Source organism: Mustela nigripes, chromosome 13, assembly GCF_022355385.1.
Source record: "Mustela nigripes isolate SB6536 chromosome 13, MUSNIG.SB6536, whole genome shotgun sequence".
In the NCBI taxonomy this organism is placed as follows: Eukaryota; Metazoa; Chordata; class Mammalia; order Carnivora; family Mustelidae; genus Mustela; species Mustela nigripes.
Genome location: NC_081569.1, coordinates 60,752,583 through 60,890,174, shown reverse-complemented (window position 1 = coordinate 60,890,174; position 137,592 = coordinate 60,752,583). Strand labels below are relative to the sequence as shown.

At 47.0% G+C, this 137,592-nt stretch overlaps 2 protein-coding genes across 2 annotated transcripts in view; both read left to right on the top strand.

Moving 5' to 3' along the window:
• The first annotated feature begins 17,205 nt into the window (after positions 1-17,205).
• Positions 17,206-77,807, top strand: PLA2G4E (phospholipase A2 group IVE). The gene is made up of 20 exons (XM_059372604.1): positions 17,206-17,708; positions 49,219-49,291; positions 55,610-55,746; positions 57,701-57,832; positions 58,635-58,675; positions 61,328-61,370; positions 62,497-62,560; positions 63,393-63,553; positions 63,660-63,749; positions 64,092-64,129; positions 65,839-65,974; positions 67,251-67,387; positions 69,499-69,721; positions 72,450-72,564; positions 73,085-73,222; positions 73,488-73,595; positions 74,166-74,369; positions 75,221-75,387; positions 76,777-76,960; positions 77,440-77,807. Exons 1-20 carry the CDS (start codon positions 17,688-17,690, stop codon positions 77,658-77,660), a joined length of 2,433 nt encoding a protein of 810 aa, XP_059228587.1. The 5' UTR covers positions 17,206-17,687; the 3' UTR covers positions 77,661-77,807.
• A 12,139-nt stretch (positions 77,808-89,946) lies between these two features.
• Positions 89,947-137,592, top strand: part of EHD4 (EH domain containing 4) — a 78,907-nt gene continuing 31,261 nt past the window's right edge. Inside the window, exons 1-3 of the mRNA XM_059372603.1 lie at positions 89,947-90,287; positions 107,714-107,890; positions 118,981-119,078. Of these exons, the coding sequence (XP_059228586.1) occupies positions 90,052-90,287; positions 107,714-107,890; positions 118,981-119,078 (511 nt within the window). The 5' untranslated portion in view covers positions 89,947-90,051. The remainder of the gene's footprint in view (positions 90,288-107,713; positions 107,891-118,980; positions 119,079-137,592) is intronic.

The window sequence follows — 137,592 nt, the reverse complement described above, 5'->3', positions numbered from 1 at the left end:
CTTGGATCGGAAGAATAAACATTGTTAAAATGTCTATACTGCCTAGAGCAATCTATACTTTTAATGCCATTCCGATAAAAATTCCACCGGTATTCTTCGAAGAGCTAGAGCAAATAATCCAAAAATTTGTATGGAATCAGTAGAGACTCTGAATCGCTAAGGAAATGTTGAAAAACAAACATAAAATGGGGGCCATCACGTTACCTGATTTCAAGCTTTACTACAAAGCTGTGATCACCAAAACAGCATGGTACTGGCATAAAAACAGACACATAGACCAGTGGAACAGAGTAGAGAGCCCAGATATAGTCCCTCAACTCTATAGTCAAATAATCTTCGATAAAACAGGAAAAAATATACAGTGGAAAAAAGACAGTCTCTTCAATAAATGATGCTGGGAAAACTGACAGCTATATGTAGAAGAATGAAACTTGACCATTCTCTTAGACCGTACACAAAGATAAACTCAAAATGGATAAAAGACCTCAACGTGAGACAGGAATCCATCAGAATCCTAGAGGAGAACATAGGCAGTAACCTCTTTGATATTGGCTACAGCAACTTCTTTCAAGATATGTCTCCAAAGGCAAAGGAAACAAAAGCAAAAATGAATTTTTGGGACTTCATCATACTCAAAAGCTTCTGCACAGCAAAGGAAACAGTCAAGAAAACAAAGAGGCAACCCATGGAATGGGAGAAGATATTTGCAAATGACAGTACAGACAAAAGGTTGATATCCAGGATCTATAAAGAACTCCTCAAACTCAACACACACAAAACAGACAATCATATCAAAAAATGGGCAGAAGATATGAACAGACACTTCTCCAATGAAGACATACAAATGGCTATCAGACACATGAAAAAATGTTCATCATCACTAGCCATCTGGGAGATTCAAATTAAAACCACATTGAGATATCACCTTACACTGGTTAGAATGGCCAAAATTAGCAAGATAGGAAACAACATGTGTTGGAGGGGATGTGGAGAAAGGGGAACCCTCTTACACTGTTGGTGGGAATGCAAGTTGGTGCAGCCTCTTTGGAAAACAGTGTGGAGATTCCTCAAGAAATTAAAAATACAACTTCCCTATGACCCTGCCATTGCACTACTGGGTATTTACCCCAAAGATACAGATGTAGTGAAAAGAAGGGCCATCTGTACCCCAATGTTTATAGCAGCAATGGCCACGGTCGCTAAACTGTGGAAAGAACCAAGGTGCCTTTTAACAGACAAATGGATAAGGAAGATGTGGTCCATATACACTATGGAGTATTATGCCTCCATCAGAAAGGACGAATACCCAACTTTTGTAGCAACATGGACGGGACTGGAAGAGATTATGCTGAGTGAAATAAGTTAAGATGAGAGAGTCAATTATCATATGGTTTCACTTATTTGTGGAGCATAACAAATAGCATGGAGGACATGGGGTGATAGAGAGGAGAAGGGAGTTGGGGGAAATTGGAAGGGGAGGTGAACCATGAGAGACTATGGACTCTGAAAACCAATCTGAGGGTTTTGAAGGGGCGGGGGGTGGGAGGTTGGGGGAACCAGGTGGTGGGTATTATAGAGGGCACCGATTGTGTGGAGCACTGGGTGTGGTGCAAAAATAATGAATACTGTTACACTGAAAATAAAAAATAAATTAAAAAAAAAAAAGAAGGCCTGGGCAGACTGGGCAGTGGGGAGGACTATCCCTCAACTTTGCAGCTTGGGTGATGCAGTGCACCTATGTTCTGGGGAGTGAGAGGAGCACAAGTAGGAAAAAAATAATAATAAAAGATTTGTTCCATTTCAGGAACTTTCCCTAAAGCCAGAGAGAGGGCGGAGGAGTTCCATGCAGCCTCGAGTGGGCTAGGCTGAGGCTCAAGGCCACACCTGGTGCATGAGGGTGCATGTGGGCATATGAGTGTGTCTGTCTCCCCCTGCCCCCTCCCTTCCAAACCCATGATGAGTTGATGTTATTCCAGCTTCCCTGACTGCCTGAGGTCTCATCAGCCCATTCTAACCTGAGTGAAGACTGCAGCTCAGGCACCCACGGACTCCAAATCAATTGTGCAAGCTCCTTGCTACAGCCTGTGGGCCCCTCGTGGACCAGGTCCAGAGCTTTCCGCAGGGACAGGAAGGCCCTATAAGTTGCCCCATCACTGCCCTGGGCCTGTGCTGGCAATCTGCTCTCTGCCCAGCACAGGTGGTGGCAGTGGGAATACCAAACAAAGAGTGAACTGAGAGATAGTTCATGTTCCTGTCATAGTCTATTTAACAATGCATAGAACAAATGAGAATAATAATATAAAAGAAAATAACTTAAAAATTGGTAAAATTCAATACAAACTCAAGATTGACGAAAAGTTCTTTATAAATTAAGAATAGAAACACATTCACTTAACCTGATAGGGGGTATCTCTGATGGTTAATTCTGTCAACTTGGCTGGGTCACAATGCCCGGATATTTGGTCAGTGTTCTAGATGTTTCTGCAAAGGTGGGTTTTGGATGAGGTTAACATTAAAATTGGTGGAGGTTTTTTTTTTTTTTTTTTTAAAGATTTTATTTATTTATTTGACAGAGAGGTCACAAGTAAGCAGAGAGGCAGGCAGGCAGAGACAGAGAGAGGAGGAAGCAGGCTCCCTGCTGAGCAGAGAGCCCGATGAGGGGCTTGATCCCAGGACCTTGGGATCATGACCCGAGCCAAAGGCAGAGGTTTTAACCCACTGAGCCACCCAGACGCCTCTAAATTGGTGGAGTTTGAGTAAAACTCCACAACATATATGGGCCTCATCTAATCAGCGGAAGGCCTTAATAGGACATTAACTGACTCCCCCAGCAAGAGGGAATTTTACTAGCACACTACATTTGGATGCCTTGAAACTCTTCCCTGAGTCTCCAGCCTACCAGCCTTCCCTACAGATTTTGGACTCCCAAATGCTTTATGAGGCCCAATTATATGAGGCAATTCCTCAGTGTAAATAATTATCTCTCTCTTCCTCTACCCACTCTCCCCCCTCCTCCTCTCTCCCTTTTTCTCCCCCTCTTTGTCATATACATATATTTATATATGTATCTCCTGTTGGTTCTGTTTCTCTGAATAACCCTGACTAATACAGTATCTATGAGAAGAAGAAAAAATGCCCCATCCTCCTGAATGGGGAAATCTTAGACTCATTTCCTTATAGTTCAAAAACAAGATAAGGAGTCCTGCTGTCTCCATTTCTTCATAACCATTTCCTGGAGCTTGTTCTGTGCCTGTGGGCTCAGAATCCAGGCAGGATGTAGCTAGCCATCTGCAGACAGAGTGTTGGCCGCGCCATCCACGGCAATCAGCTCAAGGCCCCGCCGGGAAGGGTCTGCTTCCAAGCCAACACATGTGGCCACTCGAAGGACTCAGGTCCCAGCGGGCTGTTGGCTCAAGGCCACCCCTGGTTTCCTATCACTGGGCCTGTCCACAGGGCAGGTCACAATATGGCTGCCAGCTTTGTCAATGTGAGCAAGCAGGGAGAACCACAGAGAGGGTCTGAGGGACATTCTAGAGAAAACTCTATGATAGATCAGATTCAGGGGCATCATGGGGGTTAAAGTTCCACAGAAGATGTTGAAAGAGTTTGTAGCCTAAAAGAATGGGGGTGGTGAGCATGGTGAGAGCTTTAGAAAGGCTTCTGGCCTTTGTGGTGGTGGGCTTGGGTTGAGAAGTCATCCTGTGGTGAGCTACCTCCAAAATCATGCTGTCCACCAGAGGAATGTGCTCAGAACCACAGTCTGGTATTTTTGACCCTTAAACTAGGGAAATGTTCTGGAAGACGGGAGCAACAAATGCCAATATACAAAGTTCTGAGGAGGTCAGACCCAGCAGTGGTTTTATTTGTTTGATTGTTTGTTTTTAGGTAGGCTCCACACCCAACATGGGACTTGAACTCATGACCCTGAGATCAAGAGTTGCAAGAGTTGCTACAATGCCCCATCAGCTGTGTTTTTAAAAGGCACAGGAATAGCAAGGAGGAGAATGACAAGGCGGCCAGAGCCCATGCAGGCAGAGTCCAGAGGCCTGACCAGATCTCAGACCTTTAGCTCATCACTCTCACCCCCAGATAAAGAAAGTAACACTTGAGGATATGATGGAACTTCACCAAGGTCACATGACAAGCTCAGGGCACTTGACGTTCATCTTGTGGTCATTATCCTTCTTTTAGGAATGGTACCTATTTCCCTGTGAGGAACACCCCTCTCCTCCATTCTCAACCCAGGACCTTAGGGCTCTGACCGGCCACCCCCTATCTGGGGTGGGTGTGTGACTGGGCCTGGCAGTCAGACCCACAGAGCAGCCCACAGAGACTGGCTTAGAGATAAGTAGGTGAAGAGCCAGAGAGACACTGAGAGACTTTTTTAGGACCACAGAGATGGGCACTTTCTCCCACTGGACTTGAACTTGGGCAGACCTGAGGCTGAAGTGAGTACCACCATCTGGCCATGAGAAGGGAAAAGCCTGTCTAAGGATGGAGGGAAGACAGAGGTCAGGTCCAGAGCTGTGTCAACAGTGTCAAGTCCAAGTTTAAATCAGTCACCCTCCTGACTATTCAATCATTCATTCTAATACGTTTCTCCCCTCTCCCCCCATTTTTTGGCTTAATCTCACCTGAGTTGGGATTTTTGTGGCCCACATCATGAATCCTAACTAATGTGTAAGAAACAAGAGTTTAATGGAGAGGAGAATGTTGGGCTCAGAACCTTGAGGAGAAGAAAAAGTAGGCCTTTGCCTCTGGGCAATCAACGAAGAATTTTAGGATCAGGTTTATACCCTGGAGCCACTTGTGCACATGTGTCCCAGGAGACATGTACGAGACTCTGGCAGCACTAGTCACGTTCCCCAAAAGCTAAATCCAAATGTCCATCAATAAGGGAATGGAGAAATAAATTAGTATTCTCAGACAGCAGAACACTATATAGCAAGGGCAAATAATGAACTATGAACTTTGATGAACTTTGATGAACTATGAACTTTAATGAAAAATGAACTTTGGACAGTGATCTGGATGAATCCCCCAAAACAAAACATAGAGTGAAACCAGAAAGTATAGTCGCATTTGGATTAGTACCCAAATATCCAAAACTTAACAATATCTTATTTAGGGTCATACATGTATGTAGTAAACATATAACTGAAGTCAGGAAAATGATAAACACAAATTCAGATTAGTTGTTACCCTTGCAGGGAAGTTATGATCACTGAGGGGCGCACCAGCAGCTTCATCGGCAATATTCTGTGTCTCCAGCCAGGTGGGGGTGGGGGGAGCCGGGGTTGGGTAGGGGTGGTGAGTACGTAGATATATGTGTGGGTTTTTTTTTTTTTTAAAGATTGTATTTATTTATTTGTCAGACAGTGAGATAGAGAGAGAGCACAAGCAGAAGGAATGGCAGGCAGAGGGAGAAGCAGGCTCCCCGCTGAGCAAAGAGCCCGATGCAGAACTTGATCCCAAGACCCTGGGATCATGACCTGAGCCAAAGGCAGATGCTTAACCGACTGAGCCACCCAGGCATCCTGATTACTTTTGACGTCCTACATGTGAATGTGTAGGATATCTATTCTTTGGTATTATGAAACATCCCATAATAAAAATAAATAAAAGAACTAGGCTCACTACCTGGGATACCATCGCAGCTTGCTGTTCTCACAACTGATGCAAAAACCAGGAGGACCAGCAATGGCTACCATTTATTGAGCATGACCTGTGAGCCCAACTCTTCACATTTTTTTTTTTAATTCTCACGCTAGCCCGATGAGGTAGGTGCTGTGCTGTAAGTTAGGCCGTGAGGCTGGAGGTCATGAAATCACTTGCCCATGGCCACGGAGCCAGTGAGAGGAGGAGCCCAGGTCCAAACCCAGGCAACCTGCAGAACTCACGTGCCTCTAAAGCCCATCTTCGGAGGCAGGACAAGCCCCCTGATGATTCTCACTCCCAGTGCAGAGTTCGGGTAGTGGCCTCTCACAAGCCAGGAGGCTTAAAGAATGTCTATCCTCCCACAGGCTCTGGAGCTGCTGAATCCATGGCACAACTTGGGTCCTAACTGCTCAGGATTGAGAGGGGAAATCAACTTGCTCAGGACTGAGGGAGTTCCTGGGACTTTGGAACATCAGTGCAAGGACACAGCAAGTCCAGGCATACCAAGAAAGATTGGTTGTCCTAGCGCCTTGTCATGAGCAGTAAGCAAGGGCAGAGAATAGGCCCTGACATCCTACAGATGCAGGGAGATGGAGAAAACTCCACGTAACTCTTGACCTTTGGTGTTTTAACCCATTCCCTAGTACAAGACCCAGGCAGTTTCTCGAGCTTCTTCTTTTTTCTATTTTTAAAGATTTTATTTATTTATTTGTCAGAGAGAGAGAGTGCACACAAGCCAGGGGGAGGGGCAGACAGAGCAGGCATGGGGAGAAGCAGGCTCCCCACTGAGCAAGGAGCCCGAAGATGACATGGAGCTCGGTCCTAGGACCCTGGGATCGTGACCTGAGTCAAAGGCAGACATTTAACCAACTGAGCCACCCTGGCGTCCCAATGTCTCAGCCTTCTACTAATGAGAAAATTGTATCCCGCTTGTGTAAATGGACAAGGGAAAGCATGCATGCCTGTCACCTCCTCATGGGCAGAGGGAGATATAGGAAGAGGAGCTAGAAGCATTTGCCTCCAAGCAGAGAGCCACAGATGGGAGTACAAGCTCTTCTCCAGCCGTCCTGGGGAGGCGTCTGGTCTAGAGGCAATGAACCTGGAGCGTAAACTTGAATAGTGAGGCACCTCATCGTAGAAGGTGTTAGAAACCAGGACCATGGGAGAGCTGGAGTCCAAATCCTGGTCTGTGTACCTTGAGATGCTTATTGAACTTGTTAGTCTGTTTTCTCATCTCTAAAAGCAGACAGCAGTAAACACTTCGCAACCTTGCTTAAGGATTACACAGAACACCGTATGTGAAGAAGTTGCCATAACATCAGCACACAGGTACTAATAAATGAGAGTTGTTATTCTTAACATGTTATCATGATTTTAGAGGTGGACCTGTATCCTGATTGTGAGATTAAGACGGAGCAGTTTTATTCACATAAGTGATACTTGGCTCAAGTAAAAGTTATATCCTGGGTTGTGATACTTAATACAATGCTTGGTTTGAAAAGCAGGCAATTAAATTCCAGGAGGCATGGTTGCAGTTTAGGCAGCCGCCACCAGGGGGCTTTGTTACCCAATGACCAAAAAAAAAAAAAAAAAAAGGAGGGGCGCAGTGGATTGCAAATCCAAAGGACCTGCCGTCACTGTAAACCATTCCACAAAGCATGCTTTAAAACCCAGGCAGCAACCTTAAATGTTAATTACTAACCAACACGTGCATATATATTCAAGGAAGTACATAATTCAGAGGACTGCAAAAAGCTTCTCATTGAACTACTATCTCCATCCCATAGGACTTGGAATCTCTCTCTTTATGGCTAGGATGTCTATCAGCAATAAAATGGATAAATGAATCTTGGTGTAGTCATGCAACCGAATATAGCTGTAAAAATGAACACCGTGCATCTACACACAACAATCTGGTTGGATTTCATCAACATAACGTTGAGTTTAAGAAGCCAGGCATAAACGAAGAATACTGAATGATTGCTTTTTTTTTTTTTAAAGATTTTATTTATTTGACAGAGATCACAAGTAGGCAGAGAGACAGGCAGAGAGAGAGGGGAGGCAGGCTCCCTGCTGAGCAGAGAGGCCAGTGTGGGGCGTGATCCCAGGACCCCGAGACCATGACCCAAGCCGAAGGCAGAGGCTTTAACCCACTGAGCCACCCAGGTGCCCCTGAATGATTCCATTTTTATAAAGTTCCAAAATAGATGAAATGAATTGAAAAATTAGATCTGCTTACTGTTGACCTCCAGTGTTTAGGAGAGCAGTGCATAAGGAGGGTTTCTGGGATGCTGATAATGTTCTGCTTCTTGATCAGGGTGCTGATTCTGTAGGTGTGCTCAACAGTGAAAATGCATTGAACCACACTCTTCGGATTCATGCCCTTTTTTGTAGGTACATAAATCTTCACTTGAGAGTTTATTTGAAAATGCTAGGGATATCAACATCCGTATAGTGGACTCTACTACTTTTTGATTTGTGCTCCCCTAACAAGGATTCCCATCACTCTTCTCTGTCAACAAGCTGGGCCCAGTGGCCTCAGGCGAGAGGGTGTAGCCAGGGCTGGCCTATCACGCAGTGTGTCATCTTGTTGACACTGCAGATTAGCCCAGGTACTGAGACTGAACTCAAGCAAGCTGATCAGAGACCTTCTTTGGGATAAAGGTACCCAGTTAAAACAAACAAACAAACAAACTTCCCCCTTGATGTGGGGCTTGCTAAATTTGGGCTGCCAGTGACAATATCCCCCACAGGTGGAAGGGGGGATATTCTCTCACATTAGGAGAGAATGAAGTCAAGGGCAAAGAGAAGCAGAGGAAGAGGACACGGGAGCCCGAGTTCTATTGCTTCAAATCCCACATTCCCTCCTTCCTCGACTTGCCAAGATGTTCATTTCTCAATTCTCTGAGCTAACCCTGTGTCTCTCCCAGCTAGATGAGGCAATAAGTTACTCTTGATCCTTAAGCTTGCTCCTAATACCTACAACTGAAACAGTCCTGACTAATCTATTGAGCAATTGGGTGGATGACAGAACATTTACTGGAGTAGGCAACAGGAAGGGGAGGAGCCCTCTCTTCTGGAGAAAGCATGAGCATTCATGAGTCCATCTCCTCTGGGAAGGGGATGAGAGCTCTTTTGGATGTCAGGAAGTTTCCATAACTTGACGTTGGTGTTTGACATGATCTTTAGCTACACAAAGGGGTGATGATTAGTGCCTGAAGTAAAAGCATATAATCACTCCCCTAGCTTGGCATTCAAATTGAGATTAAATTGTTTTTAATTATCAATGTAGTTGACTTCAAGCTTCTACCTAGTCCAGCTTCGAAATGTGTCATTCTTGGGGTACCTGTGTGGTTTAGTGTGTTAAGCATCTGACTCATGATCTCAGGGTTGTGAGTTCAAGTCCCAGCTTGGAGCATGCTTAAAAAAAGAATAAATAAATGTTTTTCCTCCCTGGATTTCTTCCATCAGCGATCACCACAAAACCTCCAGGGACGCTTGCTAGTCCAAAGATGGTGGGTCGTGGCCCTTAAAATCTTGAGGAAACAGGACAACCTCCCTTCCGCCAAGATTCTCAGCTGTTTTTGCTCTCAGTGCCACATGGTGTCACTGTTGTAGCACGAGCAACCCCAGCATGGGCCTGCTTCCGACCATGTGCTCAGCCCAGGGCCACAATGGTGAACTACAGATGCTCCGGCTACTCTGGGGTTGTCCTCTTTGCCCACTGCTGGGTGGTCTGGGCCAGCTGACCGTGGACCCCACTGACAGCTGGTCTCTGATGTGCCCCTGTGCTCGTTCTCGGGAAATTAAGCTGAGGGGGCTTATTGGTGTGCGCGTGTGTGTGTGCGTGCGTGTGTGTGCACACACACACACACACACACTCCACTCCCCTCCCCTGGGGCAGGTGGTTTGGGCTGGTCCGCCATTTTGCTGGTTCAGGACCCCTCTCGGTTCCTCAGCTCCTGCCATGGTCACCAGCCCATAGCCACTCACTGCAAGGCCTGGGTACCAGGGTGCTAGGGGCCAAAATGTTTCCTAGACCATAGCTTCAGGCACACGCCAGCCCTGAGCTACCTTCCTTTCCAACTCTGTCTGCATTCTGGCCCCTGGAATGAGGGAAATTTTAACTCTAGCCAAACCTTGTCCCATTTCCTGCTCTTCATGAAGAACTCCTCAGTGTGTGTGGAAGGGGTTAGGGGGAGAGCATAATGCTAAGTGCACACCCTTAAAGCTGGTTCCTTTTTTTTTTTTCAAAGATTTTATTTATTTATTTGACAGGGAGACAGTGAGAGAAGGAACACAAGCTAGGGGAGTGGGAGAGGGAGAAGCAGGCTTTCCACTGAGCAGGGAGCCGGACACAGGGCTCAATCCCACGACCCTGGGATCCTGACCTGAGCAGAAGGCAGATGCTTAACAACTGAGCCACCCAGGTGCCCCTTTATTGAGTTTTCTATCTCTGACATGTTGATTGTTTTGAGTAAAAGGCACTTAAAAAAAAAAAAAAAAACAGCTGGTGCAAGATGGATACCAGATCTTCCTTTCTCTTCCTAAAGCTGGAGGTAAAACTCCCAAGTGGAAGATGCCCTCCCAATACCAGGAGGAAAGAAACATTTTTATCACCAGAGATTGTTATGCCCCAATAATGGGTCCTCTCTTACAAGAGAGGGTGATCCTTCTCTGTTTCACAGACTAGCTTTTAAGGGCAAAGGCCATGCGGTCAGGCCTGGCCACTCACAGGTGGCCAATGAGATTGTAACACACACAGGAAACTCCACAATAATGCTAGGTGACCAATTGAATTACAATTTCCTCTAGTAGACATTTGAACTAGCCTATTACACCTTGATTAGGATTGGCACCAAAAAGACAGTATGTGCCCCCACTGATGGATGTTTCCACCCGGCCTGACCCACCCTTGTATCTGGGCTTTGTTACCTGGAGCTGGTTTCCAGGACTTGTTTTTAAGTAGGTTCCCTGGGGGAAAGGGAACAGGGACAGTTTAAGGGTTAAACAACAAGGTTTTTGTTTAACCTCAATGAAAGCCTCTTGCTAAAATATAAAAATATAAAATAGGTCCTTATAAGATGAGGCGTTGAGGCAGAGAGGAATCTGTCCAGCACACCTGGTTAAATGAGCTAGTTACTTTTCCAAAATTAACTGCCCTAGCTTAAGCCCCTTGTCTTGCCACATTTTCCCTATTTACTACCCTTTGTCTGACAGTACATCTAAGTGTTTGATCCTCATTTTTCTTTGTGAGGGTTCCCTTATACATTTTTTTTAACCTGTTAAAATTTCTGTTTTTCTCTTGTTGATTTGTCTTTTTTTTTTAAGATTTTATTTATTTATTTGACAGAGATTACAAGTGGGCAGAGAGGCAGGCAGAGAGAACGGGAAGCAGGCTCCCCGCTGAGCAGAGAGCTGGATGTGGGGCTCCATCCCAGAACCCTGGAATCATGACCTGAGCCGAAGGCAGAGGCTTTAATCCACTGAGCCACCCAGGCGCCCCGTTGATTTGTCTTTTGTTACAGAGCTCCAGCCAAGGACCTAAGATGAGGAGAAAACCTTGTCCTCCCCCCACTATAATAGGTAAAATTTCATGTCCATGGAAAAGACTTGATCCCAATGATAATAAGTGGAAAACAGCTCAGTGTTATTCTATTGAAAATCAGTCAAGACATTAAATTGGTGTCATTGAACTGGCTCTGGAATATACTTTTCTCCCTTTCTCTCTTCAATTTTAAGTTTACATAAATTTTATATTTAAAAAAACACATTCCTGTTACCAGCAATTGGAATGAAACAGGAATATACAGCCTCTCCTCCCCTACTCTGATTCCCATTTATCAATTACCCATTTACCACTCCCAATTACCACTCCCATTATCAACTTTAGGCTTTTTTCATAAAATATTGTCTAGATAAAAATTCATCAACATGAATATGCTTCTCATTAAAATGCTTACATTTCACAGAACGAAGTCAAAACTTCCTCCATGTGGTAAAGCAGATGCATATTAATGCCACACCAAGGGGCCAGATGCGCTGTCACCAGGAATTGCTTCAGTTGATCCCTGTCCCTCTCCACAACTGTTCCTTCCTCGAATCCTCCTCCACCTTTCAGAAGCATTGACCAAGCCCCTGCCCCACACCACACTCAAACCCAGCCCCTCCCTCGGTGAGGGAGGGGACCACACAGGCAGAAATGAGTCCAATGAGACCAGCACCGTCATGGGCAGTGGCGGGGACCCGTTATAAATATTTAATTCTGTATGTATTTAAGTTCAGAACTCACAATGCTGATTGTAGCCATTCCCCGCCAGCATTCACCAAGAATGCTGCGGGGAGGGTTGCCTGGGTGGCTCAGTGGGTTAAGCCTCTGCGTTTAGCTCAGGTCATGATCTCAGGGTTCTGGGATCAAGCCCCACATCTCAGGCTTTCTGCTCAGAGGGAGCCTGCTTTCCCTTCCACCTCTGCCTGCCTCTCTGCCTCCTTGTGATCTCTATTTCTGTCAAATAAAAAAAATAAAAAAAAAAAAAGAATCCTGCGGGGAGTGACTGAGCCTCCTGCAGTCCAGGGGAGTGGGGCGCTCTGTAGGACTGGTGGGGAAGGGGCTGGCCCTCGACCTTGGGGATTTCTGGGCACAAGCCCCCCAGGACAAGAACTTGTGTTTTGGCTGAGGTTAAAGTTCACTTGCTTGCCTTTTATTTGTAATATGCAGGAAGTGGATTTTGCAGGGGACTATGCTAGAGGAAACCTGGAGACATTCCTCATTTCTAAAGGGAAAACACATTCAGATACTCCCTGACACAGACCTGTGCAAGACTTGAAGGCTTCTCCCGGGCTGTTCACCAGGTTAAGCCCCTGAGGGTCTGCAGGGAAGGAGCTTCAGGACTCAAGTAGAAGCCACCACAGAGGATGGCAGTTCGAGCCAGTGTGACACTAGGGACACTGTCCAGTCACCTTCTGACTTGCTTCTATTTTCCCAGCTTCATTGAGATGTGATTGACAAATAACAATTTTATCTATTGGGGTGTCTGGGTGGCTCAGTTGGTTAAGCAGGTGCCTTCAGCTCAGGTCATGATCCCAGAGTCCTGGGATGGAGTCCCACATGGGGCTCCCTGCTCCACCGGAAGCCTGATTCTCCCCGCCCCCAACTTCCCCTGCTTGTGTTCCCTCCACCTCTGTCAAATTAATAAATAAAATCTTTTATAAATTTTTAATATATTTTAGGTTGTTCAATGTTGTTATTAAAAGGTGAACAAGGCGGCCGCCTGTGTAGCTCACTCAGTTAACAGTCTGCGTTTAGCTCAGGCCCTGATCCCAGTCTCTGGACAGAGTCCTGTGACCCACTCCCTGCTCCGCAGGGGAGTCTGGCCCTACTCCCCAGGGAATTTGCTTCTCCCTCTGTCCCTCCCACTCAATCTCTCTCTCTCAAATAAATAAATAAAATCTTTTTTTAAAAAAAAGGTATACAGCATGATGATGTGATACATGTACACGCTGTAACCTGATTACCACAATCAAGTTAATTAACCCATCAGTCTCCCACGTGGTTACCAGTGTGCACGTGGGCGCGCATGCACTTGCTCCAATTACCACAATCAAGTTAATGAACCCGTCAATCACCCCACAGGGTTACCAGTGTGTATGTGGGCGCGCATGCGCATGCTCTTGGGCAACAGGATGGGATTTACTATCTTAGCAAGTTTCAAACACACAATACAACATTATTAACTATAATCACCACTTCCCCACTTCTTTCCAGAGACGTTTAAGACGTAAGACCCTCTACCTTGATTTCACACCCTCTCCACAACTGTCCTGACCAAAATAGCACTCTGAAAAGCAGACTGTTGTCCCAGCCTCTCCCTACCTCACAGACCACCACCACCCACCCCCCCACCCCCCCGTCGGGGAGACACAGACACAGATGATCAAGACCAGGAAGATTTGGTCAAAATTGGCTTCATCTTCTCTCCTGGAAGAAGAGCTGTGTCTGGCATTTCTTCCTGGGAGCTGGAGCAGAGTCCTAAAGTGAGAAGCAGGTGTGGACTGGGGCGGGTGAGGCTCAAGTCTTCTATACTTGGAGCGGGAGAGGAGGTCACTGGGGCGGGGGTGGGGGCGGTTCCACAAGATGTTGTTTTGGAATGTTGAGAGGTCCTGAGTGCCTGGCGCAAAAAGGTGGTTTTATTAAAGCTTGGGGCCAGGGCCTGGCCGGGGAGGGGGAAAGGGAGGGGGTGGCAGGTGAGAGGTGGGCAGAAAGAGCTGCTGCTCAGGGGTTGTGAGGAGTGGCTGATTATGTACTTGGAAGCTGGGGGAGGTAAAGAAAAAGGGAGTTATCCAAAAGAACTTTCATATGCTAAAGAAGACCTCAGGATACTGGAGGCCTGGCTTGTGTCAAATTAAGGTTATTTTTCCTTCTAGTAAGGAGCTTCCTAGAGGAATGTGATCCTCTCTCACAAGTCCTCATCAATAGGCTGAAGGTCATAAAGGAACATAACTTTGTTTACATTTCCTTCTGCCTTGGTTTCCCACATCACTCATAGAAGGGAAGGTGGTATTAGGGCACCAGGAAATTGAGTTTTGGGTCTCTGAATGTTATACTATTGATAAGAATGCTTTTTCCTTGTATATCACTAAGTCATTAGAACATTCGTGTCTTTCAAGGCTGTGATCTCTAATCTTTTACCATTTGTTTTTCCCTCTCCTTAGTCTAAGGGCAACTAGGAGGGCCTGAGGAATGCCGTGTGTGTCCCACTGGAAGGGGTGGGAGGGTGAGGTGGGGGGTGTCAGTTTGTGCTTTGACCTCAGCTTACCTTCTGCTCCCTCATCGCCCGTCTCCTCCCTCACCCCCTCTCTCCTGTCACCATGCTTCTGCCTTGGAGCAGCCCTGAAGTTGGGACTCTGGAAGGTCACCAAGCAAGGAGAGGGTCTTGGAGGGCAGGAAGAAGGGAGGCAGGGGAAGGAAAGCCCTGGGTCCCCTCTCTGCAGCCCCACATCCAGGCCTCTCTCTGATAAGGCTGCTCTCTCCACTCACTTTTCGGGGAGTCCTGGCTTCTACGCTGCACCACCAGCTCTGCCACCACCAACTAGCACCAGGTTAGCCTTGACCAAGGATCTGACGGGTTGTCTGCTTAGAATCAGCACCCATTCTGGGTCCCGCTCCCACTCCGTGAGGCATCGCAGCCTCTTTCAGGTACCCTCCAGGATGCACTGCGCAGGGTAGAGGGCTCTGAATCGCCGTGCCTGGGCCCTCCTTTGCCTTCACTAAGCCTGAAAAACACTGACCAAAAAAAGTTTTAAATTACCCCCCTTCTGATATCTATATTTTATCTTTAAAATTTCTTTAAAATTTTTTTTTAATTTCTAAATTTTAGGGTAAGATTAAGAAAATGAGAACAAGGGACGCCTGGGTGCCTTGGTCAGTTGAGGGCCAACTCTTGGTTTGGGCTCCCATCATGATCTCAGGGTCATCAGATCCAGCCTCACATTGGGCTCCAAGCTAGACGTGGAGCCTGCTGAAGATTCTCTCTCTCTCTCTCTCTTCCCACCCCACCCTCTCTCTCTCTCTCAAAAAAAAAAAAAAAGGGAAGCAAGAAAGAAAGAAGAAAAAGAAAATGAGAATATGTAGGTACAGTTAGGTATTTAATTGACTCGTGTTCAATCATCACCAGCCAGTACCTGATCTAATCTGGGTTTCCCCCAGCGTTCTGAAAGTTCTCCTGTAGTCAGAAGTTCTTTTGGGTCACACAGATGGCTTTCTCTTAGACGTCGAGGAAGCTTGGCTTCAAATTTCCTTGTAGACCAGGTATCTTCATCCACAGAACTTCTTTTTCTTCCAACCTCGAGCTTCTTCTCTTTGTGGCAAGATAAAAAGTAAAATATTATAGTCATATCTGGCCGCTGCCTATTTACTCTACAAATAAATACATTTCCCCCAATCATTTGCTGGCATCGGCTTCTAATAAAGATTTCCAGAAATAAGGTCCCTCATAAATGGCCATGCTTAGTAAATGGCCGAATGCCATGTTGACAAGAGATCCAGCGACTCTGCAGGTCATTTTCCAAATGCCTCCTCTGTGCAGCGACCTGTGCGCGTGTGTGTGCATGCATGTGTGTGTGTGCTTGCTTTTATCATTATTATTACTGTCATTCACGCTATGTTTTCCAAATAGCACGGTAGGGAACAAAAAAATCTCTTTCTCTACCCATCTCAGTTTCTCTGTCTGCTGTCCTGTGAATTAGAGGGACCAAAGACAGAAAGGCACCAACAGAAGTACATTAACATGTGTGTGGTCAGGGAACTGGGGACACTTGGTCAGGAGTAACTAATGGGATGCTCAGTGTTTTGGATTACATAGCACCTTAGCAAAGGAGCAATATATTTTTATTTAAGATTTTTTGTTATTCATTTAAGAGAGAAAGAGCACAAGCAGAGGGAGCTGCAAATAGAGGGAGAAATGGGCTCCCTGCTGAGCAAGGAGCCCAATGTAGGTCTCGATCCCAGGACCCTGGGATCATGACCCGAGCCAAAGGCAGACGCTTAATGGACTGAGCCACCCAGACACCCGGAGCAATGCATTTCTAGAGAAGTGACAAGATAAAGGAAAAGGACCTTGAATTTCTAGGGTGGCTAGTTAGTCAAGTCTGTCAGGAGAGTTCCTCTGGTGCTTCTCTGGGGTGATGAGGTTCAGGTGTTGTTTCCACTGATTAACTTCCATCCTTGCTGGCGGCCAGGGAAGGACAGACACATCTGTAAACGTTTGTCCCGCTTTTAGGCAAAGAGGGGGAGGGCAGAGGGCTTTTCTCGTACCTGCTTCTTTTCAGTTGCCTTCAGCTTAAAATAATCTTTGCGCCAAGGGGCATATCTGGGGCAGGGAGAGGTGAGGCCAGACGGTGCCACTCTTCAGCTTTCTCCTACTCTTACTCTTCTTACAGAAAAAGGCAAACCGGGGAAACGACGCTTTCCGCACAGGCCTCCGGTCCGTGAGATGTGGGTCCAGCCGCCGCTGGGTTTCTGATTCGCCATCGGCTTAGGTCACAGACAGTCTCTGCTTGGAACACCACAGCCTCAGGAACGAGAGCCCGGAAACAGGGGAGCTCACGGGGTGTCCCCAACTAGAGACGATGCCGGGTCACTCAGAGCCCACATGCTCAGAGACTAAAAGACGCACCTTCGAATGGACATTTTCAAACCCTCGTCAACAGGACGCACCGAGTGTTTGGGTTTTGTCTTTAGGTTAGCGGTTAGGAGCTATGATGCATTCTCTCTCAGTTGCCAGACACCGCATGTATTAAACCAACGGAAGAGCTCAGATGAGATACAGAGTGAATTTTTAAATTCTCTTCTGGCCTTGGGGCCCCTTCCGTCGGCCCTGAACACCATGCCAGGTATTTATTTTGGGGGCTCAGTGGAGCGATGTGGGGGTGTCAGCTAAGAGCCAGAGAGAGAGTGGCTCCTCCTCCCTCAGGAACCAGGACAGCCTCAGTCACCTCACCTCCAGCCCTGTTCCACCCACTGACAGGCTGGGTTTCACAAGTTTAAAAATAGCTGCTGAGCTGGGAGCAGCCATCTCTGAGCCTGCATCCAGCTCGGAAAGGCAGGCCTCCCCTGACCAAAAGCGTCATCCTAGCTCCCTGCTTTCCTTTCACACAACACACGAACATTCTCTCCACCAAAATAGGTCCAGATTGTTTGAATATTCACAGAGACGTGGGATTCCTTCAGCTCAGCCCTGACATCTTTCACCTCCGTAATAATTCATCAGGCTCATTTATCTTCCCGAGGAGTCCAATGGCATTGTTCCACATTTTCGCAAAACTCCCTTGACATTTCCTGAGGATGTCCAGACGCCTCAGTGTGAACGACCAACCCCAGCTCCACACAGTCCATCCTGAGGCCCAGAGAGGGGGACGCGCCCCGAATGACCTGTAAGAGAATGAAGAAGACAGCAGGTCAGAAAGAAAGGTCAATGAGTTAGAGCATCCACGGGACCTGGAAAGTTCCTCGTCACCCACCTCTGCTTCCCATGGCCCTCTGGGGTGCTCAGGTATGTCTGCATTCCTGGGGACAGGGCTCCTACCCCGTAAATTTTACCCCCACTTTGCTGACCCTGAACGAGATCACCCGCATCACGGTGGAGTTAAGAGGTTGAGTTTTTGTTCATTCCTTTCCTGCCCAGAGGAATGTCTTCACCCTCACCCCCCCTCACCTGTCCTTTTCTGCCTCCTTGACCCGGTGACAGCTGTTACTGAGGGCATTCTAAGTGCCGGACACTCTGCGGCCAGAGGGATCAGAATTTCTGTTTGTTGAGAAGGCTGAGGCTCAGAGGGCTCTGGTCCCCCGGCTAGTCCACGGGAGACCTGGGCTGGAGGGCATTTCTATTACTCTAATACTGAGGAGAGGGGGTGCGGAGGTCGTGGGGTGTGTGGCACGTGGCAGGCACTCAAACCGGGCAATAGAAGTAGCAGGGCGGGGACGTAAATGTTGGGGGGGGGGGAATGCGCTAAATCGGCCTCCCTCAGGAACCCCCCTCCCCATTGGTCAGTGAAGAGAAAACCTTGAATAACCAAATGCCATTGGTAATTTAGTGGACTAAAAAAAATCGAACAGTGTCTTTAGGTAGTTATCAGTGGGTCCAGATCTGCCCACCAACTCCCAGTCTGCCTGCGTGTGTGAGCTTCTTGGAGGCACCCAGCAGCTGGAGAGGAGGCAATGTTCCTGTGTTCTTCTGACAGCCACTGTCTCATCAGTGGTGCCAGGCTGAGCTCTGCAGGGGAAAGCCTCTTCCTTCTGTGGGCCTGAGCCTTGCTCACAGGGAGCACTGGCCATGGTCCCTTGGCTTCCTATGGACCCCTCTGTCCCTGCCTCACCTTCTGTCTGGCTCCAGGGTTGGTGGGTAGATCCTGGGCCTTGACCATAAGGTCCCCTTGCCTGGCCCCCATGGGCCCCATTTCATAGCTGCAGTGGTTAACCAGCATCCATAACACAGGCAGTGAGGGCTACTGGGGAAGGGGGTGACCAAGCCTCTCAAGGAAACCACTCTACCTCTTGACCAGGATGACTGCCCTACAGAATCACTAGGACCCCTGCCCAGTGACTTCTGTCAGAGACACAAGTGAAGAGTGGCCAAGGGTCCATTCCAGGGCTTTCCTCAATCTCCCAGCCCCACACCCTTCCCACCCATCCTATAATCCTCCCCTGCCCTCCTCAGTGAGCAGGCTTTCTTCCCCTCTTCCTGACTCTATCTTCTTTCCAGAAGTCTCTGTCGTCTGATAGGTGACTCCTGCTCTTAATATGCTGCCGTGGGAGGAGACACACTCAGCTCTTGCCCTGACAGAGAGGTCAGCTCCTGCCTCCCCTGGTATCAGAAACCTCCTGACTCACACTTAGAAGCAGCCGGCCTTTAAAACATAATGGTTCAGTATCTGTAAGAGTGTTGTCCTCACTGGTGAGGTGCAGAGGGCATAGGTTGTGGAATCACACTAGGGTTTGATACCTTTCTCTGTCCTTTGCCAGCCCTGTGACCTTAGACCAGCTTCTTAACCTCTTAAGACTTGAGTTTCTTCACCTAAGGGGAAAAAATTATGAGTAGTAAATAGCGTGTGCTTAGCAGATGCTTGGAGCATATGAAATTGGAGCAATGTTGACCATTATTGATTTTATGATTCTTTCCTCCCTTATTTATGCCTGTGTCATCCCCACGCTTGACGTGGTTCAGGAATGAGGCTGCATGGTTGAGAAAGAGGCAACTACACAAAGACATTGTATTTAATCTTAATATTTTCATGTGTGTGTGTGTATAATCATTTCAGAAAATGTTTGGAAACATAAAGGAAAAATCCATCATAATCCCTTAATACAGTAACTGTCCCTTTTCATCTTTTTTCTTCTTAGATAACTTTGACATAGTGGTGCTTATAATATTTATACCAGGGGAAAACCTAAAATTATAGTCATAAATATTTTCTAAGTTGGTCCTTAAATTTCACAATTGTCACTTCAGTGGATAAATCCTCTTCTATGGTTGGCCTTTACTCTAATTTATGAAGATTTATGGTGAAATACTAGAGTTTTTATAGGTGCTTTGTTTTTGCAAACTTCGGTGGAATTCCTCAAACTGGTCAGTCGGTCATTTCCTAAGTCCTTCTGAAATATCTGAACAAGATAAGAAGAAACACAGCTCCGCAAGGGGAGGTTTAATGTTAGGGAGTGTATGTCTTGGGGAGGGGTCACATATGACTGGGGAGGATGTATGTGCATTTGGTGATGGAGAAGTCCTTGATCACTTACATGACAAATTTAGAGGGAACCACAAGAAACCACCTCCAATCTTCAAACAGCTCCTCATCTGCCCTCTGTTTTGGTCCTGGGAAGACCACCACGTGGACCGTGTCTTTGTCTTTCTAGAGCCCTCTTAGAGGCCAGCATCACTGGGAAGTATATTGTCATCCAGCAATACTTCAGCAAAAATCATTTTATCAGATAAATTGCAAAATCAGTTTTCAGAGTCACCATTTCCTCCATTGCATTCTTGGGTAACTCTTCCTGTAGGTCGTCACTTATCTCTCATCTCAAGAAGACCAGGAACCACATGCAAAGCATTTATTCATTGGTTGAACAAATATTTATTGAGCTCCCACTGTGTTCCTAGTGTTGTTCTAGGAGAGGGATATAGAGCACTGAGCAGGTCAGGCAAGAAGCAGCTCTCTTCCAACTTATATTCTAATGGGGGGAGACAGAAAATAAGCAAATAGATAGCTATTTCTGTGTCACAGGTTAAAGAACAAAATAGGTGATAATGAGGGAGAGCAGCAGGGGAGGAACATCAGTAGGATGGTAACACTTGAACCAAGACCTGAACCATGAGAAGACTAATGGGAAAATGTTCCAAAGAGAGAGCAAATTGTACGTGCAAAGGCCCTGAGGCAGGTACAAGATTGATCTGTTCTGGAAACAGAAAACCAGTGTGTTTGGGGAGAAGAGAGCAGGGAAAGAGAGGAAGAAATCTGTGGTGGAAGATGAGGTCAGAGCCTTATGCTGGCTTGGATGTCACAGAGGTGGTTTCCATGTTGTTCTGAAGCAGTGGGGGGGCCCAGAGGGTTTTCATTGGAGGGGCGGCTTTATCTGATTTGTGTTTCGCACAGATCACTTTGGCTGATCTGTGGAGAAAGGGCTGCCTGGCAGACAAGAGGGGAAACAGCCAGCCAATTGAGAAGGTGTCTGCTGTAGTTTAGGACACAGCTGGGGCTCGACTGGAGTGGTCATGGTGGACAGTAGATGTGGACAGATTCTGAATTTTTCTGGAGGTGGGACTTACAGGACTGACTCTCGTTTGGATGTGAAATGAGACATCAGTGATGCCTCCTCAGTTTTGCCTTAATAAGTGGAGGGGTGAGTGTCCGTACTCTGCTGGGGAGCACCCAGGTAGAAATAGGACCAGGGTGGAGGGCACTGGAGGTGTCTGTCTTGGACATTTTAAATCTGAGATGCCGGATATATACCCAAGTAGAGATAGGTGTCAGATGGGCAGTTGAAAATACAAGTCTGGGCCTCAGGAGCCAGAGACTTGCTCTGTAAACACCCCATACTATCATTGGATCGGGTTGTCAGTAAAAAGCACAAACTTTGTGCCACTCACTCATGTCTTGTCTGGCACGGACCTGGGATGTTGAGAGACGGGCCACTGGCAGGCTGGCTGCTGGTAAGAGCGCCCACTATCTGCGACATCAAAGCTGATGCCTCCTGGCGGCTGCAGAGACCTGGCCAAATCAGGCCCCACCCTTGCTCCCCTACTCATGTCACACACCCTATGGCTCAGTAAGGCTTGCTCACTCCCTCACTCCTTCCCTCACGCGGTGCTGCCCACCTGGCATGAGGCAAGCTCCTTCCCACTTCTTCTGGATTCTGCTACTTCCCCTCCTGGAAAGCCCTTCCATCCTCCTTTTCCTTCCAGGCCCGGCTCAAGGCTCAGTTCCTCAGTCTCTCCCCGCCTGCCCTCCACTTTGCGACTTGGTGGACTTCCATTCAGGACCTCCCCTATGGTTACACCTTTCCCCGCCAGGTGACTGAAGCCACTCCGTGTCCTTTACCCACCCTTTATATCTAACCCACCTTCCTCCTGCGTAGGGTCTGTCCCGAAGTCCCTCTCAAATCCCACCTCTTCTTTCCATCTCTGCCTCTCAGCCTGGCCCAATTCATCATTTCCCATCTGACCCACTGCAACTCACCTTCCTACCTCCAGCCTTGTCTCCTCCATTCCACTCACGGCAGCCAGTGACCTTGTTCACATCACTTCTCCGTTTCACATCTGCCCATGGCATCCAATCCCATAGGATAAAATACCAGATCCTTGCCAAGTCTTCAAGGCCTCATGTGATTTGGCCAACTGCCCACATTCCCAGGCATTTCTCACTTCGTCACTCCCTACTTACGATGGCCCAGACACACACGTTCATCTCCTAAATGCACCAGCTTCGACCACTGCTCGGCACCTTGTACATGCCGAACCTGCAGTCCATGTGGGGGCTACCTCAGATCTTTCTTTACATTTAGTTTAAAGGCTGCTTCCAAGAGCTCATCCCTGACTCCTCCCCTGGGCGAAATCTGGTATCCTCTGCTAGGGTCTTTAATAGCACCCTGTGCTTTTCCTTGATCAGACAGGTCAGAATTTATTATTATAAATTGCTTTTCATTTATTTGTATGTTGCCCAGCAACTGGATTTCACCACTGCACAAGGGCAGGTGCCACATCTGACTTGACACCCAGAACATACAGTATAGCATAGCATCTAGCACGAACAAGTGCTCACTGTCATTGCCATCAGCGAACAAAGCTTTCCTTCACTTCTCTTCCTCAAACTGACTTTTAGGTTCTTTGCCTTTAGTTAGTCCTTCCCAATTTATTTGTCTCATAGCAGAAACATTAAAAATAGAAATAGCTACCATATATTAAGATTTATTCTATGCTAGACTCTGCATGCCCATCATGTGTGTGTGTGTGTGTATCTTTACAATAATCCTATGAAATAGATACTATTAATCCCATTTTATAGATTAGAAAAATGAGTCTCAGAGAGAGAAAGTAATCGCCTAGTGCTACCCAGCTAGTAAGTGTCACAGGCCAGGTGTTTATTCAGGCCTCATGGACTCCAAAACTCTTATTTTTCCCTCTACATTTGTCTGTGGGGGTGTTGTCTCCAGCTGGTGTGTGAAATTTTGTTGTTGTTGTGTTTTGTTGGTGGCCTCTTGGGTTTGTGGTGGTTGCTGTTTCTCTGTTTTGTTTTGTTTTCGGTATCTTCCATCTCTGCACTGGAAGTCCCCATAAGTACCTGCCACTTATGTGTCACGTTATGATGGTGCGTCAGAGGACAGGTGAGAGCCATGCAGGACGAAAAAGGTTCCAGATGTCTGTCAGAGTTGCCCTGGGAGGCGCATTCCAGGGCTGGGTCTAAGAAAGACAGGGCAGATGGCCATCTGCAGAGTCTGACTTACGGGGGCCCAAAGGCCCGGTGTCTCATAATATCTCGCTGATCAGGCCAGTCTGGCTCTGTCCCATCCTCTCCTCCCTGCACGGTGAAATTCCCATCACGGGAGCTGCTTACGTGTTTGGCGACAAGGGTTGTTGGTCTGACCTTCAGAAGGCCTCTCCTGTAGACACTTCAAGCAGTAGAAGGGGTAGAGGGGGTTAGTTAGTGAATAGTCCCAGGATCAAGGGTGTGTCTGGATAGGGAGTAATAGACTATCAAAAGGGAAGCAGATGTCCCAGATTCTAGAACCATCTCTGGCATAGTAGAGGACTCTCTTTTGTGCTCCCAGGCAGGTACCCCTTGCATAATTCCAGCAATGGAAATTTCATACCTCCCCTGTGACCAAGTTCTTTCTCACCCTGAGGTCAAACCTATCCACCCACAAAGGCCCATTTCCACTGCCAGGTGTGACACAGCATCAGTCTAACCCTTTTCTGTACTTGACAGCCCTTTACATACCCTGAGTTAGTTTCCGTGTTTGGCAGTGCCAGGACCCCACTGTCCTGGGCTCTGCTTTGCATCCCAGTCAAGTTTTCAGTGAGCCTTGGGTTTGCTCCCTGCTTTGTCCCCTTGGAGATGTTCCAGCTGGGGGAAAGAGGAGGATCCAGATGGTGAACGGTAGGCCAGCTGCTAGGTGGGAGGAGGAGAGGGCCTCTGAGCACTTGAGGAAAAATCTGTCCCTGACCTTGTCCTTACTCAATGCTTCCTGCTCCTCTCAGAGAACAGGCCTAAGAGAATACACCTGCATACTTTTTACAATTAACATATGTAAATATCCAGTATGGTGACAGCACAGAGTAAGCTTGAAATCCAGTAATTTTCCTTCCCTTGTCTCCTTATTTACGTAACATATAAGTTATTTAATACACAATCACTTTATTTAAGGTATAGTAATCCTACTTTTAAAAAATTTTATTTATTTATTTGACTGGGGGTAGAGGGGAGGGAGAGAGTAGCAGAAGGAGAGGCAAATTCCCTGCTGAGCAGGGAGCCTAATGCAGGGCTCCATCCCAGCACCCTGGGATCATGACCAGAGCTGAAGATAGACGCTTAACCGACAGAGCCGCCCAGGCGCCCCAGTACTACTACTTTTTTAAAAAAATTGGTTTTATGTCAAGAACATGGTAAGATATGTTCAGGATAGGTACTAGAAAAAATTTTTTAAGTTTAATAAAGAAAATAAACATTCCCAATAATCTCATCATCTAGAGATAACTTCTTGAACCCTTAAGACAGTTCTTTTCAGTTCTTTTTTCTAGGCACATAGATACTTAGAAATCAGTTTTATTTACATACGCATGCAATATTGAGCTCATATTGTAAAACTTTTCAGCAAATAGTAATCGTTTTCCTTTGCCATTAGAAAAAATATATTTTAAAAAATGGTGACAATTATCATCTTACCATCTAAGTGTGATCATATCTGTCAATGTTTGATGCTGTATTACCTCAAAGCCCAGAAAACAAATATCCAAATTACAATGATTCCTCTCTCCTCTTTGCCGAGTTGGCAGAGATTTCAGTATTTCCCCAAGATTTCTCTCCAAGCAATTCAGAGAATTCCCAGGCTGTTGTCCTTGTCCATGAGGGGGTTCCCGTATCACTTTTTTGCTGACTCTAGACTTCTCTGCAGAGGTATCTCTGCTGACTTGCCCAGGCGAAGGAATGGACTTGCCTGCTCAGAATTAATGAGGAGAATCCCCTAGAAAAGTTATCAGGTTATTAACAAGCACTTGGTAATGATAAGGTTCTCTCAACCCCCCCAAACACAGAATCAGTCCCCACACCCCGCCCATGGCAGCAAGTTGATAAAAGAACTTTCAACATCATTCCCGAGGCTTAGATTCCAATAAGCTAAGCCCCAATACTGAATTCCAGACACCAGTCCAACCTTCTCTCCTCTCTAGGGGCGTTTCCTTCTTGGGACTCCCAGTGTCCTTCCCTGCCCTATGACCTCAATTGGTCTTTTGAGGTCTCTTCAGTTCATTATAGACATGTCAGTAATTTGAATGCCAGTGGGAAAGGGTCAGGGTCCTAAACTCCTTTTTCCACCAGGTGGCTTCTCTGCTCCTACATAAATCTACAGGATTCCTAAAAGAGAGCGTAACCCAGTTGTCCTCAGCAACACCTTCGACCCAAAAGCCATGGCTATATTAAGACGGGAATGATTGCTATCTCTGTCCATCAGCAACTTCCAAACCATAACCCTTGTTAAGTTCACAAAAACATGTTAAACTAAACAACAAGCTGCCTCATGGACACGGACAACAGCCCAGAAATTCTCAGAATTGCTTGGAGAAAAATCTTGGGGAAATACTGAAATCTCTGCCAATTTGGCAAGGAGGAGAGAGGAATCATTATAATGTGGATTTTTTTAATTAGTTTCATTATATTTAACTCTGTAATTACTGTAACAAGTACAATGGACACAAAGGGGTTTATAAAAACATTACAACTTACTATTGGGGAACATATACCTTAAATGCTGAATGCCAAGTTCAGCAAAGATTTTGAGGAGTTGATGCATTTGTACTGCCTTAAGCACATCATTTATGATCAGCTGGCCCATTAAAATGAAGGCCCTTGCTGATTTATGCGATAATACATAGGGCTAGTCTTCCAACGACTCCTACCACTTCTACCCTCTAATACTTAACCCAACTGTGATACTGGATGAAAATTTTTATTATCTTGGGATTTGGCTAAGGTTACAATAAATCTCAGTTTAACTTGGCGAATTGTAATTTGGATATTAATGACATGTTTTCTGGGCTTTGAGGTAATACAACATGAAAAATTGATGGGTATGACCAAGCTTAGATGATGAGATGATAATTGTCACCATTTTTCAAAATCTTTTTTTTTCTAATGGCAAAGAAAAACGATTACTATTTGCTGATAAGTAGAAAAGTTTTACAATATGAGCTCAACATTGAATGTTAACCTAACAACCAACAACAAAAATGAAAGGCAGTTACCGGAATAATGCTACATTGAATATCTCTGAGGTTTTGTACAAGAGTTTCTGTATAATCAATTCCTAGAAATAGAATTGCTGGATATAAGTTCATGCAAATTTTAAATATTAATAAAGATTACCAAATGGCCCTCCAAAAAGTTTGCGCTGATTTACATTTTATCAACAAAGTCTCGTAGAGTCTCCCCCACACCCTGACCAATGTGCAGCCTTATCAACTTCTCATCCTTGCCAATCTGATAGTTGAAAAGTGACATCACTTTGTTGTTTCAATTTACATCCTCGTTATTCGTGATAATCTCTTACAGGTTTATTGCACATTCCAATGATCCCGACTTTGTTGAACGTTAGAATCACCAGGGAAGTTTTAAAAATCCCAGGGTCCAGGTCACTTGTCACACCAAGTACATCAGAATATCCAGGAGCCGGGCATCAATACTTGTTTAATGATCTCTAGGTAACTCCAGCATTGACCATAGTTGGGGAGACGCTGACGTAGGCATAACTACCCGTGTGTATCTTTTGTCAATTTTTCTACTGAATTGTTTGCTTGTTAGTATTTATTTGAAAGAGCTTTTTGTTTACTGAGAAAATTAGCCCTTAGTCCTACATTTGACGAATATTTTTGCATATGAGCCTTTTAGTACTGTCTGTGTTTGTCTTGACACAGAGAAGTTTATTGTGTCCAGAGTCAGAATTATCAATTTATTTTCTTCATTGCATCGCAGTTTTGGATCTCATTTCCTCAATAATGATGATAAAACAATAACTAATTGGGTTTTACTTCATTTTGGAAAGAGTAAGGTATGGATCCAGTTTATTCTTTATCCATATGGCAAGGTTGTTACTTTTTTCAGAAACTACTTAATTTTCCAACATAATACTAGCGCGCCTGGGTGGCTCTCTTGGTTAGGTGTTTGCCTTCGGCTCAGGTTGTGATCCCAGGGTCCTAGTATTTGCCCCAAGTCTGCTTCTCTCTCCCCCTTTACCCCTTCCTTCTTCTTGTGCTCTCTCTTTCTCTCTCTCAAATAAATAAAATCTTTAAAAAAAATTTTTTTTTTTCTGGGGCACCTGGGTGGTTCAGTTGTTAGGTGTCTGCCTTCAGCTCGGGTTGTGACCCTAGGGCCTGGGATAGAGCCCTGCATTGAGCTCCCTGCTCTGCGAGAAGCCTGCTTCTCCCTCTCCTACTCCCCCTGCTTGTGTTCCCTCTTTCACTGTGTCTCTCTCTGTCGGATGAATAAATAAAATCTTTTTAGAAAAGCACTTTTTTCCAACATAATATAAAAAAATCCATCTTTCCCCTATTAATTTGTAATGCCATCATTTTCACAGGTAAATTTCTTATTTATTTGCCCCCAGATTTACCTACTATATGTATCTTTTTAAGATTTTTATTTATTTATTTGACAGCAGAGGTCACAAGTAGGCAGAGAGACAGGTAGAGGTTGGGGGGAAGGTGGGGGAGATGCAGGCTCCCCACCAAGCAGGAAGCCCAATGCAGGGCTTGATCTCAGGACCCTGAGATCATGACCTGAGCCGAAGGCAGAGGCTTTAACCCACTGAGCCACCCAGGCGCCCCTACCTACTATATTTTTATTGCTATTGTGTATGTGATCTCATTTTCTCTGGTGGTTATGATTTTTATAGGAATATTTAAGATTCTTGCTTATTTTTTAATTTGTAAATTAAAAAAAATTTTTTTTCTCTCAGTTTGAGTTTCCAAGAGTAGAATTACTTGGGCATGCATAGTTTTATAACTTCTGATAATTCCTACTGTATGCTGTTAAATATTGCTGGCCGTTGGTTTGACTGTGATAAAGAAGGACTGAGACAGGTATACTGAGTCCCAAGAATATAGGTGGGAGGAAGTAAATGATCTTGAAAAGATACTCACGATTACTGTATAATCAGGGATATATACATTAAACCACAATGAGATACCATTTCATACCACTGGATTAGCAAAACTCAGAAAGTCAGCCAGTACTCCTGGGTATACCTCAATGGGAGCCCTCTTCAATGGTGATGGGAGTATAAATTGGTAAAAATATTTTGGGGAACAACTGGCAATATCTAGTAAAATTGGTAGTAATGTACATTATAACCCAGCAATTTCTACTTCCAGGGGAATATATACACTAAAGAAACACAACACCTACGGGAAAATTCACAGTAGGGTTAGTGCTACTATGTACTTTATTGAATCTAAGGTGCATCATTCACTAAGGGAAAACATTGCCCATTAAAGTATAACACATCATTGGTTTTAATAAGTATCTCTTAATTCAGAGATTTTTAAATGTGAAAAAATGTAAGCCTTAGAATTGATGAAATATAGTAATTATAAAAACTTAGACACAACTTAAATGGCCATTACACAAAAATATGTAGATAAATTGTGGTCTGCTTTACAGCTATGAAAACGAATGAGACAGATCTATACTTAGCAACATAAATAAGCAAATTCTATAAACATAATATCTAGTAACCAAGTTTGCTACAGAATACATATTCATTATGTGATATTGCTTATATAAAGTTTAAAACATGTAATGTGATACAAAATGGAGCTCAGAAACACAGACATATTTAGAAAAAGAATGAAAAAAATGCCTCAGAATGATGGCTAGAAACCCAGGATTGTGGCTATGCCCAGGAGAGAGGGGAAATGACCATTCAAGTGGCACACAAGAGGACTTAACTCTGTTACCACTGTTCTATTTTTCACTCTGAGTAGTGGATTTATGGATATTTATTATTCTCTATACATTTCGTATGTCATAAAATTGCTCATACTTTTTTAAAAGGAGAAATTCAAATTAGAAGCTAAGCCAGGGAAGATGTGCTTTGCCGAGAGGAGAGGCTCATTTTTGTGGGCAGGAAAGCAGTTTCTCCCTCCTTCCTCCCATCTTCTCCCAGCTGGATGGTTTGGGATTAAAAGGTCATCCTGAAGGTCAAGTATTGAGCTCATTTGTGAATTCTTAAGATATGATTTCCATTTCCTGTGGTCTTTCTGCCATCTGCTTCTTCCTATGCCTGATCTCTGGGCCTGCCCCATCCTGCCTGCCTTTCCCTTCCGTCCACTCAGCCTTACTCACTGGGAAGGGATGGCTGCCTCTTTCCACTCCCAGCCCGCAGACAGAGCGAGCCTCCTCTACTCCTGCTCTAGGCAGGGATAGTAACCAATGCTCTCTCTTTATCCTAGTTTACCTAGTTACCTGATGTAGAAATGGAATAAGAAAGGCAATGGTTGGTCCTCCTGTGACTAGGAAAGGCTTTCCCTATGCAGTGATGTCACAAAGGCAAAAGGTATGTGGTGATGTCACAAAGGCAAAAGGTATGTGAGTGGGAGGTAGATGTATGATAGGGTTGACTTCCAGACTCAAGGACGAAAAAGAGACTTCACCAGATCCTTGAAACAAGGGGAGGGATGGGAGCAGAGGAAAGAACTTGGAAGAGCTCTTGCCCCAGTATCCCTGAAAGACACCCCTGAAGATAAAAGCACAGACAGGTACCTCCCACCTTAGATGTGTCCTGGAGGAGATATTGTTTCCCTAATCTAAAGGCACAAGGGACTCAGTGCAGGAGTCAGAAGAGGATATAACCCTGGATAGGCCTCCCCTCCATCTCCCTAATGGATAGCCCCAAAAGTGCTTTTATCAGAAGAAGGGGAAAGGGATTTGGGGGGTCATTATGTCCATATACCAGGATCTCACACACAGACTCAATCATCTCTTAACCTCAGAACTGGCTTTAATATATTGAATATATGAAATTTTTCCATATAGATTTTGCTTATATACTCCAAAATAAAGCCAATATACAATCAAATTATTTAATCTCAAATAACTATAAAACTTAAGAGTAATTATAAATACTTATAAATATGAATAATTACAAATTGCAGGTCTGGCATGCCAAGTTTGTCTACTGTCCAGGGGCCCCTCAGTGGTGCCGTCGTTGATCTTCAGGGATCCTGGTTTCAGCTCAAGTCATGATCTCATGATAGTGGGATCCAGCCCCACAGTAAGCCACGCGTCAGGCTCAGAGCTCAGTGAGGAATCTGCTGAGGTTTCTCCCTCCCTCTCCCTGTGTCCCCCCCCCCGCTCTCTCTTTCTCAAGTGAAAAAAATCTTGAAAAATAATTTCTTTCCAAGAAAAGTTAGAAATAATGTAACCAATCATCCTAGTTTGCCCAGCATTCTGGTTTTAGCACTGAACGCCCCTTGTCCCAGGAAACCCCTCATGCCTTGGCCAACTGGGTCATCTGGCCACCCTAAATGAGCCTTTAGTTATTGTTTGCAGCAGACGGGAGCTCAGGGCTCCAAGCCACGTACAACAGGGGCCTGGTCTGCACTCCTGGAACCCAGAGTCCTTCTCTCCAAGGATGTGCTGTTATGCCCACATTCTGAAACCCCCCAAAGACGACCACCAGAGTCCAGAGTCAAAGCCAAACAGCAAGGGTCGTTTATTACGAGTTCGAACCCGGACCTCCACACACTCGTTGCCGGTGACGCCAAGAGGTCCCGAGCTCAGGATCACAACACTTTTTATACACTATTTTTGGGGAGGCAGGGACTTAGCATACATCATAGTATCTTGTAACAAATCGCCACATACCGTGGGAAAATCAAAAAGGAACTCTATAATATGACTGGCACGCTACAGAGCGGGAAAAGGCTGGGAACAGATTATTGGTTAGGTCAAAGGGCTGTCATTCTTCAGACTGCTTGGTTGGCACCGCTAGGGTATGTGTCACTTCAGGATTGGCCGGGGTCTCCCTGTCAAGCCACGGGGTGCCAGATGGTTATTATCTCTTGCACCCAGAGCTGGGTGGGGGAGCAATCATTCTGTCACGTCCTATTCTGGGTGGGGGTTTCTCTGCCGCCAGATGACTGTTATCTCTCAGCCCAGAGCCGGGTGGGGGTCTGGGAGCGGCCACTCTGCTAGGTTCAATTCTGGGCGGGGGTTGTGTGGTTACAGAGTGCCTATAGAAAGTCTTCTGGTATTTTTCCATCTCCTCATGGGTTAGCAAGCGAAGGTACAGAAACAGAATTAGCGGTAATGGTTATAATTTAGGCATCTCAGTGCATCACCAGAAAGAGGACTGGCACCCCCTACTCCCTCCCACCACACGCCTAGAAAGGCATGTGCACAGAGGGAGGAGGGAGGTATCACCTGCACTTGGCAGGAGATGGCTACAAGACTGCCAGCTCCCACGCACTTGGGATGCAGGGCCTGCTCTGGACAGAGCTGAAAGACCCAGCTAGCAGCAGGAGGTGGCTCTACTGGAAGGCTTGGGGCAGGCAGGGAGAGGGCTCCCACCCTTCTCTGCTCCTCACAGATGCAAGGGCCCCTTCTCCCTGCTCTCCTTGGAACACCCCCATCTTCAGGCTTGTCCAGGCACAGCCTAGATTCTAGCGCCCCAACTCCAGAGTCAGCCCCAAGGCCCGCCCCACCCACCCCACCGCCAAGAATGCCCTTCGGCCCCATACATCTTCCCAGCAGCACCCCTCTGCTCTCCAGGCCCAGGGTCCTGAAGCCCACCTGCCACCAACCCGCCAGCACTTGTAAGGGGGTGGGGCAAGGTGGGGGTGGGGCAGAGGAGGGCAAGCCACCAGGTGGGAGAGGGCCTCCCAGAAGCCTTGAATACATGCAATTCTGTGTCTGTCACCGGTGCCACTCACCACATTCTCAGAGTAAATCCTTTAACTCAAATTCTGGTCATGACATCAACATCAACCAAACAGCACTAAAAAAATCCTCAGGATATTTTGCCTAAAGGAGCCACAAGGCTCACATAAACCCTGAGTCTGGCAGAGCAAGAGGGCTGAGGCTCATGGGGATGGCTGGAAATGGGACTTTAGGGTTGTGTTCTAGGACCCCCAGGGGCTGATCCAGTTCAGTGCAACAGGAGTTTGTTCTCCAGCAAGGGCTCAGGGTCACCCCCCACAACAAGAAAGAGCACATGTGTACGCACCGCAAGTGCACACCCCTCCCCGCGACTCCCCCACCACACACACACACATGCAGCTAGGAGAAGGAGTTGGTAAGAGAAGCCACCAGCCCTGGGTCCTGCTGAGAACAGCCCCAAGGCTGTTTCACTCACCCCCAGTGCCCTCCTCATCAGGCCTCCCATCCCCCTCACCAAATGTCAACCTATTTTTAGTCACTTTTAGCTCTTCCCTGACCGTATCCTTGGCTGTTCCTCCTTTCTGGCATCAAACTCACCATTTTCACAGTGTGGTGACTGTCCTATTTTATTCAGAATGACCCTAAGAGTCCCTCATTCTGATTCTGTGCTGAGGCCCAAGCACAGTGAGGCCTCAGTGGGCCGCAGGGCAGGACAGACCCCTGAAGTTAGCAGCAGCCAAGGACTCCGAGGCTTCCCAGTTCTGTGGTCTTGCCATGGCTGCATCCCAGACTCACCTGAGATGAAGGTTCCCTTGCTGGAATGCAGGACTCACCCTGTCCAGCCACCCATTGTACAGAAGATGAAAGTGAGGCCCAGAGAGAGGAAGCCATTTGTTTCATATAATCCTGCAGGGCTGGACCTGCAGGCCACAGCTCTTGGCTTTCAGCCCCAGGGCTCTGCCCAGCACACACAGGGCTTTCCTGAACACGAATGGACACTGACCTTGAAATCGATAAGGAGCCAAGGCGTGCTTCAACTCTGCTGGGCCTTATCAAATTTGGTATGAAGGCATCTTCTGCTCATAGACCCTCACAGGCCAGTACTGTGTGGCTTCCTCTCCTCTGCTCTGAGATGTGGTGGGGAGCATTCTCAGGAAGGGGCTGCAGACCCTTGGCTCAGGGGCTTGATCCAGAAGGAACCAGTGGGGGAATTATATTCCTCTGCTAGAACTTGGCTAGAGCCAAATTCAGGCTCTAGCCAAGGGCGCCTGGGTGTCTCAGTCAGCTGAGTGTCTGAGTCTTGATTTCAGCTCAGGTTATGCTCTCAGAGTCGTGAGATCGGGCCCTCCATCAGGCTCTGTGTTCAGCAGGGAGTCTGCTTGAGATTCTCTCTCTCCCTCTGCCTCTGAAATAGGTAAATAAAATCTTTTTAAAAAGAAAAAAGAAAAAAGAGAACCAGTGAACGCTATAGACTGGATACAGTTCTTAATGGCGCCAGTACAAACTCCACCATGACACATTACCCCAGGGCTGAGCTTGCTAGAAGACTCCCCACCAGATCCTCTTCCTGTGGGGTTTGGGGGTCCCCCCAGTTTCCCCAACTGAGAAGCTGATTTCAAGAGACTTAGAAGAGTTTGGGGGGGAGCCTGGGTGGCTTAGTGAGTTAAGCCTCTGCTTTTGGCTCAGGTCATGATCCCAGGGTCCTGGGATCGAGCCCTCCATCAGGCTCTCTGCTCAGCAGGGAGCCTGCTTCCCCCTCTCTCTCTGCTTGCCTCTCTGTCTACTTGTGACCTCTCTGTCAAATAAATAAATAAATAAATAAAAATTTTTAAAAAAAAGAGTTTGGGGGATGCTTGGTCAGCCGGCTTTAGACCAAGAAGTGAGGGCCTGCTGTCACCCTTCTGTGGGAAAAGCCAGGAGCTCCCTCCACATCTGTCCTGTAGGTTCCCTCAGGCCTAGCAGGGGCGGCCTGTGGGATGGGAAGGGCAAAGGGAAGGGTGAGGGAAGATATATGGCACCTCTTTATCCATTCATCTATGGATAGACCCTGAGGTTGATTCCATATCTTGACTATTGTCAATAACAGTGCCCTGAACACAGGGGTGTATGTATTCCTTCTGACTAGTCTTTTCATTTTCTTTAGATAAATACTCAGTAGTGGTATTACTGGATCATACGGTAATTTTACTTTTAAGTGTTTGAGGAAACTCCTCCCTGTTTTCCCCAGTGGCTGCAGCAGTTTACATTCCCACCAGCAATGTATGAGGGTTCCCTTCTTTCCACATCCTTGCCAACACTTGTTATCTCCTGTCTTTTTGGCAACAGCCCAACTGATAGGTATGAGGTGATATTTCATTATGGTTTTGATCATCTTTTTTTTTTTTTTTTTTAAACCCCTTGGTAAATCTTTGATCCTCAGGAGAGGATAATTCCCAGAGAGTCCCTCACTGGCAAGCAGTGTCTGTTCAGGATCCCTTTCTCCAGAATCAGAGCCTTGTGAGGAGCAAATGTTCTCTTCCAATGTAATGTCATCTGTTGGAGGTACCTGATCCCACCTGGGCTCTGTGGCCAGTTGGCTTTTGCCCGATGTGGCCTCTGTCTCTATCCAGGCCCTCCCACCCCTGTAAAGCAGCCATAGGGAAAGGCAGTATCATGCCTATGTAGACTTAACTTCTACCTAACCACAGACAGACTGGACTATGCTCTGGCCTGGCAGGGTTGACTGAAGGCAAAATGAAGAAATGAATAGAATTTGCAACACCCTTCCCCACTGTCCCCCAAGCCTTACCACCACCACCACCACCATCTTCCCCTGCAGCTTTCAGGCCTGCTCTAGAGTCCACCCCCTTCTCCACAGATAAGCAGATCTTTATCCTTCCCCAGTGGCAGCTAGAGAATCCTGAGGAGGCTGGGGCCTCTCTTAGACAATGGCTTGCCGCTGGGGCCACACTGGGCTGATAAAGGAGGCCAGCCTGCCTTCTAGCACTAAAGACCACAAAGTGCTGCTGGTCGCTGTTGCACGGGGATGGGGGAGGAATAGCTGCTATCTTTCTCAAACGTTCTCCACTCAGAAACTTTCCCTGAATTTTACACTGCCAACAAAAGACCATGATTCTTATACTTGATATTCAAGACTTTCTTTTGTCTCTTTTCTGAACCTTCATACCTTTCCTCATGCTGGCTTGCCATGTCCCTTCCTGCTTTATTCATCAGGTCCCTACCCTTCCTTCTGAGGCAAGTGCAAGGTCTTCCTGTGCCTGGCAACCTCTTCCAACCTTCCTCGCCCTGGGCGGCCATGCTTTCTGAGTGGCATATTTTCACGCCTCTCCTCATACCTGACAGGAGAATCCTAAGACCACTTATGTGACCTTTCCAACTCACCCAAATAGAAAGGAGCTCCTTGGGCAGGGATGATGTCTTGGTGTCTCTGGTATTACTGTGCCTCACACCTCTGTGGTGAAAGTATCACTGACTGACCAACCGTCTGCCGTGTGCTAACCGCTTTATTTCCTTCAGTCTCTATAACCGCCCCATGAGGTAGAAATCATTATGCTTTCCATTTCACGGAAACTCAAGTATATAGGGATAAATTCACCCAAGTTCATGCTGCTAATAGATAGCAGAAGCTGTGTTCAAATCCAGGTCTATGAAACTTTGACGTCTAGACCAACTCTGTCATATTCAGTCAGGTTTGAGACAATGGCAATGTCATCTTCACAGAAGGAACTGGTGACAAAGAGTAAATGGCAGTGTACAAAAGGCTCCAGGCAGTCTCGCTGTATGAGAGAGTCAGGAGCCGGAAAATAAAACCTATCTTCTAGTTGCAACCAGAGACCACAACTGTTAGGAGCAGGAACTTCACAGGATGGAAAAATGCTGAGCTGTGGACACAGGCGCTTTGAGAATGCAAAGTGCTCAGCTGGGCCTTACACATCGTGTTGTAAAGAGGAAGGACGGGGATGCCTGGGTGGCACAGTTAGTTAGATGCCTGCCTTTGGCTCAGGTCATGATCCCTGGGATCCTGGGATTGAGTCCCACATCGGGCTCCCTGATCAAAAGGGAGCCTGCTTCTCCCTCTCCCTCTGCCTGCTACTCCCCCTGCTTGTGCTCTCTCTCTCTCTGTCAAATAAATAAATAATATTTGAAAGAAAACCAAAAGAGGAAGAATGGGAAATACTTGTGAGCCAGATCTATTGACTGCACTAAGAATATTACCTACACTGGGATGAAGGTCCTTTCTTGTCCTGTTTATGCTTACTTTGTATCTCCCATCATGAAATGGAGTCACGTCTAGCTTGTAGGCCAGAGATTCTGATATATCTCAACATATTAACACGTATCTCCTGATGTGTGTGTTGTTAGAGCCAGACTGACTTGCTTCTCAAACCTGTCACTTACCATGGTGACCCTTAGCTAATTACTTATTACTCCATGTTTCAATATAGTGAGATAACACTATCTCACAGGTAATATGAAATATGTATCATAGTCTTTGTTGCTTTGTATACATTCAGTAAATGTAAGCCACTTGATTTGTATTGACATCTGTGTAATATTCCAGGTGTGTGAATGTGTCCTAACATTCAAAACATTTCCTCTACTAGTGGGGTTCGGCGTTTCCAGCTGATGAACAAGACAAGCAATATCTTTGCCCTATAAAAGGTTATAGTCTGATAGAAGGAGTCAAAAAGAATCAATGAAAAAGATAATCCAAGATACGATACATTAAATCAGATCAAATAAGCAGAGTGACCCAGAAGCAAGTCGCTGGGCCAGAGGTATACATGTTCTGGAGAGTGGTCAGGCAAGAGTTGCTAGAGAAAAGGACATTTGAGCAGATCCGTGACCATGAGAAGGAACAGCAACACATAGAGTCAGGGTCAAGGATATCAGGCTAGGGGGGCACCTGGGTGGCTCAGTGGGTTAAAGCCTTTGCCTTTGGCTCAGATCATGATCCTAGGACCCATGATCCCAGGGTCCTAGGACTGAGCCCCGCATCCGGCTCTCGCTCAGCAGGGAGGCTGCTTCCACCTCTCTCTCTCTCTGCCCATCTCTCCACCTATGTCTGTCTGTTAAATAAATAAATTATAAATAAATTATATATAATATATATTATATATATTTTATTTTATATATATTATATATTATATCATTCTATATTATTCTATTATTCTATATTATTCTACATTATAATATTAACTATTATTATATATTCTATATTAATATATAAATATTAATATTATATATTAATATTATATAATATTTATATTACTATTGATATAATATGTTATATATTATATAACATATTAATATTATATATAAGTGTTATTAATACTAATATAATATATATTTATATTAATATTCATAGTAATTTAAATATCAAATATAAAATCATATTATTAAATATTAAATATCATATTATTATATAATATAATTATATTAATATTAATATAATATTAAATATTATTTTATTATATTATTTTATATTGATAAATATTATATTATATTATTAAATATTAAATTATATTAAATAAATAAATAAATATTAAAAAACAACAGGTCGTATATTATATACTATATCAGTATAATATATTAATATTAATATATTATTAATTGTCTTATAATTAATATAAAATACTATATTATTAATAATAATTAATGATTACATGTAAAAATACTAATCATCAATAATTATAATATTATTAATATTATAATTAATATTATTAATATTAATATATTATATAATATATGACCTATTATCTTTTAATATCTATTTAATAATATAATTTAATATTTAAATCAATTTAATTTAATTGATTTAATTAATATTTAATGATTAAATTAATTTAAATTAAATCAATATTTAATGATATAATTTAATATTCAATAATATAATCTATTATATAATTATTATACATTAATATTATTAATATCAATATATTAATAATATATTAATAATGTTAATATATTAGTATTCATATTATATATTTTTATTATATATTTATATGTTATATATAAAATATAATATATTATAATATTAGTTATTATAATATAATATTATATATTATTATTACTATTATTCTATATTCTATTCTATATTATTCTATTATTTTATATTATTCTAATATATATTTATATATAATATATAAATTATATATTATATATATTATATATGTTATATATTTATTTATATAATATATAAATATGTATATTTTTAAAATTATAAATAAATACTGTCTGGGGCGCCTGAGTGGCTCAGTGGGTTAAGCCTTTGCCTTCGGCTCAGGTCATGATTCGGGGTCCTGGGATCGAGCCCTGCATCAGGCTCTCTGCTCAATGGGGAGGCTGCTTTGCCCTCTCTCTCTGCCTGTCTCTCTGACTACTTGTGATCTCTGTCTCTCTCTCTCTCTCTGTCTCTCTACACCAAATAAATAAATAAAATCTTTAAATAAATAAATACTGTCTGTCAAATAAATAAATAAAATCTTAAAAAAAAAAAAAAGGATATCAGGCTAGGGAATAGCAAGTGCAGAACCCCTAATGTAGGAAAGAGCTTGCCATGTTCCAGGCATGGAAGGCCGGTGTAGCTTTTGACAGGGGGAGCAGAACAGATGTGAGCAGCCAGACTACCCTGGACCTTTCACGGCCATGGCAAGACGTGAGAGCAGCCAGGGGCTGGGAGGGTTTTACTCATGGCCGTCACAGAATGTAGCTGATGTTTTTAGGAGATCACTTGTGCCTTCAGCAGAGAATGGCTTGTAGGAAGGCAAAAGTGGAAGCAGCGAGACCAGTCAGGCTAACTCAGTTGTTGAGATGAGTAGAGGTGGTGACTGGCACTAGACCGTGAAGCTGGGGAAAACTAAAGGGAAAAAAATCTCCTCTTTGTGCAGAGGACCGAAGACATGGAGCAGATCTTCTTTGGTCCCATGAGCCCCATGCTTGCCCCTATGAAAGGTTATTTCCCTGTACCCACATATCCTTCCCCATTCTCTCGTCGGGAAAGGCAACCACTACTCAGCCTTCTCCATGTTTTCCGACTGAATAGCTGCAGTGAAATCTCATTGGTGTTTCAATGTGCCCTTCCCTGAATGCAGATGATTCTAAGCATCTCCTCAAATGCCTGTTAGCTTTTTGGGTTTCCCTCCAATATAAACTGCGGGTTCCAATCTCTGGTCCGTTTTTGCGCTGGTGCAGCCATCTTTTTACTTGTGGACTACATAAAAATTCTTTGTGTATGCCAGATGTCAATGCTTTGGTGATTTGCAGATGCATTATAAATACCTTTCGTCATTCTCTCTTCCATCTATCAACTTTTTTGTGTGTGATCTTAGTTACCGAAATCCTTAACCCTTATGTAACGACATTTAGAAATGTTTTTGCTGGGACACCTGGGTGGCTTGGTTGGGTGGGTGGCTCAGTTGGTTGGGCAGCTGCCTTCGGCTCAGGTCATGATCCCAGCGTCCTGGGATTGAGTCCCACATCGGGCTCCTTGCTCGGCAGGGAGCCTGCTTCTCCCTCTGTCTCTGCCTGCCATTCTGTCTGCCTGTGCTCACTCGCTCTCCCTCTCTCTCTCTGACAAATAAATAAAATCTTAAAAAAAAAAAGTCTTAAAAAAATAAAAAGATTAAAAAAAAAAAAAAAGAAATGTTTTTGCCCTGTGGTTCATGGTTTCAATGTACTGTTTAAGAAATCCTTCTCATCCCCAGATCACGGGTAAGATTCTCCTACATTGTCTTCTATGAACTTCGTCGTTTTCCATGTCAGATGTTGATCCCATTAACAGCCCTTTTATTTAGTATAGAAGTAAGTGGGGATGCTGTTTAATTTGTTCTACTTAGTGAGCCCCTCATGACCACGTCATCTGTTAAACAGCTGTTCTTTCCCTATTGACTTGTGCCAACTTTATCATTGATTAATTTCCCTTAACAGGGTGTGTCTCCTAGCCCTCTATTTCATCCCATTGGTCCGGTTCTTACACCAACAACATACTGCTTGTCTAAGTGTGCCTTTGTAGTTTACTCAGAATCTGGTAGGGCAAGACTCTCCTCTTTACCAGTATTTTTTTTTTTTTTAGATTTTTGTTTATTTATTTGACAGAGAGAGATCAGAAGGAGGGAGAGAAGCAGGCTCCCTGCTGACTAGGAAGCCCCAATGAATGCGAATGCGGGGCTCGATCCCAGGACCCTGAGATCATGATCTGAGCCAAAGGCAGAGGCTTTAACCCACTGAGCCACCCAGGTGCCCCACCAGTGTTTTTTTAAGGGTGAGTTTGTTACCCATGGATGTTTATCAAGAGGAAGAAATTTGGGATATATTTTGCAGATAACAGTGTCCTTGTAGCATCCTTTTGCTTTCCCGAAATTTTATGTTTCTCTATATTCAAATCTGGTAATATATCCTTATTGGCTTCTAGGTTTTGTACCTGATTTAGGAGATTCTCTCCATCCCAGTATTATATTAATATTCTCCAATATCTTATTTTAAATCTTCTGTAGTTTTATTTTAATGGTTAGATATTTAATCTCTCTGGAATTTGTTTCTGTGTAATTATGAAGTTGGGATTGAAGTATTTTATTCCAGTGGCAAGCTACCTTTTCCAATAGTGAATAGCCCATCCCTTCACCCTTTTTGAAAGACTTCCTTTATCATATTCTAAAATTCCATATATATGTATAGGGCTGTTTGGGCAGCTTTACTTGATTTAAGGAAAGTGCTGGAATCCAAAATTTGTTGGCAAAGGTTGGGTAAGCAATGGATACATTTGAGCAGGAGAATGGCTGTTTAAAAGGGTGTTTCCAAAGCTCCCTGGCCAGCCAGGTGCGTGGAGATGAATCCCTGAGAGAATGAGGAGGCTGAGAGACAGATGTCATAGACAGGATAGGAAGGGAGGGACAGGCACCAGAAGCCCCTTGAAAGAGGAAAGGTGAGGAATTCATCCTTGCAGACTTCTTGGGCTTCTCCAGGGAGGGATGTCAGCTGAACCACTGGACAAATCTGCTTTTCAGTGCTGGCTTTCCCAAGGCCAAGGGCTGCTGGCGAGAGGCAGGTCCTGGTTGCAGTATTCAATTGGAGTCAATTAAGAAGGCCCTGGACATTGCCACAGGCAGAGGCCTCCCAGGATGCAGGTTGGGGTTTCTGGAGGAGATCTCGGGCTCCCTGTGCATCCAGGGGGAGAGGAGCTGGGTGGGAAGGAACTCAGTGCCTTCTGCTCTGTAGCAGCAGCTTTAGAATTTCCCCACTAAGTGACTCTGGGACAAGGTGAGAAAGGGGACCTGGCTTGGAGCATCAGCTGTGTACCAAGAACACTGTTTAAGCTTCAAACGTGTGTTCATTTGGAGATGTATTAGGTGCAAAGGGGAGGCTGATGCATTCCTTACTTGGTCACATGGACTGGCACTCCACACTTTCCAGCACACTTCACACCATCCCCATGGAGACCCCTCTCCCCTCCCGCCCTGCTTAAAGTCCACGCTGGACCCTTTACCCTTAAGTTCAGCTCCCTCTTCTCCTCTCACTAGATTGTAAATCTTTGGTGGTTTCCTTCCAGATGATCCTGCCCTGAGCAGACAGCACAGAGCGGGGCACACAGTGGGCAGTAAGGATGTGCTTGCTTCTGGAATGTTCCCTCAGTTCACCACTGCACCAGCTCTAACCTGGGTCAGAAGCCATGCAAGGAGTGGGAGGAAGGAACTCCTCTTAGCCTCCTACTCAATTTGATTTCATTCAGCTGAAATGAGACCCTGCTCTTGAAGCATTTTGGACCATGAGGAAATACAGGGGTTGAAGACCTAGATTATTCCGTGCGTTACCCTGGATGGATGGAGTGGGCTGTGGCTGGGCTTCTTCAGTGAGGAGAGATCATGTACCAGGCTTTGGGAAATGCCCTGGAGTTGGGGGCTTGCCCTGGGCCTATTTGATAGGCAAAGGGCAACAGAGTGGAGGGAAGGGGCAAGCAGGAAGGATCCCCAGTGAGGAGGTTCCCCAGAACTCAGCATATCCCTCACGCCTCACTTTCAGGACACTGTAGTGCTGTGGTTGGGTTGCCCACAACATCAGTTAGCATTGCCTTCTTAAAGTTCAGCTCTGATCATGTCACTCTCCTGCTCAAAAACCACCGATGGCTCTTCATTGCCTTGGGAGTAAGTTCAAATTTAAAGCTTGACCTTTGAGGGTCACAACTATTGGGCCCTAATATATCTTTCTGGATTTGTTCTTTCACAAAGCTTCCCTCCTCTCTGCCCAGCTTCCACATTCCCTGTGTCTCACAGTCCACCCCCCACATCTCCTTCCACACCTTACTCCAGACTACTTGCATAGCTGAGCGGACCCTGCTTTCTGGCCTCCCTATTTTTGCACATGCTGTTCCCTTCCTCCTAGCATACTTTTCCCACCTAACATTAGCTTTTGAAATCCTAGCCATCCTCTAAGATCCAAATCAGGTGCCACCTCCTGCGTGAAGCCTTCCCAGATCTGCTCTTTTACTTCCAGCCAACATCCACCTTCTATTTACTGGGCTCCCTAGCCAGTTATTAGCTATGTGAACCACAGGTTTATAAACGTGAATTCGTATTCCTCCTTCTAAGATGCCCCCTGTTACCTTGGGAGACTTGGACCTCTGAGCCTCTGAGCAGTTGGATGCATTTGCCGCCTCCCTCCCACCCCCCACCCTACCCCCGGACTATCAGCAACTTCAAGCCTGGACTTTCCTCTCTTAGTAGCATGTATACAGTTGGTGCTCACTAAGTGTGTGAACTAAATTGAATTTGGTGGATTCCACTGAGGAGTGTGGGTGCTGAGTCTGTGTCCTTGGCTGAGGGGTAGATGGCAGGGAAGGGGAAGGATGCAAGCTGAGAGGGGTCCACGCTGAGGCCCCATCTGCCTTCTGGAGGTCCTGAAGAGCAGAGGGGAGCGGGTGGGGTAGAAGGGGGCACCTCTGCTGGGCACAGAAAGGCGTCGCACGGATACAACCAACCAGGTTCCATCCCTGCATTTGGGCCTAGTCAGCCCTGTGTTCAGATCTCACCCTCAATTTCACAAAATCGCTTTAATATGTGGGCCAGAAAAGCCGGTTGTAGGGCCTCGGGCGATGGCTCAGGCAGGAAACTCCCAATGTACCTAGCCGGGCAGCCAAGCCTGCAAAGTCACCTTACCAGGCCCCTGAGTGAAGAAGCAGTGATCAGGCCAGAGATAGGGATCAGATGGGTGGAGCGGGAGCATCCTCTAAGCTGTCCTGAGATAGGCAGAGGCTGGGCACACCCTCTCTCCACCTGGCCTCCCAGGAGGGAGAGCTGGAGACACTTGCACTTGACCCTTTCCTCACCAAGGATTCGGGCAATTATTTTTTTCTTCTCCCTCTAACTTTGGGAACCCTGACCATCATCCCTGCCTCCCACGTGGTCCCTGCCCGCAGCTCCTGGGACCAAGGTGTGGGACTACGTGGAGTTAGGAGGGACGGTACTATTCCCCATACCTCTCCCTAGACGCCCAGAAGGGCATGACCTTGATAAGCTGAAGAGAGATGATTTATCCCAAATCATGGCTGGGATAATCCTAAAGTGGTGAGGGTCCAGCATGCCCTTCTTGCCACCCGTTCCCTTGGACCACCAGGTGGTTCTGAGTTTCTGGGGGCAGCAGCCTGCTGACCTCAAGGGTTGGAGCCCCCTGCTGCTTCCTGCCTTTCCAAGCAAGATCTGAAGGCCTCAGGGCCCCTTGATACCAAGAGGTCGAGGCCCCCTCACCCCCCCATCCGCCTACCCACCATAACCCCTCCCCATGCAATCCCAGCAGAGAGGTATCCAGAGGGTGGAGCTCTGAGTCAGAATATAAATTCCCAATCTTGCCACCCAGCTGGAGAGCCGCCACGATGCTGCACAGACAGATGCCCGCCTGGCTCTCGCACTACCTACCAGACCTATGCCAAGCGGAAGATGGCAAGCCTTCAGCCCCCCGGGCCTCAGAGGTGAGGGAGCCGCACTGGGTAGGTGGGGCTGGAAGCTGAGCGCAGGAGGCAGGCACCGGGAGGGCCGTGAGTATTGCAGACGTATTGTAGAGTCCAGAGACACGGAGCATCTGGGCTTGGGCCGCCCTGACCTGGCACCTGGGGATGTGGTCTGGCCCGGATGGGGCTCCTGGGTGGATGGCCCAGCTAAGGGACCCACAGATTTGACCAGGTATAGTGGTGTGGCTCAGGGCCTTCTGGGGCCAGGCCAGCACCCAGGTAGATGGTGCTCAGTACTGCCAGGGGTGGATCCATGCTAGCCTGTCCTAGCGGTGAGCCAGCATTGACCTTGTGGACATTCTAAACTGCCATGCTGTGTGAGTGTGTGGTGTGGTGTCTCAGAAGGATCAGTGGCATTGCCAACCTTTCACATGGGCTGAGAAGCCCAGCTGGATCTGTGGTCAAGACTCCTGGGTCCGTCAGACTCCCCTTAGCCTCCTAGGGAGACCTTGGGTTCAAGGGTCAGGTTGCCAGCGCTCCAGACCAGCTCTGCCTCTGCTTTCCCATTTACCGCAAGCTTCCAGTTTGCCATTGGCACGACATGGTCAGGCCTGGCAGCAGCATCTTCTTCCTTGTTCTCCTCTATAGGCCCCTCCCCTAGCCCACACTGAATCAATGAGATGAGTGAGACCCCCAAAATATCTTGCCCTTTGGGGGTAGAAGGTGGAGACTCTGCTCAGACTCCCAATAGCCCAAGGAGGGGAGCTCCAAGTTTCATGGTGCCCGGTGCTCTGCTGTCCTGGCCAGGATAGGTGTTACCTCCTGGGGTGTCCCCACATTTCCCCACAGCTCTCAGGGGGCTGGAGAGCCTCTGGTCAGCACTTGTGCCTGTCTCCCTAGTCTGGTGGAGCCTCCGAACCTGGGCTGGGTGAGGGGAGAGCTTCCACAGAAGGGACAGAGCACCTTGAAGGGGGGTGTAGAGCAGCTGAGAAGTGTGCCTGTCCCTCTCAGGTCCCCAAGGCTCCATGACTCAGAGCTGGACTTCTTGCCCTGACCCCTCACGTCCCCTGTGTGATAAAAAAGGAGAACAGCCATGGTAGCTCCTCCTGGTCTGGGATGGTGCTCACACTAGCTGGGTCATGTCCTGAGGTCCTATGAAGTCCTCATCCCAATGGTGTCCTTTTAGGGAGAGCCCACACATCCTGGAAGCCACTGCCGGGCTGCTGGGAGCTCCGACACAGGTGTTGCAAGGAACCGGTGGGATGGATACACCCAGCTCCCTGGGGGGAGGAGGAGGTGGCCTCACCGGCCAGGCCTGCCCCAGAAGCCTTGGTGAGGGAGTTCCCACAGGTGCCCTCGGAGCCGTCTGCCCTCTCCTGCACCCCAGACCTTGTGGGCTGGTTTGGTTAGGGTTCGCCTGGCCCCAGCGGATGGGTATCACACCCACCACTTCTGAAACCCCACGTGTCAGACCCCCTTCCCCTCTCCCCACTCCCAATGTGGGAGCCCGTTGGTGATAATTCTTCTGACAGATTTGTGGTGACAGCCAAACCTGGGGTGCAGGGAGAGCCCTGAATTGGCCGCTGAGGGCTTACTCCTGCCTCTGCTATTAAGCAGTCCAGGGCATGACCAGGAGCAAGTTTTTAGCGGGTTTGGTTAATTCTCTGTGAGAGCCAGCCCCCAGGCGGATGGAACGCAGGCTACCCTGCGGTCAGGAAGATCTGCGCCCCAAGTCCTGGCCCTGCGGCTTCGGCGCTGGGTACGGGCGTGAGAAGCAGTATCTGTAGACCCAGGCTTCTCCACAAAGTAGGGATAAGAGCACCTTCCTTGGAGCGTGGCTGGGGTGCTACATGAGAACAAATGCGGTGCCCCCTGGGACGGGCTCAGGGCCGGGCGCACTGGAGGAGGACAGAGAGTTGTGCTCCATGACCCACACCAAGGTCCTATCTACGAAGCTGGGGGTGGGCAGGGTGGGGTGGGGTGGAGGGGCATCTGTTGAATTGCCTAATAGCCAGTCCTGAGAGTCAAAGAGTCACATCTTGTCCACAAGAGAAGGCAAGATCCCCCTCTTCTGAGTAGGTCTCAAGGGGAAGTAGGGTCCTGCAAGCTCCACCCCAGGAATCAAGGTGGGGGGGGGGGCGGAGCCAGAGCCGCCTGAACAGTAGAGCCCTTTCTCCCACATGGCTTCCACGAAACCGCTCACACAGGCCCACCGTCCCTGCACAGCTGTACTTACTGGTTATTAATGCGCTGAATACATTTCTTTACTGTTTGCCCCACAGTTCCTGCCTTGAGCTCCAGCTCCCCTGGGTGCTCCCTGATCCTTACCCAGGACCCTGCAAGGCCCCCATCAATGTCCATCCCAGTTCCAGGCGGCAGCCCAGCTGGCATGGTGCCCAGCCATGGCTGCTGTTCAGTAATTTTATTTTCACCCTGATAACCAGCCCCAGGTATCCCGTCCTAGGGTCAGGTTTGTTCAAGTCCTTAAAGTGTTTACCCTTACCACACTGTAAGCCACCCCGTAAACTTGGGATCTGTAATGTCCCCGGTTTCTGGTTCCCTCTGCACAGCCACAGACATTGGTACTTTGTTCCACTGGATCTTTCTACCATGTATCAGTTACCTCTGGGGCCATGAAGTTTTGCTTCTCTCCAGCACTCCTTCCGTTGAGCTGGTTATAGCAAGAGTAAAACAGGTACATTCATTTTTTATCCAAGACGGTCATTTTTTAAAGACCTGGGTGTCTCACTCATCTGGGCCCCAGACTCGAGTCCCATGTTCCCACCTCCTTCCTCCCAGCATGACCGCTCTGGGCTCTCTCTCTCGACACCCCTGCCAGGTTCTGTCTCCTTGCTGGAAAGATGTCAGAGTCCTTTGAGAAGTGCTTTGGAACTGGGTCTCTCCTGCAGATTCCTGAGCTAGAAGTTGTGATTTGAGACTCCAGGTAGACCACAGAGGAGCCTTCTCCTTCAAGAACCCTTAGGCTCTTGTGTGTGCTGGCTCTTTAAAAAAGAGCGAGATGGTGGAATATAGTGGCAGAAATATAGCTCGTGAAAGCGTTCCAAGTAGAAGAACTTTTAGAGTTTGGGGGTTATTTTAGAGTCTTGGGGGAATTCCCAGTGAAAAGAAGAATCTGTCAGGGAAATAGTTTCTAAGAGGAAAAGATGAAGGAGGAGGGGGTGGGGGGCAAGAGGCACCAGTCTTTGTGTTTAATGTTAATGCTCGGTTCCAAGTAAGGGGATACCATGGCTGTGGTTACACGCTCAGGCTGAAGAATAAAAATTGAATTCAAACTAGGGCTCCTCCGATTCTAGCTGAGGGCCCAACATCCAAGGACTCAGACTCAGATTCGCCATCTGTAAAGTGAGGCTAATAAGAACTGCTCCGTGGGGGTGTTGTGAGGACTGAGCAAGATGGAATGTAGAGATTACACACACCACGCTTAGCACATGGCAGACGCTTGACAGGTTGCCGCTGAGGCGGTTGGCGCTGCTGAGGTAGAGTGGGAAGAGGTGGGCAGCCTCCCTGGACTTTTCCTGGAAGGCAGAGGGGACCTGGAGTGAGGTCCTAGCGGAAGCCGTGAGTTCTCACGCCCTTCCAAAGAAGACACATGGGGCGGCAGGGGGGTGCAGTCCAGCCCCTCCGGGAGGCAGGAGAAGCCCTTCAATGCTATGAAATGTCCCTGAGGACTGACTCTGGCCCGGGCTGAGGCCTTCGGCGGTCCATTTGAACTCTTGTTGCCCTCTGAGAAAGTAGGCCAGTGGGAACAGGCTTTGCCACAGATGCTCTCACAGGTGAAACCTGACTCTTGCTTCCTCACCAGATCAGACCAGGACACCCACTCCTCGGGAAGGGGGAGTGAGAAATGAGGAGCCCACCCTGCTTAGAATGGGCCTGGCCAAAGACCCAGCCCTATTTCCAGCCCTGGGGGAGGGTGGTGGGGAAGGGGGGAGAAGCGGTGTGCGTGGCCTTTGGCTGAGTCACACAGCTCCAAAGAGAATCCTGTGAGATCGTGTTACGGACTCTGAAGACAGCCTCACACCCACACCTTCGTGAGGTTGGCTATTTCAGAGCCAGCCTCACACGAAGGGATTCAGACCTATTTATAACTATAAACTATAAAGACTATTTATAACTATCAGTTTAGCTTCTGCTCTGATTCTGAGGCAGCTGATGGGGATTGAGGAGGAAGAGGCTCTAATTCTATCTCAGGGTCTATGGAGCAGCCCACCTCTGTGTATCGTTCTGTTGTTGCTGCTTAGAATGGAGCTCTGGAAGAGGCTGGAAAGACAGACATCAAAAGGGTGACAGTTCTCATGACAAGAAAAAAAGCTCATTGTCACCCTGTATGGTGATGGGTGTTAACTCCCTGTGGTAATCTTACTGCAGTATCTGTGTATATCAAATCATTACATTGTACACTTAAAATGAATACAATGTCATGTCAACGATATTTCAATTTAAAAAGATAGCAAAACCTCTGTCATAAAGGTCTTATGAAGATTTAAATATGTAAGAAAAGTGTCTGGCAAATAGTAAGTGTTCAGTAGGTGCTAGCTAGGTCTTATAGTATTATTACCTTTGACGATACCCAAAGCACATAAATGATCTGTGTACAGTCTGAGTTGAAAATCAAAATAATTATAACATTTATTTACTTTTTAAAAGATTTTATTTATTTATTTGAGAGAAAGAGAGCAAGAGAGAGAAAGAGAGATTGCATGCACAAGCAGAGGGGAGGGATAGAGGGAGAGGGAAAAGCAGACTCCCTGCTGAGCAGGGAGCCCGATGCGGGGCTCAATCCCAAGACCCTGAGATCATGACCCAAGCCAAAGGCAGACGCTTAACAACTGAGTCACCCAGGTGCCTCTAATTATAACCTTCAAAAAAACCCAAAAAACAAGAAAGTGATTATAGTGATCGTCTGAGTGGTGGGATGCTGGAGACTTTTCTTTTTCTTCATACTTTCATGTTTTTCCCAAAACCCCAATAATATTTTAAATAGAGAATTGCATCCTCTTAAAAAGGCGTAATGAGATTTTGACAGCATAGCGTGAACTGTGTGGAGTGTAAAAAGTTCTAGTTCAAAGGCCTCTGTAAATATGGTCATTTGGTCAGTGGGAGGGGTCCCAGGGCATCTGCCATGGGCGCAGGCTAGGAGTGAATGGTAAACAGACTCCTCTAAGCCTGGGTAAAACTCTCAGGGAAGGGTCTTCAAATCCTGTGATTCAACCAGGAAAGGCATGAACAGAACAGGCCTGAAGCAGTCTCCTTGCAAGATGTGCTGGCTCATAGTGGGGGCAGGAGAAAGCCTCTCACCTCAGTGGCCTTGGGGGCCAGTGATATCCTCCGGAGCCCAGAAATGCACATTGGCAGGAGAGGCTTCTTGAGTCTGAGCAGTGGGAGCCTGTGACCAGCTTGAGCTGCTCTCTCTGTCAGCGTTGTCACCTGAAGACTGAGTACGCTATCCTCTCCATCCACAGGGCGGGCTGTCTCCATGCCACATGCTAACCGTGAAGGTCATCCGGATGAGAAATGTCCGACAGGCTGATAGGGGTGAGTATCCTGCCCTGTCTTTGCCTCCTCTGCTTGTGGGACCTGGCTGGAGACACATCGGAGATGTGCAAGGTGTGGGGGTGTGGGAGTGTGGGTGTGGGTGTGTGTGGGTGTGTGTGGGTGTGTCTGCTATACTCAGGTTGTATTTCAGACTTCGGGGTTTATATCATTTTTCCAGGTCCCTCCTCGCACCTATAGCCTTGGCACGATCAGCCCCTACAGTCTGCCTGGGTCTGAGAGCCCCGTTCACCTTACTCTCTCCTCCCCACTCCCCTAGCACCCACTTCCAGGGGCAGCAGCTTCTCCTACACTGGGTACTCCTTGCTTCTGAATGAGTTGGTGGGCCAGTAGAGGTGAAGGAGAGGGAGAGGCCCATCTGTCAGCCTAGTCCTGGGGCCCCTTCTTGGTGTATGGCTCCTACACTGGGTTCTGGAGTTCATGGCAGAAGCTGCACAGCACCAGCTCAGCAGCATAGCCCCATGGACTAGACAGTTTGATTCACCAGGGCTGGTTGTGCAGTGTTTTCTCGCAGACGTCACTTTGCCCTTGTCCCAAACCCCACTGCATTCCCAGGTTATGGAGGTCCTGGGAAGTCTCTGGCTTCAGTGAGAAATGAAGGCATCTGGGTGGTCAGGATGCTCTTCTGATGCTTATCTTTGGGAATTCGAGAAATCAGAAGAACCCAGATCCCCTTCCTATGCCACCCTCAAGTTGCCCCATCCAGAGAGAAGCTTGGACCTCAAGGAGGAGAAAGCTCTGTGTCAAGGCCCATGGCTGAGGGCGTGTCCCCCATCACTGGTGACCACACAGGAATGGCCCAAGGGCCACCAGGGCTCCCCAGAGCTCATGATATTCGTACTGCACTTGCCCTGAGATTTAGGCTAGAGAGGTCCTGGGGTGGTAAGGGGGTGGTGGTGCAGAGAAGGCAGAGAGCTATGATATCAAGAGTACATTTTTTTTTAGATTTTATTTTTATTTATTTATTTATTTATTTGAGAAAAAGAGAACACATGAGAAGGGAGAAGGTCAGAGGGAGAAGCAGACTCCCCGCAGAGCTGGGAGCCCAACGCAGGACTCAATCCCTGGACTCTGGGATCACGACCTGAGCCAAAGGCAGTGGCTTAACCAACTGAGCCACCCAGGCGCCCCCCAAGTGTACATTTTAACAAGGGAGACATTGATACCCGAAGCGATTATAGACCAGTAACAGGAGATGGCATTCTAACCTTGTCACTATAGAATTTAGAACTGGGGGCGCCTGTGTGGCTCAGTCAGTGAAACGGTTAAGCCTCTGACTCCTGCTTTGGGCTCAGGTCATGCTCCCCTGGTTGTGAGAGCCAAGCCTCATCAGGGTCAGAGTCTCAGGGTCAGGGTGTCAGGGTCAAGGTCCAGCTATGTGCTCAGCAGGGAGTCTGCTGGAGATTCTTTCCCTCCCTTTGCCTCCCTCTCTGTTCCACCTCCTGCTCATGCTTTCTCTCTCTCTCTCAAATAAATAAATAAATAGATAATAAATGAAATTAAAAAAAAAAAAGTAAACTGGAGAAGGACACCGAAAACCAGGAGTAGCTAAGGAAGGCCACTCTGAGGGCCTGGGATCTTGAGAGGGGCATAGTGTGAGCATCCGCAGGTCCTGGGAGCCTCATGTGGAGAAGAGGCCATCTTGAGGGAGGGAGAGAAGCCGCTGGGCATCTGGGAGCACCTGTGGGGGGCAGCTTGCTCCTCTGAACGACCTGAGGGTAGTGCTGATGCCCACTGGGTGGGTGAGGGCTGATAATTGCCTAGAGGTGGAAGTAATGTTTGATCCCAGGTCTGGTCCTTGGGGGGCGTGGTGGGGGGACGACAGGACAAGCAGGAAACAGAGGCTGGGGCCAGGCAGAGGAGGAACAGGGATCCAAGGGACAGGGCAGCTGGGTTCCTGACGGGTTCCTGAGGAAGGGATTGTGTGATTTCCTGAGGCGAGTGGCAGACTGTGCTGGAGCACAGGTGGGGAGAGGCTGATGAACTTGGTGAGATGCTGTTGCCACGGTGCAGGCATGAGTGTGTAGGGCAGAGGAGGGAGGGCCCTGGGGCTGAGGGAAAGCCAAGGGGTGGGGAAGGACTCCAGCTGGGCCCCCTGGAGGACAAGTGTCCAGAGCCCATGCTGGCCAGTGTCCAGTTTGGGCCTGGCTTTGCCAGGGACTTCTCAGGTTTCTCGGGGCATCCCAGGCCACCGGTGAGTGATCTGAGGAGAAGTGTTCCCTGGGCAGGGCCTGTCCACCTCTTCTGCCTTCCTTGCCCATGCCATGGTGGGTCATTCGGATACTTCACTCACCCCTGGGCAACGGTCACCCACTCCCTGCGCCCCCAGGATACCTGTAACTTGCACACGCCCACAGCTGCCCTCACCTGTCTCCACTCCTGAAGTATGTCTGTCCCAACCCTGCGGGTCATCCGGGCTGCACACTCTAGTGACATGCCTGCACCTGTGAGTGTAGACCTTCCCTTGGTCCAAGCTTCTTTCTTCTGTCTTCTCCTGCCACACCCATCCCCTGCATATCCCAGAGGTGAGAGGACGGGGCAACAGGCAGCCAACAGATGGGCTGAAGTCTGACCCACCGCCCTCTTCTTCCCTTTCCCCACAAGCCCCTCTGGCACACAGGCTGACTTTGGGAGGTTTCCAGGTTCCCCTTGTTGTTTATGTTGTTCTCATTTCCCCTGAGGAACAGGGCGGGAGGCATACATGGTGTCTAGGGGTGTCAGCCTGGGGCATGTTATGTGTAGACCCCACAGAGGACGCAGGCTGGACTCTGTTGCCACCTTGCCTGATGTGGTTGGCAACTATCCTGATGTCTTCTGGTTCCTAGATTACTCTTGCCCCAAACTGTTCTCTTCTAGCTTGGATCAAAAATGCGCTCCACTCTGGTTCAATCCTCTAGTGTGTGTCTGAGTTTCCCAAGATTTCAAGTAGCCTGAAAGGGACGAGACTCAGGAATCCACCCATTCCCGGGCTAGGACTGGATGGAGTAGACCTGGAAACCTCCCAGTGGCCAAGAGCTTTTATTCCTCTTGGGAAATTCAGGTTAAAACTCAAACCAGTACCCTAAGGGAGGCAAGGCAGGTGTCTCCAGAGGTATTAGGAAGATAGTGTTCTCAGCATCTGTAGATCTCATTGAGTCATTCTTTGCCACCCACATTCCGGGAAAGGAGGCATGTCATTCAAATGACCAAGCCCTCTATCACTTAAGAGGAACAAGGATTAGAACCATCAATGCCTAGGAAATCCCCTGCAGTCTCTGAAATCCTCAGAACTGGGTCAGCATTGCTTAACCATTCTTCATTGCCAGCATGCTGGTCACTCTCCTTCCAGTGAGAATATCCTCCAGGCCCCTACCAGCCTTGCTGTATCAAGTCACCTCTCTCCTCCCAGGATTTCCCCCTCCTTTGGCTGCTCTCTCCTTCCCAACCTTGTGGAGAGCAGTGGCACCAGTTCTCTTAGAAAGAACTGAAAAACCAATCAATGCTGGAAGTGTGGGTGTCTGAGCGAACCTGTCTCTTCCAGGAGTATTTGTATCTTACCTAGCGATTTAAGCCTTAGGCCAAAAATAATGAGATTTTATTCAATGGGCTTAATGGGAGAATTTTAGGCATGGACTGAAAATAGGAAAGGGATTTTAGAGGCAAAGGGGCCTCTACAGGGTTGATGAAATCATGCTAAGTAAATGGGTATAGAGTTGGCGGGGTCACTGCCTGCAGGCTCCTTCCTCTATACAGGAGGCAGACCTGAGAAGAATGTCTCAGGCTGAGACATTCTGGCAGGTGTCCAGAAAAAGCCAACAGAGGGGTCCCAGGAGATCCCTGAGGAGTCTCCCTATAGGCAGACGAGTCAGAGATCCAAGTTGCTTAGCTGTATCTGTGGTGACAGCCCAGAATTTGATGCAGTGCCCTCAAGCAGGAAGTTGGGCTTTTCCATTCAGTTCATTTATCCAACAAATGTTTAGTAAGTGCTGACACATGGTCTCCAGGCCCTCCCGGCATCCAGAGTGCAGTGGAGACAGGTGCTCTGACACGCACTGTGGTGGAGTGTAGCTAGTGCCCTGCCAAGAGAAGAGCAGAGACTCTAGGCTAGGAGCAGGGAGGGGCACCTGGCCAAGATGTGGGGACTCAGAGAAGCCTCCCAGCGGTGGTTCCTTCTGAAACCTGAAGGAGCTAGCCAAGGGAAGGGGGAGGCGAAAATGGAAGAGAACAGTGTTCTAGACAGAAGGAATGGCAAGACAGCATGGCACTCCTGAGACCCACAAATGACTGAGTTTGTCTGGAGTCTAGGGGGTGAGTACAAGCGCTGTATGTGCGTGCGCCTACGTGTGTGTTTGGTGGCAGAGCAGGGGCTGGGTGGTAGGGAGGATAGAAGGAGGAGGGCTGAGGCTGGGGAAGTGGGAGAGGTATTCATGTTGAGTGATGGGGACTCCCTCCTGAGGGCAGATGGGAGCCACGGAAAGATTTTAAACTGGGAATAACACAGTCAGCTCTAAAAAGATCCTTCTGGTTTATTCCGAGAGAAAATATGAGAATAGGGCAAGACAGGAGCCAGGACGCCCAGTTGGGAAGCGGCCACAGAGGCGACGGTGGCCTGCATCAAGGCAGTGGTGGCGCAAGTGAGGTGTGGGTGGGCTGGAGAGGTCAACAGAGTAAAGTGACGTCACGTAAGAGCCAAGGATGGCACTTGAGGTCTGGCCTGGCCACCTGAATTGATGGCGAGGAGGAGCAGGTTGGGCATGGAGGGGATGGGTGGAGATGATGAGGTCATCATTTTCTTTAGGTTCCTCTGGGTTTGGTCATTCTTTGTGTCTGGATTAAGCAATTATGAACTCTAAAATGCAGTGTCATCCTACCTTTATCGAGTGGGAGGACGGCCATGTTTTCCAATTCACTGAATGTAAAGCCCTCAAAGATTAATCAGATATCGGAGATGAAATCAGAAGCTAGGGATGCTTATGATGCAAAACGTGGTTCTTAATTCTGTAATGTTCTTAGTGGGGTGACAAAGTAAAACTAGCCAATCCAGGGGGACATCTTGGGTTTTACTCTCATAGGACATTACTACTAATAACTATGAACTAGTTTTGGTCAATCCTACTAGAACAAAACTCATATGTTCACACCAGCTCCACCATCGAGAGGATTCTCTGACACCGGAGACTGTGTTGACTTTTGCCATTTTCTACATATCTGGTGTGTACCCTGGGACTTACCCCAGCACATTGCCAGGAGAGAGACTAGGGCAATCACATCCCCTCTTCCTCCCTCCTCCCAGGTAGAATGGAGGGAGCCAGGCTACCTGTTATTTTTTTTCACCCCATGCCTTCTGCTGCTCCAGCCAGAGGACCCGAGAGGCCTTCATCTACTTTGGGAGGGACTTTTAAGTACAAAACCTTTGCCCCTTCCCCAGAGCACATCTAGCAACATCACCCTTGGGTCATTCAATTCAAATGAGAAAAAAAAAAAAAAAAAGTACATGGCCTCAGATGTGAGGGTTTCTTAAGTCACATGCCTTGTGTTGGGAGACTAGTATAGGTATGAAGAACCTGGCTGGATGCAGTCAAGACACTAATCTTATGTAAATAGTGGCCCCTGCTTCTAGATTCTCTTAAACTGTTATTCCACCCAAGCCCTTCCCCATTCTGGCCTCTGAGCAGACTCACAGCAGACTCTGACCCCCTGTTCTCAGCAGCCCTGAGGAAGAGCAGAGCCCTTCTTTGCTTTCCCTGGTACCTTGGGCTAAGGCAAGAGTTAAACTAGACTCTGTGGGATCTCATCCTCTAGATCTTCCATTGGCAGAGGAGAAATTTTATAGGCAGACTTTGTCCTAACCTAGCAGGTGATTGCTCAGAGAGCTGGGATGCTTCTGAAAAGAGCCAGAAGCCAGGACACCTGGATAGCTCAGTGGGTTAAGCCTCTGACTTCAGCTCAGGTCATGATCTCTGGGTCCTGGGATTGAGCCCCGCATTGGGCTCTCTGCCTGCCTCTCTGCCTACTTTGTGATCTCACTCTGTCAAATAAATATATAAAATCTTAAAAAAAAAAAAAAAGAGCCAGAAGTCATCTGTGTCCATGAGAGTGATCAGTGGGACCTGAATCCCCCTGTGAGTTTTCTAGCCTATAGGCTGTGACCTTCTTGGGGGTTCTAGGACAAAGGTCTCTGAAGAGCCACCCATGAGTGAGGAGGGGAGACGAGGGCTTGTGCTGGAACTTGCCTGAAGTTTCCTTCTGACTCTATATTCTCCTCTCTGGACCTGGGTTGGTTCCCCACCCTTCCCTCCAACCCTTGTCTTCCTTGGACAGTGAGCCAGACAGACTGCTTTGTGAGCCTCTGGCTGCCCACTGCTTCTCGTGAGAGGTTGAGGACTAGGACCATCTCCAACTGCCCAAACCCAGAGTGGAATGAAACCTTCAGCTTCCAGATCCAGAGCCAAGTGAAGGTGAGACTCAGAGGATGCCTTGTGTCCGTCAGCTTTGCCTACATTTCTATTCCCTTCCATGATTGCTTGTCCTTCTGTTTGCTTATGTGTCCCTCTTATGTCTATTTGTCTTTCTTCCCACCGACTTCTCCTCCCAGTGACCCATCTTCCCACTCACCACTCCTTCATGAGGCCTGCCTCATGTTTGTCCCTCTGAGTCTACTTATCCTTCTACCTTCTTTCCTTTCTCTCTTGTCCTTCTACCTAATTGTTGCTAGAATTTGTGGTTCCTGCTGCAAAACCGAGCGTGCTTGCCAAACATGGTCCAAGTAGGAGAATACGGGGAAGGGAAAGGCCATTCTATTCACTAGGTCTGAGGCCAGTCTAATTCTAGCTGGGGGGCTTTCCCTATCTTAACTCCTTTTTAGAAGGCTTTATTATTTCTAATTCCTTGAATGTCTATTCTTTCATTTGTTGGGCTACTGTTTCATGGTGTTGGCCTTTCTCAGATATATGGCAGTTCTCGTACTAGAGAATTCTCCTTTGAGCTTACTGAGCAGTATGTTTTTTGGGGTTTTTTTTTTTTTTTTGGCCTAATGTGGGGCTGAAACTCATGACCATGAGATCAAGCTGGGCCAAGATTAAGAGTCAGACACTTAACTGACTGAGCCATCCAGGTTCTCCCTCAGCAGAGTGCTCCTAAAACAAACTTGGTCCTCATCATAGGGGTATCAACACTAGTCTTGGGGCACTTGAGTCTTGATATCTCCAGCTTACTGCTTCCATATTTTAGGGTGATGCTTTATTTCTGGTTCATGATAAGTCCTTTTTTTCCTTTTAAGAAGGGCTTTGGGGGTGCCTGGTGGCACAGTTGGTTAAGTGTCTGACTCTTGATAACAACGTGGGTCATGATCTCTGGGTCATAGGACTGGATCCCATGTCAGGCTCCACGCTCAGCACAGGGTCTGCTTGGGACTCTCTCTCCCTCTCCTTCTGCTGCCCCCTGAGCTCTCTCTCTCTCTAAAGATAAATAATTAAAACTTTTTTTTTAAAAAGGGGCTTTATATTTGTTACTATAAAAATATCTCTTATATTTGTGATTTTGGTGAGGTAGGGGGATTTTGACATGGGCTCAGTCTGCCATCTTGAAACCAGAATTTTGACTTCCTTTGTCTAAAGATCTGTGGGGCTGCTCATATGAATCAATGGGATTGGTTCTGGGACATGTCTGTTTTTCTAGTAATTACAAGGTCAACAGGTCTCATTCAGCAAGGAACCCCCAGACCACCTTGTGTCCACCTGATAAAAACCAAAGAGTCAAACCCAGCCCTAACCTGCATCTCCCAGGTTCCTTGAAACAAGAGAACTCAAAGCTAATCCAAGTCATCCAAAACTGCTGACCTTATCATTCAGCCAGATGTCAGGGTAAATGCTCAACTTTGGGACTACCCATGAGACCTCTTTAGGGGCTGATGGATGGAGGGATAGAGTTCAAACACCTCACCCTAAGCCAACCAAGTATGAGAATCCCTGTAATCTGCCACATCACCCCCCTGGAGCATTAAGGTGTTAACTTCCCTGAATTGGTTTTTCTAGCATGTAATGGGCTGTCTTCAGCTCTGGGGTCCCAGTGCTGAACACAGTCTATGACTTGGCAAGGGTCCTGCTTTTCTGCCCTTCCATCATTCCCCAGGTGAAATGATATCCCCCACACTTCACAGGTCCTTGTCAACCTTGCAAAATAACACAGTTCTCTAGGACAATCAGAGCTGAGGGTCAGGAAGTCTTCAGAAAGTTAGAAAGGAGAGTTTAGACACGATCTCCCCCCTCCCGCCGAGTTCATCATTCTACAAATGTCTGTCATGCTTGAGCCGAGACCTCTGTGCTGTTCCACATCCCTGAGACCCACCTCCTTGCTAAGAAAATGGGTCCATGCAAACACAGTAACCAGACTTGCACCCTCCTTTCTCCCCAGAACGTGCTAGAGCTGAGCGTCTGTGATGAAGACACACTGACACCAGATGACCATCTCTTGACAATCCTCTACGACCTCACCAAACTCTGCTTCCGAAAGAAAACCCACGTGAAGTTCCCACTCAACCCAGAGGTGGGTGCCGGTGTCCAGGCCCTCAGCGTCCTGTCTCATAAGGAAGAGCTGCTTATGTCTGGTGCTGCTCTTCGGGCTTCTCTCCATGTCGCCAAGTCAGAAAACGACAGTACTGCTGGCTCAGTCCCAGTGTCAGGCTTACTAGCTGTGTGGCCTGGCAGGATGGATTTAATTCTTCTGCGCTCTTTTTCCTCATCTGTCCAATGGCAATGGTGATGCATACCTCGCAGGGTTGTTGTGACCCTGAAAAGGAAAAACCTAATTAAGGCCCCTAGCACTGTTCATGGTACAAAATGGAGATGGAGTAAGTGTTGGTTCCCTTTTCTCCCCTAAGAGTCCTTCTGCTGAGATAGCCCAGGGGACGGAGGGCAGATGAGGGTAAAGAAGGGTAAATCTGCAAATCAGAGAGAGTCAGAGCTGGACAAGACCAAGATGTTAATCAATTCAATCATTCAACAAATCCTTGACTTCCTACTATGGTCCAGACACTGTTCCGGGCCCTGGGGACACGGCAGAGGACAAGTCTCTCTGCTCTTGCCCGGCTTCCATTCTGGCAGGGAAATTAAGGTCCATGAAGCCACAACTTCCTGAAGTTACACAACAAGAGGTGTGAAGGAACAGATGAGGGAAGGGGACTCTGTCCTTTGGTGCTTGAGTCTCAGCTCTCCCTTGCCCCAGATGCTGAGCCCCTTGGGAAGGCAGGAGAGCAATGGCAAGCTGGGGGTAGAAGCTAAAGGGGCATGTCTGGGAACAGACAGGGGCAGCCCCAGTCACAGCTGCCTTCCCTTTATCCCCCTGCCAGGGCATGGAAGAGCTGGAAGTCGAGTTCCTGCTGGAGGAGAGGTGAGTAGACCCCATCCTCCAGGACCCCACCATGGTCCTAACCCCCCAGTGGCTCTGAGCAGGCACTTGGGCTGCTCTTAGGCTAACCTCCCTCTCCCACTCTCACCTCTGGCACCCCACACTGTGCCTCAGAGTCACTTGCGAGCTTCTAAATACTGCAGGTGCCTGGGCCCCGCCCTGATCACCCTGTTCCACTAACATCAGTTTTGCTTCAGAGATCTAGAACTCTGGCCAAATTGCCTGCTTCAGCCCCTTGTATTCCTGAGAATGGCCTTTGGGAAGAATTTCTGCCCCACAGTGATGGGGCTTTGGAGAAGCCACGCTGAGAAAGAGGTCAGGAACAGGGGGTTTCCTCCTTGACCCTGAACTGTTAAAACAAACTGCCCCAGGGTTGCCTGGGTGGCTCAGTTGGTTATGTGTCTGCCTTCGACTCAGGTCATGATCTTGGGGTCCGGGGATGGAGCTCCATGAGCTCGGCAGGGAGTCTGTTTCTCCCTCTCCTTCAGCCCCTCCCCCGCTGTTCATGTGCTCTTTCTTTTTTTTTTTTTTTTTTTTTTAAAAGATTTTTATTTATTTGACAGACAGATCACAAGTAGGCAGAGAGGCAGGCAGAGAGAGAGAGAGGAGGAGGCAGGCTCCCTGCTGAGCAGAGAGCCTGATGCGGGACTTGATCCCAGGACCCTGAGATCATGACCTGAGCCGAAGGCAGAGGCTTTAACCACTGAGCCACCCAGGCGCCCCTCATGTGCTCTTTCAATCCTTTCTCTCTCGCTCTTGCTCTCAAATAAATCAAATCAAAAAAAAAAAAAAAACCCAAAACAAAACCTCCCCCAAACCCTTGTCTGAAACAGCCTGTCCCCTCTGCAGCCAGCTCTAGAGCCTCATCAAGGAGATGCTCAGGCCCAACATGGGGGATTATTTCCTGTCAGTTTCAACTAGGAAAATGACCCGAGGTCCTGGAGATTTCACTATGCTGGGCACTGGAGTAGGATTGGGCCCCAGAGCTGAAAGATAGGAAAGAGAAGAGGACAAAGAGAGAAGGGGCGAGAGGGGAGAAGCCTGCCCAGGATACTAGTGTGTTTTGGTGCTTGAGTCAGCTGGGCAGCTGACTCCTCTCTGTGGTCTCCATAGCGCTGAGCCCCTGGACTCAGGATCAGCCTCAGGAAAAGGGGGAGGGTGAGAGGCAGGAGCTAGAACAAGAAAGCTTGTCAAACTCCATTCCGAGAGAGTCCTCTACCTAGGGGCATGTAGAACTCCTTGGGGTGCCTCACTTCCTACCAACCGCTGATTAACAAATTAAAATCAACTTTGTGTCCCATTGAAGAACATCAGGACTCTCTCCTCCAGTCCTTGATTCAACAAGACTTGGGGGGAAATTCCTTGTAGCTCGCAAAATGAAACACGTCGAAATTGGTAGGAAGAGTTGATCTGGAGACACAATCATCTTGGGCCTGATTTTGGCAAAGGGAGACTGTAGACTCCCATAGGCTAGTTGTAACCTTGAAGTCTTACATTCTTGACTTTATAATATGAAGGCATTTCGTATGCACCAGGCCCCTCTCCGGCTGGATCAGAACTGTTTGTTAAAAGCATGAATTAAATACAGCACAGAAAGGGGAATGGGCTGTTTCTGCCACCAGAAATCTTTCCACCAGTTGCAGGTGGCAGGGTCAGCCTTTTCCGGCTACCTCTTTATCCTCATAGCTCCTTAAAGTTGTGCAGAAAGCACAGTTGGGTATCTGGCTGGGCATAAAGAATAGTTATCTCTCTCTCTCTCTCTCTTTTTTTTTTTTTAAGTTTTTATTTATTCATTTTATAGACAGAGATCACAAGTAGGCAGAGAGAGAGAGAGAGAGAGAGAGAGAGGGAAGCAGGCTCCCCACTGAGCAGAGAACCTGATACGGGGCTCGATCCCAGGACCATGACCGGAGCTGAAGGCAGAGGCTTAACCCGCTGAGCCACCCAGGCGCCCCTAGGATAGTTATCTCTTTAAAAAAAAGAAAAAGTCAGGAGGTTCCTGGGTGGCTCAGTCAGTTAAGTGACTTCAGCTCAGGTCATTAACCCAGGGTCCTAGGTTTGAGCCCCAGATCAGGCTCTGCTCAGCGGGAACCTTCTTCTCCCCCTCCCTGCCACTCCCCCTGCTTGTACTCTCTCTCTGTCTGTCAAATAGATAAAACCTTTTAAAAAAGGAATAAAAATTTTTAAAAAGGAACTCTTCTTCCAACCTTTACATTTATTTTTTTCATATTCTATTTAAAATGTATGCCACTTTTCGCCTTGACAATCCACAGATATAAGGTTGCTTTATTTTTTTTTAATACTGTATTTATTCACTTGAGAGAGAGAGGACAAGCCAGCAGTGGGGTGGGGCAGAGGGAGAGGGAGAAGCAGACTCCCCGCCTCGCAGGAAGCCTTCATGCAGGGCTCAGTCCCATGACCCCGAGATCATGACCTGAGCCAAAGGCAGATACATGCTTAACCAACTGAGCCACTCAGGCACTCTGTGATCTAAGATTTCTTGAGCCGTGATTTTTATAAGAATCAAGGAGACTCTGCTATCTCATTATTGCCCCGATTTAGGTTCTTTAACGCCTCTTGAGAAATCAGGCAAGAACGATATAACTGACCAGGAGTTCTCATTTTGTTTTCCAGTTCCTCTCCACCGGAGATCCTCATCACCAACGGCGTGCTGGTGGTAATTTGTCCTTCCAGGTTCCTGTAGCTCCAGAGACCACACATGGCTGCTGCTCCCAGGAGAACAGAACCATGGGAGAGAACACAGCCCACCCAAGCCCTTGTCCCAGAGCCTTCCAGGAGTCAGACTAACTGAAGCAGGCCAACGGGGACTTGGGCAGTGGGGTGGGGGCCGGGCCCCTGCTTCTGGGGAGGCAGGGGCTGGAACATCCATCCCATATCCCACAAGGATGACCCCTCCCCTTGGGAACCTCCCCAGTAAAAGCATCTCCCTGGAAGCAGCCTCCTCCCAGATTCAGCCTCCGTCCCATCCCCCCTGCCCCCCAACCCCAGCTCCAATTCCTCTACAAGTACAAACTCGGTGTTTTAAGATTGTCATAATTCAGCTCTGGTTCAGACATTTCAGCTAAATAAATGCATCTCAAGCCTCAGGATTCGAGGAGATCTCCCCCCCACCCCCGAAATCAGTCTTTGGGAGACTGTGGTAAAAGAATCTGACTTTTAGAAGACTATTCTGTTGGGAGTTCTCATTCCAAAGCCCCAAAAGAGGAATGTTCCCTCTTTTTATTTTGGACCAATCCCGCAGCTTCCATCCCTGACGTGTAGCTGAGAACATGACTCCTGGTATATAGAAAGCATATAGCCTAGATTTTTGAAGACAGCTTCATTTTCTTTTTCTTTTTTTTTCTCAAGATTTTTTTTAAAAATTTTTTTCTTTTTTTCTTTTGTTATTTATTTGACAGAGAGAAAGAGAGAAAGATCAATCACAAGTAGGCAGAGAGGCAGGCAGAGAGAGAGAGGAGGAAGCAGGCTCCCCACTGAGCAGAGGGCCCGATGCGGGGCTCCATCCCAGGACCCTGGGATCATAAACTGAGCAGAAGGCAGAGGCTTAAACCACTGAGCCACCCAGGTGCCCCAGGACAACTTCATTTTCAAGTACTGCATCTCTTAATGAGATGACAAGCCTTGATTGGGTTCAGAAAATGTGGTTGGCACACCATGGTTCCCGGGAGCAGGCCCCAAATCAGACCAGCGCTGTATTTATCCCCGGGTTCATCTCCTCCATTTGGCCTGACAGAGGGAGAGGGCAGCCAGCGCTCAGACGGACCCCACTTCCTTTGTTTCAGTCTCGGCAAGTCTCCCGCCTGGAGGTTCATGCAGAGTGTAGGAGGCAGAAGAAGAGGAGGAAAAGTGAGTCTTTTGATTTCCTCTGGGAAGTCAGTGTTTCTTCCCACAGCTATCCTGTGCTGCATCCTGATTGAGCTTGGCCATCGCTCCTCGGGGTCACCTCCCCCTCAGGGGTCATGAACCCCTGGCCTCCCTGCCACTCTATAGGGAGCATGCTCTTCCAGGCACCCATGGGACCCTCAGCACCTGGGCCAGGGCCAGGGTCAGTGGCACAGCACAGCCTTCTCTGCCCACACGGGTTGGCCCTGCACACCTGGTCTGCTGCAGTGGTCTTCCCCAGGGCAGGTCGGCACTGACAACCCCCACGCCCCCTTCTAGCTGTGCCCCTTCCTCACAGAGGGTCCTAGCATTTCATGGCCAGCAGGGACCTAAGAGATCCACAGTTACAAGCTGCTTCTGCTTACCATTCCATTCCATCTCAGTCATGCAAAGCTTCCAGCCCTGTCCCAAGAGAGGAGAGCAGCGTAGCTGCCCAGACATGGGAGAGGGAAGGAGGAAGAAGCCGCACCCCCAAACTGGCGGTATGGAGAGGGCCTGTCTTCGATGCAGGGCACCTCCTGGAGAAGCAGAATCTGGGAGGACCAGTCCAGGGAACTCAGCATCTCAAGGCCTGCTGGGGACCTTCTTTGTCCTCATCATACACAGCCACACTAAATACAGATTCTTGGGCCCTGCCCAGCCTTACAGAATGAGACTTGGAAGCCTTTTAATCTGTGCCCTAGATGCTTCTGAATCCCTGCCCCCAGGTTCTTCCAGCTTGGCTTTCTCTTGGTGCAAGCTGGGGTGGAGGAGTGAGAGGCTTCTAGGGGCTCAGGCCTCTTGTCCTCTCTTCCAGTGAAGGACCTCCTGGTGACAGTGAAGGAGTCCTTCGAGCACACCCAACGTGTCCCATGCCGCCAGGAGCCCTGCTGCCCAAACCCGGCCTGCTTCCACTACCCCAAGTATTTCCAGCCCTGTATGCATGTGGACGTGCCCACGAGCCATTGGAGCCATGGGGTACACAACAACGACGGTGGGAGTGGGGGGTAGGAGGGACTGGGGCAGCCAGACCTGCCAGAGGAGCCCCTCACCCCTCCCTCACCAAGCCTGCCCATCCTTCCAGCTTTGCTGCTGCTGTGCGCACAGCAAGAACAGCCCTGTCCGCCAGCCCCTTGACTGCCTCTCTGATGGCCAGACGGTGACCCTACCCGTGGTAAGGGGACCCTGAGCAGCACAGCCAGAAGTTTCTGTGGGAGGAGAGTGGGAAGGGCTTGGGGGGCGGTGTCATGGGAGAGGGTTCTCTCAGGCGGGGCAGAGGAGTCTGCTGGGGTGGGAGACTGCGGGCTGTGCTGTGGGGCCAAAGAGAGTCTGTAGAGGCTGAGCTGAGGGTCATAGAAGGAATGAGGGTAGCATGTGTGTGTGTGCATATGTGTGTGCCCATGTGTGTGCTGAGTCAGATCAGGGGGTACCATCTGGTGAGACGCCCCTCCTTTACTTGGTACCCCTTGGCTCTAAATCGTCATCCCTGAAAAGTTGTTCCTCTTTCTCTTCCCAGGGCGAGGACTGTGAATTACACATGAAGTCTACACCCTGGTAAAGCACCCTCCTTCTGTCTACCCCTCTGATTTACTAGAACTGAGGGAGGGAAATGAGATTTTGACTTGCATTGCCCTGATGTCTCACCAGGCTGAGCATCTTTTCATGGGCTTATTGGCCATGTTTATATCTTTTGGGAGAAATGTCTATTCAGATCCTTTGTCCATTTTTAAAGTGGGTTACTTGCCTCTTGTTAAGTTGTAAAAGTTCTTTTTATATTCTGTATACAAGTCCCTTGTTGGAGAGATGATCTGCAAATATTTTCTCCTATTCTGGAGGTTGTCTTTATACAATCTTGACGATGTCCTTGGGCGCAAATGCATTTTGAACTTTGGTAATGTCTAGGGCATGCGTATTTTTTCTTTTGTCACCTGTGCTTTTGGCATTATGTTTCAGAAATTATTGCCTCATCCAAGTTCATGAGGATCCCCTGCTTTCTTCTAAGAGTTCTTATGGCTTTAGCTCTCACATTTAGGTCTATGACAGATTTTGAGTTAATTTGTATATACAGCATGAAATAGGGATACAGCTTCGTTCTTTTGCATGTGAATCTCCAGTTGTCCCAACACCATTTGTGGAAAAGACTATTCTTTCCCCTCTGAGTTGTCTTGGCACCCTTGCCAAAAATCAGTGATCTGACAAGAGGGATACTCAGCAACTATCAACCAGTGTTGTTATTACTGTTGTTTTATTATTTATTTTTCATTGAGGCCAAGGAAAGAGGTATTTCCTCACAGTTGTGTCTGTAGGCCTGCATACAACACGGAGGAAACACCATTTCAGGGCTCCCAGGCTCTGCTTTCAAGGACATATGATCTGGTTGGTGACTCGGGTAACTGAGTAAGGCTCAGTTCCGAAATTGTCAATGGTCAGTCACCCAGAGTCCCAGGGGAATCGAGCCTGGAAGGACACCAGGGACGGACATAGGCAGAGGGAGGAAGGTTCTGGTAAAGCCAAGGGCTGCACAAAGCCTCAGAACCCGGACTGCTTCTGGGATCTGAAAGCCTGTGGCCCCTTCTAAGAAGCAGCAAACAGCGAGGGCACACAGAGCAGCTAGGCTCTTGGCTGCCAGGCCAGGATCCTGGACGTGTCCAGGGAAGGAAGGTGGTCAAAAGAAGGCAAGTGTTGGACATGCTTCGGCAACTCCTGCTCCACCTGCCTTGTGGACCTATAGGGATGAGAGGGTGACATCAGGAATACGAGGGTTTTCATAGTTACACAAACACACAGAAGGATTATTTACTCCAGGAGCAGGGAGAACTTACCAAAGAACATGAACTCCACAGGAAAGCCCTTACTGTAGAGCCTGGTCCAGAGGGATTGGCCAAAAGAATCCCAGGGCTCCCTGTTACCCATGTGTAGCCTCAGGTCATGGAAGATACCTGGGGGAAGTCTTCCTGGGCTTTCCAGATCAGGCTGAGGATGCAGAGGGTTGCATGAGCCCCCAATTTTGCGGAGGACCTGCCTAAAGTGTCAGATAAGAGTTCAGTGGCTTTCCGTTTGTCAGTCTCCTTAAGTACGGAAGACAGTGCTGGGAGGTAAGCACAATTAGCCCCATTTTACAGATGAGAGAGGAGAGACTCTAAGTCACAGGAAAGGTATATGGCAGAACCTGGTTTCAAGCCTATGACCCACTGACCCTAAAGATATGTCTTTGTGGTGGTGAAGTCTGCAAGCCTGCTTCTCAGGATCCTCTGTCCCCATAGCCCTCAGACGCTGGACGTGCGGCTGGGCTTCAGCCTGTGCCCCGAGGAGCAGGAGTTCCTGGAGAAGCGGAGAGTCGTGGTGGCCGAGGCGCTGCAACAGGTTTTGCAGCTGGAGGAGGACCTGTCTGCGGACGAGGTGGGTAAGCAGGGGCCTGCCCGCCGGGGCTTCATCCCCCTCTAAGCTGAGCTTGTCCTGCCCACACTGCACACTGCCACCTGCCCCCAAGCCCTTCTCTGCTCCAGAGTGGCTTCACCACTGCCTTTCCTGGGTCCCCAGCGGAGGGCTGTGCTGAATGTGATTAAGTTGTGTGTTTGCAAGGGGAGGGGCGGGGAAGGCAAAGCCGAGAGAGAAAGGAAGGAGTGTCCCTCCCCATCCCTGCTCCTCCCCAGGCACTGAACAGATCCCAAGGGGACTTATGAGGTCTTACACAGGACACAATGGCGCCTCCCCACCACTCCCCCCAGCCAGGAAAACAGCTGAAGCCCTACTATCTCCAATCAAAAGGCCCTGGGCTCTTTGTTCCTCAATTCTCTCTTCCCCCCAAATAGGCACACAATACGAACCCCCCCCCCCAGAAAAAAACAACAGTCAGTGGCACACTACAGAGAAGCCCCTTCCCCTGCAGGGCAGGCTTCTTCCCACAGGCAGAGAGTGTGCCTTTGTTAGGGCCCTTTGTCACCTCCCAGGTATGGACAGGTCTACACCCTGCCCTCCCCACACCAGGCAGCAGGTCACCCTCCAAGTGCCAGAGGATGGAGACCTTGTGCCCAAGGACGGTTGCGATGGGACTTTAGTGGACAGAAGGATCTTACCATCCCTGCTCAAATAGAGTACATCTTGGCAAGGATCCCCCTCCCCACTCTCCCCTCTTTAGAGGAAAACCCCAAGGCCATTTTCAACCTTTGTGAGTCCAGAGGTGACAACCTCGCTCCTTCCCACGTCAAGAATTCAGTGATTCCAGCTGTTGTACATACAGTGTATACTGAGCACCTGTCACGGGCCAGGTCTGGGCCAGGCACCCCCAGAGCACATCCTTGCATAGGAGGAGCTGTTAGGGAATCGCCCACTAGCTGGGTCCTCAAGCGAGTCCCTCAGCCCCCTGGATCCTGGTGTCATCACCTGTTAACTGAGGGCTAGACTAACTGTGCAAAGAACTCTTCCAGCCACTACATGCTGATTGACCAAGCTATGTGACGCCCCGGCACCATTTATGCTCACCAACTACTGAGTTTGGAGGGAAGATCTAATTCTAGCCCTGTGAAAGGCCATTTTCAGGTCACTTTAGTGCCTTGTGCTCTGCTGTCTGTAGCCAGTCCTCCCGCCTCCACCATTCTTTCTAAGCTTCCGTGGGTCAGTCTGTGTCTTCTCCCTCCCCGCACGGCCCCAACAGTCTGCCTCTGTGTGCTCCCAGGTACCACTGATCGCCATCATGGCCACTGGGGGTGGGACAAGATCCATGACCGCCATGTATGGCCACCTGCTGGGGCTGCAGAAGCTGAACATCCTGAACTGTGCCAGCTACATCACTGGCCTGTCTGGGGCCACCTGGTAAGGAGCTGGCTGCCACTGCCCAGTGGAGCCCAGAGCAAGCACTAAAGAGGCTGACCAGGGTCTCTGGTGAAGCTTTCCCTGCCCCAAGGTAGTGTGACTCACAAAACTGGGAGGCTCTACCCCTTACAGCTGTGTGATGCTGGGCAGCAGCTTCACTTCTCGGAGTCTCAGTTTCTGAATCTGTAAAATGGGTATAACTAGTATTGACCCCATGGGGTCATTGAGCAAGACTCTCCCAGTCCTGGGTGCCTTGGGGCTGTGGCAGGGATCTGGGAATATGGTAGTTAAGAGTTGTGACCCACTCCTACCATTGACCCATCCTGTTGGGAAGAAATAGCTGCCTTCTCCAACCATGCCAGCTCTCCTAGGCTGTGTGGAGCTGGCCCAGCTGCTCTAGCTGCCCTGACCCCAGCCTACCACCCCCATCCTTGCCCCTCCCTCTGCCCTGGTGCCTTTTTCACTCTCTGCTGGTAAGCAAGGAGAATGAGTCCCCCGAACATGAGGCCAGTATTCATATGCCTAGGACCCACAGTGCTTGTAGAAGCCCAGAAAAATGTTTTACCTTCTTTTAAGATCAGGGGAAAAAAAAAAAAAAACTTCTTGCCCAAGAACAAATATAACATTATTATATTTATTTTTATACAACAATCATAAAACATGTTTCATATTTTTATGGTGGACGGGGCCCACATGAGGTCATAGCAGGGGACCCTGGAACAAAATGGCTGCATCTTCTGTCAGGGACTGGTAGGCCTCTGAGCCGTTAAGGTCCCAAGTGGCCCCTCACCCTGGAGGAGCTCTAGGAACTTATATTTGAGCAGTAGATGTGAATTTGCCCTAGGAAGGCCAAGGGCTGCTAGTGTGTCAGAAACTCTGTGGCTTCAGCCCAGATGGGACAGAAGGACAGCTGACGTTTGTTGGCATGGCCTGTGGGTAGTACAATAAGGAGATAAAAGCTGCTTCCATCAGGGCTGAGGGGCATCTGCATCCTTCTGGCCCTGCCTGACAAGCAGGAGACTGGAAGGAACTTGGTGGGTGGGGAGGGGGTACTGTAGGGGAAGAGGGAAGCATCTCCTGGCCTGAGAAAGCACTGGGAAGTATCCTTTTAAAATCAATCATTTGTGATGGTTTTGAAATCTTTTAAACATGTAAAAATAAGAGTAAATCTTACGGAGAGCGGGGTGCTTTTTGTCCATGAAATCTCTTGACCAATCCCTACCTTCCCGGACCAGAAACAAGCCCTGTGAAGGAAGAGGTCACTGTTCAGATACAGTGACACTGCAGACAAGGTCACCCAGGGCACCGGGGTTCCAAGGTGCTGTCCTGACTTCAGCAGAAAAGCTAGCTCCAGGCCAAGAAGAGACCTGGGGCTACAGGGGTCACTGTTTTTGTTTTTGTTTTACTCCTTCCCATTGCCCATGTATAAGTTCAGAAGAAGCAGGGGAAATAAATCTTTAGCCAGCACTGTAATTATGGGAATGGATGCAACGAAGTGGAAACAGTCCAGGATTTGGAATCAGCCAAACCTGGGTTCCAATGTTGGCCTCACCACTCCATGACCCAGCATACACTTCGTCCTGGCCACTGTTTGAGCCTCTTTAAATTGCATTAACTCATGCAACCTTCACAATAACTCTTTGAGGTAGGTGCAGTGCTAATTCTCTCCGTTCTACAGATGGGGAAACTGATGGACGAGCAGTTAGATAACTTGCCCAGGATTACACAGTTAGTGAGTGGCAGAGTGTGGTTTTGAACACAGGAAGATCTTGGTCCAGAATCCTTGCTCTTTTTTTTTTCCCCCTCCCCACTAAGCAGGGAGCCCAATGCAGGCTCCATCCCAGGACCCTAGTGACCCAAGCTGACGGCAGATGCTTAAGCAACTGAGCTACCCAGGTGCCCCCAGCAGCCTCACTCTCAAGCAACATGCTATACCTGGCCCACTGTAGCCATTGTGACTATGATTAAAAATGTCCACCCCTTCCCTCCAGGCTCCTCTCCTGATGAGTTAGGGTCTCCCACGATCTGTCCACCTTCTCTCTGGCCAGGGCCCAGAGTTGATTGGACCAGTACTGGCTCGGTTCTATCCCCGTGTGTGTGTCTCTCTCCAGGACCATGGCTACCTTATACCGTGACCCTGACTGGTCCTCCAAAAACCTGGAGCCTGCCATATTGGAGGCACGGAGGCATGTGGTCAAGGACAAGATGCCTGCCCTGTTCCCAGACCAGCTGGCCAAATTCCAGGAAGAGCTTCGGCTGCGTAGTCAGGAAGGCTACAAGGTCACCTTTACAGATTTCTGGGGCCTGCTGATCGAGGCCTGTCTGGGGGATGAGGTAGGTGCTTAGCTTCTTCTGAGGTCCAGCCTGCCCTAGCTGATGACCTGCTCTCTTTCTTCATCAGGGGGTTCTGGACTTAACTTCTCAGAAGAAGGAAGTTAGCTGAGACCTGCAGATTCAACTGTCATAGGAAGCATGGGAAGGTCATAGGAAGCATGAGGTTCCCAAGCACATGATGGAGGAGGATTGTGGAATTGGCTTGCCACATCCCTTTAGTGTATGACTGAGACCCTTGGGGTGGTGATGGCTTAGGAACAGTCCTGCAGATTGGCGGCATGTCCTCTGGGCCATGTCAAGTTACCACAAGAGAACAGGGGGAGGGAGCTGGAGGAGGCTGGACAGACATCAGACTGATACAAGTCTGACCCCAAGTGGAGGAGAGAGGGAAGAAGGGCTGGGTGGAAGCATCAGGACTGCTGATCTAGAAGGTTCAGTAAGTCGGTTGGATAGGCCTCTAGACAAGCTGCTGGTCAGAGGAGTTTGGGGCCCTCCATGGACATAAATGTGCATGCCTCAGGATCCCTCTTGCTCTTAGATATGTGCTGGGAGCAGCCCAAGCCTTGTGACCCCAGCACAAACTCGGTGCAAACTGGGAGGCCCTTAGTTGATTATACTCCTTGTAGCTGAAGATCTGTAGGGCCCCTTCTCATGGCTGCCTTACAGAAGTTGTGCCCAGAAGTTCCTCCCTGCTCTGAGATCCAACAATCCGAGCACTGTGTGCCCAAGAAGAGAAACAGTCTGTATTGGGGGGCTCTCAGCTGCTGGGGCACTCTGTGCAAGGTTGTGGAGCAGTGGCATTGAGGGGAACACCCTCAGTGGTTCAGTGAACACCCAGACTCTTCCAGCTGCACAGGCCCTGGGGAGGGACCAGCTGTGGCTGTCACTTGTCCCCAAAGCAGAGCTTCCCACCTAATTTCTCTCCAGACCTGCAGTTCTCAGCCCCACTCCCAAAAGGCTCTGAGGAGTTCTGAATTCCAAACACAGCTTGCCAGGAAACGGAAGGATAACAAATTATATTCTAGGTGGTCTGTAGAGAGATGAAGGTCATTTCTGAAGTGATAGATGACCTGAACTTCATCTTGGACGTGCATTTATTCCTTCATTTTTTTTTTCTTTCAAAAAAATTAAGTACCTCCCGCATGTCAGAAACTATGCCAGGCAATGGGGGTTTGGAACTGAGGCACTCACAGCTTTTGGTGGGTCCCACCCACCCTCCCCCTCGATAACCACCATCTAATCTGTGCTTATGATGAAGCAGGACAGGTGGAGACTGAAGGAGTTGGCCTTTGGGTTTAGGCAGGTTGGGGTTTAAATCCAGGTCCTGCTCTGTGCCATTCCTTAAATGGAAACTACATCTATAAGGGGTAGTTAATATTTCAAACAATACTTAGTGCCCCATGTGATGAGGAGGAAAGCACCCAGGCTACTGACAACAGACATCTGAGTGTTGCCTGGGGTGGAGTAGGAGGAGGAGCCAAGGTTCCCAGGAGGGCAAGTGTAGGATTGAAATTTGGAGGTCTCTACTGTTCCACTCTGGCCAAGGCAGGAGCCTCTTCCCCTAGGACTCCTTTGACTGTGAGTGTAGACTGCATTCTTCCCTGAGTCTACAGTTTTCTCTACTTCCAGGACTCAGCTTTGCAGTGCCCAGATCTCTGGGCCATTGTGAAAGGCGCCCTGCTTGCCTTTCAAGGGAGGCCCAAGAGTTGTTTGCCCCACATGTGTGTTTAGCATCCCACACAAGGTCAGGGGCCTTCACACACCTGAATAACCCTGGATGGTCACCCAGCAGGCAGCTGCATAGAGCCTAAGGTCAGAGCGTGGCCCTCTAACCCCTCACCTGGCCTGTCTACAATGGTTGATTCATTTCAGTAGGTGGCCTGGCTGTTCTGCAGGGACAGGGAGGCCGCAGTTCCCCCACGGGGCACAAGAGGGCACCCATGACTGGCTACTGCTGACTCCCCTCTGATTTGGCAGCACCATGTTCTGGGGACTCAGAGGGACCTTAGCTGCCAGCTGACCTTGGCTGCCAGCTGGTGCACCATTTCCAAGCCTTTTGTTTAGATTTTTTAAAAAGGTTTTATTTATTTATTTGATAGAGAGACACAGCAAGAGAGGGAACCCAAGTAGGAGAAGTGGGAGAGAGAGAAGCAGGCTTTCCACCGAGTGGGGAGTCCAACGCAGGGCTCAATCCCAGGACCCTGGGATCATGACCCAAGCCAAAGGCAACCGCTTAACTGACTGAGCCACCCAGGTGCCCCTGTTCAGATTTTTTTTTTTTAAAGCAGCTTTCCTCCTCCTTCCCAAACAAATTTTATGAGGGAGCCCAACATGCAAAAGCAGAGAAGAAAAATGCACCTGCTCTGGGGTATGTTGGGTGGAAGATGATGGGGATGGAGAGGGATAGTGGTGGCCTTTTCCACCTCTACTTTTTCCTTCTCTGGTCCTTGAGACACCAGGAGAATCTTGGGACTCTGAGGGACAGCCCTAAACTGTAGATTCACCCCCACTCCCGTCCATGTGTCTGGGATGGTGAATAGCCCAGGGACGAGCGAACATTCTCTGGGTACATTTTAAGAGCAGGTTTGACTGGTGTCAGCTGGGATCTGCACAGTGGCCGGATGGGCTCAGGAGCCAGGAAATGGCCTGCTGGAGGTCCAGACCATCCCCCTTACTCTGCACTGCCTCCAGGCTGCCTGTGCTTCTTCACCATTTCATGTCCCCACAGAGAAATGAATCCAAACTGTCAGATCAGCGTGCTGCTTTGTGCCAGGGCCAGAACCCCCTGCCCATCTACCTCACCATCAATGTCAAGGATGATGTAAGCAACCAGGATTTCAGAGGTAACACTGGTGGCTAGTTTATAAGGGGGTCCCTTCTCAGCAGGCAGAAGTACCCAGGGCCCCAGCACACGCCCAACCCACCACATTTGCCCCCTCTACCTCAACTTGGCTACCCCTTCTGTGTGGATGGATCAGACTGGTGGGGGCTTGTGGCTTTTCTAGGAGCAGAGGTTTGATGGGAAGGGGATAGTAAAGTTAAAAAAGGGAGGGGGTTCTAAATATTTCTCAAGGTTCCCAGACTGAGGGACTCTAGAAACCTGCTCTGCCTGCTTCTAGGTCAGTTGTGAGCTCGGTTTATCCAGTTTGGTGGAGCAAACTAGCCATGCAGGTGACAAAGCAGTCCGACTGGCCAGCAGTAGCCAGTCTTGGGCGCCCCCTTGTGCCCTGTTGGGGGAACTGTGGTCTCCCTGTCCCTACCAGCCCCCGCGCTCCATGCCCCTGATCTGTAGGAACCCTGAGGAGGGAGGGTGGGGCTCTCAAGGCCTGAGACTGACACGCCACCCTTCTGCCCCCCATGCAGAGTGGTGCGAATTCTCCCCTTACGAGGTAGGCCTGCAGAAGTACGGGGCCTTCATCCCCACCGAGCTCTTCGGCTCTGAGTTCTTCATGGGGCAGCTGATGAAGAGGCTCCCAGAGTCGCGGATGTGCTACATGCTAGGTGACTCCTGGGGGGGGGGGGGGGGGGGGGGAGGCCCGTTCCTTTCCCCCCGGGTCTAGGCCTGGGTTCGGGTGTTGGTTTGGGTTATCTCTTGAGAATGGGACCCTCCTGCATTTGCCGGGGCGGGGGTGGGGGAGACCAAAGTCTGTCTCACCCCCTGAGCAGCCTGACTGGGAGGGAACATCAAGGTCAAGGGAGAAGCAGGCAGTGTTTGGGTGGCTGGGGCTCTGGGGCAGAGCCACTCACGGCTGGTCCTGCTCCCTAGGCTTGTGGAGCAGTATCTTCTCCCTAAACTTGCTCGATGCCTGGAATCTGTCCCAAAGCTCGGAGGAGTTCTTCCACAGGTGGACGAGGGAGAAAGTTAACGACATCGGTGGGTGACCCCACTGGCTCCCCCTCTTTGGTTGGGGGATGTAGGGGTGGGGGGTGGATAACAAACCAAGGCCCAATCCACCTGGCCACCGGTTTCAACGCCATGTCTGTGGTTCCAAGATGAGAAAGCAGCTAGGATGAGGTCGTCCTTGCCTGGAGGGGAGGGAGAGGGAGGCTCCATCACAAGCTTCAGGGGCCAGCCCTGGCCTAACTGGGCGGTGAGAGTGGGGGAGGGCCCAGCAGAGGGGCACAGTGCCCTGGAGAGCTAACCGGGTAGGGATCCATGAGCACAGTGACAAGTGGCTCTTGTAGATTCCCTGTCTTCTCTGGGACGCCCCCCCCCCCCACAACTTACTTGTCATCACCGCTCTTCTCCACCGCCCTGTCCCTTGATCTCTCACCTGGGTCTTCCTGGCCCCAATGCCAGGGCCTTATCATCTCAGCAAGGACGGTGTGAGCCTCACTTCCAGTGGCTGAACCCTGGGTGTCAGGTAACCATGCAGGCTTTGCCTGGGCTGTCTGGGGACCCCAGCCCTTGTGACCTGCCTTCCGTCCTCCCTCTCCCCTGCAGAAGATGAGCCACTCCTGCCTGAAATCCCCAAATGTGATGCGACTGTCCTGGACACCTCGGTGGTGATCCCGGGGTCGTGGCTGTCCAACACTTTCCGCAGCATCCTCACCCACCGGGCCTTCGTGTCTCAGTTCCACAACTTCCTGCGGGGGTTACAGCTGCACACCGACTACCTCCAGAACAACCAGTTCTCCATGTGGAAAGGTAACCCTCCCTGGCTGCCCGCCCTGGCCTGGATAAAGGGGAAGGGCATGTTGAGGCTGCTGTGGAGAAAGGCTGGCAAAGCCCCTCTGGCCATGTTCTCTGGGGTCAGGGGTTGGGGGGGAAGCAGACTCTCTCCAGGGTGTCTTCCATGTTTGGCGAGGTTCTGAACGTAGGTGCTGTACTGTTGGTATGTAATTACTTGAATCTGTACAACAATCCCAGCAGGTAGAACTTGGGGAAATGTGGGCCTTGACTTGCTCTCATTGTGCTCTGGGGGCCCCTTTTAATGGGAATGGTGCCCTCTGAGGGTGCAGCAGGGATGACCCAGCTCAAGAACCCCCAACATGGTAAGTGGCGGGGCCAGGTCTTAAATCATGGTCACGGAGCTTCAACTTGGTGCCCCCTCCCCTTCCTGCTAAGGCTTGAAGATTGACTTGCCCCTGTCTTTGGAATTTTCTTGGCTACAGCCTGCCAGTGGCTGCTTTGGCCTGGCCTAACGATGCTCATTCTCCCTGTCTGGGGCAGAAAGGGCAGCTGGCTCTGGGCCCAGCATGTGCACTGATTTATAAGATATTGTTATACCCCTGCAATCCCAAATCTCTGTGTCTAAGTCAGAAGAGTTTTTATCTGTGTTGTAGCAAAGACTTGCTACAGCCCCCAGGATAATGCTCTTCTGTATCAGCCCCCACCCCAAGGGGCACTGGGACTCATGGGGGCGGGGGGGTTCCTGGCTGGAAGGGGTTAGGCCCGGGGCCCAGGCCCAGGTGAAGGAGCTCCAGTCAGGGTGTTCCGTCCATCCGCTAAGATCAGGGCACCAAGGCATGACGGTAACTGTAAATCCTGGCTTTCAGACACAGTGCTGGATGGCTTCCCGAACCAGCTGACAGAGTCTGTGAACCACCTGTGCCTGTTGGACACCGCCTTCTTCGTCAACTCCAGCTACCCGCCCCTCCTGAGGCCTGAGAGAAAAGTGGACCTCATCATCCATCTCAATTACTGTGCTGGGTCCCAGACAAAGGCAAGTGTGACAAAGAAATGCTCCTGCCCACTGGCAGGCCACTCGGTTGTGGGATCTCCCAGGACCGAGCTCCCACAAAACTGGGAAATGGGAGAACAGACTTTCCCCCACGGGCCCCAAGACTTAGCATCTGAGAGACTCAAGCTGTTCTACCTGGCGTGAGGTTAGCCATTCAAACCTCTTGGGGTGGGGGGTGGACGTTGGGCAGCCGGCTGGCCCTCACATGCAGCGTGGGTTTCAAGGAGCAAATTCTAGTTTTATTTCAAGCAATTTTATGATCTGAGCATTTGCTGTATTTGGCCATTCATTAGCTGCAAAAAAAAAAAAAAAAGGAGTTTTTAAAAATAACTTTAATGGGGGTGCCTGGGTGACTCAGAAGGTTAAGCCTCTGCCTTCAGCTCAGGTCATGGTCCCAGGGCCCTGGGATCGAGTCCCACATCGGGCTCTCTGCTCAATGGGAGCCTGCTTCTTTCTCTCCCTCTGCCTGTCATGTCCTCTGTGCTTTCTCTCTGGCAAATAAATAAATAAAATCTTTAAAAAAATAATTTAATGGAGTCCAGTCCATTCTAAAGTTTTGTACCACTCCAAGAGTTTATAACGTCCTATTTTTAAAATAACCACATTGCCCTTTTCCGCAGGAAATAGGGCCCTCCATGAGATTATATGAAAAGCCAGGATCAGAGGTTTTTATTTATTTTTCTCTATTTACCTTTGAAAAGTTCTGGCCTTTTAAGGGGGAAAAACTGTTTTTTGGTCTCCTTTACTATAGTGCTAGCCTGAAGCCCAGGAAACGGGCTTACAGACAGAGGACCAGCAGGACACCAATGATAAGGACTCAAGTGTATAAATGAGTAACGCTGTGCTTTCCTACCTGTGCTCTCACTTGATCTTTACCCCAGCCAGCTCTTTGAGGTAAATGGCACAGTCAGGAAACAGGCACAGAGAGGGGAAGTGGCTTGCTTGAGATCGCACAGCTAGTGTGCTTGGAACACAGGGTGAGGGCAGAAGTAAGGGGATTCTGATGTTCTCTGTCCACTGCTCTTTCTATTATATCAGACCTTTCAGAGTCCTTTCCAGCCTTGTGGCCCTTTGTCCGTTCCAAAGGCCATGCCCATCTCACAGGAGCCTGGCCAGACATGGCCTAGCTCCAGTCACCCTCAGTCTGCCTCCCAGGTCTGTGTTTTGAGTGAAGCATCCTTGAAAGGGCTTCTCTCCACCTTCAGAAGGAGCTTACAGTTGGACACACACCAACCTACCGCCTCAGGCCCTTTGTTCCAAAAATAGCACAAAGAGGCAAAGCCATGTGAGACCTGAATTGTTGTCTGGGGGAAATCAGGAAGCTGGAACTAAGAACTCCGTGTTGCTTACCCACCCCACCTCTCATTCCAGCCCATGAAGCAAACCTGTGAGTATTGCTCGGTGCAAAACATCCCCTTCCCCAAATACGAGCTGCGAGAGGACGAGGAAAACCTCAAGGAGTGCTACTTGATGGAGAATTCCCAGGAGCCTGATGCCCCCATCGTGCTTTTCTTCCCACTTATCAATGACACCTTCCAGAAGTATAAGGCCCCAGGTAAGCCGCCTCCGAGCTTGGTTCCCACCCCCCCCTTGCTAGCCTTGGGCTGAGAGCTCCTGTGTTTAGCCCAGCCCCATCATCTATCTGACTGTACTAGCAGGGAAGCCCAGCTCCCCTCTAGCCTGAACCAACCTTGGCTTTGGGAAGAAAGCAAAGCCCCTCCCCTGCATGAGCCAGCAATGTCATCCTCTGCTCTTTCAGTCATTCAGCATTTATCCACATCCCACTAGGTGCCCCGTGCTGTGTCCTGCTAGGGTGGCCCTAAGATAGGCAAGCTGCATCTCTCCCCTGGGGAGGGTGGAGGTGTGCACATGTGCGCATGTGTGTGCATGGGTGCTCGTGTACGTGGGCGCCCATGTGTATGTGGTTTTCGCACAAGTGTGAGTACCCACGTAGGCGGGGCAGGCCATGGGGAGAGATACAGAAGCAAATCATTACAACCCTCCGTGTATAGCAAGTCCTTCTGCTGCCTCCAGGTGTGGAGCGAAGCCCCGAGGAGCTGGAGCAGGGCCACGTGGACATTTATGGCCCCAAAACCCCATATGCTACCAAGGAACTCACATACACAGAGGCCGCCTTTGACAAGCTGGTGAAGCTCTCTGAGTACAACATCCTGAATAACAAAGACAAGCTTCTTCAGGCCTTGAGGCTGGCGGTGGAGAAGAAGAAACGCCTGAAGAGCCAATGTCCCTCCTAAGTTGCAGCGAGCCTCACCGATCCTATGTCTGCTTCTAGGGTCAGAGGCGCCGAGCCCATGGGGGCTGACCGGCTTGCACTGCCGGCTCTGCTATCTGGCGAGGGGTGTAGGCAGGCTGACCTGGGCTTTCTATCAAAAAAATAAAAATTTAAACAAGTTGAGGGAGATAGAGAGAGAAGGAGACAAAGGAATACAACGTAGGCAAGTGTTGGGATTTTAGACCTGCAGGAATTTTTTTTTAAACCTGTCCCTGCAAGGAAGGGGGTCCCATAGCCACAGGGTCCCACACATCCCCAAAGTGTGTAGAATAAAATCGTGGCCTGTGGAAAAGACTGGTTCCCCCAGAGACCTCAGCCTGCGAGCTGGAGCTCAAAGCCTCCTCCACTCAACTCCTCCCAGACTCCTGGCATAGAGGGCCTCCAGGAATAAATAAGGGGAGGAACCTGAGGAGTATGGCGGGCTCTCTGGAAAAATGCCTTTTTAAATTAAAGGCAATCATGATTTTTATAGGCTATTACATTTTGTGGTTTTCATTGTTTAGAATCAGGGTGTTCATAGATAGTGTGAAGCCAGAGCATCTAGACCGAGCACTGGTCTCTTCAACAACAAAGCCAGACTAGATAGGTGACAGGTCTCAGTGGCCCCTCTCTAGCCGCTCTGAGCCCCAGGACCGGTGATCCCTGGGATCTCAACCAGGCAGCCTCATCTGAACACCCATGAAAATGCCAGGCAAAGCCCGAGTTTGCAGCTCAGGCTCACCAAACAAGGATCGGGGGGTGCAGCTCAGGGACGTAAATGGAGTCAGGCTTCAGGCTAGCACTCGCCGACCAGCCTGCTCCAGGAGCACTTCTCCATTCCCTTCTCACCTTCCTCTCCTATTTTCAGGTGGGATTATTTATTTCTAAATGGGATTCCTCTTATCTATCATGTAAAAAACGCTGTGGCCAGTATACCCGAAGCTCTCAGAGAGTCAGGAGTCACGAGTCACGGAGAGAACAAACAAGGAAACCCTTCAGGGAGTAGGTTAGCCCTGAGGAAGACACAGAGAAGCCCAGCAAAGTGTCCAGGCCTCCCATCAGGCTAGGAACATGACTAAAGAAATAGGTCACCTGAGTCATAGAGAAGCCCAGGCCGATGGAAGGTGTGACCAGAAAGGCATGTGGTCCCCACGAGGCCCAGCAAACCTGGAAGACTTGGCCCTCTTTCCCGGCCTCTAGGAGATGATGAGTAGTGATAGGTAATGAAAGTTCAGAAAAATCGACTTTCAAAATCCATCCTTGCTACTCAAAGTGTAATGGGGACTCATCAGAAATGCAAAAGTTCAGGCTCCACCCCAGGTCTGCTGAATCAGAATCTGCATTTTCAGGAGATTCCCACCTCCCCTCTGCACCCCGTGGTGGAGCATGGAGCATCCCATGCTCCATTCCCATGAGACTACACATATTAAATTTGAATGGTGTAGATTTATGCCACACTCTCCTATAAGCTTGGAAAGCAGGAATCCATGAGTGCCCCTAAGCCACTGGTAAACAGGGCTCCTGGACCTGCGAAACTGGTCCCCGCCCAGATAATGCGGACCTGAGACACCGCCCATGCCCTCCGAGGGAGCAGCCAACAGCCTCGACCTTCACATCTTTTCTCTCCATCTGCAACAAACAGGCTCTCCTTAAATTAGAGTGAGCCACGCCGTAAGACCTGTTTGCTGGCCGGTGAAGACAGCCCTGCCTTGGATTCATCAAAGTGCGTACAATGAGGCTTATAAAACCATTGTATTATTTGATCACAGAATAAAATGGCCCTGTGGGTAAATGCTGTTGACTCATCTTCGCTCATCCAGTGCTACAAAACCAGCCGACTCCTGCCCTCACCCCTGCCTGGGCTTCTCACACACCACTGTGTTCTGTCCCCACGTCCCCGTGAAAACACTTCTCCCCAAGGTCACCAGCGTCCTAATTGCCAGATACACTGAGCCAAATGGCACCAGCCCTTTACAGGCCTTATCTTACTTGATTGTTCTCGGGATTTGGCACCGCAGCCCACTCCTGCTTCCTGAAACCATCCCTTCCCACGACTTCCTTGCCAACAGCAATTCAACTCTGTTCCGCCTGCAAATATTTCTTGCCTTCTCACTACATGCCAGTCACTGTGGTAGGCACTGGGACAATAAAAATGATTAACAACTGACCCCACACTTCAAGGAGCTTCCTTTTGGTCCCTCGTAGAAGGGCGTCATGAAAACAGAGCCTTGCGAGACAAAGGGAAAGTTCCATATTAGCGGTATACACATGGGGAATGCATTGGGGGCTGCCAACTAGGCTTCCGCCTAGAGGGAAGGGACCAGGTTTGCTGGACACCATCCATCCTGGTTTCCTTCCCACTTTCCAGCCCTTCCTGTTGTCTCACTGCCCCTGCCCTCCATTAACTGCTGGTATTCCCTGAGGTTCTCTCCTCAGCTCTCCTCTTTCCACTCTGTACTCCTTAGGCAATCTCATCTACACCCAGGACTTCAACTACCACTTCTATCTTGAAAATTCTCAAACCTTTAGCACTAGCCAAGCCAGTTTCCTAAGTTCTTGATTCGTGGATTCAAATACTATACCAGTTAGCATTATTTTTCATTACATAATCAAAAAGGTCAAGAAACTTTTGATCTTTTGATTCTTAAGAGTGTCATAAAGAAGATAGAAGAAATTGATTTCTCTATTTCTTAGCAGATACCCAGGTTCCTCTTAGCTCTTGCTTCTGCCATACTCAAGTTTGCCTTCTGGTCCAATATAGCTGCTAGAGCTCCACCCATTGTATCCACATTCCAGACAGCAGGGAGGTTAAAGGGTTCTGAACTCCTGCTGACAGTGAGCACACCAAAGTAGCCCTGGTCTGCCTACCTCTGAACATCTTTTCTGTGACAGAAAACCAAATTTTTACCTTAACAAGATAATGAGAATTACCAGTTGTCCCAATTTTCTATTGCTGAGCAAACAAACACAAACAAAACAAAACCCAGAATATAACGGCATAAAAGAACCACCATTTGATTATGCCTACAGATTCTATGGGTCAGGAATTTTAAAAGGGCACAGCAAGGACAACTCTTATGCATGCTGGGAGGCCTCCGCTGAAATGACTTGAAGTGCTTGGGAAGGGCTCAGAGGGCTGGGGTCTGGAAGAGCTGGAGCAGAAGGATCTACCTCTGAGATGAGCAGTGCCTGGGTGAGAGAGGCTGGGACAGCTGAAGGACAAGCTCAATTTGATTGACTGTCAGAGCACCTTCATGTGTCCTCCCCAGTGTGGTGGTTTCAAGATCCCCGGCTTTCTTAAATGGCAGCTCAGGGCTCCAAGAGTGAGTGTTACTCAGCAACAGGTGCCTTGTGTATTATGATCCAGTGTCCGAAGGCACAGACCATCACTTTCACAGCACACTATTGGCAGACACACTCACAAGCCAACCTGGATTCTAGTGGAGGGGACCCAAGATCCCATCTTTCGATAGGAGGCATATCGAAAAATACGCATGGCTATATTTAAATCCCAGCCTGAGTAATTGAATCCTTAATGCTGACATTCCCTCTCTTCCACTAAGGAAATGTCACATTTGGGTTCTGTTATTGCAGATTCTATATCTAGGAACAAATTCAGTGCTTAGATAGGAATTAGTTTCATCTCTCTCACTAGCAGAGACCTAACAAATAGGGGCCTCAATACATTCATGGGAAAAAAGCCCACAGGGAGGCCATCCAAGGCTGGCATGGCATGTCCAGGACTCATCAGGGATTCTGCTCCTCCCAGCTCTGAGTTACCTTCCCATGTGTAATTCTTGGCCTCATGGTCCGGGATGGGCCCTTAGGTGCCAGCCAACACATCCCTATCCCAGACTATAAGAGAGAGGACAGGGAGAGCCAAATGGAACTTTTTCTTGTTCTAAAGGAGACTTCCTGAAACTCCCATGCATCCTTCAGGTAACATACCAGCAACCATCCCTTGGTCTTAGGATCACACTTAATTGCACAGAGACTGGAAAATTTTGTCTTTACCTGGTAGCAATGGGCCCGGCTAAAAATGAGAGATCATGTATAAGTGGCTGGTTGTCTTACTACAAGTACCTACTAGACATCTCCACCTGCCGTGTCCTATTAGCCAACATCTCCAAGTGGCAGCAGTGACTTGGGTAAGTGGCCACAGAGAAAGGAGAGGTGTGTGTGAGAATGAAAGGGCTCTTTGCCAAAGTACCTCCTCTAATCTCTTTATCATGTGTCTCTCAGGTCTTTAACTTCTCTGGGACTTAAAGTATCAGAGTAACACACTGCACTTGGTATGCATATAGAACAACCACTGAATATGATCTACAGCAAACCTTGTGAGGGGCGCTTGGGCGGCTCAGTCAGTTAAGTGTACGATTCTTGATTTCAGCTCAGATCACGATCTCAGGGTCATGAGATGGAGGCCCATATTGAACTCCGGGCTGAGCGTGGAATCTGCTTAAGATTCTCTCTCCCTCTCCCTCTCTCCTGCCCTACCCTGCTCACACCCACCAGCACAGTCTCTCTCCGTCTCTTAAAAAAAAAAAAATGAGAGAGAGAGAGCAAACCTTGTGAACATCAAATTACCAAGAATGAAAAGGGAAAAAAAAAAACCCTTCCACAAGAATTACAATTAAAATTTCCATATAACAAAGAGAGTTGTTGAGTATTATTATCAAAATACTTATTTCATGAATTATTTAATCCAACAAAAAACAAGGTAACTAATGGCACTCTGCAAAACATTAGCCTGGAAATAATAACGGGATTCAGATTAAAAGGTGACCGTGATTGGAATTGTTGAGTCTGAAGAAAGAAAACCAAAAGAAGATCACAGCTTGTAAATGGATGTGAGATGACTGTCCTGAGGGCGATCAAGAATGAAAACAGTTGTATGAAGACAGAAAAGGGAGAAAAATAAGATGTTGTAATTTGTCCTCTGGACCAGGCTCTTTCAGGACTTCCACTGGTTTTAAGATTAAAGGCAATAACTTTTTTTCTTCCTTCAATTTTTTTTTTAAAGATTTTATTTATTTATCTGACAGACAGAGGTCACAAGTAGGCAGAGAGGCAGGCAGAGTGAGAGAGGAGGAAGTAGGCTCCCCGCGGAGCGGAGAACCTGATGCGGGACTTGATCCCAGGACCCTGGGATCATGACCTGAGCCAAAGGCAGAGGCTTAACCCACTGAGCCACCCAGACATCCCCCTTCAGATTTTTTCTGATTGTAAAACAAGAGCCTGTTTATTGTGTAACATCTGAAAAATGCAAAAGCACATAAAGAAGGAAACTAAGAGCATTTATCATTCCAAAACCCAGAGATCATTACTATTTTGGGGTTCATCTTTCCATGTTTTCATGTCTTTAGAGACTTTTTTTTTCCAGAAGTACAAAAACCCTATACATTTTTAAATTATGGTAAAATATACATGATGTAAAATTTACATCTTAACCATTTTATAGCCATTTTATAGCCCAGTAGTGTTACCTATGATCACATTGTTGTGATCTCCTGGATTTTTTTCATTTTGCGAAACTGAAACTCTATACTACTGAAAACTCCTCATTTCCTCTTCCCTCCAGCCTCCAGTCACCACCATTCGACTTTCTGTTTCTATGAATTTGACTACTTTAGATACCTCATAGAAGTGGAATCATATACTATTTGTCTTTTTGTAACTAGTTTATTTTACTTGGCGTCATGTTCTCAAGGTTCTTGCAGATTATGGCATGTGACAGGACTTCCTTCCTTTTTAAGCCTAAATAATTTTTCATTATATGTATATACCACATTTTGTTTATCCATTCATCCATTAGTGGAAGCTTGGGTGGCATCCACCTCTTGGCTATTATGAATAGTGCTGCTATGAACACGGATGTGAAAATATCTCTTAAAGACCCTACCTTCATGTTTTTTGAAAGTAGGATGACTGGAACACATAGTAGTTCTGTTTTTAATTTTTTCAAGGGGTTACCATGCTGTTTTCCATAGTAATTGAATCTCTTCTCTTCTGTAATCTTTTTTCCACTTAAAAATATATTCTGAGTCTTTTCCCAGGTCATTAACATTCTTTTTCTATGACACAATTTTCAGAGACTGCGTAGGAATCCATTATCTATCTAACTAATCCTCCACTGGAGGAACAGCTAATTACAGCTTTTCACTATTGTTAGTGCTATGCTGATAAACATGCTTTAGGTAAAGCTTTACACTGCTTATTTCCTCAGGGCAAAATTTCTGAGTCTAGAAGTCTGAGCATTTCTAACAACTAGTAAACATAGAGTTAAACAAGATAAACCACAGATATTTAAAGCACACAATTTGATGAGTTTGAGCAGATCTGTACAACTGTCAACCATCACCACAATCAAGGTAATGAACAAATCCTTCATCCTCAAAACTTTTCTCATGCTCTTCGTCATTCTTCCCTATGTTCTTCCTTTGCTGGCTCATGCAATAAGTATATGCTTGACTTTTTAAGAAATTGCCAAACCAGGGCACCTGGGTGGCTGAGTGGGTTAAAGCCTCTGCCTTCGGCTCAGGTCATGATCCCAGGGTCCTGGGATCAAGCCCCACATTGGGCTCTCTGCTTGGCAGGGAGCCTGCTTCCCTTCCTCTCTCTCTGCCTGCCTCTCTGCCTACTTGTGATCTCTGTCTGTCAAATAAATAAATAAATAAAATTTAAAAAAAAAGAAAAGAAATTGCCAAACTGTTTTCTAAAGGAGTTGTATAATTTTACATTCTACTGTTAACATATGAGAGTTCCAGTTGCTCCACATCCTCACCAACAACTGGTATGGTCAGTCTTCTAATTTTAGGCATTCTAATAGGTATGTAGTAGTATCTTGTTGTGGTTTTAATTTGAATTTTCCTAATGACTCATTAAAAAGATGTTGAACATCTTTTTATGTGCTTATTTTCCCATACATCTTCTCTGGTGAAGTAGCTGTTTAAATTTTTTCTCTACGTCTTAAATTGGGCTGTTTTCTTATCATTAAATTTTAAGAGGTCTTTGTATATTCTGGGTATAAGTTCTTTATCAGATATGTAATTTGAAAATATATTTTCCTAGTCTGTGCCTTGTCTTTTCACGTTCTTAACAGTATCCTTCAAAGATCAGAAGTTCTTAATCTTGATGAAGTCCAATTTATTAATTTTTTTCTCTTATGGATCATGCTTTTGGTATCACCTAAGAAATCTTTCCCTACATAATATTTAAAGGTTTTCTACTATTTTTTTTAAGATTTTATTTATTTATTTGAGAGAGCAAGCAAGCACACACAGGAGGAGCAGCAGAGGGAGAGGGAGAAGCAGGCACCCTGCTGAGCAGGGAGCCCTATGCAGGGCTAGATTCCAGGATCCTGGGATCATGACCTGAGCTGAAGGCAGATGCTTAACCAACTGAGCCACCCAGGGACCCCTGTATAATGTTTTCTTCTAGAAGTTTCATAATTTTAAGTTTTACATTTTTAAAAAAGATTTTATTTGACAGACAGAGATCACAAGTAGGCAGAAAGGCAGGTGTGGGGGTTTGCGGGGGAGAGGGAAATAGGCTCCTTGCTGAGCAGAGAGCCCAATGTGGGGATTTATCCCAGGACCTTTAGATCATGACCTGAACCAAGGGCAGAAGGTTAACTCACTGATCCACCCAGGTGCCCCTTAAGTTATACATTTATGTCATAGTCATTTTGAGTTAATTTTTATACACAGTGCAAGGTATGGGTCAAAGTTTATATTTTTTGCATAAGGATATCCAATTGTTGTAGCATTATTGGTTGACAAGAATTTTCCTCATCCATTGAATTGCCTTTTCACTTTGTCAAAAATCAATTGATTATATATCTGTGGGTCTATTTCTGAGCTCTATTTATTTCTTTGATGTATTAGTCTACCTTTATACCAATACCACACTGTCTTGTCTTGATTTCTGTAGGTTTATAAGTCTTGAAATTAGGTAGTATAAGTCCTCCAGCTTTTGTTAGTTTTCTAGTCATTTTGGCTAGATCTTTTGCACTTACATATGGATATTAGAATCAGCCTGTCAATTCTTACAAAAATAACAACCTGCTGGAATTGTGCTAACTCTATACATTCATTTGGAGAAAACTGACATTTTAACAATCTTGAGTTTTCTGATCCATAAGCATGGTATATGGTGTATACCTCCATTTATTTTAGGCCTTTTTTATTTCCCTCAGAAATGTTTTGTGGTTCTCAGTGTATAGACCTTGTCCATTTTTTTTTTTTTTTAATTAGAGAGAGCATGCGTGTGACCAGGGGAGAGGGGCAGAGAGAGAGAGAGAGAGAGCCTGACAGGGGGCCCAATCTCACAACCCTAAGATCATGACCTACGATGAAATCAAGAGTTGGATGTTTAACCTACTGAGACATCCAGGCGCCCCTAGACCTTGTACATTTTAAAATCTGATTTATCCTTAAGTATTTCATATTTTTGATGCTATTATAAGTGTCATTGATTTTTTTATTTCATTGTCCCATTGTTCAGTTTTAGTATATAAAGACATAGCTGGATTTTGTATATGTGTATTGTAATCGATCCCCTTACTAAATTCACTTTTTAGTCCTAGTAGCTTTTTTGGTAGGTTCCATAGAATTTTCTACATAGATGGTCATATCTTCTGCAAATAAAGACAAATTTACCTATTCCTATCCAATCTGGATACCTTTTCTTTTTCTTATTGTACTGGTTAGAACCTCTAGTATGACATTGAACAGAAGTGATAAGAGTAGACATCTTTACCTTGTTCCTGATTTTAGCATTCACCATTACGTATGATGTTGCAGAAACCTTGAATGTGCATTTTCAAGATTTTTGATAAATATGGATTCCATTAAAGTGCTAATTTACTCCATATCCAACAATGTATGTGATGATACCTTTTTCCACACTCTTGCCTACATTAGACATTATCTTGGAAAACTAGGCCTGCCATTCTTTTTTTTTTAAGATTTTATTTATTTATTTGATAGAGATCACAAGTAGGCAGAAAGGCAAGCAGAGAGAGAGAGGAAGAAGCAAGCTCTCACTGAGCAGAGAGCCCGATGCGGGGCTCAATCCCAGGACCCTGAGATCATGACCTGTGCTGAAGACAGAGGCTTAACCCTCTAAGCCACCCAGGCACCCCCTAGGCCTGTCATTCTTAATGTTATTGATTTTAAATTTATGTTTTTTGACTATTAATGGAGGTTAGCATCATTTAACGTTTATTGGCCAATTATATGTGTCTTTAGTCGTCTATGTCCTCTGCTCATTTTCTAATGGAGCATCATTTCTTTTTTAATAATTTTAGAGTAGCTTTTAAAGTTCTACTATCCTTAATTAAATATATCTATTATATATGTCTGTCAATAGTTTTTCTAATTTGTTTTTGTCTTTTACCTTTGTTTATAGATTTATTTTTTATATATACTATTTTTTAAAAGATTTTATTTATTCATTTGATAGAGATCACAAGTAGGCAGAGAGGCAGGCAGAGAGAGAGAGGGAAGCAGGCTCCCTGCTGAGCAGAGAGCCCAATGCGGGGCTCGATCCGAGGACCCTGAGATCATGACCTGAGCTGAAGGCAGAGGCTTAACCCACTGAGCCACCAAGGTGCCCCACATATATACTATTTTTAATATAATTTTTTAGAGCAGTCTCAGATTCACAGCAAAATGGAGCATAAAATACACGGAGTTTCCACGCACCTCCTGCCTCCCCAATACATAACCTCCCATTGCCAACATCCCATACCAGCAATATCCACCAGAGTGTAACTGATTCACTCAAATCAATGAATCTAGCCTACACTGACACATCATTATCACCCCAAATCCACAGTTTACATTAGGGTTCATTCTTGGTGGTATATGTTCAATGAATTTGGACAAATGTATAATGACATTATCATACAGAATTATTTTCACTATTCTATAAATCTCCTTGCCCCTCCTCTTCATCCTTCCCTCTTTCTTAACCCCTGGCAATCACTGATATTTTTACTGTTCTCATAGCTTTGCCTTTTCCAGAACGTTGTATAGTCAAATCATACAGTGTGCAGCATTTTCAGATTGTCTTCTTTCACTTAGTAGTACGGATTTAAGGTTTCTCTGTGTCTTTCCCTGACTTGATAGTTCGTTTCTTTTTAGTACTGAATAATATTCTATCAGCCGGTTGTACCACAATGATGTGTGTCCAGTGAAGAACATTTTGGTTGCTTCCAAGTGTGGGCAATTATGAATAAAGCTGCTCTAAATATCTATGTCTGGGTTTTTTTTTTTTTAAGATTTTATTTATTCTCTTGACAGACAGAGATCACAAGTAGGCAGAGAGGCAGGCAGAGAGAGAGATAGAGGAGGAAGCAGGCTCCCCGCTGAGCAGAGAGCCCAATTCGGGGCTAGATCCCAGGACCCTGGGATCATGACCCAAGCTGAAGGCAGAGGCTTTAACCCACTGAGCCACACAGGCACCCCTCCATGTCCGGTTTTTAGCAGACATAAGCTTTCAGCTTATTTGGGCAAATACCAAGGTGTGCAATTTCTGGATCATATGGTAAAGAGTATGATTACATGTGTTTATATTTTTAAAAATACACTAAAGCCTTCACTTTTTTGTTGAAATTCCTGCCAATCTTTTCCTTTACAATTTCTGTGTTTGGTTTTGATTGGAAAAGCTTTTCCCTTCCAAAAATTTTTTATTAATTTTTTATTTTTTATAAACATATATTTTTATCCCCAGGGGTACAGGTCTGTGAATCGCCAGGTTTACACATTTCACAGCACTCACCATAGCACATACCCTCTCCAATGTCCCTTCCAAAATTTCATAAATCCTCACATGTACCTTCTTCGAGTACATCTATATGTTTCTTTTATTTTTACATTTTAACCTTTGTTTTATTTTGACATGAGGCAGACATCGAAGTTCATTTTCCTTTGGCTTTCTTTTCAATTCCCTAAATATTTGATCCTCTAAATATTTGATCCACACAATTCCCAAGGAGTTTCCATTTTTACAAACAAGGAAACTGAGGCAGAGAAGAAGCTCATTGCACTTAAGGCCATATAGCCATTAATTTAGTCGTCAGGATTCAGACTCGGGTCTTTTGATGCTGAGTCCTGTTCTCTCTTCACCATAGCCCTGGCACTGAAAGTATAGTCCACAGACAACACTGGAAACATCTGAGAGCTTGTTAGAAATGCAGTCTGGGCTCCCAACCCACACCCTGGAATCAGAATCTGCATTTCTAACAAGTTAGAGAAGTACTGTTGTGTAGCATATTTCCCCAAATTTAGGGTGTCAGAATCACCTGGGAGCACTTGTTGAGCTCCATGCCTCCTCAATATTTTAACTCAGTGGGTCTGGGGGAGATGCAGAAATCTGCATCTTAACAAGTATCCCAGGTTATTCTTAAGCAGGTGACTCCATGGATTACACCTGAGGAAGACTCTAAAACAACTGAGAAATATTCTCAAACTGTTACCTAAAGCACTAAAAGTGATAGCTGATTATTTCTCCCAGTCTCAATTTAGACATGTCCTTTTAACCAGAGAAAAGAGAGAGCTAGACCATAGCAATAACTCGTTTACATATCCCTATGTGGTAATTAGGTTATAATAATGAGGATGATGATTAAACCCTCAATTTTACATTTAGTCAAATAAAGAAAAATAAGGGCAAAAGGCCTTCGATTTATCCAGAATTTAGTGGAGGCAGTGTGAAGTAGGAGGAATATCTAACCAAGTAAACTGGAGTCTCCTTCCCCTTATTCAAATCTTGTCAGTATGTCTGTGAGTCAAGGTCTCTTCAGAAATAAAATGAAGGTAAATAGCCCGCCAGCCGTAGAAAGAACCTGCCTATCAACTTCTGCAGTTTTGACCCCAGCATCGACTGGGAGGAGTAAACTTCCTGGGAGACTAAGCAGCCTCCGGAGGCTCATTTTTGCCAGCTCAGATTTGCCCGGAAGCCGACGCCACCTGGCCAGAGGTGGGGCTCCGGCGACCTAAGCGGGGCCACTCCACAGACCCGTCTGCGCCGCGGGGCTGGGGGACACCCTCTCCCTCGCGCAGTCCCGCGGAGAGACTCCGTCATCAATAATTCATTAAGAACCTCCTCTCCATTGGCTGACGCCACCGCCCCCGCGCTGGCAGCGACCCAATGAGGAAGGAGTTGAGTGAGCCTTCTGAATAGTGAACGAGCTGCCATGACGTAACGACCAGCGATTGGCTGCGACGGCACGAGGCGGGGCCAGTTCGGGCGGCGGCGAGAGCGGCTGGGGCACCTCAGTGCAAGCCGGGGAGGGTCAGACCCGGAGCCGGGTGGGAGCGCGGGGCAGGCGCTGAGAGGGCGGGCGCGGGGTGCCGACCGGCCGCAGGATGTTCAGCTGGATGGGGCGGCAGGCGGGCGGGCGCGAGCGCGCGGGAGGCGCGGACGCGGTGCAGACGGTGACTGGCGGCCTGCGCTCGCTCTACCTGCGCAAGGTGCTGCCGCTGGAGGAGGCGTACCGCTTCCACGAGTTCCACTCGCCAGCGCTGGAGGACGCCGACTTCGAGAACAAGCCCATGATCCTGCTGGTGGGCCAGTACAGCACCGGCAAGACCACCTTCATCAGGTAACCCGCCCCGCCCGCTCGTCGCCCTCGCCGGGACCCCTGCTCCCACCACCTAGGTGGGGGCGGTCCTCCCCACGTGTGCGGGTGCTGTCACCAGCCTCCCACCGCCCTCGGACGTCCTGCAGCGCCCGCTTCCCCGGTGCAGAATCTCCCCCGCAGCTGTTTCCCCCTTCAGCATCGGCGTGAGCTCAGGTTCACCGTCCAAGCGCGTTGCCTGGGAGCCCTTCGCCTCGCCCCGGGGTGCGGCCGCCCAGGAAGGGGCTGCCTCTCCCCCACGCAGGCAGGAAGGTCCCCGGAACCCCTTCTCCGTGTACTCTGAGCCCTTTTTTCCTTACTCTTGATAAAGGACTCTTCTGACTGGATTTGTTCTGTCACCCTGGCCTGGAGACCCGGGGAAGGGAGGGAAGAGAGCGAGGCTATAATAAGCATCTTCTTGATGAGCGAGTGGGGCCTAGGGCTAGAAATGAGGACGGAGGTGTGTGGTATCGGAATGGGCTATTGAGTCATAGTTGAAGAATTAAACCCCCAGCGCATAACTTCATCGAATGAATGGATGAATGAATGAATGGCAACAGGGGAGGGTACTTCTCCAACACCCCCTTCCATTAAAGTCCTTGTGTGCCGTCCCCCACCAGTGTTGGGGGGAGCGGGTGGAGAGGCCGCTTTTATTAGCTCCTGCACAGCCTCGCCTTTATCCGGCTGTAGGAAGTTAACTGTGTAGCAGCCCCAGCCGGCGCCCAGTGGAACTAAGGGGGAGTGTCATATTACTATTCGTTAGTTTCCATTTCTTAGGTGGGTCATTCCCTCCTCCCTTGACAACTGAAAATATTTGTCATGCTTGCTCTGTCTCCAAAAGCAAACAATTACTGTGCATGCGCTAAGGCTCAGATCATATGGCTTCCTCTGAAGTGATTTTTGTTGGGAAATCATTTACATTGAAACGAATTTCTTTTTGAAGAAGACTGTGACTTCTAAACCAGAAGTAAGACACTTTCAAGGCTTACTTTCTTTGCTTAGGAAATTTATCTTCCTGGGTTAAACCCTGGGTCAGTTAAAACAAAGTGACTAATCATTTAAGCGTTTGGTCTACAGTTTGGGAAATTGTAACAGTCTCTTCATCACTGATGTTCAACAGGTATCCAGAAAACTGCATCTATATTTGGATATATGCTGTTTCTATTAAACAGCAGTCTCTTTTTCTCCACTCCAGTGACCTAAATAGTTCCTACAAATAGAGTAGTTGTCACTACAGGAAATGTGTTCAATCCAGACGTACAGTACAGATCCATTATGAATGAATTCAGCAAAAGCAAATACACTATATCGAAATACAGTTCTAGATAGTAGAGTGAAAGTGAAGGAAGACTGAAGGAATTTGGTGTTTATTAATAAGGTGGAAATAGTATTAAAAATATCACACCAGACACTCAAACCTAAAAATGTCACAGTCACCGGTACCTTGAAAGATGAAAGACAATACCTTTCAGGTCTCGGTAATATTAACCAGTTTTTAAGTATATGGGATACTGATTTATTGAGATCAAGTGTGCAAGAGTGGAAGGTGGGCCTTCTGAAACACACAGATAAAGGATGAGAAGCTGCCATTGTCATAATTATAATAATCGCAGACATGAGCAATGGCATGATCATGGCACCCTGGGCATTTCCTCCTGTCTGTCTCTGGCACAGGGCTTTATTGTGCCCTGTGTGATTAGGGAGCCCTGGTGCTGCTGTCCCCACCAGGATGTGAAGTGACCATCTCTCTACTCACATAGCCTCACTCTTCTCTTTTTCATCGTTTGTGGGGAGCTCTGTGGAATGGCTAAGCATACTTGTAAGAAAGATTTTGAGGCTTGACTCCTGGGAACTTCATCCATATGGACCATTTCTCGGTAGTCACAGGAGACAGGTGCAACCTCAGGGGAAGGGAGGAGTCAGACACCTTACCAAGATGTCACTTGCTCTTTGAGACCTTCTCTGGCCTAAGTGACTTAGTCCTTAGGCAGTGGGCACAAAGTGGACCTGTGAGATTAGAAGGAAATCACGGTGCGCAAGAAGCTTGGTGAGCTACCAGAGATCTGAGTTTGGTTTCAGAGTGGAGGTAGGTGCAGGAGATTTAAGTCCCAAGAGGAAGGCCCCAAACAAAAGGGCAGCTACCCTCTAGAGCCTGCCCTGGGAAGCAGTGGAGTTGGCCCAGGGTGCTGACCCTCCTGGATCCTGCCTGCATCCATGGCTGTCTTTTCTCTGAAGCTTATCAGTGCCTGGATTGTTTGTTTCTAGCCATTGAGCACTAGACGCTCATACTTGGCTATGGGGTGCACCTATTTACATAGTCAAAGATTCCCATCCACCTGACTTCCTGTATATCCCAAGAGGTCACTGGTAACACAGAGCCCGCAATGACAGGAAGGAAACTTCTCTCATTCTAAAGCCAGTCAGCAAGGCCTTTGGTGTGCATCGCATACCTTTAAGAAAACCATTCTTCCCTTCTTTGTCCCTTGACTGGGAAGAAGGAAGAGCCCCACTAAAACATGGTGAGTAAAAAGTTCGTCAGGGATGAGGAAATTAAATGTGTGCCTTGCTCTAATTAAAAGGTCTTCTAGATGGGGTGGATGAAAAATCTGAGTGTCAAAAACTATACTTATTTTTTAGAAGTGTATGGAAGTATATGGAAGGAGAGTCTTGGTGGACCCTCCTCACATGGGTCACAAAACTGGCCCAGAAGGTGACTTCAGATGTGATGTAGGTATTTGTCAAAGTTTTCTTGGGATAGAAGCAGAACAGCTAATGTGCCTACTGTCTGACAGTTTCATTTCTCAGAGGTCAGTTTTATTTCTCAGAAGGCAGAGGATGCTATGAGAGAAACCAGATGTGCTCTACCTCTAACCAGTAAGTAAGACTTGGCCAAAAAAGGAGAAGAGATGGGTATGGGGAAAAGTGGTCATGTTGTCTTAGACTATGTAACAGCCAAGGAAGGGTGGATATTGGGCCCAGCCAGGCTTGTATCCAAAACCTGAGGAAAACAGATTTCAGAGCTTCCCCCAGAAAATCCCTGGGCCCAGGTGCTGTGAAGGAAGACATTTCCTCTGAGAGGAGGTCAGGCTCACCGAAAATCAATTCAAACCACACAGTTGGCATTTTTTTTTTAAAGATTTTATTTATTTATTTATTTGACAGACAGAGATCACAAGTATGCAGAGAGGCAGGCAGAGAGAGAGGAGGAAGCAGGCTCCCTGCTGAGCAGAGAGCCTGATGCCGGGCTCCATCCCATGACCCTGAGATCATGACCTGAGCCGAAGGCAGAGGCCTTAACCCACTGAGCCACCCAGGCACCCTGGCATATTTTGGTTTTTAAAAACTCTGCTTTCTCTCTTGCTCCTACACCCTGTCCCCTTCTCTGAGAAAAATTTATTCTAATGAGGACAAAAGAGGGAAGTCACTCAAGAAACCGTATAGGCTTTAAAAGGGTAGAGCCCAAAGCAATTAGACAAGAAAAAGAAATGAAATGCAGATTAGAGAGGAGTAAAACCATCTCTATTCACAAAGGGCATGATCATATATAGAAATCTTAAGGATTTAGGAAAATCCTAAAAACCTTTTAGAATAAACAAGTTCAGCAATATGTTAGGATACAAGATCACTATACAACCTCAGTTTTATTTCTATGCACTAACAATGAACAATCTGAAATTAAGAAAATAATTCCATTTATAATATCTGAAAGAATAAAATATTTAGAAGTAAATTTAACAAAAGTAGTATAAAACTTATGCTCTGAAAACTACAAAACTTTGCTTCAAGAAATTTAAGAAAACCTAAAAACAGAACAGGAAAGACTTCCCATGTGCATGGATTGGAAGACTTAATATTTTTGGAAGGTCAGTACTGCTCAAAGTGATCTATGATTCCATGCAGTTCCTTCCAAAATCCCAACTGCCTTTTTTACAGAAATTGACAAGCTGCTCCTGAGATTCACTCTGAAACGTGAGGGATCCAGATTAGCCAAGACAATCTTGAAAGACAACAAAATTGGAGTTCTCATACTTTCTCATTTCAAAGCTTGCTACAAAGCTACAGTAAACAAGATAGTGGGATAATAGCATAAGAATGGAGATAGAGACTGACAAACAGAACTGAGAGCCCAGACATAAACCCGTTTGTCTGGTGAATTTGTTTTCCCAAGGGTTCCAAGATAATTCAATGGGGGAAAGAGAACATTCTTTTCAACAAATGATGGTGGACAACTAAATAGCCCCATTGCCAAAGGAATAGAGGGGTGCCTGGGTGGCTTAGTTGGTTAAACAGCTGCCTTCGACTCAGGTCATGATACCAAGGTCCTAGGATCAAGTCCCACATCAGGCTCCTTGCTTAGCAGGGAGCCTGCTTCTCCCTCTCCCTCTTCCCCAGTTTATGTGCGCTCTCTCTCTCTCCCTCTCTCTCTGTCAAATAAATAAATAAAATCTTTTAAAAAAAGGAATAGAGAGTGACTACTAATGGCTACAGGGTTTCTTTTTGGGGTCATGACAAAGTTCTGAAATTAGAGAGTAGTGTTAGTTGCACAACTTTGTGAAGTTACAAAAAACTAGAGAAGTGTATCTTACCCTTTAAAAGGGTAGGTTTTATGGTATATTAATTTTATCTCAGTTAAAAATATAAAACAGTTCAGTCTTCCAACAGTTCAGCATCCTGTGATTTCTTTAATTTCCATAATTGTGCAGTTAGTGTCAGTCAAGTAATTTCTACATCTCTATCCAGTAATTTAAAATAAAAATGGTTGCCAGAGAGAAAGCAAAGCAAAAATTGTGGAAATAAACCAAAAGAACACATGGACAAAAGGAACTAAGGAATATATGTGAGGGGGAAAGAGAGTACAGAGATACCTGGGTGACGCAGTCAGTTAAGCATCTCACTCCTGATTTCAGCTCAGGCGTTGATCTCAGGTCATGAGATCGAGCTCGGCCGCTTGGGCACTGAGCATGGAGTCTGTTTAAGACTCTCTCTTCCTCTGTCCCTCCCCTCTGTGCGACTTCTCTTTCCCTCCCTCAAATAAATAAATAAATCCTCAAGAAAGAAAGAAAGAAAAAGGAAAACAAGTAGCTATCACACAGTCCCTGTATTTTCCCCCATTATTCTTGTCAGTGTAGAAACGTTTGTTTTTTAAGTTAGTAAAGTCAAAGTCTAATATTTTCCTATAAAATGCTTGATAAAGTAATTGTGTTTTAAAACTTTAAATATCAGTTAAATATAGTGTTAATAGGGGGAAAATTTCAAGTTCCATGTGCAAGTGTGGAAACAAGGTTTATGGACAGTATGAAGTGTTAAGAAGCTTTTTGGAACAAGGAAAGGCGCTTTCCGGTATGATTAGAACAAGAAAAAGAATCAGGAAGTGATAGGCCCACTGCTTGGGACTCTTGCTGTAACCTTCAAAGAAAGCAGAACTACTCAGCTAGTATTGTATTGTCTCCTTTTCTCTCAAAAGCAAATGATCCGGAGATGGGAAGGGGAGCCCATAAATACTGGGGGGTCAGGAGGTAGATGGCAGGACCAGTTAGGAAGGACTTGTAGTTGGGCTCAAAGGGCTGTGTCTGGTAATTTTTAAGTAATTTTTAAGAATAGGAGGAGTATCTGAAAACTTGAAGCAGGCTCATGTCCCAGTTTTCAGAAGAAGGGGGAAATAGATGCTGTTAAAGAACAAAGCTCAATTTCATTCCTTTGATAAGCTCTAGAGTCTGTTATTAAAGTGAAGAGAAGTGAAGGCTCTCACTAGGAGGCAGCCTGGTTTACCCATTAAAGAAAATCCCGTTAAGGAAACACTGTGGCCCTTTTGGGTGGTTCTCACTGTCAGCCAGGCCCTGGAGCCCCTGAAAATGATAGTCTGCTCTGCCAAATATCTAGCCATTCGTAGATCTTTCCAAAATGCTGAAATATTTAATTTCTACAGAAGAATGGACTATCTATAATACACAAGATCATACCTATATACCCAGTGTCCATTTATTCAAATAATATTGATTTCCAGGAAGGGTCTGGCTATCCCAGAACTTAGAGTTTCATGGGGAGTGTGGATAAGAATCCACAGGCCATGAGGGTCTGGGTGACCCGAGCTGTGACGCTAGCAGCACAGGGTAGGATGGGGACATAGGAAAGGCCCTTCATTCAGCTTGGAGGTTGGAAAAGGCCTCCCTGATGACACAACCTAAAAGCTGAGCCCTGAGGAATGAGCCAGAATTAGCTGCCCAAACCAGACCAGGAAATGAGGGCAAGAAGTGTCAATGATGAGGCCCAGGTTTCTTGGATAACTGGGTGGGTGGTGGAGCTATCCACCAAAATGGGGACACACAGAGAGAAAGAGGGGAGGCATAATTACGAGTTTAGATTTAAACCCATGTTTAAGTAGACACCCTAGTGTAGGGTCCACAAGGGGGTGGACATACAGGTCTGGAGTGAAAGGAAGACGAGCTTGTAGAACCACAGGGAAAAGTCACCGGAGAGGTGGGTGGCCATTCAGAGCCATCGTAGGGCTGTTTTGGTTGTGAGTAACAGAAACTCAGGTAAAGAAGGCTTAAGGAAAAACGTACTGTTTTCTCATAAAATTGATCAGACCCGGGTGTGCTGGCTTCAGGCCTGGCCTAGGACCCCAAGTGGCACCATCTGGTCTCTGTCTCTCAGCCCTGCTGCCTTCCTCATGTTGGCTTCCCTCTCATGGGGTGGGCAGGTGGCCATCTCTGATTCCAAACTCACCTGACAGCTCAGCAGCCCCAGTGGGGGAAAAAAAGAGAAGCTTTTCCCAACAGTTTCTGCAGAGGTCTTAGGTTTGAGTCTCATTGGTTAGACCTTGGCTGTATACACATCCTGAACCAATTCCTTGAGCCAGGAAAATGAAATACCCATGTCTGCTGTGGGATGGCCGGGCCCCAAGCCATGTAGACTAAGACTGGGGCAACGTGGCACCTCAAAAGGCAAAATACTTGCTGCATGTGTGAGCCATCGGGCAGCCCCCACAAAAGCCAGCGAAAGAGAGGGCATGGTCAGCAGGGCCAGATGCTTCTGAGAAAAGGGTTGAAATGGATCCAGTAGATTAGCCATCAGGAGTCAGGGTGACCTTGGGAAGAACCATGCCAGTAAGTGGCGGTGATGGAAGCCAGGTGGCAGTGGGCTGAGGAGTGAGTGGGAGGTGAAGCGTCAGATACAGAAAATTCTCAGTGACTGGGTACTGCAGTGGAGGAGCTGTGCCCGGGTGACCGGCATTCCAGCAAAAGCCATTGTAAGTTGATGGAAGGGGCCCATGGAAAGTGAGCAGCTGGTATCTCAGAAACCTAAGAAGAGAGAGGCCTAGGGACAAGGGAGGGGGGGCTGGAGGGCAGGGGTTGTGTGGGGGTCACAGCAGTCACGGAGGGAGAACTTGCAGGTTGGCCTCCTGTCCACGTACCACACCACCTGCCTGACAAACGGCAGCAGTTCCCCCAGACGAGGAGAGATGCGAGGAGAAATGTGTTCGGGTTTGTTTGTTTTTAGTTATAAAATTCTCTTCTTTAACTCGCATCTAGAAGCTTGCTTCTAAAAGGCATTCAGGATACTTTTCAAGACCTTGGAAAATTATGAACCAGAAAACCATGGTCCCTGGATCTGGCTATGGGTCAGAATCACTGGAAGCCTGAGAACAAATTCCAGGGGCCTCCATCCCAGACCTCCTGAACTGGAATCTCTGTGGGAGAGGCTCTGAAATCTGGTTTGGGTTTGGTTTTTAGAAACCACCTCCCATGGTAATTCTTAGGTAGCCTCCCCCAGGAAATATTCGGAAACCATAGATAGACAAAGGTTCAGCTAATGGAATCATGATGCTTGAACTTTTTAACTCCTGAGGCGGGTCGGCCTCAACCCAGAAGAGGGAGGCTCCCTTTGGTGGCCTTTCCATGGCATGTGGTCCAGGCTCCATCTGCTCACATTCTTAGCGACCTAGATGAAGACATAGAAGTCATGCTTTCAAAACTGGGAATTATGCAAAAAAATGCAATTTAATAAACAGTCTTTTTCACCTAATATGATATGATGAACTCTTTCTTGTGTTATGAAGTAATCCTCGGAAATAGCTCTCCTGACTGCATCCTAGTCTATCCTACAGCTTGGAACATTGTTTCTAATTTTATGCTGTTATCTGTAATATAGCAGTGGACATTCTTAGCTGTGAATCTTTGTCTCATTTTTTTTTTGCTTTCTAAGAATATCTGCCCAAGTATCAATTACTGCATCAAAAGGTATAAATATTTGTCAAGTTTATGTATATTGCTGATTTTGTATATACATATAGTACATACATGTTTATATTATATTTTATATAAAATAAAACATTATTTTATCCTGAATATGTATATGTACATATAACTTTTCAGAAAAGTCATCCCAAATTAGATTCCCACCACAGAATCTAATATGAGGATCATTATTTCACCAAACTGTCAGTGAAACTATGTATTATTATTTAAAAACAAATAAGTGTGATGGGAAAAAAAAATTTTTTTTAATTTATTTATATATTTTGAGAGAGAGCACAAACAGGGGGAGCAGCAGAGGCGGAGAGAGAAGCAGACTCCCTGATGAGCAGGGAGCCTGTTGCAAGACTTGATCCCAGGACCCTGGGATCATGACCCAAGCTGAAGGCAGACACTTGACCGACTGAGCCACCCAGGCGCCCCTTGCTTTTTTATTTAGCACTATTGAATAATCCTACCTTTTCCCATTAGTACATGAGGCTTTCTCACATGCTAATTTATTAAATATTGGGATCTTTTGGAACTTTCTCTCCTGTCTTATTGCTCTGTTGGTAGATTCTTATGCCCACACCACACTGTCTTAAGGACTGTCACTTTAAAACATTCTTTAAACAGTGACAGGCAGTAACGCTTTTGATCTCACTTCTCTTTATTTTGCAAATACTGTCAATCATCATTTCCTGTTATTCTTTCAGAGGAACTTTAAAATTGCTTCATTAGATCCTCCCCAGAAAATACCTTTGGGATCCATTTGTATTGGAACTGCCTTGTATCTTGGTATTTGCTCTTCCCAAGCAGGAACACAGCATGGCTTTGACTCAGACCTTTTATGGATCTAAGAAAGGTGTTTGATGTACTTACATAGGTTCTATATACTCTATATTGTTCTTAGGTATTTTATATTCCTTGGCTCTTATGAGTCAGATATTTTTCCTTTATATTTTCTGGATGGGTATTGCAAGTATGTGAGATAACTACTGATTTTTATGCATTTTTGTTTTGTATCCGTTCGTTTGATTCAGGTTACTCTCACAGCTCTTAAGTAGGTTCTCTTGGATTTTCTAGGTAGACAGCTGTATCAATTACGTTCATGATTACTTTATTTCTTCTTCTATTTCCTATTTGATTGTCTTGGGAAGCAAGCATCCACACCAAGCTTCTAACTGTGATGACAATTCTTTTGTTATTTCACCTGAGGATTTGCTGTTAGCTGCTGGTTTAATATTTTATAAATCAATCACATTAAGAAGTATCTTTCTATTATGAATTTTAAAAGAATTTCATTTGAAAACACTAGCACAGATGTTGAGCTTCACTAAATGCCTTTTTACTTTTCCATTTAACCAGTGTTCTGTGGATGGTAGTTCTGGGAGATTGTTAAATAGGTATTCAAAAAGGGTCCTAGAGTTCAGGAACTTTGGGAAATGCTGTGTTCTGTAGCCTTCTCCTGAAGCTTTCCAATGCTCCCAGCTCAAGCTCACTTCTGTTATCTGGTTCATAAATTACAAGTCCTCATGTAGAAGACACTTATTAGATCTTCAATGCATGAGGAAACGAATGACTGGAGAAATTAACAGGGCTGTAAACAACAGGGAAACCTGTTGCCTTGGATTCCAGTGAATGTCCTCTCCCTTTCCTCTCCTTCCTTTCTGTCTTTCTTCCTTCTAGCCTCCTTCCAGAATAGCATGGAAGGCAGAGTGGGGTGGCTCATGGTACTGGCCAGTTAGACAGCCACGTGCCTTAAGCACATCTCGGCCCTGCATGGTTGAAATGCCATTCATAACTGGGAAAATTGAGCTATGGAAAGGCTTTATGCAGCAAATTCCAGTTTCTTGATCCCACAGGTTAATGTGGATTCCTTCGCAGACACAGCAGTTTGAAAGATGATGTCACCTGAACAAGGAGCTCTGGCTGTAATAGGTCCATGATTCAACCAAAGGAGAAACAAAAATGAAAATAAAAGTCAAGTTTCATCCTTAAGGAAGACCTAGAGTCTTAAAATGGAAGTGCAGCTTTGCCTGACTTAATTTTTCAGCAACTTAAAGAGGATTAAAATTTTAAAGAAAGCGAAATATTTCTGATATTTATCTCGGCATTCTTTATGAGCCAGAAATGGGAAGCTGTTTCAATGCCCAAGAGTAAGGAAGTGGCAAACCCAGTTGTTAGACATTTGTCTTAGAATAGTCTGCAGCCACTAAAAATTGTTTTTGAAGAATTTCTGATGGCATGAGGAAAAATTAATGGTGCAGAAAATCGAGAGGCAAAATTATTTAAACATTCTGATCCCAATTTTAGAAAGAAAAAATATATATTCACAAGAACAGTGATATATTGAGAGAAAGACCACATTATGTAATTTTTATTATAGTATATTGTTATAAGTGTTCTTTTATTAGTTATTTTTGTTAAGCTCTTACTGCACCTAATTTATAAATTAAATCCATATCATGGGTGGATAAATTAAATCCGTATCATGTAGGAAAAATCAAAATCATTGTGTGTATAGCATTCAGGCATCCACTGAGGGGCTTGGGACATATCCTCCATGAATAAGGGACGACTACTGTATTGCTAAAATGATTAACGCCTTTTCCATTATTCCAAGCACAATTTGGAACCTAGACAGAATGCATGAATGAATAACCAGGGGAGAAAACATTTGCAGCTGGAATTTTGGAAGTCTGTCATTGAATACCGTACCTTGTTTTTAGTCATTCTTAAGCCCATCTCTGAGAAGATGGTGTTTGAGTATTTTGAGGGACTTTTCATCATCCTGAAGATTTCCTTTTCCTCTTAACACAAAACGTTTTTTTGCTATGGCGTTTTGTTTTTTTTTTTTTTCCCTAGCCTAAGCTATGGAAGAAGAAAAGACACTGTCCACTTATACCTTTGCATGAAATCAGCTCCCTGAACCAAGGCTGGGCCAGTGTCCCCAGAAGCCATTTGGACGAGGCCACACCATGGCCTTCAGCGGAGAGGGCCATCCTCCTCACCAACCCCCTGCCCAGCTGCTTGGAATCCCAGATGTCCGTCCTTTTTTTTTTTTTTTTTACATTGAGGGCTTGGAGCAATCACCCCTGGAAGTGGCAGCCTTTTCTGAGAACACAGAAAAGGAGAGCAAGGCGGAGCCAGGGACCAAAGCCCCGTCTAACACACAGGGTGCCAGTTCAGTGGGCTCGTCGGCTGTGACCCGCGGTGATGCTCATCTGTAGTCTTCCCAAGGCCTCTTGTTCCTTTGAATTCTTGTTATTGCAGATAACACTACAAAGTCCCTGGAACTCGAGCTCTGGGAAAGCCTCTGATACATCAATGTTTAACACAGCTGATCAGCCTTGTGCCTGCAGGTGACCTGTTCTTGTATGTCATACCTTGAAATCCCCTCAGACTCTCCAAGGTGGCTGGTTTTGAACCTTGTCCCTTTCTTTGCACTTTGTTCACTTCAACATGCTGTTGTCCTTAGTCCCTCACGGCCTCGGACATGTGCCTGCCCACCTGGCGGTGTGACCTCAGTGTGCCTGAGTTTCCCCATCCCCCAGTGTAAAACTTCTGGGCAGTCAGCTTAGACTGTCATATATTAACTCATGTATTCGACATGTCCTTCTTAGGGTGCCAGCAGCTGGGGGCTGTGTGGGACCCCAACGCTATGGGGCTGAGCATGGTGTAAAAGCAAACGCCTTGGGCCAAGAACGAGGAGCCCCAAGCTCTAAGTCTTGCATGGCCACTAACGAGTCTGACCAGCAAGTCACTGCCGGCTCCAATCCTCAGTCTCTTCACCTATCAAGACAAGGCATTGAGCCTAAGAGAGTTTGGGACTGGAGAGTTCTGAGCGTGTGGATTGCACCCTGCAGGAAGGACGACCTACCAGGAAAGAGGAGATCAGGCCCTCAAACAGCACCCATGCCAGGTGTTCCCGAGGAGTTCCACAAGAGAAGGGGAGGGGGGGAGGGGGGGAGGGACCAGAAAAAAAGGTCGTGGAGGGCTCAAGGAGGGAGGACAGCCCAAAGGAGTTGATGCTTTGCCAAGTGACTCAAAGAGCAAGTAGGATGGATGGTAGAAATCATAAGACTCGATTCCTAGCCAGACAGAGGGAATGAAGTAAGGGGAGTTGGGGCAGGAATTTCAGACCTGGAAGAGACAGAATCAAGGAGGGAATAAAGCCTACCGCAGGTAAGGAGCAAGAACCCAGAGTGCAAGGCAGAGAGGATGGCTCATGGGGAAGGGAAGTCACCTGGGGAGGATTGGGTTGTTGGTGAAGGCTGTCTGATGGAAGTGGTATGTAGAAAAACAATCTCATCTTGCAGGACAGATGGGGGAGAGGGAGGCTGGGAGGCAGCTGGGCAGGACAGAGTGACCAGAGCCAACATGAGGTGCAGAAAAGTGAGGGAGGGAGGCCAAAGCCAGATGGCCACCTGGAGGAGGGCATGGAGAAAGCCGGTCAGCTGCTGGACACTGGTTCACCCTTGCCATGTTCCAGATGCCATGTTAGATGCTAGGGTACGATAGTGAGCCAGACAGAGGGCCTCCCACTCAGGGTGCTCCTGATAACCTGGGACAGTGACGTGCCCACAGAAACATGGCAGAATGTCAGCTCCTGATAAGTGCTCTGATTAGGCTATGAGGAGGAGGGATGGGGAACCAGACCTGAGAGGCTCCTGTGCCAGGAGGCTCCCCAAGGAAGTGCCTGAGGGAGAGCCTTCCAAGCAATCCTGAGGTGGGAATGGCCTTGGCATATTGACAAGGTGGTGCAAAGGCCAGTGTGATCAGACACTCAGACGCTCATTATTTCAACAAGTATTTCTTGAGCACCCCAGCCATGTGCCAGAGATCATTGTACACATGTGGGAAGTATTAGTGAAGAGAAGAGACTAAAAGCCCTGCTTTCCTTTAGCATATACTCTACCAGGTGGAGGCAGGGAATAAGTCATAAATATAATAAGTGAATTTTATATCGCAGTAGAGCCATGGGAAAGAAAACACAATTTTCTTTCTCTCTCTCTTTTTTTTTTTTTTTTTTTTTGCTATTATAGGTAATGCTGCAATGGACATTATCACATAAAAATCTTTTTCACGTGTCTAGGGTTTTTGCTAAAATAGATTTCAAAAGGAAGAACTAACCCCATTTTAAAGGCTTTTAACATAAAGTATCAAATTGCTTGTCAGTGAGATTATAGCAACTGATTATTCCACTAATATACATAAGGGTGTTGATTTTACTACCCCCTTGCCACAGTTGGATACTATAAGCTCTTTAAAGCATTAATACATTGTGTCTTTGGCATTGCTTTGATAATGAAATTGAACACTGAATTTTGACTTCTTATTATCTGTGGGAGAAAGTATCACTAACCAGAGTAACAAGGTAAAGAAGCTATACAGAGCCCTTCCTAGTTCTACTTCTCTTCTGCGTCTGGGGCCCACAGATGGAATGGTTTCTCAAAGTCACCTTTTGGGGGCACCTTTCACTTCAAACTGATTCACATTAGCAGCATACTTTAGCAAATATTTGCCAAATATAAACTGAAATATATTTAAGTATACTTTAAAAGTAGTTTATTAAAGTTCCATCTGGTAGGGTTGCTGCTTGGGAAGTTCTAGCTTCTCTTAGATTATAAACTTGAAAATAAGAAACACCTGCTATTCTTTAAACGATTTCATATTCCAAGTTTTTCCTTGAAACCCCTATTACTCCAAAATTAGTAGGGTTTGTTGTGCTTTTATATAAAACTATATATTTCTATGAACATCCAAAGCTATTCAGACTCTCCTTGGCCATGATGGCCTGACTTACACACTTTTACATGTAAGTTACTTCCCTGCTGAGGATTCACTGCTGAACCCCGGCATCCACACAGCCCTCCACGCCTGGGGAAGTGCTGAGAAGCAACAGGACTGCAGAGAGCCACTCAAGGTGGGACCCAACAGTGGGCTTTCCCCCAAAAGGCAGAGCTACAATTCTTGTCTGGTTTGTCCATTTTGTTGGTGCAAGTGTGAACATCGTAGGCTGTCTTCCAAGCCAGCCATTGCTGTTAACATTGATTCCATGGGAGAGTGCCTGTCAAGTTTACGCCAACACTTGGACCTGAGGCTTTTGTGAGAACTGTGTGTGCTCCAGAGAGCATGGCGACATTGACTGCTGTTCTTCCAAGCCCAGCACCCCACCTCGGTGGTCCTCCTTCCTCTGTCCCACAGATCTCCAGGCATAGCATCATCCAGGCCATGGGATGTGGAAATCAAAGTGGACTTGGGAGGGGTGTGACCTGGACTTGAATTCTAGCTTTGCTGATGACTGACTTCAGACTTGAGATCCCAGAGTAGCTGTAAAACTGAAACTCCACATATGAAATCCACATACTCTGCTTACACACTGCAAGTGCTGGAGTCTCCCAGAGCGTGAGATGCTGCTGCTGGTTTCACCAGTATTGCTAAGACCTGTGTGGAATTTCATAAGAAGTTGTGAAGGGGAACATTTCTGCTCCTAAGGGTATTAAGTAGTGTGCTCGGTACCTGCAAAAGTTTTGAAATTTTTAAAAAAATTTAATTTGAATGTGCTTTGAAAAGTAGCTCCTTCTCTCCCCAGCTTTTCTCTAGGGAGAACAGAGGGAGCTGGCCACTTGCTGTTAGGGCAGCCCCAGGACCTTGCAGGAAGAGAGTAGGGGAGAGCTCTGCTCCCTGACTTTTGAGGAGAATCAGGATTGCGGTGCTATGGCCAGCACACTGCATGAGGGTGCACTAAACCCCCCTTGTGCTCCTCATCACCCAACAAACCACCACCTCAAGCCCAGGTTTAAAACATTGTCTGGAGGGGTGCCCGGATGGCTCAGTGGGTTAAGCCTCTGCCTTCTGCTCAGGTCCTGATCCCAGGGTCCTGGGATCGAGCCCCACATCAGGCTCCTTGCTCAGCAGGGAGCCTGCTTCTCCCTCTGCGCCTTCCGTCTGTTCATGCTCTCTCTCACTCTCTCTCCTAAATAAGTAAAATCTTTAAAAAAAACAAAGACAAACAAAGAAAAACATTGTCTGGAGACAGCCCAAGGCCTGGAGTCCAGCTGCCAGCATTCCATTTCCACTGAAACACACTTACTGTGTGACCTTAGATAAATTGTGTAGCTTTTCTGATGCCCCAGTTTTCCCACCTGTAAAATGGGAGTAATATTAGTGCCCACTTAAGAGTGTTAACAGGGTTTGCACGAACAATTTTGCATGTGGAGGGCTTTGTACTCCAAGTAAATAACAAGCACTTGGTAAATGCTGGGTGCTATTGTCTAATCATTTTTTCACATTTCCTCAAAATTTAGGGGACATATGTAAATGTTAACTATTCTGGTGCTTCTCAACTTCACAGTAATGTAGAAACTTTGGATGATGTAAAAACTAGCAAATGAGACCAATTAAATGTTCAGAATTTAGCCTACTGAGATGGCTAAACAATGTCAGTTTTCTTTATATAGAAAACATAGGTTTTTCAGGGTTGGCCTGATTTCTTATTCTTAGAAAGATGGCAAAATTATGTTGGGCAGTTGAGTGCAATCCCTCTGTCCCAGGAAATAAAATCACAGGTTTGGGCCTAACTCTGATCAGTTGGAATATTTTAGAAATAAATCGCTGTTAGCTTCAAGAATGGAGAGTCAGCTGGGGAAAACTGTGCACTTTCATGCCCTTGAGCTTCTCCCAGGGTCAAGGGTCATACCCTGGCAGGCTTGAGACATGGCTCCACTCGAATCACCTCCAGTGGGGATTCCTTTCTACCGTTCCCAAGCCCTAGAACTTGCTCTGGGTCACTGTCAAGTATTCTCTGAAGGTGTTGCCTTTCCACTTGTCACTTGGTAATGAAGGAAATGTATTTCAAAGTACTCTTTCTTCATGTTCTCCTCGCTGCAAAGGAAGGAGGGAGGAGTCTTTGCTCTGCCCCTGCCCCATTCCATACACACAAATACAGGGAAGTGTGTTTCTTCTGCATGGAAAGGAAATCTTGCTGGGGAGGGAGGGGCTCTGAGGGCCTTCAGCTGAATGAAGTGCTAGCAGAGGAAGGGTGATGGGGAGCACAGATGACAGGGCTCCACCATTTTCCACAGGAAGCAGACTTTCCCCACTGTGTTACCTCTGGTCACCTTGCCCCGCCCCAGCCATATCACTAAGCCAGTCCTTGGCCTGGATCCGGTCAACTGGTCTCCTCGGCCCCCAGAATAGGAACCCTCGGTGACATTTGCTGGGCCCACCTGCCCAGTTGGGTGGGTCAAACATCATATGGCACTGGGCAGGGCAGCATGTGTGGGGTAAAATCCAGCTAGCTTGCTAAGCTGTGGACCCTGGTGCAGGGCTGTGTCTGCCTGGAGGCAGGGGCATTATTGTGCAGTTTGCACATAGGGCCGGTCATGGCCCTGGTGGTGTCTAATCTTAACCTCTTGCCTTGCCCCCGGCCCCAGCCCCTTCTTCAACCCCCATCCGCCATAGCAGCCTCTGTTGCTGCTGAATTCTTTTGAGATGCGCTTCCATGACCATGACCTCGAGGAACCCAAGGGAGCTATAAAGTGCACAAGGGAGGATGACCCAGCCTCACTGATCACTAGTGACAAGGAGAGATGGTTCATTATTTCATTCTCTACATGGAGTGCCCTCTGGGCAAGCATGGGGCTGGGTGCTGGGGCTTTGCATCTGGCTGTAGGCATGGGCCTGTCAGCAAGGGCCCACAAAAGAAAAATGCAGTGCCCCTGGTAAGCACCATCACTGCAGGCATGGGGTGCCCAGGCCCCACAGAGGAGGTATGCCCAACACAATGGAGGAACAGGGACACTTCCCAAAAGGAGGTGGGCCTGGACAGGTTCTAGCAGGATGCCCAGGAGCTGGCTGGGTACACTTCCCTGGGGTGGTGTCTGTTGTGCCAATGGAACCAGGAGCAGGAATTGTGCTGAGCAAAGGTACATTTTCAGAAGACTTAAGAAGTCTGCAAGATGCCTGATCTGTTACTAGGGTTCAGTGGGGAGGGGGGGGTGGGGCTTAGGTCTTTAGATTGTAAGCTTTGAAAATTTATCATTAGTAAATTTTACATTAGTAAAATGTTAATCATTCTTTCCCTGGTGGTTCGATTTCTAGGCCTAGGAAGCTTTCTGGCCTCTTGCTTTGTGATAACTTGCTAAGTTTCTTTTCTGTTTCCTCCTCCAGATACTTACTGGAGCAAGATTTCCCAGGCATGAGGATTGGACCAGAGCCCACTACGGATTCCTTCATTGCTGTGATGTATGGGGAGACTGAGGGCAGCACCCCAGGGAATGCTTTAGTTGTGGACCCCAAAAAGCCATTTCGAAAGCTCAGTCGCTTCGGAAATGCATTCCTCAATCGGTAAGGACCAGCGACCCACTGTCTTTAGTCAGGTTGTTTAAACCTTGTCTTTGGATTCTTGCCAGTTATGTATAAAGCTTCAAAAATGGAATGGTGCATGTCTATTCTAGAAGAGAGAAGCTATAAAGAATATGCTTATTGTTATTTAAATATTTGAAAAGATAGAGAATGATCATTTATTACCTATTCTGGGTGGCCTCCAAGGGCAGAGCTAAAGCCCCAGGACTGGGTGTTCTAAGGCCACACAGTACAAGGAATAAATTTCTAATAATTTCAGCTGCACAGAAGTGGATCAAGTTGTCTTGTAAGGTAGCGAGCTACCCGTCACTGACAGTATTAAGTGGTGGCTGGATGGCCACTGCTCAGGCATGGTGTGCTAGGGATTCCTGCACTGAGAACTTAGCCCAGAGGACCCCTGGGGTTCACCTGATCCCCAGATCCAGCCTATTGATTTTTCCAGGACAGGTCACCTTACCTGCCTACTACCTGTTATGCTTCTCACTCCCATGCGCTGAGCTGCTTCCTTATTCATTAAGGCCGGGCCAAGGAAATAGAGACAAAACAACACAAAAAGTTAAATTTGTGACTTGGTCATCGTATGACGGAAGTGATGTTGTGGGATAGCTGAGGTTCTGTTTTAGTTGGAGCTGTGTTTCATTTATACTTACCCTGGAACCTCCCTCCAGCGCTCCCAGTGGAACACTGGTGTGAACCCAGGGCACCTGCCCTCTCTGACTGGCCTCCCATTCCCTCCCTCTCCCTCCTCTTTGTCACTCCTAGCTTTTTTTTTTTTTAAACCCTTTTCTCTTTCTTGTCTCCTTCCCTACCCCTCGCCCCTCCATTCCCCTCATTTTTATGAGTCTCCTGCCTTAGACCAGTTATGCTAGGGGCGTGAGCCACAGGCATGCAAAGCCAGGGAGGAGTCATCCAAACAAGAAACTATACTTCTTTTTAGATGGTTTTAAAAATAAGGAACGGGGCCGGGTGGGGGGGCGCCTGAGTGGCTCAGTGGGTTAAGCCTCTGCCTTCCGCTCAGGTCATGATCCCAGGGTCCTGGGATCAAGTCCCACATCCAGCTCCCTGCTGAGCAGGTAGTGTGCTTCCCCCTCTCCTTCTGCTGCTCCCCCTGCTTGTGCTCTCTCTCCTTCTCTCACTCTTTGTCAAATAAATAAATTCTTTTTTTTATTACTTTTTAAATCTTTTATAAACATATAATGTATTTTTATCCCCAGGGGTACAGGTCTGTGATTCGCCAGGTTTACACATTTCACAGCACTCACCATAGCACATACCCTCCCCAATGTCCATTTCCCCACCACCCTCTCCTAACCTCCCTCCCCCCAGTAACCCTCAGTCTGTTTTTTGAGATTGGGTCTTTTATGGTTTGTCTCCCTCCCGATCCCATCTTCTTTCATTTTTTCTTTTCCTACCCCCCAAACCCCTCATGTTGCATCTCCACTTCCTCGTATCAGGGAGATCATATGATAGTTGTCTTTCTCCGATTAACTTATTTCACTAAGCATAATACCCTCTAATTCCATCTACATCATTGCAAATGTCAAGATTTCATTTCTTTTGATGGCTGCATAGTATTCCATTGTATATATATATACCACATCTTCTTTATCCATTCATCTGTTGATGGACATTTAGGTTCTTTCCATAGTTTGGCTATTGTGGACATTGCTGCTATAAACATTCGGGTGCATGTGCCCCTTCAGAGCACCACGTTTGTATCTTTAGGATATATACCCAGTAGTGCCATCGCTGGGTCAGAGTGTAACTCTATTTTCAGTTTTTTGAGGAACCACCACACTTTTCCAGAGTGGTTGCACCAGCTTGCATTCCTACCAACAGTGTAAAAAGGTTCCCCCCCCCTTTTTTTAAAGAGTTTATTTATTTATTTGAGAGAGAATGAGTGGGAGAGAGCATGAGAGAGGAGAAGGTCAGAGGGAGAAGCAGACTCCCCAAGGAGCTGGGAGCCCGGTGCGAGACTCAATCCTGGAAGTCCGGGATCATGACCTGAGCCAAAGGCAGTCGCTCAACCAACGGAGCCACCCAGGCGCCCTAGGAGGGTTCCCCTTTCTCCACATCCTCGCCAGCATTTGTCATTTCCTGACTTGTTAATTTTAGCCATCTGATTGGTGTGAGGTGGTATCTCATTGTGGTTTTGATTTGTATTTCCCTGATGCCGAGTGATGTGGAGCATTTTTTCATGTGTCTGTTGGCCATCTGGATGTCTTCTTTGCAGAAATGTCTGTTCATGTCCTCTGCCCATTTCTTGATTGGATTATTTGTTCTTTGAGTGTTGAGTTTGTTAAGCTCTTTATAGATTTTGGATATTAACCCTTTATCTGATATGCCATTTGCAAATATCTTCTCCCATTCTGTCAGTTGTCTTTTGGTTTTATTAACTGTTTCCTTTGCTGTGCAAAAGCTTTTGATCTTAATGAAATCCCAATAGTTCATTTTTGCCCTTGCTTCTGTTGCCTTTGGTGATGTTCCTAGGAAGAATTTTCTGTGGCTGAGGTCAAAGAGGTTGCTGCCTGTGTTCTCAAGGATTTTGATGGATTCCTTTCTCATATTGAGGTCCTTCATCCATTTTGAGTCTATTTTCGTGTGTGGTATAAGGAAATGGTCCGATTTAATTTTTCTGCATGTGGCTGTCCAATTTTCCCAGCACCATTTGTTGAAGAGGCTGTCTTTTTTTCATTGGACATTCTCTCCTGCTTTGACAAAGATTAGTTGACCATAGAGTTGAGGGTCTATTTCTGGGCTCTCTATTCTGTTCCATTGATCTATGTTTCTGTTTTTGTCCCAATACCATACTGTCTTGATGATGACAGCTTTGTAAAAGAGCTTGAAGTCTGGAATTGTGATGCCACCAACTTTGGCTTTCTTATAAATTCTTAAAAAAAAAAAAAAAAAAAAGAAACATATCCTTCCGGCCCTCTGTCATCCTCCGAGAGGCTGATATTTCTCATTGCACAACTCCAGGGGGCGCCATTCACAAGGACGAGGGAAAGAATGATGTGTCCAGGTGCTGTGCAGTGTCTCTGCCAGGGGCAGCACAGGCAACCTCCGGAGATGCATCTGGAAGAAACCAGACTCGAAGAGCTTTCTTATGCTCCTATCATAAATCAAAGAAGGCATTTAAATGGCAGCCAGGGACTATGGCAGTAGGATAGATAGAAATGGAGCGATGATGTAAAGGGAGTCACAGAGAAATCTCTTGCTTCTGACAGTAATTTGCAGAATACTGTCCAGATGATTTTTTTCCACTTACAAGATGCTGTCTGGGAGGCATTTCGTCCTCATCTCCAGAGCAGCCTTGGTTGCACCAGAGCCTGTCTTATGGGAGAAGTGTAGGGGTGGAGCCCAGGCAGGAGAACACCAGAGGGTCTCCCAAGACAATTGAGGAGAAGTGGGACAAAAAGTTCCCCCATCAGGGCCTCCCAGGGAGCGAGCCCTGGTCATGGAGCAGGCAACAGCCAGGCCTCCTGTCCCAAGATGGGTCCTGGAAGTTTCCGGAGGCCTGGAAAGTGCAGGCCACAAGCTCCTTGACCATGAGACACTGCCCGGAATTACATGTTTTTGTTACCACTGCCTTATGTCTTACTCTTTTTGCCTGACAAAGGCTTAAAAAAGAAATAAGCTGCCACTTTTTTCAAATTCCTGTTTTGTGAAGTCCTATTCACAAGGGGAAACCCTGAAAGAATGGCTATTGGCTTGTTTTCTTTTGGCAGATGATTTACTTCCCAAACAAATCTTTTTTCAAATGCCAAAGATACAGCAGATGAATATAAAAAAGCAATTAAGAAAATTTTGAATGGTGAGGCTCATTATCTGGGATCTAAAACTTGCTGAAAATAATCCATGCATTATGTTATCAAGCATTAATTAAATTGAGAATACAAAGAAAAATATTAACAAATAATAATAAGCATTTACTGTGTGTCAGATAGAGTTCTAAACTTTACTGGTATGTTAGCTCTAAATACTCAGCAAACCCCTGTGACCTGGTGCTGCTCTTACCTCCAACGTAAACAGGAGGAATTGATGTACAGACGTTAATTTAACTTCCACTGGGTCACTCAGCTGCTAAGTGGCAGCTCAAATTGGAACTCAGGCCATCTGGCCCATAATCCCTACTAGTGACCACTGGACTGCCAAAGGGCATGACATGTGGACTGAGAATCACTGCCTGCTGCCCCCTATGGAACTTTGAAGGCTGTCCTTAATGTAGCCCACAGAAAATGATAAAGGTGATGATTTTGTCCTCAGTTACAGAGTAATAATTTCACACACACTACTTTTTCTGGGTTAATAAGACAATGCTACTGTGGCCATTCAACAGAAGAGAAAACTGAGAGCAAAGAAGTAGAATGACTTACCCAAGAAAAGGCAGACTCTATTAGAATTCAGTTTGCTTGTCCCTTCCATCCACCACCCTGCACCTGCTGGACGGCTGGCGGAAAAGGGTTTCTGTGGCCGTGCATATGGGACGCATCTCATCGCACCTGAGAGTAAACAGCGTGACTAAGTCATATCCACACAACGGTGCTGTTGTTTCTCCCAGGGCTTATGTAAGAAAAAAAGTCAATTAGCGTAGGGCGCTCAAACATGTGTATGTAAGTATACTGTCCCTGTAATTATACTGTCCCTGTGGGAACACCTGTGGGGCTCCCCTCAAGGCAGGCAAACTCCTCTTGACATAGCATACTTTCTGGGAACAAGGTCCAAATACAGTACATAGCAGGAATGGGGATTGGTTGTCTGCAGGGGAGAACTTTCTCTGCACCCCCGCCCCCCGCCCCCAGCAACCACAGGTCACCCCTGGGATACATGTCATTACCCTGGCCTTCTCATTACAAAGCATTGGTTCAAGGCTCTGCCTCCTGGGGCATCTTTAAAAGAGCTTAGTACTTCACAAGGTGGTACCAGGTGACACCTGGAGGGTGTCAGCCTCGAAGCATTAGGCAAACCCGTGCAGCCTGAGTTTCAATGTGGAAGGCTGGTTTCTAAAAAGGTAACAAAGAGTCGCTGGAGCAGTTTGGAGAAAAGAAGATAAATTCCCAAAAAGGCAGCTTCAAATTATAGACATTCCACACTTGAACAAGGAGTTGAATCTAACATGAAAACGTCTATGAAAACAACGTGAATGTAGCATTTCGAAACTCCACTGCACTCCCTCGCTTTTGAGAGGAATTCCACAGGCAGGCCTGTCGGGGAGCTGCCCATGTGGGAATGTGGTCCCTGAGGCTCTACAGTCTATCACCTGGAGGCAGTTCCTACTCAGGCAGGAGAAGATGGATGGCCAGCATCGCCCCCCCCCCCCCCGAGGGCACAAGGCCTGAAGGCACCGTGTACCTCATCAATTCCAGAAGTGTCAGGACCAGCTCTGACATTCCCCACCCCACCCATCTGCTTCTGAACTGGGTGTTGTGTTTTTCCCTCAGTCTACTTTTCTAAACATGGTAGTCTTTTTTTTTTTTTTTAATCCAGATAGCTGTAGGCATTGTATTTTGTTTAGGATCTAGTTTAATTTTAAATTGCAGTTGTCCACAGAAGAAATTCATCTCATTTCCTCATTGCCTCTGTTTCCTTTTGAAAAATAGCTTTAACCAGCAGCCCCAGGGACTGAAATTTTGCAACTTTCTTTCGAGCTGAAGGAATCTGAGGGGTACTTCCAACATACCTGTCCTTTTAGCCAGGCCTGATCATCGCGACGAGAAAATACAAATCCACTGTCTCACATTGCTGTGAAGATTTAACAATACTAGAACACACAAGTGTATTTTTGGACATATACCCTGTCACCACTCTGAAATTAAACAAAGCTTTAGTAATAGACGTTTTTTTTATACGAATGTTACAGTCACTTAGCACCACTGGGATATTTTTTTTTTGTCTGACTTCCCACAAACATACAGCATCAGTCCAGACACGTGCAGGCTCCCTCAGCTAATTTAGATGCAGAGACGAAGGAAGAGAGGTTTTTGCCAAGAATCACCAGCAAATTTGTTACTTTCTTTTTAATCTGAGTGACAGACTGGTTCTGTTGGTTTATTTGTTTCCTTTGTGGTGTTTACCCATAATAATCGCCCTGAAGCTCTTCCCATTAATCTTTAAGCTCAGGATTTGTGGTGGCTGCTCGGTCACTGACCATTGCTCTTCACCGGTCACTGGCAGCTGCCTCTGTGGTCCTGGTCCTCAGAGACCAGAAAACCAGCTTCACCTGCTGCCCCCAGGCAGACCCTCCCAGTGCCGGCATGTTGCCATTCCTCACTGCAGCAATCAGGAAAGAGAGACTTCAGTGTAGAAAATTACCTATTTGGGTCATACCACATGAAATTTCCAACATTCAGCCAGCCTTGACTTGTAAAACTGGTGATGCTGTAAGATTCAATCAAAGGGGGTAGCTGTGGGCTCCTTAGAGTCTGGATATGAAGTTAAATTTCTCCTGGGTACTGGAAGTTTTGATCAGCCATTCGTGGCAGAACCGTGTGGTGATAATGATTGGGGCTTGGTTGTAAAAGTCTTTTTTGTGTATTGTGTGCTCTTTACTGTGCCATCTTAGGAAGTCATGTCCTCTATCTGGTCTCTCTCAAGTGGGCTTGAAGGGGTTGTCCCTTGTGTCCCTTGTAAGCATCCGATGTGCTCTGAGCCTGATGACAAGGTGGGAGTTCTGGGGCTGGTAGAAGTGCTTAGATCCCTAGAGCTCACAGCGTGAGTGAGCAACGTCTTCTGGCTCTGGCACCTCCGCCCTCCAGTGTTGGACTGAGAGCACATCACAGGGGAGTCTCTGGTGTGGGATTCCAAGGCTGTGGCAGTCACTCCCTTGTTTTGTTTTGTTTTTTTAAGATTTTATTTAGAGAGAGAGAGATCACAGGCAGAGAGGCAGGCAGAGAGAGAGGAAGGGAAGCAGGCTCCCTGCTGAGCAGAGAGCCCCTATTCGGGGCTCAATCCCAGGACCCTGGGATCATGATCTGAGCTGAAGGCAGAGGCTTTAACCCACTGAGCCACCCAGGTGCCCTGGCACATCACTTCCTTGTTGGAGGATGTTGCCTAATGTGATGAGGTTGGCTTGCACACACAAAATGGTGGTAGGAGTCTAGTAGTCAAAAACCCCAGCCCAAGGCCAAACTCCTAGCTTAGCATCCCAGCTCCATTGCCTACCAGCCATGTGACTTGACAAGTTGTGGTATGTACCCCTCAGTGCCCCATTCTCGTCCTGTGTAAACGGCAACACACAGCCCCTACCTCTCAGGCTGTGGTGAGGATTGAGTGAGTTAAAATGTATACAGAAAGTGTTAAGTGCAGCACTTAGACACATAGTAGGGGGACGGTAAATGTTGGTGCCATTTTATGGTTACTGTAACTGCTGGATATCATGACATTGTTTGGAAAGCAAAAGCAGTATGAAGATACTGCCCAGTTCTTTTAAAATGTTGATCATTAAATTGGAATGTTAGCATTTGGAGGCAGTTTTAAAATCCCTACTCCTCTCTGTTTAAAATCCCTCTCCTCCCTGTTTTACTATGTGGCAGGACCTCAGAGTCCAGACTGTTCCTTGATCCAGCCCCCTTTCTGCTAACCCTGAGCCGCCTTTGGGAAGTGGCAGGGGATGGGGGTCAAGCGCAGAGTCTGTGCCCATCTTCCCCTCCTTTTATCAGAGAACAAGAGGCATCAGGGCAGCTCTGGGTGAGCAGACACTGCCTAACAGCTTCCGTGAGGCTCCTGGGCTTAACCAACACAGGTCTGCCTATTTCATGGGAAACTGTAGGAGGCAAGGTCCAGGTACACTTAGGTTAGTCACTCTGGGAAGGAAGAGGAAATCCATCTTGGGACAGCAAATCTGTGCTTGGAAACACTTCAGCACACAAACATAAACAAGAGAAGCCTGACTCAGGGCTGACTGTAATATACCCAGTAAATAACCTTGCCTTTCACCTTCCTTTCTTAGAGCATAAAAGTAATACAGGATTGCTGTAACAGCATTGCATTAGGGTTTTTTTCTGATTATAATTATTTAGGAAACTATGTGTGGTTTAACTCCTCTTGTAAGACGCCTGCCCCCACACAGGGGTCTGAAAGCTGACTCATGCTTTGTGCTCCCCTGCCACAACACCCCTACCTACCCTCCCCCTTCCTGACCCTCTCACCACCACCACCACCACACCCCCCTGACCCCCACCCCAGCCCCAAGCTTTCTTGCTTTCTTTCATGGAGTGTAGTCTGGTTTTGCACACACAACCCAGCCACTATCTCTCAGGGTGCCCCTAGTGAGCTCCCTCCTCCTCTCTCCGCCATCTTCTCCCTTCTCTCCACTGCCCCATCCCCTACCCCCCCTCCACTTACCCCCTCCTCTTCCCCCTCCTCCCCTTTTCTACAGTTATCCCTGTGGGTCCCTCAGCCTGCCCCCTTGTTTGTTGTGAGGTAATGTCTCCACATTCACTGCATCTGACCACATCTTGTTTTGTGGCTCACAGATTTTGCCTGATTTCGCCTCTGCTGTTATGTCAGGAGGCATGCGAGTTGTTGAAAGTTTGTCACTTTGCAGAGAGAGAGTGGACAGTTTACACATTTGGGATCCTTCTGTTTAACTCCACACTAGAATCCAGGGGTTTTGTGTTTTGAAAAAGTTGCTAGTGAGTGTGAGCTTGTGGCTTTGGAGAAAGGTCAGTCTCTCACAGGAATACTTTGTGTAAAATAGTTCCACATACATGCAGTTTTTCAGCATTATCAAATGTTTCAAGCCATCTAATAAAAAAGATGGGACTGTGATAAGAGACGGAATCATTACTGATGAGACATGCAGTCTACCACAAATGTGCTCAGAACTCTGTTCCTACCTCAGTTCCAAGCCTCAAATGTGGTGGTTTTTTCTCTGTGAATTTACAAAGAGTAAATGCTTAGTGATCTCTGTGCACTTCGTTCTCACAGATCTGGTCTCCCAAGTTTGGACAGTGGGATTTACTGAAAAGTCTGGAGGGTGCATGAGGGGCAGGAGAAAATCAGAAATGAGAGGTTCTCTTCAATTAGCCTGACCGTTTATTTTTAACATTTATTGGTTGAGTCTAGCTCAGCAGACATCAGGTATATTAGGTCGCCCTCTCCAGCCAGCCATACCTTCACGGTGTGACCTCAAGATGTCATAACGACTTTGAGCTTCAGCTTTTCCAGCTGCAAAATGACCCTAGTATCTTTTCCTACATCTGTCCGGGCTGACCTGAAAATATAGAAAAGAATGTGTGGGAAACTTGTCCTGAGCACCTTCAAAGAAAGCTACTTTGAAATGTCAGTAATTGTACCTCTTGCTCAGGACTGCCCACCCACTGCCTGTGAGGCCGTGACCCCACCCTGGCCGGGGGACTGTGCCATCCACGTGTGCACTGTGAAGGCTGGCGTGGCCCCCTGGCCTGCATTCCCAGCATATTTACTTTCTGAGTGATCCCACCAGTTCTCCTGAATGAAATAATTGAGCTTTCACTGAGGGTTTTCCAGCCTTCGGCCCACACAGATACAAAAATGACATCTGTTCGTAGCACTCTTTATAACAGTAGAAAATTATTAACCATCCAAATAGCCACAAATTAGTTAAATAAACTGTGTTATGTCCCTTTGATGGAAACTAAGCAGCTCTTAAGAGGAATAAAGTAATTTAACTATACTAGCATGGAACAATGTCTGTGATAGACCATTACAGTTATCCAATTACAAAACAGGAGGAGAGCCACTCTATAGGTTTTGCCTTAAAACAGACACAACGGGGCGCCTGGGTGGCTCAGTCGGTTAAGCGTCCGCCTTCGCCTTCGGCTCAGGTTGTGATCTCAGAATCCTGGGATCAAGTACCGCATTTGGCCCCCAACTCAGCGGGCAGCCTGCTTCTCCCTCTCCCTCTGCTGTTCCCCCATTTGTGTGTGTGCATGCACACGTTCTTTCTTTATCAAATAAATAAATAAAATCTTAAAAAAAAAAAAAAAAAAAGAAAGAAAGAAAGAAAAAAACACACAGTGACTACCAGAGATGCACCTTGGGCTTTGCTGCCTGGATAAAAGGAACAAAATGTTTCCCTCTGCTACTCTAGAGTTATTCACTATTAAAGCTAAAAAGGACCTTACCGGTCCCCATCCAAGTATCTCCATTTACACATAAGGACACAGGCCTGGAGCTGGGAGGCCCTTGTCCAGGGTCCCACAGAAAATAATTGGCGAAGGCTGAGCTGAACCTGAACCCAGTCTGCTGACCTAACAGCCAAATTTTCCTCCCACGCCACTCTGCTTTGGGTAGGCTGAGGCCAGGGCAGCTGACCGCAGGAGGATGGGGATGAGAAGGAAGAAATGGTATCAGGAATGTGAGGGCCAAGGAAGGAGGCTTGAGCTGCACCACCGGAACTCTCCCATGCCCCTGCCACTTTATCCACTCTTTGGCTACCCCTCGGAGTCTGAGGCACCTGGAGGATTTGAAGTGTGGCCCACGGGTACTTGCAGGGCTTGAAGCCAGATGGGCACTGGACTGGATGCTGAGTCACCAGGGCAACAGTGAAAATAAGCCCCAGTACCTCCACGGCCACAGCAGGGAGTGGGCGGTGTGGCTGGACAGGGAGCTTAGGGTACTCCGGCATGGCAGGGCTGTGACCCTGAGGGAGGTATGGTCTGCCCTGGGAGAAGAAGCCCAGGACACTTGGCCAAGGAGAAGCACAGAAAAGAAGCAGGCAAGGCTGATGGACTTTGTATCTGGCTGACCTGGGTTTAAGCTCTGAGTGATGCTGTGTAAGTTACTTCTCTGATGTTAATAGGAATTTCTTCCTCAAGGGGTTACTCTGAGGGACAAATGAGATGGTGTTTGTAAAATACTGAAGCATTCAGTAAATATCAGCTAAAATCAAAGTTAGCAGTTAAGGATCTGGTGGCAGGTGACAGCATACCCGCCCCCTGGTCCAGCACCTGGCCCCGTGGCACCAGTGGATGTGCTGTCTGTGCAGAGAGTCCTTTTGCAGACAATGGCAATAACCTTAAGAGGCCAAGGATCTTGTTGGAGCTTGGAGAGGTGTGGTTCCTGATCCCACCTTTGATCCTTTTTTCCAGATTCATGTGCTCCCAGCTGCCCAATCAGGTCCTGAAGAGCATCAGCATCATCGACAGCCCTGGCATCCTGTCTGGGGAGAAGCAGCGCATCAGCCGAGGTCAGTGTCCCCTCTTCCCCCACCCCCCCCCCGCCCCAACCCCAGCACTGCTGAGGCTCACTGTCACACCAGCAGAGATGTCTGTCAAGAGGGATTCCATCCAATCCCACCCCGACACCGGGATGCCTCTAGCTGCCCTGGACAGATCAGGGGTCCAGAGCCGGGGGGCCCCAAGAAATAACAGGAGGCAGGCATAGAGAGCATCGAAGGTCCTGCCTTTCGGCTGAGAAACTTTCTGAAGTGTTAGCTGTAATCTCTTAGTTCCTTTAAATGCTGCCATCTGCCACTAGTTCCCACCTGACATAATTCTTCTGAGTTTGGGAGGGGACCTTCATATCCCTACTAACCATTCCCTTGGACACATAGGACAACAAATAAAGGAGAGGAGTAGTCACTGCAAAGGAGAGAAGCTGTCCCCGCCACTCTCCCTCCCTCCCCCATCCCACCCCCGTTGCCCCCGCAGCACCCTCCCTTTGTGTCAGCCTTTGTCATGGGCCAGACGCTGCTCTGTCTGCTGGGATGTGGCAAAAAGAGGCCAAGGTTCTGCCTTCAGGAGCTCCTGTTCCCATGGGGAAGACAGACATGGAGCCAATTATCGCAGGGAAATAGAAAGTGAGAACTGTATCTGGGAGGAAGGGGAACTGGCCTGGCCTTGCGATGTTCAGAAAGATTCCCCGGGAGAGGCGACACCTGAGCCAAGACCTATAGGATGAGTGGGAATTACCTAAGGGAGGCCACAAGATGGGGAAGGAGAAGACTGGATGGCACTCAGAGGTCATCTATGGAGGCCCCTGAAACCTCTAAGCCCTCCTTTCTCATGGCATTTAGGGGATACTGACTTTGTACCCTCCATGGACCCGCAGAGAGCTGGGTCCTGCCTTGCTGTGCCTTCATGCCTGAGTCAGGGATTCTGTGGGCCATAGGCCGCCCTGAGGCTTTCAAGATTATTCCTCATAGAAAAAAAATGGCATAATACTTTTCTTCTCTCATAAATACCTGTTAATTTTATTTTCTGTTGTAAAAGTCATGTTTTTTGTAAAGGATTCAAGCAATGAATAGGGACGGGCGAAATATCTCTGTCACAGTTAACACTGGAGTGCTCCAGCTCCTTAGAGACTTTTTCCTGCACATGTACAAACATACCATTTTTAACCCAAATGCCATCTCTTGGCACATTTTCTACAACTTGATTTTTTTTTTGCTGTAATGGTCTATCACAGACACTGTTCCATGCTAGTATAGTTAAATTACTTTATTCCTCTTAAGAGCTGCTTAGTTTCCATCAAAGGAACATAACACAGTTTATTTAACTAATTTGTGGATATTTGGATGGTTAATAATTTTCTACTGTTATAAAGAGTGCTACGAACAGATGTCATTTTTGTATCTGTATGCCTTAGTGCCAGTAGATTTTTTTTTTCAGAGCCAGTTTTGGACCACTCATTTGGCCCCGTAAAAGTTGCTCTGCAGATAAAATGTTTTGTTTTAAGAGGAAAGTAAAGCCACCGCATGTCCCACAGCTTTTCTGAGCTGTCTGTCTCTGACTGCTGCTATCACTTGGTTGATTCTAATCGTCCATATTCTTTTAAGATTTTATTTATTTATTTATTTGACAGAGAGTGAAATAGAGCATAAGCGGAGGGAGCAGCAGAGGCAGAGGGAGAAGCAGGCTCTCTGCTGAGCAGGGAGCCTGATGTAGGACTCGATCCCACGATTCTGGGATGACCTGAGCTGAAAGCAGATGTTAATCATCCATATTCTTCATGGCCTCTCCTTGGCTCCATGATTATAAGTGTCTTTCAGACTATAGCTCCCCTATAGCCGTGTAGCATGGCAGACTGCTTCTGGGAGGCTTTGAAGACCAGTCCTTTTTAACTCTTTATAGCAATCTGACTCACATCCTGGTCTTACGATGGCATGCACTTACTCACATCCCGTGCCCAGAAATAGTCTACGTGGTTCCAAGCAGTTGTTGCTCGGTGGCCCCTGCCATCCTGACAGACAGAGCAGCTGGTGGGGAGGGACCAAGAGCTGATAAGGATGACGGCACCCTGCACCAGGGCTGACGTTCCCAAGCCTGAGTACCAACCTGTGTTTGGTACACAGCTGGTGGCCAGGGGTTCCCTCAGCTGTCCATTTCTACACGCTCACTCCGAAGAATCTATACTATTTTAGAGCTGCTCCAGCTTAAACTGCTGCATACAGTGCTGCATTCCCACTCACCCTCATGCTGCTTCCATCCCTCCAGCCTTGTAATCATGGCACCACCTTCACCAGTCGCTTATGTCGACATTGGATGAGGGAGGAGGTATAAACAATGAGCCGCAGGATGTTTGAAACATCTGCCATTGACTTTATGAGTGGGGCTTTGACTTCCTTATGGGTGTTCTGTCTCTAAAAGAGGAAAGATGGCAGCTGCTGTGCCTTCTGCTTGTCCCTTGGTGCAGCTGATGGATTAACCTTCAAGAAGCAGAGTCTGATCAGGCAGATGCCTCTTACACATCTAGAGGGTCTCTTTAGGTGTGTATCCATAATAGCAGTATGAGAACATCCACCTTATACTGAGCCCTTGCTGTATGTCTACACTGGGCTCATCATTGGGGATTTGCCATCTACATTCAACCTGCTTATACTCATGCACTAACAGAAGCTCAGCCCTGGCCAGGTAAACCCCACTTGCCCTCCCTCCCCTGGGAAAGCAGAGCCTTCCAACGGATTGTGAGAGCCTTTGCCCCAGCAACTAGGCAGATGGGTGACTGAGCTTGACATCTGGGGAGTGGACACAGGAAACACTGTTCACTGGGTGCTGCAGGCGGAGGTTGGGAGGGACTGCATTGGCAGACCCCAGTGTCCAGAGCTCTGGGGGCCAGATGGTCAGTGAGTGTGTAGCTCCAGGAAGGAGTCCTGACACCTTAGTGGTGAAAGCAAAATGGGGACTCTGAACATGGGGTTCAGTAACGTATCTCACCTCACCAGGGGCTCCATTCTTCCTGGCTCATTCCTCTCTCTCATGATATGATAAGCCTGGTTCCTTTTTGTCCGGTGCTGAGAAGAGGGAGTAAGTGCGATTACAAGGAGGACATAGTGTTCACAGTTGTGGCTCCTCTCTAGTCCAAAGTTGTAGGTGATGGGAAGAAACATTTGACATTTCTATGTGATCGTTTGTATTTTGTGGTGTCAGATTGGAGGTAAAGCATGCCAGACCCGCTCTTATGGTTAGAAGAGACCTTTACCAAACAACAGGTGTTGGCAAGGATGTAGAGAAAGGGAACCCTCTTGCACTGTTGGTGGGAATGCGAACTGGTGCAGCCACTGTGGAAAACAGTATGGAGGTTCCTCAAAAAATTAAAAATGAAACCACCCTATGATCGAGTATTTGCACTACTAGGGTATCTACCCAAAAATACAAAAACACAAATTCAAAGGGATACATGCACACCTGTGTTTATAGCAGCATTATATATAATAGCCAAATTACAGAAGCTGCCATGTGTCCACCAATTGGTGAATGAATAAAGATGTGGTATGTATGTGTGTGTGTGTAATGGAATATTACTCAGCCATAAGAAAGAATGAAATCTTGCCATTGCAACAACATGGATAGAGCTAGAGTGCATTATGCTAAGCAAAATAAGTCTGAGAAAGAAAGCATATGATCTCACTCATATGTGGAAATTAAGAAACAAAACAAACAAGGGGAAAAAAGAGAGACAAACCAGCAAACAGACTCTTAATTATAGAGAACAAACTGATTGTTCCCGGAGGGAGTGGGGGGACAGGGAAAGCGGGTGATGAGGATAAACAAGAAAGAGAGAAGTGAGCTTTACCAATTAGGATCCTTGTACTTGCAGAATCGTAACATTTTCTCTAGCAGTCAGATCACTGGACCCCTTGTGTCCCTATTCTGCGCTTCAGAGTAAAACAAGAAGGCATAGTCAACATTTGGGGAGTGTATTACCTAAATCCATTTGGTAGCTCTATAAATAAAACCCACCAAGGTGATTGATTTTGGAACAATTTTTAGTATACTCCATATGGAAACCCGTTACTATTCAGATGTTCCTTAGTTTAATTATAGTTTGTGGAAAATCTTTAGAAACAAAAGATTGAGCTTAGTTACTAAACTGTAGTTTTCTTAGCTGACATAAAAAATATCCATCAAGCCCAGATAAAAATGTTCTGATATATTTATAATAATAATTTTTTTCTAATCAAGTAATAGCTAATAAAAGTCCAAGGAACATTTCCTGATTCTTTTCTTGTAGCCAATAGAAGAATGTTTGGATTTTTAAGATTTTCTAAGTTATCTTCTTGAAAGGTGTGAGCAAAATGTAAGTTAGTTGATTCACTTTTTTTTTTAAGATTTTATTTATTTATTTGACAGAGAGAGACACACAGCAAGAGAAGGAATATAAGCGGGGTGTGAGGGGAGAGGGAGAAGCAGGCTTCCCCAAGAGCAAGGAGCCCTATGTGGGGCTCCATCCCAGGACCCCTGGGATCATGACCTGACCCAAAGGCAGATGCAAAAGACTGAGCTGCCCAGGCACCCCTGGTTTACTCTTAAGAAACACCCTTTGCCCTGACGACAGCATCCAAGTTTGGTTTTTTTTTTTTTAAGATTTTATTTATTAATTTGACAGAGATCACAAAGGGGCAGCGGGGTGGGGGAAAGAGGGGGGGGGGGGGGGGGGGTGCGGGCAGGCAGTCTCCCCACTGAGCAGAGAGCCCAATGCGGGGCTCGATCCCAGGACCCTGAGTTCATGACCCGAGCCAAAGGCAGAGGCTTAAACCACTGAGCCACCCAGGCACCCCAGCCTCCAGGTTTTTTGCTTACCCACACATCCTTATTTTCATTCCCACTTTCTTGTTATTCTGGCTCCTGGCCTGTTTACTTCCTAAAATACTGTTTATCCATGCTGATCCTAAGCATCATCTGGGACTTATCTCTGGATTCAGGCATGAACACAAGTATATTCCCAACTCCTGGTCCGAATCTCTGGGCTCTGGCTCTGATTGTAATGCGCCGGTCGGACAAGAAGAACACTGAAAAATTTGAATGTGGCAGGTGGCATTCTTGTCCATCTATTTAACATAGAAGCATATGGAAGGCGCTTTAGCAGTGAGTAAGTATTCCTGTGGTTTCCTGAAAGGATGAGGTTTTGTGTCACCTTCAACAGCCTTCACTTTGGTAACACGAGTAGTACAGTTTTTCTTTTAGAAATGTAAATTACTCCAAAAGAGAAAAACTCTTAGTCTGAACTTTCCGACAGCTGGATCTATTCCTCTGAGACCAGTACCTGTCAGCTGAAAATTTGAGAGCATCAAGCCCTTCTCATATTAAGTCAATGAATGCAACTGGGAAGAGAGGGGGGAAGCGGAAGCAGGAGTAGAAAATGTCCTGCTGGTAAAAGCAATAAATTACAGTAATGCAGGGGCGCACTGGGTGGCTCAGTGGGTTGAGCCTCTGGCTTCGGCTCAGGTCATGGTCCTGGGGTCCTGGGATCAAGTCCCATGTCGGGCTCTCTGCTCGGCGGGGAGCCTGCTTCCCTCTGTCTGCCTGTCTCTCTGCCTACTTGTAATCTCTGTGTGTCAAATAAATAAATAAAATCTTTAAAAAAAATTACAGTAATGCATATGCAACAAAAGGGATCAAAATGTGCTTCAGATAACATGGCCCTCACAGTAGCTTCAACAATCACATTAGCTTCAAAAATTGATTCATGTTTTAACATTCACATACTGACATCCTTAAGTCCCCTTAACTTTAGCAATGTTAAGGAAAGCCTTCAGGAATAAAAAGGGCATCTATGGAGATGACAGGAAACGTGAATAGGCAGTTTCAAGGGTCTGCCAGCTCCTCCCAAATGTAGTATCACACAAGAGCTGTGACAGACCTGGGGAAAAGGGACATGCAGCTCCAACCTGGAATTAATGAAGGTACAGAAAAAATAGAAAAGCTACAAGCAAACCATAATCAAGGAAGTACAGACACACCTACTTGACACGTCTTTTGAACTTGAAAGGCCAGAGTTTGAAGGCAGTCCAAGAAAGGAGTGAACATTGAGAGGTGTCCCAATAAGACTGACTTCCACCCTCGGGCTTTGGGACTCACTCGGCCTAGGGAGGAAAACACACACATACACAAAGAAGAAGGAGTCTTCTTCCTCTAAGAGACCAAGAAGACCTGGAGCAAGGTGTTAGGCACAGTTGACTGCAGCAAAGACCCTTCTAAGAAGCTTGGGGAGAGCGGAGAGCTGGAGACTTCGGAGGCCAGCAGCAACCTGCGTGGGACAGCGATGTCAGGGGAATCCCATTCTGAAGGTGGGCTGCACAGCCTGGGCTGTGGATGTGAGCTCCGAACTTCATGGAGACTTTCTGAGAGGGGCCTGCTAATGTCCCTGGAACACGGGTATTCAGACTTTACCTGGGTAGAAATAATAACTGAATAAATGGGGGTGGGTAAGGCAGCATTCTCCTTTCCCTCATTCTGGTCGCCACCCAATCACGGATGCAGCTCAGGGCCATTCCAGCTTTCCTGCAGCACTAGAGACTGCAGTCACAAGAGCTCAATGGACCTGCAGCCCCTAGCTCCCCATCCTGTGGTTGCTATGGGGTTTCTTGATTTTTTGTTCTGTTTCTTGGGGCTTGGGCCTAACCACAGTTCGTGCTCTCTTAGCTCCTTTCCTTGTCCGCTGTGGCTCCTCCCAGCTTCAAGGCGTTCCCAGTTTTCATCAGCACGGTCTTGGGCCGTCACCCTTGGATCCAGAAGTTGGGTGAACAGGGCCAAGCCTTGAGGTACACCAGTAGAGACTGGCGTCTAGGTTGACAGCAATTCATTAAGGATCAAGTTCCACTGAGATGCAGTGAACTCTTGTGTGCCAAGTACCAGGCTAGGAACGGGGAGTAGGAAGATGAACAAGGACCTGCCCCGGCCTACAGTGGCCACAGCCCAGTGTGCTCATCCGGCCGGTCACTAATGCACCCAACTGTTATGAAAGAAAGGTGTCCCCTCAACAGACTTAAATCCATCCAACAAACTGTAGGCCAAAAATGGACACGGTCACTGCCCTTACAGAATTCATGTTCTGATGGGAGGGTCAGACAAGGACAGCAGGGAAACAAAGGAACAAATGAATAAATCCTTATAAATAGTGGTGAAGGCCAGGAAGGAACAGATGAGACCCTGAGCACAATGAGAGGGACTGGTGTGGAGCTGCCCACTCTCGGGAGGTAGGGAGGCCTGGGGCTTAAAGCCCAGAGGGAACCAACCTTCAGATTGAGGCTGGGTGAGGTCTTGCAAGTTTCAGCTGTCTGTTCAGATATTTCCCACCCGATATATAAAGGGTATATAAACTAATAGATGTTCAGCTGTCAGATATTGACACACGGATTTCAGTTTCTTTTTTTTTTTTTTTAAAGATTTTATTTATTTATTTATTTGACAGAGAGAAATCACAAGTAGACGGAGAGGCAGGCAGAGAGAGAGAGAGAGAGGGAAGCAGGCCCCCTGCTGAACAGAGAGCCCGATGCGGGACTCGATCCCAGGACCCTGAGATCATGACCTGAGCCGAAGGCAGCGGCTTAACCCACTGAGCCACCCAGGCGCCCCGGATTTCAGTTTCTGAATATTCATGTTTCCGTTCTTCTCCATCCCCACCCCTCACCCCCCAGGGTCTTTTCTGTGACCTCCATCAGCTGGTCTGTAATCCCAGAATCAAACAAATTGTTTTCTTGGGTCCAGTCAAGGGATTGAATTCCTGAACATAGTATAGCGGGAAGCATGGGCAGTAGTTCTGGTCTTCCTGGGTCCAGCTCAGCTGTGTACCGCTCATGTGACCTTGGGGAAGTAGAGAGTCTGTAAAGGGAGAGTAACGATAGAACCTCACATGCCATGTTGTTGTCACCCGGTTAACACACAGAATGCAGGAAACCATGCCCCGCCCAGCGCATAGAAAGTGCTCAGTGCATGTTAGCTGCTCTTATTACTCTCATAATCTCCTTGTATTATTGTCATTGTTGCTGTGGAAGGCCAAAGAGTTCTCACAGGCTGAGCTTAATCAGCCTTCATATTGGTTTCTTGCTTCTTGAAGTCTTATGGGTAGGGGAGATGTTTGTCAAGTGGTCCACAATATAGTTTGTTGCTCAGGGACTGAATATTCTATTTTTAGATAAGTGTTCCTACCTCTTACCTCTTATCCACATCTCTCAGTTGTTTTATTGATGATTAGCTTTTAAATTTTGAAATCATAGGCCCCTCTAGCTGTAGAAAAGAGATACCACTCTAATCAATCATCCAGTTTTAAAAATAATTGATGGAAAAGAATTTTAAAATAACAGATTGTGTGTGTGTGTGTGTGTGTGTGATCTTTTCAATATTCTTTTATTGTAGAAGTGCTGGTATAAAGAGTGGTGCATAATGTTAGGGGCATGCTAGAGACTGTTCATTCAACACACATTTAGATCAATTATCCACTGGGTGGCAAGTACTGTCCTAGATGCCAGGATTCAAAATGAGTCGGACACAGGCTTTGGCCAGGGCACTCATACTCAGTTGGGGTGGATAGACCTGCAAACAAGTCAGGGCTATCCTGTGTGTTACAGGAGTTCCAATCAAGAAGTACAGTGAGTAGGGACCCCACCAGTCCCCAGTGGGGAGTGGAAGGTAGTAGGGACTCTTCTTCTCCCCCTTCTTTTTTTTTTTTTTTCCTTTTGGACTTGCATTTTCTCCCTGTCTCAACAATTTAGTAGGTTTTTTATATATTTACAAAATTGTGCAACCATCACCAAAACCAATTTTAGAACATTTCCATCACCCCAAGAAGAAACTGAATACTCATTAACAATGACTATCAATTTTCCCCCCACCCCCCAGACCCTGGTGACCACTACTTTCTGTGTCTGTGGATTTGCCTATTCTGGACATTTCATATAAATAGAATATGTGGCCTTTTTATCTGGCTTTTTCCACTTAGCATAATGTGTTCAATGTTCATCCATGTTATAATAGGTATCAGTACTTCATTCCTTTTTGGGGTTGAATAGCATTCCATTGTATTGCCATGTGACATTTGATTAATGCATCAATTGATGGACATTTGGGTTTCCACAGTTTGGGCCATTTTGAATAATGATGTGATCATTCATGTAGGAGTTCTTGCAATAACATACATTTTCAATTTTCTTGGGTATTTACCTAGAAGCAGAATTGCTGGGTCCCATGGCAACTCAGTGTTTTGAGGAACTCAGTGCTCCAAAGTGGGTGCATCATTTTACATTCCCACCAGCAGAGTACAACTGTTCTAGTTTCTCCACATCCTCATCAACACTGTCATTTTAATTAGAACCATCCCAGTAGGTATGAACTAGTATTTCATTATGGTTTCAATCTGCATTTCTCTGAAGGCTAATGATGCTGATCATCTTCTCATGTGCTTTGTTAGCCATTGATATATCTTCTTTAAAGAAATGTATATATAGATTTTTTGCCCATTTTTAATTGGATTATTTGTCTTTTATTGAGTTTAACATTCTTTATGTGTTCTCTATACAGTCAGATATATGATCTTCAAATATTTATTTTGTCTGATGTCATGGTTGTCTTTTCACTGTCTATATGATATTGTCTGAAGCACAGAACTTTTTCATTTTAATGAAAGCTAATTTATCTATTTTAATTTCTGTCACTTTGCCTAACCCAAGCTCATGAAACTTCAATACTGTATTTTTTTTTTGAGAGGTTTATAGTTCTAGCACTTGCATTTAGGTCATTGATCTATTTTAAGTTAATTTTTGTATATGGTGTGAGGTTGGGATTCACCTTGATTGTTTTGCATGTGTATATCCAGTCCTCCAGCACCCATTTGTTGAAAAGACAGTACTTTCCTTCATTGAATTGTCTTGGCACCCTCTTTGAAAATCAATTGGCTGTAAATGTGAAGCTTTATTTCTGCACTCTCAGTTTTATTTCATTGATCTATATGTCTAACCTTATGAAGCAGCACGTCTTGATCAGGGCTTCCAGGTAAACAAATGAGTTCATCAACCTGCAAGCTCAGGGCGTTATCAGATAGAGTGAAGATATAGTAAGATGATGGTATGAAACTCCTACCACAGCACCTGTCTGGTGCATAGTCACGGAAAAGATAACCATGGCTGTCCTTATAATTGTTACCATTTTCCAGGCAGCAGAAGGTATGTTCATGAACAGAGGATCATGTGTGAGCTGGAGCCCTTTGGAGGAATGTGCATTGTGGAACATGGGCATGTGTGGGGCCACACATGACAGGAGACTGGGTTTTGTCCTGGAGATTGCACGGAATATGGAGGAGTGTGAGGTAAAGGATGACATGGTAGAGAATTCTGTAGAATAGAACATATGACTTCAACCTCAGACCACGAAGCCATTTTTATGTTTAGAGCTTGAGCTCAATGCTTGCCTCAGAGCTTTGTTTGAATTTGGCAACAACAGAAGTGTCCATCCCCCAGGGAACGGGGCTGACCCACGATGATTTGTTGGCAGATCCTGTTTTCTGGCTGTGCTAAGGCCAGTTAGGGTGTGAGGTCCTGGACACCACTCGCTCCTTGGGCCTCCCACAGGAAATCCTGGTTCCTTTTTGTTTCAGGGAAGTTTGCTGACAGACGCATTCATGGCTCCTTTTCCGCCACTGCCACAGGAAATTCCACACCACAAGTGCTGCTGCTCCTGTCCCTGATGTGAGCCTGTCATCACTGTGACTCAGAAGGGCCTTTGCCCAGCCCTGGCAGCTATTTTTACTTCTGTCAATATTTTAAATGCATGCTTGATCATGAGGAATGACTGCTTCTACCCAAACTTTAAACCTACCTACACTTGTAAAAATTTTTTTTGGGGGGGGGGGTAGGGAGAAAATCACTTATCTTACTATCCTCTATGGAGCAGCTCATGATCTTCAAATATTTCATAGACATTGGGATGCAGAGATTAGTCAGAGAAAAGCTTCATTCCTTACTCTTGAGTAATAATAATGGCTAATACTTCCACAGCACATTGTAAATTGCTTTTCATACATTATTACCTCATTTGCTCCACACAAGAGCTCTATGAAGTATGAAGCATTACCACATTTCACAGGAGAGAAAAATGAGGCATAAAGAGTAAGTAAGTAACTTGCCCACAGTCCTCTAGAAGTGTGGTAGCTAGTCTCAAAAGATGCCTCCTCCTCCTCCCACCACCCCCACCACCATGTACCATGCTCCCGATATTCATGCCTCCTGTAGACCCCTCCCCTTGAATCTAGGACAGCCTTCTGACTCACTTTTTTGACGAGTACAATTCTCCAGGAGTGATGTTTTGTAACTTCCCAAGTCTTAATCATAAGTCCTGAAGTCTCCAGCTGGATCTACAGGCAGCAAAGTGACATTGAAAAAGTCTAACCACCCAGATACCAACATACTGTGAGGGAAGCCCAGGCTAGTCACACAGAGGCTCAGGCACCGCTAGCCTAGGTGAGGTAAGTGAAGAGGCCGTCAAGGACAACCAACTCAGCTGAGCCCTCAGACGGTTCCTGCCCCAGCTGCCATTTGACTGTCCCTTCATGACACTCCCTGATTGAGAACCACCCAGCTGAGCCCAGTCAACCCTCAGACCAGAGAAAATAGTAAGTTATTATTTAAGCCTCTGAGTTTTAAGGTGACTGATAACCAGAGCAGAGAGTAAATGGATGAGTGGGATCCAAACCACACAGCCTCCTTCCAAAGTATGTGCTGTTATCCACAAGAGATGAGGATACAAACCAGGGAAACCTCTCTCTCTCGCTTACTGTCTCTCACACACACACACACACAGAGAGAGAGAAGGCAGCGCTGGGGAAGGGTACTGGTGGGGCAAGTTTCCATTTAATTGATGCTTTCCCCCTACAAACACCAAACTTCTGGGTTTTTTTTACCTTCAGCAATTACTGAAAGGCCGCGCACACTGCCCTACATTCTCATTCAAAAGACATTAGCAAGGGGAAGAGGTTGTCTTATATTGAATATCTTCCACGCACCAAACTCTGCTTGGTTCCTCCTGGTCCATTTCTTCCATGTCAGGCATCAGGGGCTTTACTTTTAAACAGAACAGGATAGACCCTGTCATGCCTTCCTGGAGTACACACCAGGGAGGAGGATGGGTGAGCAGAAATACAAAGCAAATGCATGTTGAAAGGAAGACTTGAAGAAAGTAATTGCTGAGTCCCACAGCAGGGGTGTTCTGACTTAGATGGGGTGTTGGGGGAGGGTTCTCTGAGGAAGAGACTTGTAGGTTAAAACCCAAAGAATAAAAGGATTAGCCTTCCAGGGCCTTGGGGAAGCCCAAGAGGAGTGAAGATCTTACACGGGTTCAGGGAAGGCTAGAAGCTGCTGAGTAGCTGGGAAGTGGTGGTCAGTGAGGTGGGGAGCCCTTGCTGTGGGGGGGCTGTCGGCCTTAGGGAAGCATGTGGATTTTATTCTGAGAGGAATAGGAAGCCATTGAAGGATTATCTTTTTTAATGTCCTCTTGATTACCCAGAATTATTACTATGAGCATCCGGGAGTTGTGGCCCTGAGCAGCCACAGAACCAGCCCTGGGTCTGCCACTCTGCTTCTGTGGGTTTGGTTGCTAGGTTGGTTTTCTCTTTCCTGGGTGTCACTGTCATTTCTTCTGTGGGACCTGTCCTCAGGTCACCCTCTTTCTGCCCCGTTTCTGCCCTGGAGTTGATGAATCTATGAGTGAGGCCAAGAAGCCCTACCGCTCTGATCCTCAGGCCCCAGGGAACTTGGTAACAGGCTACTTCCTGACCTCAGCACGAGCAAAGTGGGGAGTGTGGGGTGGGGCCGCTGCCCGCGGATCCCCACTTGGAGGAGTCTGGGGTTGCTGAGTGGGCCTCCTGAGTCTGCCCTTTCCTGTGTGCTCCACCACCCCCGAGGCAAGTGAAAGAAGAGAGGATTACAAACTTGGGGAAACTACCAAAATGGACTTGAGCTCTGCCCCACATCTCTGGTTTGCCGGTGAACGCTGTCCTCTTGGAGGCCAGGATGGAGGATGTAAGTTGGTGGGGGTCCAGGGCAGGGTGTCTTTGGGTGAGGCGGGAGCCTCTGGCACTGGGCTGGGCTCTGTGACTCACCAACATCCTCCTGGGGAGGGCTGTGAAAGGAAGCAGAGGTAACCGTCCCACCGTGGTCCCTGGGTGACCCAGTGACCGTGGTTGCCTTCACGAGTGGGCTTCTGACAGGAGTCCTGCCTGACACTGCTGTCCTCTGCTTAGGCCTTCCCTCCATGGAAGAGCACACCTCCCCCCAGCATTTCCATACTTCTTTGGAAGTCAGGAGTTTTAGGAACCTCTAATAAAGAAGAGTTTTTTTTATTTTTTTTAAGATTTTATTTATTTGTCAGACAGAGGTCACAAGTAGGCAGAAAGGCAGAGAGAGAGAGAAGAGAAAGCAGGCTCCCCACTGAGCAGAGCCCTATGTGGGGCTCAATCCCAGGACCTTGGGATCATGACCTGAGCTGAGCCGAAGGCAGAGGCCCTAACCCACCGAGCCACCCAGACACCCCGAAAGAAGAGATTTTTTAAAAATGTCTCATTTACCTTTTCAGATGTTTAATAAGTTCACTGCTGTAATGAGGACATCCTTGATATATAACCTGCACCCCTACAGTTAGGTGTGGTAAAAGCCCTCACCCCCAAGTCACTGTGCACCAGTGGGGAACCCCCAGACTGGAGGGTGGGAGTGATAGATTGAAAATGCAGGATTCTAGGTGGAGGTGGAGCTGTAGAGTGCTGAGCAATGCTGACCTGAAACATTTTTCCATTTCTCTGGCGCTTCCCCTCGCCAGCGGGGGTGACCTGGGCAAGTTCCTCCGCCTCTAGGAACCTCAGTCTCCTCCTCTATAAAATGGGAAGAAAAGTTCTTTCCTTGCAGAATCGGATCTTGTGAGGGTGTGAGTGATTGGTGTGAATGCCTAAGTGTTCCAGAGACATGAGCAATGAAGTGTGCATCCAGTGAGAGGACCCGGAGTGGGGCCGGAAGTCAGGTCTCACGCACTGGCACTGTGTGGCTGAGCATCTCGAGCCAGCAGATGTGGACACGTGCTGAAAATGGCAACGCTTTCAAGGCCTCTTTGTTTTCCATGGAAGCAGAGAGGGAGGTGGTGAGAGGCTCACTGTGGGTCCTGGAGGAGGCTGACCTGAGTTCAGATCCCAGCATCCCCACCTCCTGTAGGATCCTCATTTCATGCTTGTATAAAGGGTTGGAATTCTCCCTCCCAGGGTCATTTGAAGATACAGTAACATAACAAGTAAAAAATCATTTGGCAGAGAGTCACGTTACAGATCTGGTGGTTTAAGTGCCCTCATTTCATGGACTTGGATGGTCCCTGCATAGAAGGACCAGGACAGCAGGGTCAGCTCTGCCAGTGCTCCAGCGTTCCCCAGGGATAGCGGATGGTGGCAAGTCCTGGGACTTAGACCAACAGGGACCTTGCTCTTCCAGGAACCCAAAAAAGGAGAGAGGAGGAGAAAGGAAATAGGAGGACTTGACCACAGACCTTTGGAAAGAATACGGGGCGAGTGCAGCTCAGGAAGGGAGCTGGGGGAGCCTGCTGAAGACAGTGACCAACGACCCAGAGGAGGTGTTCTCTTGTAGCCGAGGGCCCTGGCTGTCCGCACGTTTCCACTTCTTTTTGCCATAATCTTTCTGGTATCTGGGGCTATTTCTCACATGTGCCAGATGCAGTTGCCTTTAGAAACCTCCTCTTCGCCTGCGTTATGTCAGTCTCTTTCTCAAAAACCACCTCCTGCTTGAATCCAGATCACAGTGTAAAGCACAAATCAGACCATTACTCGGCATTTCACCTTTCATTCTGCACAAGTATGTGTACCCACCTGAGATGAAAAATTTACATTACAGAAAGTTAGGTGGGGAAACATGTCCCAACGGCACCCCTAGTTCCTCTCCCAGAGCAAACCCTGTCGGCAGTGTCTCCCAGAGCCGGAGGGTCCCGCACACTGCTCTGCACTGAGAATGTTCCACCTAGCTGTAAGCCTTGCAGCCAGCGCTTGTCAGGACGTTGGAGTGTTCTGTCATACAGAGTTGCCCAAATTAACAGCCGGTGTCCTTTGGGTGGATGGCACCCAAATGTGTTCCAAACTGTGCTGCAGAATATAGTTGTGCACACAGTGCAACTATTCACAGTTTGCGTAGTAGGGTGCGAATGGGACTCTACGATATAAAACAAATGAGCAGAGAAACAATCAGACCGGGGGTCTGTTTGCCAGAGGGGAGGTGGGCAGGGAAATGGGTGAAATTAATAAGGAAGTGAGGGGTACAAACTTCCAGTTATAAAATGAATAAGTCACAGAGGTAAAAAGTGCAGCCTAGAGAATATAGTCGGCAATACTGTAATAACATCGTATGATAATTTCTCTCACTGGGGTGAGCACTGAGCAACATGTAGAATCACGAAGTCACTATATTGTACACCTGAAACTAATATAACACTGCATGTCAATTACACTTCAGTTTAAAAAAAAAAAAAAAAAAAGATGCCCTCTTAGTAGTGAAATTACTGAGTCAAATGGAACTGAGGTCTTCTTACAGAGTTAGCCAGTGCCAAAACGCCTTTTCTAGAAGATGTCCCTACTTCCATTCCCATCAACAAAACATCCTCCCCAACTCAGGGCATTACTATTTCTTTCCCTTATCTTCACTTTATCTTTGATAGGTGAATGGCCTCTCAGTATAATTCTAATTCTCATTTTTATTATTAGTATGGTTAAGCACCTTCCCCTATTTTCAGATTATTTCCAAGTATTTCCTTTCTGGGGGTATTTGACCATTTTGAAATACTATCAGTAACTATGTGAACTTTTATTTAGTAAAATAATTGAGTCATTTTTATTTTAAAGTTTTACTTATATATTTGACAGAGAGAAAGACGGCGAGACAGAGAATACAAGCAGAAGGAGTGGGAGAGAGAAACGGGCTTCCCACTGAGCAGGGAGCCTGATGGCGGGCTCGATTCCCAGACCCTGCGACCATGACCTGAGGCAAAGACAGACGCTTAACCAAGTGAGCCATCCAGGTGCCCCCAATGCAGTCATTTTTTATAAAATAAAGAAACCAATGATTATTCACATGGTCCCCATTGACTTGACCTATCTTTCCATCGGTGACATAAACCCAGAAATAACTATCTCTGGGCAATAGTTTGACTTTAGGAGCAGGTTATCCGATAACTTACTGGCTGGCCCTGGTCTTCATGACTGGCTGTTGTCCAAATGCTCACAGAACACTCACACAACACAGGGATTGTTGAGAAGGAGAAACAGGGCAGGGCAGAGGGTCAGAAGTCATTTGTAAGCTGTCTGTTGATCCCAAAGCTGTCACCATCTTGGTTTAACATCTCTCTTGAGAAAAGTATAGCTTGAAGAAATATTGTCTTTTTGCCCTTCTGAACCATAAAATGACAAGATGTATTGTCAAGGTAGAAGCCTTGTTTGGAAATACTCCGTCTCCTCATACTTGGGTGGAGACCGTCTCATTGGCCTTTTGCCTCAAGAAAATCCAGTGTAAGTACCAACTGACCGTCTGATTTATAGATGTATTGTGAGAGGCTTTCTTGCCTTAGGTACACAACGCCCACTTGAAAATGAGGCATGGGTAATCTCCGTGTGCATGACACTTAGTTCCTGGATTCACTTACTTCTATTCTTAGAAGGTGGAGCTGATGATCTCTTAAGCATTTTTGGATGCCTCAGATTCTGTGACTTTTCCTTTGGTAATTTCTGTCAGCACAGAATTGGTGGCAGTTGGGTGACAAATTACACTTCAGGGCAACTAAAGACCCTTCTGGAAACATTCAAGGACCTTCCAATCAGCCCTGTGTGCCATAGTGCATGAGTCCAGGGGTACAAATAGAGTAAAATGAAACTCGTTACTTGATCATTTTTTTCCCTTGGATGTAGTCATTGAGTGTTCCCGTAGCTACCTGAACAGTTTTATGTTCTTATGCTGGTACTATAACTAGCTAATATCTATTGTCTAGATACTATCTAATCTAAGATCTGGAATAAAATCTTTTTTTCCAGATAAGTAAATAAAATTTTTTTTTTAAGATTTTATTTACTTATTTTACAGAGAGAGAGATGGTGAGAGACGGAACAGAAGCAGGGGGAGTCGGAGAGGGAGAAGCAGGCTTCCTGCAGAGCAGGTAGCCCAATGTGGGGCTCAATCCCAGGACGCTGGGACCGTGACCTGAGCCAAAGGCAGGCACTTAATGACTGAGCCACCCAGGCACCCCTGAAAAAAAATCTTCCTGATCATCTAACCCATCTGATTGATATAGAAACTGAGGCCCAGCAAAGCAAAATGGCTGACCCAAGCTCCAGAACTTGGGGCATTTTCTTGGTAAATTTTCACCAACCTCTCTCCCTGGCAAAGAGCCGTAAAATGCCACATAGTATTGCTGTCTCTTTCCGGGGCTCAGTGCTCATTAAATGGCTTTGCTTCCTAACCTCATTTTTAGTCTGAGATGGAAAAGAGATATGAAACCCAGTTTCCCCCTTTGACATGGTCACCTGACCAGAGGCCAGGGTGTTCATCGGGCCAAATATTCAAATAGAGCCTTTCTCTGTTCCCCACCTGTGCAGGATGGTATCATCCCATGGTGTGAGCGGCCTTGGGGGTCACATGCCCCCTGCATCGTTATCTTTACGGCAGCCCCTGGGGAAAGAGAGAGGCTGTGAGTTTGGCTTGTTTATTTTAGGAGGAAACAGGCACCGATAAATTAGTTCACAGACTTTTGGACTAAATTCCAAAGGAAGAAGGAGTTGGGAGAGGAAATAGAGGATAAACAACACCAAGCCCATCCAAGGACAGATTGGTCCTTGATTTTAGTTCAACTGTGGTAATCCAGTGGTGGAACCCCCTGCAGGCCAGGCACAGTGAGACTGGGAACTCTGCAACCACAAGGATTTTCTCATAGACAATTACACTCTCTAAGGGGGAGCCACCACCACCTGAACACTTTGAGGTAGACACGCCCTAAACCCATCCACAGCATGTGCAGATAGGGAGGCCCCTGTTCCTCTTCTCTAGCTGTCTTGTTGGATCTCCAGGACAGGGTTTAGGGTCAGCCCCTCCCAACACCCCGCAGAAACCTAGAACTGCCCCTCCCACTGCTGCCCCTGCCTCCGCTTACCCCCACCCCCCCACCGCACCCCACCTGTGCCTCTGATCAGCTTGGGGTGAGGGGAAGTAGACTGGGCAGAGGGAGCAGAGTGTCTGTAGCTCCTCTCCTGACCAGCTTCTTCCCGATGCTCTGGCCAAGTGTGGCTGATCCAGGGCCGACTCCTCCCCCAGAGGTAATGTGTAGTTGTAAAGACACTACTGCACCCTCAGGGTTTCTTGAGATGGTGATAAGCTGGAAAATACTAGAAATCCAGGCTCTGGCTGAACACCTTTGTAGAAGAAAAGGAAAGCCTTCCTCAGTAATACTGTTAGCGTAGTCACATAG

What these genes read in the sequence shown, in the direction of transcription:
- PLA2G4E (XM_059372604.1), top strand. Translation starts at nt 17,688, where the DNA reads ATGGCCCTCTGGGGTGCTCAG. An exon ending in AGTTCCCACTCAACCCAGAG is followed by an intron (nt 57,833 to 58,634) that starts GTGGGTGCCGGT and finishes TCCCCCTGCCAG; the next exon opens with GGCATGGAAGAGCTGGAAGT. An exon ending in GTGCTGGGTCCCAGACAAAG is followed by an intron (nt 75,388 to 76,776) that starts GCAAGTGTGACA and finishes CTCTCATTCCAG; the next exon opens with CCCATGAAGCAAACCTGTGA.